The sequence below is a fragment of the Phacochoerus africanus genome, chromosome 14 (genome assembly GCF_016906955.1).
Source record: "Phacochoerus africanus isolate WHEZ1 chromosome 14, ROS_Pafr_v1, whole genome shotgun sequence".
Lineage (NCBI taxonomy): Eukaryota > Metazoa > Chordata > Mammalia > Artiodactyla > Suidae > Phacochoerus > Phacochoerus africanus.
In genome coordinates this window covers 37757391-37897608 of record NC_062557.1, presented here as the reverse complement: position 1 = coordinate 37897608, position 140218 = coordinate 37757391, and the positions used below count along the sequence as shown (strand labels likewise).

General features: G+C 48.3%; 6 protein-coding genes and 1 non-coding gene across 22 annotated transcripts; 1 reads left to right on the top strand and 6 right to left on the bottom strand.

Annotated features, from left to right (window-relative positions):
• Positions 1–14434: 14434 nt before the first annotated feature.
• MRM1 (mitochondrial rRNA methyltransferase 1) lies at positions 14435–20732 on the bottom strand. The gene is made up of 5 exons (XM_047757367.1): positions 19256–20732; positions 18962–19055; positions 16381–16513; positions 16173–16292; positions 14435–15384 (listed from the first exon to the last, which is right to left on the bottom strand). The coding sequence occupies exons 1-5, from the start codon at positions 19816–19818 to the stop codon at positions 15209–15211; spliced, it is 1086 nt and encodes a 361-aa protein (XP_047613323.1). The 5' UTR covers positions 19819–20732; the 3' UTR covers positions 14435–15208.
• Positions 20733–21038: 306 nt separating this feature from the next.
• On the bottom strand, positions 21039–30493 carry DHRS11 (dehydrogenase/reductase 11). Of its 2 annotated transcripts, none has more exons than XM_047757369.1 (7): positions 30089–30493; positions 27281–27490; positions 24365–24459; positions 22782–22911; positions 22054–22146; positions 21806–21871; positions 21039–21690 (listed from the first exon to the last, which is right to left on the bottom strand). In XM_047757369.1, exons 1-7 carry the CDS (start codon positions 30443–30445, stop codon positions 21655–21657), a joined length of 987 nt encoding a protein of 328 aa, XP_047613325.1. In that variant the 5' UTR covers positions 30446–30493; the 3' UTR covers positions 21039–21654. The 2 variants fall into 2 exon arrangements, with proteins under 2 accessions (XP_047613325.1, XP_047613324.1); XM_047757368.1 differs by having other exon boundaries at positions 21039–21673; positions 30089–30490.
• Positions 30494–32694: 2201 nt separating this feature from the next.
• Positions 32695–68028, bottom strand: GGNBP2 (gametogenetin binding protein 2). Of its 9 annotated transcripts, XM_047757083.1 has the most exons (15): positions 67842–68028; positions 67140–67332; positions 58335–58415; positions 56224–56477; positions 53073–53171; positions 48997–49122; positions 48792–48905; positions 43141–43350; positions 41067–41241; positions 39452–39646; positions 36712–36859; positions 35499–35624; positions 35252–35400; positions 34389–34637; positions 32695–33345 (listed from the first exon to the last, which is right to left on the bottom strand). In XM_047757083.1, exons 2-15 carry the CDS (start codon positions 67230–67232, stop codon positions 33142–33144), a joined length of 2223 nt encoding a protein of 740 aa, XP_047613039.1. In that variant the 5' UTR covers positions 67233–67332; positions 67842–68028; the 3' UTR covers positions 32695–33141. The 9 variants fall into 9 exon arrangements, with proteins under 9 accessions (XP_047613039.1, XP_047613045.1, XP_047613041.1 ...); XM_047757089.1 differs by lacking the exon at positions 48997–49122 and having other exon boundaries at positions 43147–43350; XM_047757085.1 differs by lacking the exon at positions 67842–68028 and having other exon boundaries at positions 39512–39646; positions 67140–67482.
• Positions 68029–76015: 7987 nt separating this feature from the next.
• PIGW (phosphatidylinositol glycan anchor biosynthesis class W) lies at positions 76016–79783 on the bottom strand. Of its 3 annotated transcripts, XM_047756710.1 has the most exons (3): positions 79260–79356; positions 78955–79060; positions 76016–77885 (listed from the first exon to the last, which is right to left on the bottom strand). In XM_047756710.1, exon 3 carries the CDS (start codon positions 77874–77876, stop codon positions 76365–76367), a length of 1512 nt encoding a protein of 503 aa, XP_047612666.1. In that variant the 5' UTR covers positions 77877–77885; positions 78955–79060; positions 79260–79356; the 3' UTR covers positions 76016–76364. The 3 variants fall into 3 exon arrangements, with proteins under 3 accessions (XP_047612666.1, XP_047612668.1, XP_047612667.1); XM_047756712.1 differs by lacking the exons at positions 78955–79060; positions 79260–79356 and adding an exon at positions 79696–79783; XM_047756711.1 differs by lacking the exon at positions 78955–79060.
• Positions 79784–79862: 79 nt separating this feature from the next.
• On the top strand, positions 79863–120745 carry MYO19 (myosin XIX). 5 transcript variants are annotated; one of them, XM_047756706.1, is made up of 26 exons: positions 79863–80006; positions 80655–80794; positions 82759–82911; positions 90937–91078; positions 91431–91579; positions 93750–93863; positions 101088–101220; positions 101851–101920; positions 102423–102525; positions 103187–103283; positions 103401–103477; positions 105690–105780; positions 106195–106366; positions 108584–108657; positions 109621–109742; positions 109904–110017; positions 110256–110432; positions 110769–110921; positions 111947–112054; positions 112811–112881; positions 114531–114625; positions 116157–116323; positions 116429–116558; positions 117396–117481; positions 118815–119117; positions 120050–120745. In XM_047756706.1, exons 3-26 carry the CDS (start codon positions 82900–82902, stop codon positions 120176–120178), a joined length of 2889 nt encoding a protein of 962 aa, XP_047612662.1. In that variant the 5' UTR covers positions 79863–80006; positions 80655–80794; positions 82759–82899; the 3' UTR covers positions 120179–120745. The 5 variants fall into 5 exon arrangements, with proteins under 5 accessions (XP_047612662.1, XP_047612663.1, XP_047612661.1 ...); XM_047756707.1 differs by having other exon boundaries at positions 80628–80794; positions 103404–103477; XM_047756705.1 differs by having other exon boundaries at positions 80628–80794.
• On the bottom strand, positions 118209–118333 carry LOC125115351 (small nucleolar RNA SNORA11). Its single transcript, XR_007132062.1, has one exon. It is a non-coding gene; the product is annotated as a small nucleolar RNA SNORA11 (small nucleolar RNA).
• ZNHIT3 (zinc finger HIT-type containing 3) lies at positions 120686–127202 on the bottom strand. Its single transcript, XM_047756713.1, has 5 exons — positions 127050–127202; positions 126919–126950; positions 123587–123673; positions 122663–122746; positions 120686–121134 (listed from the first exon to the last, which is right to left on the bottom strand). The coding sequence occupies exons 1-5, from the start codon at positions 127133–127135 to the stop codon at positions 120953–120955; spliced, it is 471 nt and encodes a 156-aa protein (XP_047612669.1). The 5' UTR covers positions 127136–127202; the 3' UTR covers positions 120686–120952.
• Positions 127203–140218: the final 13016 nt, after the last annotated feature.

Here is a 140218-nt window from a genome sequence, read left to right as displayed (position 1 = left end):
ATCTGCAACCTATACCACAGTTCACGGCAATGCCGGATCCTTAACCCACTGAGTGAGGCCAGGGATGGAACCCGAAACCTCATGGTTCCTGGTTGGATTCATTTCCGCTGCACCAAAATGGGAACTCCATACTTCTTCTTTAAAAAAATTTTTTTGGGGGGCCGCACCCATGGCATATGGAAGTTCTCAGGCTAGGGGCTGAATTGGAGCTACAGCTGCCAGCCACGGCCAAAGCCACAGCCATGACGGACCTGAGCCGCATCTGTGAGCTACACCACAGCTCAAGGCAATGCCGGCTACTTAGCCCATTGAGTGGGGGCCAGGGATAGAACCTATGTCCTCATGGATGCTAGTCGGGTTCGTTACGGCTGATCCATGGTGGGAACTTCCCTCACAGGCCCTTTTTTTTTTTTTTTTTTTGTCTTTTTGCCATTTCTTGGGCTGCTCCCTTGGCATATGGAGGTTCCCAGGCTAGGGGTCGAATCGGAGCTGTAGCTGCTGGCCTACACAAGAGCCACAACAACACGGGATCTGAGCCATGTCTGCGACCTACACCCCAGCTCACGGCAATGCCAGATCCTTAACCCACTGAGCAAGGCCAGGGATCGAACCCGAAACCTTGTGGTTCCTAGTTGGATTCGTTAACCACTGAGCCACAACGGGAACTCCCTTCACAGGCCCTTTTTTAACTGTACACTGGCCTCAAGCTGTTGGGGGTTCCCTGCCTGGAGGAGAGGGTGAAGCTTCAGGCTCTGGTTCCCACTCTGGCCTCCTTCAGTTGGGGCCCCAACATGGACTGAAGGGTTTATGTGAGTCCCCTGAAAGATGAAGGGGTGGAGGTGGCAGGTCGGAAGGGGAGCAGGGAGGAAGACTTGCTTGTCCTGGGGGCAAGTTTCCTGAAAGTAATTATCCCTGTTCCAAAGAAGGAAACCAAGATGTGTCAAGGCCAGGACACATGGGTCTGAGCTCAAAGCTCCTTGGACCACAAGCAGGAAGAGAAACTGAGGTCTCAAGGAAGCAAAGCTCCCTCCTCCCAGGGGGGGGACCATCCTGGCTTAGATACCGTGGGGAGGTGAGCTGAAGGCCTCCCCTGGCCCCCCTCTTGCACCCCCTGCTAGCAGCCTCTCCACCAGCTCCTGGGACACACACACTTATGCTCTGAGTTCTGCCGTATGGAAGACATTCACAGACTGTCACAATTCATCCAACGTCCCATTTTAGATTCACCAACATCATCTCAGGCTGCCAATCCGAGTCCCCGTCCTGTGCCAGACGACATTGAGTGAAGGCAGGAGATAGCGGGGAGCTGCCCAGGATGGGGGTCCATGCCCCACCAGCCCCGGGGGACCCCCCCAGTAGGGGACCAGGCAGGCAGGAGAACTCCAGAGGAAAGGGTGGGTCCCCGAAGGGGGACAAGGGCAGCAGGTTGAAAGGAGGCATCTGGGACAGGAGACAGGATGAGAGGCAGAGACGAAGCAGATGGCTCTAGTTCACAGCTGGGTCCGGCAGCAATAGCTAGGGTGCTGGCCACACTCCAGCCAGGTAATACCGCCAGCTCGGGCCTAAACTTTAATCAATGGATCTAAGGCTTGGCCACAATCAGCAGCAAGTAAGATTAGCAGAGACCTGGGAGGAAAGGGGGACAGGGGTGTCTCGGGGGACAAAGGGGGGTTTGGCACCCCTTCTTACAAGGCATGGAGTGGGAGGCAAAATGAGCATTGTCAACAGTGAGGAAACAAGTTGACCCACCGAGGCTCAGCTAGACCCTAACACTCAGCCTCTAATACCTCTCTCTCCCAATCTCGACAAACCTCAAGTGAGACGCCAAGAAGAACTTACCAACCACTGGGACCCCAAGGGGCCCGTGCAGGGAAGGTTCAAGGTGTTGGCGCCATCCTTAGCTGGGGTGGGTGGTCTCAGCAGGGGAGCACTGGCGTCCTCATTGTCCCCATCAGGCCAGGCTGATGGACCGAAGGGGCTGCATTCCCGCCCCCCAAGGGCTGTGGAGAGATGGTGGAAAGGAGGAGGCGACAAATGGTATCAGCTGCCCAGCATAACTTATTAGCATCTAGGCAAGATTAATCAAGCCCAGAAACCTCGAACAGACCCCTAATTAGTTGCTGCTGATAACTATATTTGTCATGCTCTCCAATTATTCCACTGTAAATTTCAGAGTTTAATTGCACCTTGTTCTTCATTGAAGTGTCACTGTTTGCACATGCTCCCCTAATTCTTTAGCAAATTTGACAAAATTCAGCATTAAATATAGATTATCTTTAGATTTCCATAATTAACACAACCAAACTGTCTCAGGCCTAAATATTTCTCCCAGCACCATAAATCTGGCCTGTCCCCGCCACCCGGAGAGCCACTCTCAGCTCCCCTGGCAGAAGCCGTGGGGAGAACACGCAGGCACATCTGGGAACTTACACGACACACCCGTGCAGGGCTGGGGCAGGGGTGGCAGGCAAGGCTTCACTGAGGGTACCTACCCAGGGACCCCCCCACACCCCCAAATGTGTAGAAGGTCCCATCGAGGCTGCCTGCTGGAGCATCTCAGCTGTGTCCCAGGGCTTAGAAGGCAACAGCCAGGCCACAAGCCATTTGACCCCATGAAGGCCAAAGAGTCCCTGTGCAACTCTTTTCCCCATAAAGGCTGTCCTTGATGTTTGGCGTTGCTCTGGGAACATGTCCCAGGCAGACAGGAATGCCCTCCATGCCACACCCTCTCCCTGGCACCCTCACTGCCAACCTGCTCTCCTAACCCACACTCTCCAGACTCACCAGGTGAATGGATGTACAGCCAACTCTAAACACACTCACCTGGGGCTCTAGGTTCAGCCTGGAGGGGAGGGAGGAATTCATGAACCTGCCCCAACATCGATCGGGCTGTGACTCTTTTCCACCAGCTCCCCAAATTCCAAATCTCACACCCCCAACAAAGCCAGCAGGGTGTCCCCTTTCCAAGATGCCATAGCAACACCGGATCCAAGCTGTGTCTGTGATCTACACCACAGCTCACGGCAACGCCGGATCCTTAACCCACTGAGCAAGGCCAGGGATCAAACCTGCATCCTCATGGAGACAAGTTGGGTTCTTAACCCACTGAGCCATGATGGGAACTCCAGCAGACAGTAATCTTGAGGTGACTTCCCCAGGCACAGAGAAGCTGAAATCTACCCCACCCCACTGGCTGAAGGTTTGGGCTCTTGCCTTCCCTACTGAATCACAGAAGGGATCAGAGGCCATCAACCCAATCTTAACATCCTATGTCTAAAGCCCCTATGCAAGATGCTACCTGCATGGTCACCTGAGTGCTTACACTCCCCCAGTGACAGGGAGCTCACTTCCTCCAGAGTACCCTGTTCAACCTCCGGAGTCCTGTTAGACTGAGCTGCTGTCTGACTCCATGAGCCTCCCATGGGTCCCAATCTGCCCTCTGGGTCATTGCTCTGCCCCATGAAAGCTCTTCTGTACTTCGAATATCATGGTCACTGTGCCCAACCACCAACACCTAGGTGCTTCCATTCTCCTGGCTAAATGCTTCCTCGTTCTGTCAACTGTTGCAAACCGTCTTCCCTCATTCCCACCCACTCAAAGGTGTTAGCAGAATTGTTGCCAGCAGTGAGGAGTGGTTAAAAGCAATCATTTTCAATGGACTTGGCAATGACTGCACAGGCAATAAGAGAAAAAAAATAGATAAATTGAACAACCTTAAAATTTAAAACTTGGATTGTGATGATCATTATACAATTACAGAGGTGATAAATTCATTGAGAAATAAAAAATTAAATTAAAAAATAAAAAAAATTTTAAACTTCTGTGCATCAGAGGACACATCAACAGAATGAAAAGCAGCCTACAGAATAGGAGAAAATGTTCTGAAATCATTATCTGATGAGGGATTAATATTCAAAATATATGAAGAACTCTAACTCAACAACAACAAACAAAAATAACCCAATTAAAAATTGGGCAAAGGACTTGAATCAACCTTCTCCAAAGAGGATATGCAAATAGCCAACAGCACATAAAAAGATGCTCAATATCACTCAAGGGAAATGGAAATCAAGCCTACATGAGATACCACCTCACATCCATTAGGATGGCTAGTGTCAAAAAAAAAAAAAATTACACAGAAAATAAGTGTTGGTGAGGATCTGGGGAAACTGGAACCCTCATGCACTGCAAAATGGTGCAGCCACTCTTGAAGACAGCAAATCTTTTTCAATTAAAAGATTAAAAAAAACCAACTGTATGATCCAGCAATTCTACTTCTAGGTGTATATCTGTAAGAATTAAAAACAGGATCTCAAAGAAAGATTTGCACATTCACGTATATTGCAGCATTACTCACAATACCCAAGAGATGGAAACAACCCAAGTGTCCATCAACCAATGAATGGATAAACAAATTGTGTGGTGTATGCATACTATGGAATAGTATTCAGCCTTAAAAAAGGAAAGAAATCCTGTCACATGCTACAGGGATGAACCTTGAAGACGTGCTAAATGAAATAAGGCAGTCATTCAGAAAGAAATAGATAAATATCATATGACATCACTTATATGTGGAATCTAAAATATGACACAAATGAACTTATCTACAAAACAGAAACAGACTCACAGACATAGAGAACAGAGTCCTGGTTGCCAAGGGTGGGGAGGGGGAGTGGGAGGGACTGGGAGTTTGGGGTTAGTAGATGCAAACTATTATGTTTAGAATGGATAAGCAATGAGGTCTACTGTACAGCACAGGAAACTCTATCCAATCTCCTGTGATAGAACATGATGGAAGAAACATGAGAAAAAGAATGTATTTCTATGTATGACTGGGTCACTTTGCTGTACGGAAGAAACTGGCACAACATTGTAAATCAACTATACTTTAATTTAAAAAAAAAGAAAGAAGAAAAAAAGAAGCCAGTCATAAAAAGACAAATACTGGAGTTCCCATCATGGCTCAGCGGTTAATAAACCTGACTAGGATTCACATGAGGATGAGGGTTTGATCCCTGGCCTCGCTCAGTAGGTTAAGGATCTGGTTGTTGGCATGAGCTGTGGTGTAGGTCGCAGACACGACTAGGATCTGCCGTGGGTGGCTGTGACGGTGGCCAAGAGCTACAGCTCTGAGTCGACCCCTAGCCTGGGAACCTGCATATGCCATGTGTGCAGCCCTAAAAAACAAAACAAACAAACAAAAAAATGGCACCTTCCCCAACCTGCACTTCCATCCCCCTTTCCCTGTTTCTTGCACAACAGACTATATAATTTTACTTATTGATTTTTGCTGATTGCTCCCTTGCACATAGTAGGTGCTCAATAAACACGTTAAATGACAGCAAGCCTTGGCCGTCTGTCCTCAGAGGCCCTCTCCCCCACCCTCTGCTCCCATGTGAGCCGCAGGGTCTGCTGCTTTAAGGACTCCCGCTCCAGGTCCTGGCAGGAAAGGCGACAGCCCTACTGGCCTTGCAGCCCCAGGCTCCCCAACTGCCACTCCGTGTGGCCTGGGCACCAATCCTGTCCATCAATATTGGCCTCGAGCAGCCACACTTGGATGCCCACCCCAATCGATAAGCAGCGGTGGCCATCGATCCGTCCCTTGGGGCAGAGCCAGGGGAGAGGCAAAGACAGGGACACACAGGGTGTGGAGACACAGCCCCAGAGAGGGAGCAGGAACAGGGACCCCCGGGGACAGGCAGACTGGATGGAGGTAATCAGAAAACAGGCAGAGCTGAGAAAGAGAGATGCCATACCTTGAGCTAAGAAGGGTAAAGAGGCAGACACAGAGGAGCCCCGGGAAAGTCTACGAGGCTGACCCTATGCCGAGGCATCTTCTCTCAAGCACAAGCCTGGGAGAAAGTCAGTTGGGATGCCATTTTACGGGGAGGAAATTAAGCTGAGAAGTTCAGAAACTCAGCCAAGGCCTGGGCCTTTATTTATTTAATTAAAAAAAAATTTTTATGGACGTTCCCAGGCTCAGAGTCAAATCAGAACTGCAGCTGCCAGCCTACACCATAGTCACAGCAATGCAGGATCCAAGCCGTGTCTGCGACCTACGCTGCAGCTTGTGGCAAGGCCGGATCCTTAACCCACTGAGTGAGGCCAGGGATCGAACCCAAATCCTCATGGATACTGGTCAGATTTCATAACCTGCTGAGCCGCAATGGGAACTCCCAGGCCTGAGACTTTATATGTGGGAGCAGGGCCAGGAGTTTTTTGTCTTTTTAGGGCCACACCCATGGTATATGGAGGTTCCCAGCCTAGGGGTCCAATAAGATCTGTAGCCGCCAGCCTACACCACAGCCACAGCAACGCCAGATCCGAGCAGCATGTGCGACCTACACCACGGCTCACGGAAGAACCGGATCCTTAACTCACTGAACAAGGCCAGGGATCAAACTCGCAACCTCATGGTTCCTAGTTGGATTCATTTCCACTGCGCCACCACAGGAACTCTGAGGGCCAGGATTTAAAGCCAAATCTGGGCGTCTCTAGAAATCAGTGCTCTTGGCCGCATCCCACTGCAACCCTGAACAGTCACTCTGGCCTCTCAGCCCGAACTTAACATCCACCACTCGGTGGAGAGTTGGTGGAATGCCCCACCTGGAGCTTGTCAAGGTGGTTGGGGAGAGATGGAGTGGGGAGACAGGGTGGGGTGCTGCATGGGTGAGGGCTTTGGGGTAGGGGTGAGAGAGGGTGGCTGTATGCAGATGTGGTTTGACCTCCTAGCAGGTGCTTGGGCCGCAGGTTCTCTCCTGTCAGCCCAGCTCCCCACCCTCCCTCCCAAACCATTCTGATTGCCACCCCACAACCTTGGGCAAGTTAACCCCTCAGAGCCTGTTTCCTCCCTATAAACTAAAGGTAGTAACAGTGCCCACCCGAGAGACGAGGCATATAAAACTGCTAGCACGCACCGAGTATGTAATAAACATTCATACCATCACCCTGCTGCAAGCACACGGCTTCCGGCCCCGTACCCACCATGGTGAGGCTGTTGCATGTGTGTGTTGGTCTCAGGGCTCTGATTTAAACAAGATCCAGCCCCGTGCAGCGCCTGACCCACAGACAGTGCCCCCACCTAGGGGAGGGGCATCTGGGCGAGGCCTGGGTGCAGGTGGGGGGATGCTCGTAGAACCCCTCGGCCCTCCATTAGCTCCTTTGTTTCAGAGAATCAAGAGCAGCTGTGGCTGGAGCGTCATTTGCATCTTCCCGCCTCTGAACGTGGAAGGTCAGGGCCACTGGAAACACTGAGAGATTTGCCCCCCAACCCCTATAGAGACGAGGAGGGGGAGGCAGTTAGTCTCCCACCTCAGGAGAGGTGGGAGACCCATTTGCTTGTTCCGTCATGGTTTATTATTATTATTATTATTTTGTCTTTTTGTCTTTTTAGGGCCGCACCCGCAGCATATGGAGGTTCCCAGGCTAGGGGTCCAGCTACAGCTGCCTGACTACACCAGAGCCACAGCAACGCAGAATCCGAGCTGCATCTGCAACCTACACTACAGCTCACGGCAATGCCAGATCCTTAACCCACTGAGCAGGGCCAGGGATCAAACCTGCGTCCTCATGGATGCTAGTTGGGTTTGTTAACCGCTGCGCCACAATGGTTTTTAAACCCCCAGTCTGTGCCTGGCCCTGTGCTGGGACCTGGGAATTCAAAAGGAGTAAAGCTAATTCCTGCCCCATATTCTAAAAAAAAGGGGGGGGGGCTCTGGGGGGGAAGGGACTCCCGTGTCTGTAGAGGCCCGTGGGGGCCAAGGGACAGGGGCCCTGTAAGGCTGCTTGCAAGAAGGGACCAAGCCCACTGTCCTCCTGCCTCCCCTGTCTGCTGACTTGCGTCTCGTTCTGTTCTTTCTAAAGGACACTGTTCAGCCCACTGACATGTTCTTGAGGCGACAGATTAACCACAAAGGGTACTGCTTTTCATGGAGTCTCCCTTCTGACACCCACACACCTCAGCAAAAAGCAGGGAGACGGAGGGGGACGAGGGCACAGAGGTGGCAGGAGAAAGAGGAAGGGGCCAAGTTGAGTCAAACTGCAGGGTTGGGGCAGCGAGGAGCCAGCCCCTCCCCGCCGCCCCCCGCAGCTGCTGAAGGGTGTCCTCTGAAATGGAATATTGTGACAGAGAGGGCACAGAGGGGGCAAAGGACAGACATTTCCATGCGAATCCTTCTTGGAGCGTAGTGGAGGGGAACCTGATTTGGAAGCAGCCTTCCCCGAGCCCGAGGCATAAATCTCCTGGTCCCCGTTCAATGACCAGCTCCCCTCCTTTCGCCAGCCAGGCCGGGGAGAAGACAGGGACAATTAACTGGGACACAGCTCACGCCCTCTTCCTGCTTCTGTGAACCTCAGGTCCTAGAGGCTCTGGCCCTGCTCCCCCACCCCAGTTGCCTAAACAAAGTCCTGCTGTTTAAAACGATAATTCCTAGAGCAGTGGTTTTTTTTCTTTTCTTTTCTTTTCTTTTTAGGGCTGCACCCGCAGCATAGGGAAGTTCCCAGGCTAGGGGTTGAATCAGAGCTACAGCTGCCGGCCTACACCCCAGCCACAGCAACGGGGGATCCGAGCTGTCTGCGACCGACACCACAGCTCACGGCAATGCCGATCGCTGACCCTGTGAGCGAGGCCAGGGATCAAACCCACATCCTCATGGATACCAGTCGGATTCGTTTCCACTGAGCCACCACAGGGGCTCCCCGAGAGCAGTAGTTATGCCTGCAAAGGAAGCATGATGGCTGCCATTGCAGAGGGTTTACCGCGTACCAGGCCCTCTCCTACCTTGTTGTGGGTAGCATGTCCCCTTTTTACAGAAGAGGCGACAACACATGTCCTAGAGGAGAGCAACTTGCCTTTGGTCATCCAGCTAGGAGGAGGTGGGTCAGGATCAGAACCCCAGACCAAGCCAGGTTCCCACCAAGTCATGGGAGATTCAAAAAGAAGGAAGAGGTGGCCGGGTGGGGACGCAGTGGGGCTGGGGCAGCAGGGACAAAGGGTGAGAGGTCGATGGGGGAGGGGAAAGAAAGGGCTCTACACTCTGACCAGGCCCCCAGGACCCTGGGAAGAGGGACGGAGACAGCCTCCTGGCCAGTGACCACCTCTCTCCCACACAAAACCCTCTCTGTGGGGGTCTGAGCACAGAGTGGGGAGCAGTGAGCTCTGGGCTGGGTAGGAGGCAGTTAGAACTTTCTGGAGCACCTCCTCCCCTGGCAGGATGAGCTGCAGACCACCAGGGAGGTGTTAATGAAACAGAGAAGCTGCGAACAGACCCAGGAGTGATTCCAATCTCACACCTCCACCCCAGCCCCCACCAGTAATGAGCTGGGACCTGCCCTGCTCCCCAGAGAGGGGGCAGCGGGAGGAGCAGGGGAAATCCTTGGGCATCTCTGCAGCTTCAGAGGCCTCCTGTCATTGTTCTTCTCATCTCTTTCACTGCCATCAAAAGCTCACATTTACTGAGCACCTACTGTGTCCTTTTTATACGGATCCTCTCAACAGCCTCTATGACAGGGACTGTTGTTACCTCCATTTCACAGATGAAGAAACTGCAGCTCAGTCAGGTTAAGTGACTGGCCCCAGGCCAACCCAACATTTGGACCGAGGACTGTCTGACTCAGAGGTGTGTTCTTAGAGTTCCCTTCGTGACTCAGCGGTTAATGAACCCGACTAGGATCCATGAGGATGCGGGTTTGATCCCTGGCCTTGCTCAGTGGGTTAAGGATCTGGCGTTGCTGTGAGCTGTGGTGTAGGTCACAGACTCGGCTCGGATCCCGTTGCTGTGGCTGGGGTGTAAGCCGGCAGCTGTAACTCTGATTCGACCCCTAGCCTGGGAACCTCCATATGCTGCAGGTGCAGCCCTAAAAATAGGCAAAAAAAAGAGGTGCGTTCTTAATGCTTTCACTACCATGCCTCTGACCAGGACCCACCCAGTCCTTCCAATAGGAAGGTGAGCAGGATGGAAAGGCTCCCCTGTCTGACCCTTGGGACACTGGGCATGGGCCCACACCTCCACGCAGGGAAGTCTGTGTATGTGGCCCCAAGGCCAGAGCCAGCCTGGCGAGTAAAGTCAACACCGCGTGCCCTGGAAGTTCCAGGACTGGGAAGGCTACGAGCAGGGTCCTAGCCCTCCCACCAGCCTCCACGTGCTCTTGCTGGGTCTCCTTTCTACCTGAGCGCCATGAGAGTGGGGCCGGGGGCTCCAGGAAGGATCTCTGGCTCTGCTCACAGCCCCGGGGAACAGGATGGAGAGGGGTGCTGGCCGGAAGGTCTGAAGAAGTGGGCTGGGGCGGTGCTAGGAAGGCCTCTGCCTTCAGGCCTGGGCGGGCGGGAAGGGCTGAGCAGCTCTGAGAGCTGAGGCCGTGTTTGTAAACATCATTAATCAGGGATTAGCAGATGGGCCTGCTAATTGCACCTGCAGAAGCCGGGGGGACCTCAAGGTTGATTACATTTACAAACTGTGGGACTCCCTGGCGCCTGGCCCTGCAGGAGCCAGGAGGAGGGTCTGGTTTAGGACCCCAGCCTGGGGGAGGGAGCTGGCAATTTAGCCTCCTGCCCCCCTCCCCAAAAGAGATGCTAGCCCTGGAGGGGCAGGGGTGATGGCCACAAGTGAGCTGTGGCTGGGAACATCAACTTTCTGAGACCCTTCCCCTCCTGGCTAGGCGACCCCGACAAAGGAGGATCCTGCACATGTTATTTCATCCCCCATCCTACCCCAACTCCCTCTGCTCTCGGGAGTAAACCACGACTGAAATGGGCCCTGGAGCCTATGGGGAAATTGAGGCCAGGTTGGGAGGAGGGCAGAGCCCAATGCCCTGACCTCTAGGTCGGCCCCCAGGCGCTGTGAGAACACCTCAAGGTCTGAGGGCACTGGGCTGAGGGCTTTACGGGCACGACTTCAGTTGATCCACACCACGATCCTCCAAAGCGGACACTCCTGCTGCCCCCATTTACAGATGAGGAAAACCAAGGCCTGGAAAAGTGAAGCGACATGCCCACACTTACACCGGTAGCAAGTGTCAGATTCGGAACTCGAAGCAAACTGCTTAACAGCCAAGGTCACGCAACCACCACTGCACCCTCACCCTGCCGTCCTTCATACCCACGGCCACGTGACCCCAGCTCCTGGGTGTTTAACCACACTCGCAAAGCCGAGCAGCCTCTGTGTGCCCAGCACCCTTGGAGGCCACTTCCAAGGATAATCGGCCCTCATCCCTGGCCTTAGGGCCTCAGGTACATCTTCTTCACCTTGGGGGTGGTGCCTGCGTCGCATGACACAGCCACACACCTGCAAGTACATGGCAGGTAATTATGGCCACAATTCCTTTTGGTTCCAACAAACCTGTCTTCCCAGAGGACAGCCAGCTTGCTGCCCACGGGGTGAAGCAGGGTGGAGCTGCCTGCGCATGGCTGTTTGCCCAGGGGAGTGGCTCTCAAGGTGGCCCAGACTACTGGGACCCAGAAAGCTGATGAATAGCAGGCCCAAGGCAGTTCAATAGGGTTCCAGAAACCACGGAGGAGTCTGTGGGCAGGGGGGACTCGAACTTCTAGGTTCCAGGCTGGGTTAAGTCCTGGAGAAGAGCTTGATTCTGTACCCTCCCAGCCTGGGAGGGAGCACAGGACACCTCGGATTGTTTTCATCACGGTCTCTCGTCTGGGTTCTCCAGAAAAACAGAGCCAACAGTACATAGACATAGACACACACACACACACCCCCATACACTATATGCATACATATACACACAATGTGTACACACACATAAATACATACACATATACACACTATATATACACACATACTATGTATACACACACACTATATACAATGTACACATACACACTATATACACATACATATGTATACACATATACGCAGACTATATATACACATAATATATACACACGATACACATACTATACACACACACACACTTATCATAAGGAATTGGCTCACGTGATTATAGAGGCTGACAAGCCCCAGGTTCTGCAGGGTGGGGCTGGAAACCTAGGGGAGCTGACGACACAGTCCCTCCCTGTCAGAAGGCCAGCAGGCTTGAGACCCAGGATCTTGAACTAGTTTCAGTTCCAAAAGGCACGAGGAATTCTCTCTACTTGGGAAAGGGTCAGCCTTTTGTTCTATTCAGGTCTTCAACTGATTGGATAAGGCCCACCACCCTGGGGAGGACACTCTGCTTTATTCAACCTATCGATTTAAATGCTAGCGAATCTTATTTCAAAACACCCTCCCAGAACCACACAGGGTAATGTCTGATCAAAGAGCTGGGCACTCCATGGCCCAGTCAGGTTGACATGCAAACTGAACCCCAACGTCCAGGACTGTATGATCATGTGCCAGCCCCGGGGTACACAGTTCTGTAGTTTATAGAACAATTTTTTTTTTGTCTTTTTGCCATTTCTTGGGCCGCTCCCGCGGCATATGGAGGTTCCCAGGCTAGGGGTCGAATCGGAGCTGTAGCCACTGGCCTACGCCAGAGCCACAGCATCCAGAGCTGGATCCGAGCCGCGTCTGCAACCTACACCACAGCTCATGGCAACACGGGATCGTTAACCCACTGAGCAAGGCCAGGGATCGAACCTGCAACCTCATGGTTCCTAGTCGGATTCGTTAACCACTGCGCCACGACGGGAACTCCCTAGAACAATTTTTTACTGCTACTTCCTCATTTTATTTTCGACAACTTTTCTGTGGTGGGGGGGCGGGGGCTGGAGTGGGTACTGATGGCACTATCCTCACTTTACAGATGAGGAGACTCAGGCACCAGCCAGGTAAGAAGCCATGGAGCCAGGGCCAGATCCAGCATCTGCTGAAGAATCTCGGGGACAGATGACAGGTTCCTTGACCCAAACTTTCAGGCATGAGCTCAAAAACATGGGTATGAATGTTCTTTGGACATGAGCAGGAGGGCTGACAGCCAGTGACTCTCCAACCGGCTGCACACAGGTATCAGCTTGGGGAAGGGTCAGCCTTCTTGTTCTACTGGCATCTTCAACTGATTGGATAAGGCCCCCCACCCTGGGGAGTTCTAAAAAAATGCTGGTGCCTGGCTGCTTCTTCAGAGATGCTGATCCAATCAGCCTGGTGCCTCTGGGCACCTGGACTATTAAAGCAACCCCCACCCCGACCCCATGACACTAAGGTGCAGCCACAGCTGAAAGCCACACCAGGCTCTTGGTCAAGAGTTCAGCTGGGATGCAGAAGGTCGAGGAGCACTCCCAAGACAGACAGATGCCAGCAGAGGTCAAAGCTCGTGTGGCAGTGCAGACAGAGAGGTCAAGGAGGACCCTTGCGAAGGGAGATCCATGGAATTTATGAAGGGGTTTCTTTCTCTGTCTCGAGGAAAACTGTGACTTTAAAGCCATCTTGGGCCTTTTTAAGCAAATCCAAATGTCTTTCTAAACTGGCATTACCATAAGAATGCCAAGATGAAACCACTCCACAAAGAAAAAGGCAGTACAATGCACCGAGCACTGACAGTGTGTCAGATGTGGAGTCCCCTCTGCCCTCTGTATCCTCCTGGGCACCCAGGAAGGCTGGCTTTTTCCCCTTTGACCAAGGCTGAGGGTGGGCAAGGAACTGGCTAAGGTCACACAGCATGGGGATTTGCACAGGAGGCTGCGTCCTTCAGATCCCCACCCCAGAGCAGTGCTTCTCAACCAGAAGCGTTTCTGTCCCAGAGGACATGTGGCAGTGTCTGGAGACACGTTTGGTTGTCACAACTCGGGGGACGAGGGCACCACCGGTATCTTGTGGGGAGAGGCCAGGGATGCTGTTAAACGTCCCACAAGGCACAGGACAGGCCCTCACAGAAGTTACCAGAATGTCAGTCGTGCTGAGGCTGAGAAACGCAGTAGTTCCCAGCCTGGGCTGCACACGAAACCCCTTGGTGGGAGGAAGCTTTAGCAGTTCAGATGCCGAGGTTGCACACTGACCAATGACCTTGGGCTCGGGTGGGAAGGGGCTCCCTAGTGTCAGGTACTTTTTTAAAGCCTGCCAGGTGGTTCCAATGCACAGCCAAGACCAGTCTAAGCTACTTATCCTTGTGATCTCAGGTCCATCTGTAGGAGCCTGGGAGAGGAGAGCCACAGCTGTCTAGGTTGTGCAATAAACAGCAACCCTGTGAGGTCCACACCACCTCCCAGAACCAAGGGTCAAGGCTCTGCTTCAGCAGTTCCTTTCATAGAGGTGGACTGACTGATGACTCACCCAGAGGGGGTACTGGAGGGCCAGTAAGGCCGGGGGGTGGGGGGGGAGTTTGCTACTCTTTCCCTGACTCTCCAGCGGTGGCGGGGGGGGGGGGGGGGGGGGGGGGGGGGGGGAAGGCCACAGCCAGGCATCTCCAGGTGGCTGCCAAAGCTTCTGGAAGAAGACTGTGGACCAAAGAGCAAGGCTGCCACCTAATGGAAGAATCAGACAGAACGGACCGACTGAGTGATGTTTTATTTGGTCCTCCTAAGAGCCCTGGAAGGGAAGTGCAGACCAGGGCCCTGCGACACATAAAGATGAAGCCACGTGCTCAAGGCCTGAGGGGGGCAGGGTCGGAGCCTGGGTTTACCCCTGCTTGGCCACGGGAGGGCCTCCCTCTATATTCTCCCACTGGTTCAGGAGGAAGAAGGCTCTGGACGGCTGCCTGATCCCGTTTTTTGGTTGTTGTTTTTTGCTTTTTAGAGCTGCACTTGCAGCACATGGAGGTTCCCAGGCTAGGGGTTGAATCGGAGCTACAGCTGCCGGCCTACACCACAGCCACAGCAACACAGAATCCAAGCCACGCCTGGAAGCTACATCACAGTTCATGGCAACGCCAGATCCTTAACCCTCTGAGCAAGGTCAGGGATTGAACCGGCGTCCTCATGGATACCAGTCGGGTTTGTTACTGCTGAGCCACGATGGGAACACCTCGATTTCCTTCTGATGTCTACACTCCCCTGGGCAGGGCCTGGGAAGAAAGAGACCCTCTGTCCCAGCACAGGCTAGAAGTTAACCAACCGCCGTCTCCAACTGCACGTCCAAAGCCAAACCGGGAAAACGGAACTTCCTCTGGTCTCTACCGCAAAGCTCCTGGCCCTGCCCCAAGACAGCCGTTTATAAACAGAGGCCTGGATGCACACTCGAGCAAGAAGGCAAGAGACGCTGGCACATCGGAGCGTGCGGATGTGTGCGCCCGCCCCAGCACGCACACACCTGGGACATCCAGGTCAGTCCCCGTCCTGCCTCTGCTTTGCGGATCCCGAGCACAGTCCTGGGTGCTGAGTCATGCTGGGCCCTTCAGACAAGGGCCAGGGTTCTTGGGGGTCTTGGAGAAGGTGCTGCTCTCTCTTCTGCTCCACAGGGAAACCCTTCCTCTGGCTGCAAATGGAGTGAAGGAGGATTCCTGCACGGACAGACAGAAGGACAAAGATGGAGAAGAGGAAGGACTAGGTTCCAGGCACTCCCTCCTTTCATCCTGAGCAGGATGTAGGTACTGCTCTCATTTGGCACAGAAAGCAACTAAGACAAGGACTGAGAAACAAGAGTTCCCGCTGTGGTGCAGTGGAAATGAACCTGACTAGTATACATGAGGATGGGGGTTGGATCCCTGGCCTTGCTCAGTGGGTAAAGGATCTGGCGTTGCCAAGAGCTGTAGTGTAGGTTGCAGATATGGCTCGGATCCCCTGTTGCTGTGGCTGTGGTGTAGGCTGGCAGCTACAGCTCTGATTCAATCCCTAGCCTGAGAACCTCTATATGCCTTGGGTGCAGCCCTAAAAAAGCAAAAACAGAACAAAACAAAACAAAACCCTGAGAAATACGTTTAGGATGAAGCAGCTATCCAGCTGTCTGTGTGCAATCAGAAAGAGAAGCAAGGGGGAGTTTCCGTCGTGGCTCAGTGGTTAACAAATCCGACTGAGAACCATGGGGTTGTGGGTTCGATCCCTGGCCCTGCTCAGTGGGTTGGGGATCCAGCGTTGCCATGAGCTGTGGTGTGGGTCGCAGACGTGGCTTTGGATCCCGTGTTGCTGTGGATGTGATGTAGGCTGGCAGATGCAGCTCCGCTTGGACCCCTAGCCTGGGAACCTCCATATGCTGTGGGAGCAGCCCTTGGAAAAGGCAAAAAGACCAAAAAAAAAAAAAAAAAGGAAAAAAAAGGAAAAAAAAAGAGAAGCAAGGGGAATGGAGACTCACCTGCGGCCACAGAAACATTTAAGGACTCGAGTCCAGGAGGCAGCTGCCGGCCGGGCAGGATGGTAAGGAGAAGCTGGCAGGAGGCCTGCACCTCCCGGGACAGACCAGAGCCCTCATTCCCTGCAGAGAAGGGGGACAGAAGGTTAGGGAGGCCCAGCAAGACACGCAGGTGCACGTCCCGGCACGAAAGGTGGGGACCTCTACCTACCCAACACTAGGAGAGTGGGCTGGTCCCAGAGGAAGTCCAAGCAGCTAGTGATGGGCACCTCGGAGGATGGGGAAATCTCAGGCCCGGGGCATCCCACCGTGCCAGCCACGAGCCAGCCCTGCCGGGCTTTGGCCTGAAAGGGGAAAGAAGAAATCATATTCTAGCTCACCACTCACCAAGCCTTCGGCAGAGCCTGGCAAGGATAAGCCCAGCCTCGCCCGTACATTCATTCCCTCCCTGAGCCACTGGATTCAGTCAATAGTTAGGAAGCACCTGGAGTGGGCAGGCTGTGTCCCAGGTGCTGGGGAGAAGGCGATGAGCAAAACAGGCCTGGAATTCCAGTTGCGGCTCAGCAGGTTAAGAACCTGACTAGTATGCACGAGGATGCAGGTTCGATCCCTGGCCTCGCTCAGTGGGTTAAGGATCCAGAGCTGCTGTGAGCTGCAGCATAGGTCACAGATGTGGTTGGGATCTGGCTTTGCTATGGATGTGGTGTAGGCCGGCAGCTGCAGCTATGATTTGACCCCTAGCCTCATGCCGTGGGTGTGTAGCCCTAAAAAGACACACACACACACACAAAGGCCCGAATCCCAGCCTTGTGTAAGGGTGGCCAGGGAAGGTCTCGCTGAAGTGACACTTGAGTGTAGACCCGCAGGAGATGAGGGGCACTACACAAGAATCTGGGGGAGGGATATTCTAGGCAGAGATCAGTTATTGCAAAGGCCAAGGGGCAGGTGCTTCCCTGGCACGCGTGAGGAACAGCAGAACAGCAAGGTGGCCAGTGGAAAGGGAGCCACTGAGACAGGAGAGGAAATGAAGGGCCACATGAGGAAGGACCTCAAAGGCCACTGGAAGACCTTTGCCTTTGACTCCAAGAGATGCAAAGGCTTTGAATGGTTTTGAGCAGAAAAGTAACATGGTCAGACTGACAACTCAACAGAATCACTCTGCCTATGTTGAGAGCCATTAGCAGAAGCAAGCAGACCGGTTAGGTTTCTGCAGTGATCCAGGCAGGGGAGGGTGGTGGCTTGGACCAGAGTGGTAACAGCGGAGATGCTGAGAAATGGTCAGAAGGCAGAAAAGAAATAATATCGGAGTTCCCGTCATGGCACAGCAGTTAACGACTCTGACTAGGAACCATGAGGTTGTGGGTTCAATCCCTGCCCTTGCTCAGTGGGTTAAGGATCCGGCGTTGCCATGAGCTGTGGTGTAGGTTGCAGACGTGGCTCGGATCCTGCGTTGCTGTGGCTCTGGCATAGGCCGGTGGCTACAGCTCCAATTCGACCCTTAGCCTGGGAACCTCCATATGGCGTGGGAGTGGCCCAAGAAATGGCAAAAAGACAAAAATAAATAAATAAATAAAATAAAGTAAAATAATTTAAAAAAAAGAAATAACATCAAGGTAAAAAGGAAAAGATTTGCTGGCAGATGGAACATGGGGTGTGACAGCAGGAAGAATCAAGAAGGATGCCAAGGAGTTCCCGTCATGGCTTGGTGGTTATCGAACCCAACTAGCATCCATAAGGACGCAGGTTCGATCCCTGGCCTCGCTCAGTGGGTTAAGGATCCGGCGTTGCTGTGAGCTGTGGTGTTGGTCACAGACGTAGCATCGATTCCCCCCCTAGCCTGGGAACCTCCATATGCCACGGGTGCAGCCCTAAAAAAGACCAAAAAAAAAAAAAAAAAGGATGCCAAGGTTTTGGCCTAAAAAACTGAAGGGATGGACTGGCCATCAACTGAGCTGGGTAAGTCAACACAAGGAAATGGAATGACATTTGGAAATCTCGTTTGAAATGCCCATTAAACAGCAAAACAAAACAAAACAAAACAAAACAAAAAAACCCAGCTGTTGAATAGGTCACTAGATATGTGAATCTACGGCTCAGGAGCAAGATCTTGGAGGACATACATTTAGGAGGCATTTAAAGCCATCGTACTGGATGCGACCAACAAGAAATTGAACATACACAGAATAGAGATCCAAAGACTAAGACTTGGAGTCCTGCGGGAGGTTCAGGGATGCTGCCAAATACAAGGCAATACTGCCCCCTTGTGTCCATAAAGGAATGCACAGCTAAAGAGAAATGCGGATGAACCAAGAAAGGGGTTTTACTTACTTTTCCCTTCTATATATCAAAGTGGGTTTTCTGTTAGTGGTGGAGGTGCTTTGGGGGGTTTGCTTTGCTTCTTTGCAGGAGGGACAACGGAAAACGCACCAACGAGCTTTTCAAGCTGAGCCTCTACTAGAGGAACCAAGAGCCACCAACTCCTCACAGCTGAGCATTTACTGAAGACCTACTTCCCAGGCAGTAAGGCACTGAGTAAACTCGCTGGAGGAGCGAAGACATTTATTTCGGAAAGGTGTGCAGTCAAAGTCCCTAACATCAGATTCTGCTCCATGTGTGGTTTAAAATACTCTGGATCCGTCGCTTCCCAAAGGGGTTTAAAAGGATGGAGGAAGCGTGTGTACCAAAACGTCCCGTTCCCTTCCTCCATCAGTTGCTGGCTGGGGGCCCTTGGAGAGGATGAGCTTGGCTCATTTGTTCTCCTTTACTGACACCCCGCTTTCCCCCGTCGTTACCTGTAAAAAACCGGCCAGGTCATCAGTCGAGAACACGTCCATCACCTCCATAGCTCCCGCGCTGGCCTTGCTGACTACTGGAGTGAGCGGGCAGCTGCAAGGGTTCCCCAAGTCCCCTATGAGGCTGAGTAATCTCAAACCCAGCGCCGTGCCCTCCCCCAGACCCCAAGAGTTAGGAGTGAGAATTTTGGCGATGGGGAGGCCTGCCTGGAGGACCACCCAAAGGGTCAAGGTGCTTAGGAACTCAGCTGAGCCTCCAAATTGGGGCACGCAGGGAAGAAGGGTTGTCCATGCCTGTTTTTCCGGCTGGTGATGACTTTCTCCACTCCGAGGAAATGAGCGGAGCGCAGCACGGCCCCAAGATTCCGGGGATCCTGTAGCCCCTCAAGGACCAGCCACAGCTGCTGGGGGTCGTCTCCCGGCCGAGACTCCCCGGCCTCAGCCCAAGGCTGGGGCCGCAGGGGGCTCACTTCCATGCAGACGCCCTGGTGGACCTGGTAGCGGCACAGGACGTCCAGCTTCCGCCGCCTGGGCCGCAGAACCGGGATGTCCCGCGCCTCCGCCACACGCAGCAGCTCGGCCCGCTCCCCTTGCAGCCCGGACCTGCCGGCCTGGAGCAGGAGCCGGGCCACGCGGCGGCGGGCGGCTCGCAGAGCCAGGAGACATGGGGACAAGCCAAACAAAAGCTCCAGTCCCCCGGCCGACCGCGGGGGGAGCGCCAGGTCGTCCAGGAGCAGGCGGCTTAGCTCCTCCCCGCCGGGCCTGTCCCCACGCCGCGCCGCTTGGGATAAAGGACGCGTGAGGAGACGACCGCAGCAACGCCAGGTCACGCCCCTGGCGGCCGAGAGCAGTTCCATGGTCGACTCCGCGAGTGAGTCCTCGGGAGAGGTCACCTCCGCCGGGGCCCGCTCCCAGGCCCCTAATGAGTAAAGGGGACCGGAAAGCTTACCCCGGCAAACCCCCTCAGACACAGGAACAGCTCGCACTCCCAGCCCCTACACTGCGGAAAACCTGGCCACCAACCTTCCCCTCCCAGTCCCCTTGTGAGCTGCTCCGCTTCCGCGTTCGGGCGGTCCCACCCCCTTCCGGAGCTGCACTGCGCATGCCCATCATCCACGTCGTCCCCATAGCGCCCCCTGCCGGGCCGGCTGAGCAACGACCTCCGCGGCCCCATCGGTGGCCCGGACAGGGGCTTGCAGCTGAGCTGACCCGACCGGACCCGACTTGGGACCACGTTCTGCAAGATCCCAAGAGGCTGGAGGGCCTAGTCACCCCGAGAGCACCAAAGGCACTTTAAGGGCAGGTGTTGGCTTTCCTGTTCAACCTCGTTAGTAGTGGTGACTCCCTCCCCACACCCTGTCCACCACTGGGTCCTGGTGATTTTCCTTAGAAGCTTCTCCTGCATCCAGCCCCTCCTCTAATCCTCCACTGCCTATCAAACCCTCAGCACTAGTCAGCAGGACCCTCACCAATAACTTCCTGTCCCATGGTGCTGATTCTCTAAGTGACAGCTCTGGGCCTGTCCCACACCTGCTGATAAGCCAAGGGATGCCCTTGGCCCACTTCTGGCTCGGCACTCAGACCTCCAGGAATCCAGGCAGGAGCTACCTTTCAGCCCCACCTGACTCCTGCACTATGTTCTTTGCTGTTCCCACCACACTGCATGCTTTTCCTGGCCCTCCAGCCTAGCATACTCTGTTGTTTTCTTTTCTGGCTAGCGAACTCCTACCTATTTTCTTTCTTGCTTTCTTTTTTTTTTTTAGGGCTGCACCCAGGGCATATGAAAGTTCCCAGGCTAGAGGCTGAATCAGAGCTGTAGCTGCCGGCCCAGGCCACAGCCATGCCAGATCCGATTTGCGTCTGTGGCCTGCACCGCAGCTCACGGCAAACACCAGATCCTTAACCCACTGAGGAAGGCACTCCTACCCATTTTCAACACTCAGTCCAAAGGTAACCCACACTCCAGGGGTGATGCCCCCAACCCACCCACCTTCCCACTGTCCTAGAAGAAACTCAGACACAACCATTCCTGATCACAGGAAGGGGGAAGAACTGAGAGATACTTCTGAAGCCAAGGTAGCTTGTTGCGATTTTTCTTTTTTAATGATCACAGTGAAACCCACTCAGGAGGCAGGCCCTAGTATTCCGCTGCCAAAGTCCGAGTGGAGAGAGGACCCCACCAGGGACTGAGAAGCCAAAATTGGGCTGGAGAACTGGGGGTGGGGTGGGGAGAGAAGCAGTGGTGGGGGCAGTGGGACAGGGAGAGGAGGAACCCGGGAGCCCCGATTACCATTCGGATGGAAGGCGAGGGCTTCCCTCTGCCAGCTCATCCCCGAGGGCCAGGGGGTGGGGTCAAGGTGACAGAGGAAAGCCCCACTTGGGCATCCATCCCTTGCTTCAATCCAAGGGGAGAAACCAGAGACAGCAAAGACCAAGGAGCCCAAGAAGGGGACCAAGAATAAGTCAGCAGGTCAAGCAATCAAGGACACCACCTCCCTTCCCCAGCCCATTTGACAAGATTATATAAAAACCTCAAGCAAGTTTTCTAGCCCCTGGTGGGGGTGGGGAAAGGACATAGAATCCAAAAGTCCCGAAATCAACACCTAAAACCCAGAGGCGAGTGCCGAGCCGTGAGGGGCGGTGAGGGTAGGAAGAGCTCCTCTCGGGAGACTAGGTCACCTGCTCCGTGGGCCTCATCTGGATGTCCCCAATCTGCGGAAGGCACGAGGCTTGAGGAAGCCAGGGTGCTCCCCCCACCCCCACCCCCCCGAAGGCCTCCCTGCTCTCCTCGTCTGGGGATGGCTGGGCTCCTCCGGGCTGGTGGACAGCCAAGGCCAGACTCACCTGGACGTGTGGCGGGGTGCTGAGGACATAGATGACAGCCTCGGCCACATCCTCAGCTTTGAGACACTGGGAGTGCCAGGGGAAAGGGGTGAGAGGCGGACAGATGGATCCAGGTTCCCTCCCGCCGCTGAGCTCCGCTCCAGCATCCCCACTCCCATCCCCACCTTCCAGGAGGGGCGCTGGACTGGCTAAAGGCCACGCCTCCCCCTGCCTTCGCTTAGGGAACGAGTGGCTTCACTGGGCCCCACCTTCATTTGTTCATAGGCAGCAGCTGCCTTCTCAGGGTTCTTGTCATGGAGTTTGAAGGCGAACTGTGTCTCCACGACTCCTGGAGAGATGCACTGGGCCAACAGAGAGAGCCTGCTCAGGACCGGAACCTCCGACAGAGGCCGGGCCTTGCAGGAGGTTGCAGGAAAGGGGTGGAGGCCACAGGGTCCCAGCATCACAGTGATGGCTGCCTGATGTCCAGCAGCCACCTCCTCCCTCCAAGGCTGCCCCTGGGGATGATCAGAAGGATTCCTACCATCTACGGAGCCAACGCCATGAGCCAGGTAACTGTTCTACAAAGTGGTGTCTCTTAAAACCTCATGACCTCATAGGCGTTAACATCCCCATTTTACAGATGAGGAGACTGAGGCTTGGGAAGGCTGAGCAAGTCACCCAAGGTCATGCAGCCTTCAAGGGAGGAGCCCAGGGTCCCGCTTTCCAGCCTCGGTTTCCCACCATCCCCTGCTTTTTCCCACGCTCCATCTCACCCTGCCCTGTTCCCTTCAGGTTGGCCCCCTCCCACGCACGTGAGGGTCAGAGAAATGCAGGAACTCAGGTACTGAGCAGGGCCACGAAGCAGCAGCAGAGCCCAGGAGATCAGTGCCCAGTGCACCCCCAGCTCTAGGCAGCACACCAGGGCCACGGGCTCCCCGGGCAGTGAGGAGGGCCTGAGCCTCCTTGTTCCCACCGGGCCCAGGCCGAGCCTCACCGTGGCTCGGATGTGGGTCTGGGCCTCCCGAAGCTCCTGCCTCAGGCCCTCTGTCAGCGCAGTGACGGCATACTTGGTAGCACTATAGAAATGGGCCACGGACTGGGGTACCACTCGGTGGCCAGACATGCTGGGGAGAGGGAAGGAAGGGGAGAGACGAGAGTGAAGTGGTGTCTCCTGCTGTACTAGTCAACCCCACCCCCAGATGGCTTCTCTTTCTTTTTCTTTTTTTTTTTTTTTGCTTTTTAGGGCCGCACCCATGACATATGGAGGTCCCCAGGCTAGGGGTCTAATCAGAGCTACAGCTGCTAGTTACGCCAGAGCCACAGCATCACAGGATCCGAGTAGCGTCTTTGACCTACACCACAGCTCACAGCAATGCTGGATCCTCAACCCACTGAGCAAGGCCAGGGACTGAACCCACAACCTCATGGTTCCTAGTCGGGTTCCTAACCTGCAAATCCACAATGGGAACTCCCCCAGATGCCTTCTAAAGGGGGCCTCCAGCGGCCATCGTCACAGCAACTAATCTAGCTTCTGTAATTCAAGCAGCTCCTGTGAGCCCTACTCTTCCTAGAAGTCCTCCCATCACCGACCACAGAATTCACTCTTCAGTTCCTGCGGGCTGGTAGTTCTCTCGATTTCATCTGTGTTCACTGATGGTCTACTGGGAGATCTGTGGGAGCAGAGGTCACATCTCTGGGGGCTCCTCCAGGACAGAGACTGTGTGGTCTTTGTGCCAGGAGGTGAGGTTCATGCCACGGCCTGAGGGATGGAGAACCTCAGTCCCAGGAGAGCCCCCAGGCTTCAAAGAGAAGGGGCTGAGGAGTTCCCGTTGTGGCGCAGTGGTTAATGAATCCGACTAGGAACCATGAGGTTGTGGGTTCGATCCCTGGCCTTGCTCAGTGGGTTAAGGACCCGGCGTTGCCGTGAGCTGTGGTGTGGGTCGCAGACATGGCTTGGATCCTGCGTTGCTGTGGCTCTGGCTTAGGCCAGTGGCTACAGCTCCGATTGGACCCCTAGCCTGGGAACCTCCATATGCCCCGGGAGCGGCCGAGAAATGGCAAAAAGACAAAAAAAAGAAAAAAAAAAGAGAGAGAGAAGGGGCTGAGCTAGTCCTTCCACAGTGAGGGGTGGCATTTTACACATACTCCTCTTCCCCTCACCCTGATGGAGCCATGTGGGTATTAACTGGGTGTTAAATCCCCATTTTACCACCAAGGAAGCTGAGCTCCAGAGAGGGCAAATGGGGGGTTCCCACTGGGGCTCAGTGGAAACAAACCCAACTAGTATCCATGAGGGCCCTGCTCAGTGGGTTAAGGATCCCCAGTTGCCATGAGCTGTGGTGTAGGTCGCAGACGAGGCTCGGACCCTGTGTTGCTGTGGCTGTGGTGTAGGCTGGCAGCTGCAGCTCCCATCAGACCCCTAGCCTGGGACCTTCCATATGCCACTGGGCGCGGCACTAAAAAGCAGAAAATCAAACCAAACCAAACCAAAGAGGCAAATGAACCGCAGCAGATCCCCCAGTGGGGAGGGTGCGTGGGGATCCGAGCGGAGCTCCGGCCCTCGAGCACCTGCCTCACCTGTTGATGTTTATGATGTGCCCATCATCCACCTTGCGCTCCCTCATGGACTGGTAGGCTTCCCGGGTGCAGATGCTGAGGGCCAGCACGTTCACCTGTGGGCGGGGGGAGCAATGGGGTGTCTGCAGCTTGGGCCCATCTGAGCAGGCGATGGAGCCACAGAGCACCCAGGGGTGGGGGTGGGGGGGCATCCCCAACAGGGTCCAGGTCCTACCAGAGACCAAAGATGGGCCCAGGGTACCTGGCCATAGGTGCCCCTCCCGTAAAGCGACCAGGCCCAGGTGACGGCAGAGACAGCTCCACTCCCTGGGTGACGCCCCCAAGTTCCTGCAAGTAGGAACAGGAACCCCACAAACCCACCCAGGACCCGAGAGCCCTTCCTGGATCTCCTCTGCAAACAGTAGAAGCTCTGCCTTAAGGAACCGTCTTCTTTTCTTCCCCAAATGCCCTACTTTTCTCTGGGACAGAGTCACTAGGCCCTACTCTCTCCTAAACAGCCTAAAATGCCTTTAAAAAAAAAAAAAATCCCTTCCTTCAAGCACAGACCCTAGCCTCCCCTCACCTTACCCAGCTACTCTCTGCGATTTCTGTCTCCTCCCCTGCAGTGGAGAGAAGGCCTGACCTCTGCCCTTCCACGTCTTCCTTTGACCTCTGCTCCAGCTCTAAAGATAAGGCACAGCAACTCTTTACAGGGTGTCTGAAGGATGGCAAGGGACCTCCCAAAGGCAGGGGGGCTTCCTGCCTCCCTTGGCCCCGCCCACTCCTGCTTGCTCTGGCAGAGGTGACCCCAGAGCCCCGGCCTGAAGAAGTGTCTCTGCTCTAAAGCTCCAGCCCAGCCCCACCCCTTAGGGAGCAGCTGAGATAAAGCTTTCAGCAGGTCTGCATGTCTCTCCTCCGGGGAAGAGAGGAGACCAGCCAGGAGATTAGATGTTTCTCTTTATCGGTGTCACTGCCAGGCATCGGGACAGAACACCCTCGGTGTGAACCTGCCCACTGCAGTGTTCACGGCAGAAGGACACAGGAGGTTTCCTGTCCTGCTGCTGCTCCTCTTAACAATGTTGGGTTTGTGGGGCAGAGAACTCAGCCCCTGGGGACAGATGGATCAACTAGGAGAAATAGGAGTTCCCATTGTGGCTCATGGGGTTAAGAACCTGACACAGTGTCCAGGAGGATGAGGGTTCGATCCCTGGCCTCGTTCAGTGGATCGGGGATCCGGTGTTGCCGTGAGCTGTGGTGTAGGTCGCAGCCGTGGCTCAGATCCCATGTTGCTGCAGCTGTGGCGTAGGCTGGCAGCTGCAGCTCCAATTCAACCCCTAGCCTGGGAACCTCCATATGCTGCAGGTGTGGCCATAAAAAGAAAAGATCCCCCTAGGTCTGGGGATCAGGGGCGGGAGTGGAGAAGATGCCTCAGAAGCTGATCCTATCAGAATTACCTAATGTTCAAGCTGAAAAAGGGGCTTAAGGGTTTCTTACACGTGCCTCACTTTACAGATGGGCAAGCTGAGGTCTCCAGGTTGAGACCCGCTGACTGCAGCTGAGGACCACCACTCTGATCTCCCGGAAGTGTCTCCGAGGGCAAAGGGCAGTGCTTCATTCCCCCGTTCATTGTTTCTATGTTCACTGTTCACTTCCGGGGCAAGCACCTGTCGGTGCTAAATCTCTTGTGAGCAGATGTGAAAAGGATTGCAGGGAAAGAAGCATCCCGATTACACACATTCGACTTCTCAGAATATTTTCTTTTCTTTCTTTCTTTTTTTTTTTCCCTAGGGCCTCACCTGTGGCATACGGAGGTTCCCAGGCTAGGGGTTGAATCAGAGCTACAGCTGCTGGTCTACACCACAGCAACGCCAGATCCAAGCCGCGGCTGCGACTTACACCACAGCTCAAGGCAACACTGGATCCTTAACCCACTGAGTGAGACCAGGGTTCGAACCCGCAACTTCACGGTTCCCAGTTGGATTTATTTCCACGGCGCCACAAATGGAACTCCCAGAACATTTTCATACCCTCATACTGCTCCGTGATACAGTCCAGAAGTTGAAAACCCACGTCCTGAAGGCTGTGTGGGCCCTATGTGGTTTCAAAAACATTTTCAAATCCCTTTCCAACATGTATTGAAAGGTTTCATTCATTCAAAAAATAAGTATGGACATTATCAAATACCTATTGATAGCAGACTGAGGCTCTAACAGAGAATAAAACTGACAAAAAACCTTGCCCTCTTGGAGCTGAAGCTCTGGAGAACAGGAGGGGTAGGGCCCTCACATGAAAATCTAGCCTCCCCGCTGCTCTCAGAGAAGACTTAAGATCTGGCCACACTGGGCCTACGCTGCAGTGGTGGCCACCCCCCCACCCCTCTGACCCTGTGCATGGCCATGAACTTCCGCACGTGAACCACCTCACTCATTTATGTACTGACCTGGCCCCAGGGGACGCTGGAGTTTGTGACCCCAGGTACTGATGGACTAGGTGTGCTCATCCCAATTAAACATGACGAGACAGAAGCTCAGAGAGAGTTAACTCCCCGCCTGAAGCCACTCAGTTACTGGCAGCGGCTGAGCAAGATCATCCTGTCCCATCTCTCGCTCCCTTTTCTTCCCATAAGACCATGTTCCCAAACACTCAGGACAGTGCTGCCACTTGGGGACCCTCAACAGACAACAGTTCTCTCCCCAGCCCACTTCTCCTCCAAGAGAAGGAAAGCAGCCTAGACTTTAAGAACAGCCCCCAAGGGCTCAAAGGAAAGAAGAATGGCATAGCTACGCGTCCTCTGGTAGGAACCCGAAGGCCCCTCTCCCAAGATGTCTGTCCCCAGCCGCCACCCCCGACCCCACCCCACCCCACCCCACCCCGGGTTCACAATCCTCGGGCTCCCCACTCTCTTCCCACCCCCTGCCCCAGGCCTGCCGCCCTTACATTGAACATGTCCTTCCAACCGCTGGTGCTGCCTGAGAGCAGGCTGTCGGGCCGGGCCAAGCCCGCGTTGTTGATGCAGATGTCTACACCGCTGTGTTGAGAGCGGATGGCCGAGAACATGGAGAGGATGTCCTCCTCATTGGACAGGTCACATTTGTAGGGGATCAAAGTCCCGGGGTAGCCTGCACTCTTACACTCGGCGGCCAGCTCCTATGGAACCCAACAGGGGTCTAACTGGGGTGAACCGCTCCTTCCGCACCTCCCCACCCAGAGAAACCTCCCTCCAAGGTCACCGCTCATAGAACTCCTGGCTTTGGCGGCCACCTTGTGGCTACCAAGATGTGGGGACTGCCCATCCCCAAAGCTTGTCCTCTTTGGTCAAAGTCTTCAGTTCTAAGAAGGAAGAAGGGCTGGGGCTCCGCGTGGGTCAGGGAAGGGGCCCAGGGGTCCCGGGAATGGAGTGATCTCTCTTCTCTGACTCTCTCCCAACAAGAACCCCACCTCTGAGCTTAGGTGAGACGCAAGCCTCACCCCACCCCAAGCTTCTTCCACCAGTGCTGAGTCACTGAGCTGGTTACATCATGGCCTCAATCCTCTTCTCTCCCATCACCCCATCCTATCTCTCCCAGAAGGGTTTTGACCTAGACTATCGCACTCCCTTCACAAATTGCCACCAGTTGGCTCAAGGGCCTCATACCTGCTTTTCAGTGGAGCACACCTGCCAATCTCCCGTTGCCCCACCATAGAAAGGGTCAGGAAGTCGGGACAGAGTCTTTCTCTCTGACCCATGATGCACCATTTTCCGGCCCAAAGTCTCTCTGGAGACCATGAGCCAAGGTGGCAGGAGACACTGGGCAGCCCATGTGCATTACCAGGGCCCTCAAGACACTGAGGATCCCAGAGAGAGATCTGAGAAAACAGGGCTCCTGGGAGAGGGATTGAGGGAGGCTACTATTTAGAAGCAGGAACAAACTATGTGATAGTGGAGGCCAGTGACTGGGCACCTGAGCCTCGAGAAGGTCCCTTTGTACATGTGTGCGAGGGAGGGGGCTAGCGGGTGCAGGGTGCCCTAGGGGAAGGCCAGCCTGGCCAGCTGCCCTGGAACTCCTTCCTTCCCCCCAAACCAAGCTGGATTAGGTGACCCAGGAAATTCTCTGCTTTAATTTTCCAAGAGTTTAAGAGGGGGTCCTCTGGGACTCAGAAGGCCCCCTTCACTGGATTTCACCGACTCATGACCATCTCAGGAAATCAATGAATGATTCAACCCATCAAGAAAAAAGCAGGCTGTGGGCGAGGAAGCCTGGAATTCTCCCCTCCCCTGGCATGCAATGTCTCCCTTCCTCCTCCAGACTCAAAGCCCTGCAGGAGAGCCAGAATGGAGGGACTGAGAGTACATTTCTCCCTGTCACTGCCTTCTCATGGCAGTGTCCCCACCTGTCCACCCTCTCGCCTCAAAAATGACCTGAAATCAAGTCAGTCCCCTCACAGCAGAGGCTTTCTCCCCTCATTAAAGGAGTCATCCTGGGGCTGAGTGATCGGCCTGGGGATCATCCTGGGCTCAGGGACCCCTTTCCCGGCTAGTGTGGGATGGGGGAGCAGGAAGAGAAGGCAAGAGTGGCTTAAGCATTAGGGAAGCCAGGGGTCTAATCCCTGGCCTTATCCTCTAAAGGGGGATCTGGGCCCTGAGCACCTCAGAATAGGAGAAAGGGAGAGGCAGAGTGGGGCACAGCCAGGTGACCTTGGGACTATCTAGGAGGCTATAAAGTGTACCTTTGGTCAGCAGCAGGGGAGGGGACAGTTCTTCCTGTACACCTTCCCACTCTCCCCCCACCCAGTCCTCTCCCTGCCCAGGGACTTTGAGCAAAGGTGTCGATGAAGCTAAGCCCCAGCCCACACCCTGAGAGGAGGTCTTGCCAAGGGCAAATCCAAAGTGATCCTCCGATGGAGATTTCTCGTCTTCTTCTCTGCTTTGCTTCATTTTGATCTGAACTCTTATTGCTCACAACTCTTGGGGCTCCCAACCCGTGTTAAGAGGAAAACCACAAGTTTCAGTTCCACATTGCTTTGTCCCCTCCGAACTCACATGTTCAGTGCCCTATTTCACCTATTCAGTCCTATCTAGGACAGTGAAATTGAAGAAGAGTCTACGTAAGGATATCCCATTCATTCCTGATGTGCATTGGGTAGGGGTTAACTTCACATTTGGGGGAGTGGGGGGAAGGGGCAGGGAGCTGAGCCTCTTCAGAAAAGCTCCACTCCTTCCTCAGTCCTAGGTGAAAAATGAATAAGATCAAAAAAACCTCTAACTTCTGCTCATCTGGCTGGCTAGCCACCTGGCTTGGCTTTGTGGACTAGATCTGAAGCGCAGAGGAAGCAATCCAGGAGCCAACTTAGCCACTAAGGCCAAAAAGCTTTCTTTGCTTCTCCCTGGCTGCCTAGCTAGCCTCTGACCTCTGGCTTCTTTCTTCAGCCAACCTCCGCAGGCAGGTAGAAGAGAAGGAAAAAGACGGCAGGGAGTCAGAGATTTGATATACCGAGTAGAGGCTGTCAGGAGAAAAGGTTCCTTAAAAGAGGGGACTTTAAAAAGCGAAGATGGAGTCCTGCCGCGAGAGATCCAAAAGGCCTCTCCTATTAGGCATCATCCATTTCGCCAGCTTCTGAGCCCGCTGCAAGTGGCCCTGAGGTGGCCGGCAAGTGAAGGCAGCATGACAGCCTAGCTCCGGCCACTCCCCACCCCCGACCTGGACCCTGGCCCAGCAGAAAAGACGCTGGGCCCAGAGGGCGACTCGATCCCCATCTGGGGCTTACCTCGATGTTGCCCACGGTGCGGGCACAACCCACCACCTTCAGTCCGTGCTGGACCAGGGCCCGGGCCACGGCCGCGCCGATGCCCCCCGAGGCTCCTGTCACCAGTGCCAGTCGGCCACGCCACCGCTCCATGCCAGCCCAAGTCAGGGTCCCGAGCCGCCCTCCCACCTCGCTCGGGGAGCTGGGCACTTGGATCGCGGAGCTCCGCCCCACGTCGCTGGGGCCCGGCCGCTCTCTGGTCACCAACGCGGAACCCGCCGCCAACCTGGTCCCGTCGTAGCTCCGCCGGGAGCTGCTGTCACTCCCATTGGCCTCCGCTCCCGGCTCCACCCTCCGACCCTCGGCAATCGGCCACATCCCGCCCGTAGAACGACCGCCGCCTGGCCGCCCCACCCCTGAACCAGCCGCGCGGGCGCAGCCCCGCCTCTTCCTGCCCCGCCCCTTCCAGGAAACCGCTTCCCGCAGGCGGGGCGGGGCCTGGCCTGTGGGGCGTGGAAATTTGCAGTCCGGCTAGTCTGGTGACCTCTCTCATCCTTTGCGGGAGGGTGATGAGGTTTACCGAGGATTGGCACCAGACCCTAGAACGCACGTACTCTCGCTTCCTGCTCTGTTTTCCCAGTTCCTGACCTCTAAAACCAAGAAGAGAAATTAAGGGCAAATAAAGTGACTCCAACACCCACCTAAACCAGCCGGTGTCTAATGGGAAGGATTTAGCCCAGAAAAGGCTGTATCTCACCTATCAATGCTGAGTGACCTTGGGAGAGACTTCCAACCCTATCTGATCCCTCGGCCCTTACTAAACAAGGAAAACTTGCTTAAAAATGCAAACACAATGGATTAGCAATGAGATCCTGCTGTGTAGCACTGGGAACTATGTCTAGTCACTTATGAGGGAGTATGATAATGTGCGAAAATAGAATGTATACATGTATGTGTAACTGGGTCACCATGCTGTACAGTAGAAAAAAAAATTATATTGGGGAGATAACTAAAAAATAATAAAATGAAAAAAAAAAAAAAGCAAACACCCCCAAGTACACATGTACTGAGGGAACTGTATCCCTAAGAGCCCAGTCTCCAACTTCCCTAAGCCCTCCCACTCCCAGTGGAGCAAATACATCTCCATGTGTAGCAAAGATTAAAGCAATAGCTAACATTTATTCAGAGCTTACTGTGTGACTTAAATATAATATATAAATATATATATAATATTATAAATATATAATATAAATATTTTAAGCACTTTAAATATATTAATATGCACAAAACCACATGAAATAGTACCTATTAACCTCTTCATTTTGCAAAATAACGACCAAGTCAGAGTTGAAACCTAGCTTGGACAGCAACCAGACCAGTATCAGGCCAGGGGGTGTGCTTCTAAACTGCCTTTTGTCTCTTAAGTTGTTGGTTCTGTTCAAAGTAGAACTGCTAAGGATATTCCATCAAAGCACTGAAAACTGCCTCCCTTCTGCATTCTTCATATAGCCATCCTTCCAAAGAGAAAACTTCTCTGCTGAATAAGCAGTCATCGTGGCTGGTTTATTCATTCAACAAGCACTCCTGTGTTTGGTTGTAAGCACAAAGATCGAAGCAAAACAAAACCAACCCTTGCTGAATTTAGGGATCTCAAGAGAAAACCTAACTGCAACAGAACGTGGAGAGGGGATCGGGCTCAGAGCCAAGGGTGGTGGGAGACCCTTGCTCATTTTCTATGGATTTCAGGATGGAAGCAAACAAGGGTCAGAAAGGAATGACTCATTTTATCTCTGCCTCAATCCCTATACATTTTGATTTGAGCAGACAACTCAGGAGGTGGATCCAAAAAAATGCCACTGACTACAAAAATTAAATCTCACTAAGCTTCTGACCACATGAAATCTGATTAAGTGGTACAAAGTCCATAAAATTCATTCCATCCCCACTGCACAGAGCTATCAACTGTCCTGCGGCTTGTTTGCTGCCCACCAAGTATTATCAACACACAGACATAAAGCTCTAACTTAAGCACATGTGTTTACTGAACTACTGACTCAACCTTTTAAATGGCAGCCAAATGCTACTCCTAAGGGACTCTCTCCTTCAGTACTTGGACAGCTTGTGAAAGCAGTAAACTGTAACGCTAGAGTGACTTTATTGTTGGAAACGAGATAAGGAACAGGCACTTACACGGCCCACAGTGTGGTGAGCTCTCAGTGCAGCCTTCTGCTCCCAGTTCTCTACACCTGAGTAATTACTTATCAGGGAATCCTTGACTCTGCCAAGTTTTATTTTCATTCTTCTAGTTCAATATGAACCTCTGAATTTAAGGTGCTTTGTGTTAAGTATCAGGGAACTTTTAATAATAGCAATTATAAGTCTCATGAGGAAGTAAGATGCTAGCCAGGATTTAAAGGTATTGCAGCAAATTTTTTCTTTCAAACACCTGGAAACTGCTTCTCTTGGTTGTCAACTCTGATTAAGGGAAGAATTTTGTCTTCAATAAGCTGTACCTCTCTCTCTTCATTGGCTCTTCACCCTCTCTAACACTGACATTGGCCAGCACCAGGACCACAGGTGGCAAATTAAAATACTGCCACACATTAAGCAGAAACATGTACACCAAATTTTACTATGCATATTAATAAATATTCTTTATTTTAAATTTTGCACATTGCGCTTTAACATTACATCCAAACATTTCGCAAGTGGATGTCTACTTTGTAAAACCATATATTCAGCTCATTGTCATTTCTGTACAGAAGTATAAGTACAACATTACTTTTTGCCACTAAGTTGCTTTTTAGCAAGTCTCACAGGAAGAGAAACATTTAATGAAAAGAGATGGCTTAAATCATACGGCAGGCCTGCGCAGCCACACAACTAAAGACACAAGCCTGAAGAAAGAACAAACTAATGAGGTTACCTCCACCGTCTCCCCAAACAAGAAAGAATCACATTGATTTAAGATAAAATTTTGCCATAAGTCACTAAATTAAGAGTTTTTTTTTTGAAAGAGAAGGCGCAGTAGTCATCTTGAGTGTTTCATTGAAAGACAGAGCTATTTTATTTATTTAATTTGCTCCAGCCGTTGTCAACCAGCCACTACAAATGGGCCTCTTGTGATCATTTAAGCGGCAGTATTTATTAAATTTCTCCTTCAGATGCTGTCGGTATTGTTCTCTATTGCTGTAGAAAGACTGGTTATTAGCCATAAATGACTGTATTTCATCTTGTGAGATAAAGATTTCCTCATCTGAAGTACATTCAGACTCATCCTGCAAATTAAAGCAGTGGTTAAGACTATGACAAATTAAGAATGCAAAACGCTGTGCTGATGGAGGACAGCCAGAAATTAGTCTACCTTTTAGTTTCAATTCAGTCATATCAAGTCTTTAACTGGGATGTTTAAAGGATAAGTATAATGGCATTCTGTCTCAGAAAGTACTAAGTTAAGAATAAAATGCAACTCAACTTGCATTTGTCCTAGAAGCATACAAGCAGACTGCCAACACACCTTAGCCTTAAAAAGTGAGAGATGGTTACAACTAGCTACTACATTTTAAATGACCAGACTTATCTCTGGCTGGTTCTATGTTGAAACTCTCATCTCTACAAATTAGGTTAAAAAAACAAAAAACAAATTAAGTAAAATATAATTTTTTTAACTTGTCAAGTAAGTCACACAGTACAACCAGTAAACTTTACAACCATACAAAAAAAAAAACTAGTATTCTAAGGATTTGGCTCCCTAGGTATCCTGTAATGACTCCTGAAAAGAAACTACCCTTCTACTTCCTTGCTCCTCCTCCAAGTCCCACATAAACTACACACTGAGGGCCTTGGAATCAGGTATAATTCATCTAAAGTATGAAGATTTAGAGCCGAGTATAAAAGATTTTCCAAGTTCAGTTATGCTTTTATCCTACAAGACACCTAAAGGAAGTAACCTGGCAAGTGGGCTCTAGTTCAGATTCTATATTCTTTCCTGGTCTGAAAGGGTGGCTACCATAAATTACCATTTTGAAAGGCAATTTGCTCAGGATAACCCTCGTCAAGGAGTCAGACTCTTGGACATAATGCTAACTCTATCCCCTTCCCTCAATCTGTCTCTTCTACCTTTGAGACAAAGGAGGACAAGGAAATGTGCTCCAGAGCAGTTACACAAACCGTAAGTGGAAGAACAGCAATGAAGTCACCAAGAACTAATGAATTACTATTAATTTCTTAAAAGCCTCCTCCCATCCCCAACTTCGTCCCCTCCCACATCTACCCTGTGAGCAATCAGTTATCCACAAAAATGTATTCATGGCTTACTTACAAGGAGTTCAACTAAGCTCTTGGCACCTTTTCCAGAATCAGGACCAAACGACGTTTCTGTAGGTTCTGCAAACTGTGGTACGTTTTTCCTATGCTCAAACCAAGGGAGTGGCTGCCCACCCTTTTCAGAACTGCAACAGCTTTCAGGATGTGCATCTTTGGTCTTGTCGCGGTGAAACACTGTGTGCATGGTATTTCCTGAGGTCTCTCGATTACCTGGATCTGTAATACAGCCTCCAAGCTTTTGGATCTGAAATCACAACAAAAGGATTTCACAGTAAAAAGGCAAGAAATAATAGTGATTACTATTGTATACAGGAAAAAAAAAAAAAAATGCCCTGACAGTGTGTTAGGGAATACTGTGTGTTAAGGAATACAGTGTGTTAGGAATACTGAATGAGAGCAACAGCAGGCAGATACGAGGCACTTACTGCACACCAAACACCATGCTAATACATCAATATAATCTCACTTCATCTTCACAGAACCTAATCTGATAGGGACTATTATCTCCATTTTACAGATGGAAAAGCAGATCAAGCAAACTGCTCAGATTAAGATTACACAGCTTACAGAGTTCCCGATCGTGGCTCAGTGGTTAACGAATATGACTAGGAATGATGAGGTTGCGGGTTTGATCCCTGGCCTTGCTCAGTAGGTCAGCAATCGGGCCTTGCCATGAGCTGTGGTGTAGGTCAAAGACATGGCTCGGATCCCCTGTGGCTGTGGCTGTGGCATAGGCCGGCAGCTGTAGCTCTGATTTGACCTCCATATGCCTTAGGTGTGGCCCTAAAAGAGCAAAAAAATAAATAATTAAATAAATAAATAAATAAATAAATAGAAATTCCAAGTTGTGAGACTTACATGTTCATCACATTTCAACATCTTGCTTTTCTTTTTCTTCTTTTTATTTTTTCCTTTGGTGTTGTTCTCTTCAGAATTTGCCCAACATTCAACACAACTATCGCCATCATCCTCTTTGTCTTCACAGTGATGAACACAGGAATCATCACCTGAAGAAATCAATAATCTCTTATTTATGTGCTTAAAGAAGCCATGTAGCAGAAATAATTGCTACATTATTTGAATTGCAAGTTCAACCTGAACCTACCATGTTCGTCATGATTACAAATGCCTTCAGTGCAGGCAACATCCGAACCCTCTCGAGAACCTGTTTCACTCCCTTCCATGCTAGATGAATAGCCACAATCACTACCATTACAGTGTGGAGATAAGCCTAAGAATAAATCGAGTGAGAGTTACAATTAACATGCGAATAAATATATTAAGACAAAGAATGAACCAACTGGTGACCACAAAAAAAAATTTCAAAATTGATGGTCTACTTACTGAAAGTAACAAGAATATTAAATAACAAAAAATTTTATTATGGTTTTACAGTTTTTTATTTTGTTATTATTTAACAAATCAAACACCATATAGAACAAGGAAATACTAAGTGTCTGACTAAATTATATGATATTCTTGGGGCTATAAAGTAGTTTCTAAATTCTAGGTTACAGCATCTCTAAAAGCTCTTATAGGAGGAGTTCCTGTTGTGGCTAGGCGGCAATGAACCTGACTAGTATCCATGAGGATGCGGGTTCGATCCCTGGCCTCGCTCAGTGGATTAAGGATCCAGCGTTGCCATGAGCTGCACAGTAAGTCGCAGATTCGGCTCAGATCTGGTGTTGCTGTGGCTGTGGCGTCGACCGGCAGCTGCAGCTCAAATTGGATCCCTAACCTAGGAACTTTCATATGCCATAGGTGCAGCCCTAAAAAGAAAAGTAAATAAATAATACATAAATAAATGCTTATTTGTTTTTGTCTTTTTAGGGCCACACTTGTGGCATATGGAGGTTCCCAGGCTAGGGGTCAAATCAGAGCTGTAGCCACTGGCCTGTGCCACAGCCACAGCAACTTGGGATCTGAGCCGTATCTGCAACCTGCACCACAGCTCACAGCAATGCTGGATCCTTAACCCACTGAGTGAGGCCAGGAATCAAATCTGCATCCTCATGGACGCTAGTCAGATTCATTTCCACTGAGCCACGACAGGAACTCCCAAAGCACTTGTATTTAAAATAAAGAAAAGAGTTCTCATTGTGGCACAATGAGATTGACAGTACCTCTACATGCCAGGTTCAATCCCTAGCCTGGCACAGTGGGTTAAAAAGATCCAGCATTGCCACAGTGGCGGGATAGGTCACAACTGCGGTTTGGATCTCATCCCTGGCCTGGAAACTCCATATACTGTGGGCAGCCAAAAAATTTTAAAAAAAAAGAATAAACTTGAGTTAATTTTTTTAAGACCATTTACTTACCTTTCTTTATTTTAGGGGACCCCAAGAGATTGCCACTGCTAGGACAGGTACATGATGTATTTTCATTGGTAACAATTACTTCTACACAACTATTGCCATCTTCAGTGCTGCCACAGGCTTTGCAGCTGTTTTCTATGAAGTCTGTTTCCTTTAAGGATCCAAAATTAAGAGACAGTAAAAAGCTTTACCTTCACAATGGCTGTATTTTAATTTCTTTATTAACATAATCAATTAGACAGGAGTTCTGAGGTTAAAAATGAAGAAAAAAAAAACTATTTTCATGAAAAATCACGAATTTACTTCAAGACAAAGAACCAACTAAAAGTAAGTTAAGATTTAATGTTAGGAGTTCCCGTCGTGGCGCAGTGGTTAACAAATCCGACTAGGAACCATGAGGTTGTGGGTTCGATCCCTGCCCTTGCTCAGTGGGTTAACGATCCGGCGTTGCCATGAGCTGTGGTGTAGGTTGCAGACGCGGCTTGGATCCCGCGTTGCTGTGGCTCTGGTGTAGGCCGGTGGCTGCAGCTCCGATTCGACCCCTAGCCTGGGAACCTCCATATGCCGTGGGAGCGGCCCAAGAAATGGCAAAAAGACAAAAAAAAAAAAAAAGATTTAATGTTATCGGGGACATCTAGAGTCACAGTTCTCTGAGTGTGGTCTGCTGACTCCAGGGGTTCCCTAGGTCAAAATCATCTTCAACCTAATACTGACATGTGATTTGCCTTTCTCACTGTCTTGACACTTACCAAATCAAAGGCAACCAAAGTGTGTACTAATAGTCACCATATTCTTCACTTGTCAAGCTCTCTCATCAGGAAATAAGTAAATAAATAAAAGGATATTTCACTTATGAATGTCTTTGACGAAGCAGTAAAAATATTACTTTTGTTAAATACCAACTCATGGAGAAAAGGTCTTTTTTATTATGTGTACGTTTCTTTTTTTAGGGCTGCAACCACGGCATATGGAAATTCCCAGGCTAGGGGTCAAATTGGAGCTGCAGCTGCTGGCCTACACCACAGCCACAGCAAGACCAGATCCAAGCCTCATCTGAGACCTACACTGCAGCTCGAGGCAACACTGGATCCTTAACCCACTGAGTTGGGCCAGGGATCGAACCTGCATCCTCATGGATACTAGTTGGGTTCATTAGAGCTGAGCCACAACAGGAAATCCAGAGAAGAGGTCTTTTTATTAGTCTGTGACAAATAAGAATGCTGAAAGTACTTTTGCTACATACCAATATATAATGGTTGTCTCAAGGAAATACTCATGCAACTGTTTGAATTGCAAGCTAAACTAGCTGCTTTTCCTAGAACATCAATTTCATTTGAATGAAAGAATGAGAGACAAACTGGTTATTCAGATTTGGATATTTAAAAGGCATTTTCTCATAAATGAATGAAGTCAGCCCATCTCTTTAAAGGAAGAAAATGGATAGTATTTGTCATCACTGATTAAGATGCAAACTTTCAAACTACAATCAGAATTTTGAAAACTTACATATACAAACACAATGAGGTTGAAGACCCTCAGTGCTTCTGATGAGATCAGTAATAGCTTTAACATGATTATCTGATATTCTATAATGAAATGGGAAGATCTGCATAAATCAGTGAACCATTATTTTTCGAATGAACAAAACCTCATGTTACAGAATCATGCATGAATAAAATCTATTCAAAGCACCAAGAGAGACCAATAGATTTTAACTTAAGAGTATGAAAAGGTCATTGACAAGGTGTCAGGTTCCACACTGCAACTAATCTTTTAAAAAACTACCACCTGTCAAGTTACAATGCCAAAGAATAGGTTTATATTAAAATACTCCTCCCTTTTCTACACACACACACACACACACACACATATATGTATATATATCTGTGTGAGGTCAGACTTTCTTCATCCTATCTTTAACCAAGCAACATATGCAAACAGACTGAATAGAGAACGAGATATGAGAATCTACTTCTTTTTAGGCCAAATATTAAAGAGATTTGCAACAATATAAAATAATGCCACCCTTCTCAATTTTGGGAGGAAAACAGTTATTTTTCAAATTTTTTTTTTTTTTTTTTTTTAATGGCCACACTCGTAGCCCAGGCCAGGGATTGAATCTGAGCTGCAACTGCAACTGCTGTGATGCCGGATCCTTTTACTCACTGTGCCAGGCTAGGGATGGAACCCACACCTCCGCAGTGACCCAAGCCACTGCAGTTAGATTCTTAATCCACTGAGCTACAGTGGAAACTCCTCCATTTTAATTTCTAAAGCAGTGAATACTGATAAGTATAATCCATATACATATAATCTGATTGGGTACCTTAATTTTTAAGAATGCAAAGGGGTCCTGAGATGGAAAGTTAAGAAGTACTCTAGGTAATACATGGAGTTAACTTTCCACATTTGGCCTTTAATCTAACAGAATGCTAACTAAGATCAGGTAATAAAACTATCCAACATTGTCTTTATAAAACAAAGCCATGACATTAAAGATTTTGGTTTATTCAGATTATATTAAGAAATGAAAAGCCAATATACAAGACACAGAAGCCCATACTCTGGGAAAGCATTGTAAAAACGCTAAATCTAGCAAAAAGCTATACAGCTATGAGTCAATATTAGGAAATAATGGGGGGCACAGTCTTTAAGGCATTAGCCTGCTGTGGTCCCCTTTGCCCGGCAAAGCAATAAAGCTGTCTTTTTCTCCTTTACGACCCCTCCCCGCAAAAAATACTACCTTCTCTTGGTTTACTTCCTTTTCATCTGCTGTTTGTAAGGGAGTAGGAATATCACATACACATTTATTTTTTCGTCTATTCTTCCGTTTTTGGCGCTTCTTTTCTTGCTTGAGTTCTCTTACTCGTTCCTCCTCTGAAAATTCTTCACAAAGTTGTTCCAGTCGACTAATACCCTGTACTTTTTCCACAGTCATCTATTATAAAAACAAAAGCTTAGACTGAACATAGGCCCAAACTTCCCTTTATTTTCCAGGGAAATTCTCACTTGTTAAGTTTAAATGATGACACCCACCCACCCACCCACACACACACCTGCACCCACACCCACACCCGTACCCACACCCACACAGAAACTGGTATTTCGTGCTGCAATTTTGTCAGGTAGCCCTCACAAAGAATTTTAATACCTTAAGTGATGAGTCTCAAAATCTACTCAGGAAGTGAATTTACAACTAATCCCTATGGGAAAGGTAGACTTACACATACCCATATTTCAAACTGGCAGTTAGGATATTTTGAATTTTAACAGTTTTCTGAATTTTAACATAGTAAAGCATATATTCATTCATTTCTCCATAAAATGAGAAAACTATTTAACCTGATTATATGATCCAGTTTCAGAAGACACAAACACACAAAGAGAAAAGGAATAAGAAAGCTATTCGGCAAAAACTGGCACACATCTCCTTAGACTCCCCAGAGCAGTGTTTAAAGTTCATCAGTAGGCTTCTGAAAAGGGGGTTTATAGCTTTCATACCATTCTCAATAGGGACTGGTGACCAGTTAAAAGAGTTATAACCATGCCCTAGAATACAACAAAATATTTACTAGCCAAAAAATTTATGTTCTACAGAATATAACCCCCCCAAAAAAATGTTACCAATCACAAGCATGAAACCCAATACCAGCATTATAAAGAGCCTTCAGTGTGCTTCTAAAAAGTAGCTCTACCATCATGGCATTCAGACAGCATTTACTTCACACAATTGGAAAGAAGCAGGCAAAATGGGACTCATTAAATGTTTCTAATTTTTTTTTTCTCTTTATGGCCGCACCTGTGACATATGCAAGTTCCTGGGCCAGGGGTCAAATTGGAGCTGCAGCCACTGACCTACACCACAGCCACAGCAACACCAAATCCAGGCCCCACCTGCAGCTTAATGCTGCAGCTTGTGGCAATGCCGGATCCTTAACCCAATGAGTGAAGCCAAGGATAGAACCTGCATCCTCATGGATATTAGACAGGTTCTTAACCCACTGAGCCACAACAGGAACTCCCTAAATGTTTCTAATTTTGATGCTTATTTGGGGACTGCTTTTAACTTGTCGATAGTTATATTTCACAGCAGCATCTCATTTAATAATTATCAACCTCAGTTTTCTACTCTGAGAATGTCTAAAAACCAACGCTGGCATAGTAACAGGATTAAAAAACAAAGAAAACTCTACTAACATCTAAATTTCAGTTCCCCAAAATACTCTTCTCTTGAACACCCAAAGCCAGGCCCAGTGGATCACAGCCCTTTAAGGCAAGGTAAGAACAGCAATTAACACTAAGATTCAGTCCCATAACTTTAAACGATCTTGGACATTGAAATGGCCCACTGTTCTTACCTCAAAACTCTTGCGTAAAGCATCAACACCAAGATAGAAAAGCATCTGCCATGTCTGCTCTTCTGCTCGTAGTTTTTGCCAGATTCGATGCAGTCTTTCATAAAGATGAATTCCCAAGCAGGTCAGAACTTCTTCTTGAGCTATATCTATTGTCTTAGCATGCCTTTCTCTTCTCCTATAAAGGAAAATAAATCACACATATTTCCTACTACCCTTAAACTGAAACAGTAAAAGTTGTAACATCTCTGCAAGTTCAGGTTTTTTCGATTTTTTGTTGTTGTTGTTTTTTGTTTTTTTTTGCTTTTTAGGGCCACATCTGCAGCACATGGAAGTTCCCAGGCTAGGGGTTGAATTGGAGCTGTAGCTGCTGGCCTATGTCACAGCCACAGCAACACAGGATCCAAGCCATGTCTGTGACCTATACCATGGCTCACCGCAAAGCCAGATCCTTAACCCACTGAGAGAGGCCAGGGATCAAACCCACAACCTCATGGTTCTTAACCTGCTGAGCCACAAAAGAACTCCCCAAGTTCAGGTATTAAACACAATCTGCATACCCAATAATAAACTAGTAACAAGACAGTTACACACTCAAACTCAATGTATATATAAACACATAAGCATACATGTATATAATCAGTAAGAAATACACATGCAAATATAACCCGGTCTTAACACTGTTAAAAATAAGGTAATTCAGGAACTGGCCCTAAAGAGATATTTTCTGGGGCACAGAGAAGTCATCACATATAAGTGTTTAGCTCACAGTAAGCATGACAGTTCACCTTCCAATTATAGCAAATGTCTATTTGTTTTTTGTTTCTTTTTTTGAGAGGATATGGAGAAAAGCAATACAAAGTAATTTAATTGTGGGCAAAAGTAGAAGTGTTTACAAACATTAGCGATAAAAGAGTGTTTGTATTCTAAATGCCTTGCAGAAAATAGGCACTCAAATCAGTTGATACACAAAACACAAAGGGAAATGCAGTCAATTTATTCTGTGAACAACTTTTCCTGATTTTCTTTTTACAACAAAGCCAGAGATAAAACTTTAGGTTCCTAATAATAATATATACAGTTCATGAATTACATTCAATAAAGTATTTCTTAACCCCCTGCTGCAAAGATCTCTCTTCCTATGCAAAAACCATCATTATGAACAAAATTTAAACATGGAAACACATGGATGGGGGGGGAATCTCTTCTAATCATTTTCAAATGAAAATGATAATCCATAACAATGAAAGCCCAAGAAAGCCTACCAATTTCAAGCAACAAGGAGCAGACAACTGATCACTTTCTCCATTTTTACTCAGTCAATTAAATGCATTATTTTATTTTATTTATTTATTTATTAGTCTGTCATTTATTTATTTATTTATTTATTAGTCTTTCTGTCATTTCTTGGGCTGCTCCCACAGCATATGGAGGTTCCCAGGCTAGGGGTTTAATCGGAGCTATAGCCGCCGGCCTACACCAAAGCTACAGCAACGCAGGATCCAAGCCGTGTCTGTGACATACACCACAGCTCATGGCGACGCCGGATCCTTTACCCACAGAGCAAGGCCAGGGATCGAACCTGCAACCTCATGGTTCCTAGTCGGATTCATTAACCACTGTGCCACGACGGGAACTCCTTAAATGCATTATTTTAAAGAAAGCAAAATCTTTATACAGGCACACTTTTTCTTTTGTCTTTTTGTCTTTTTAGGGCCGCATCATATGAGATTCCCAGGCCAGGGGTCGAATTGGAGCTACAGCTGCTGGCCTACGCCACAGCCACAGTCATCAGGATCCAAGCCAAGTCTGCGACCTACACCACAGCTTATGGCAATGCCAGATCCTTAACCCACTGAACGAGGCCAAGGATTGAACCCAAGTCCTCATGGGTTAACCGCTGAGCTACAACAGGAACTCCTACAGGCACACTTTGAGATATATATCTATATAGATATATATATATATAGATAGATAGATATCTATCTTATGCCCTGAGGCAGAAGGTGATGGAAATACACTTTCAGTAATAAAATGAAGCAAAGCGCTAGATAGCCCATTCTAGCAAATTACATACTCATACCCTCCTGCGAACTCTGGCTCAGCACGACCCAAAAGATGTGCAATGAAGTCTGTCTCACAGCAAACGTGTATGTGTCTCTCATGAGGACAGCACCGCAAGCCTTCATAAAGTGCAGCACAGTAGCCCTTCTCTTTGCTGCAATCAAGTTCACCAATAAGGATATTGTATGCTCGGAGGACTTTATTCTTGCAATCGGTGCAAAACCTGTTGAAAAGAAAAATCTCCAAATAAAGAACTGGCTGTGTAATTATTTCATGAAGCGTGTAACAGTGTACTAGACAATGATCCTCCCCTCCCATACAGAGCATTAAGAAAAGCCTCCATACACACATTGAAAACATACACATATATAAATACACATTTAGGGATTACATGAGTATAGCCAGATCTCCATTTCCAAATGATTTTTAAACCAGAGAAATACATGGGCCTAAAAGAATGAGGCGGACAAATTCCCGTTAGTTCACAAAATACATGCCCAGAAAACATTAGTTGCCAAAGACTAGCGTATCTCCACTTCAAGAGCTTTTTGCACAGGTCAGAAATAAAACAACAAAGGCTACCAATCAATGATTTTAGGATTCCTCTCCTTTCAGTCTCTGAAAACAGTATCTTCAGCCAGTAAACTCTGATTTGAATTTTTACATTTTAATATAGCACTAGCTAGAGTATGGGGAGTGGGGGTGAGGGGGAGGGGCAAGAAGAACAGGAAAGTGGTACATGTATTTTTAGTTTACTGGTAATTTTCAAGATGTTGAATTCTCCCCCCCTCCCAAAAAAAAAGCATGTTTGTCAACATACAGTCATAACACAGACAACATGTATGTAGAAATGTGGTTTAAACTTAAGTGTATATAATGTGATAAAACTGTAGAAGACTGCAAATGTAGAAAGACGACAAAGTTTTCTTTTAGAAAACCGACATTATTCAATCAGAAAAGAAAAAAGAAAAGAGCCTGGTTTCCTTTTTTCTTTTTCCTGCAGTTTCAGCACACAGAAGTTCCTGGGTCAGGGATCAAAACCTTGCTACACTTGCAACCCAAGCCACAGCAGTGACAACACGAGATCCTTAACCCACTGAGCCACCAGGGAATTCTGAGTCTGGTTTCTTTATTATTGAACGCAAGAAGAACTCGGGCTGGTGAAAAAGCCAGGTTTACAATATTAATGACTGGCTCTTTGAGATCAGGTGTGATGGGATGAAGAAAGTTTGCTCTTTGATTTATATTCATCTCCCTAGGTGAGCTCATCTATTCCCACAGCTTCGGTCAACACGCCTGACTCTCAACTCTATAGCTCAGCTCAAAACCTGTCCTTGCCTCAGAGCCAAAACCATACTGAAAAATAAGGGACAGCACAACATCCAACAGGCAACACATTCAATTCACTGGCCAAAACCAAATGACCCTTCCTATGTTCCTCCACTCACAGTCACCCAGGATGGAACCTCAGTTAATTCCAACTCTTCGCTAGGTCCTGCTTTTAGGGGTGAGGCCAAATGGCATCAATTCTTTCTTATATCTCTTGAAAGACCCTTCTTTTTAATTCCCTCTGACCTTTTTAAGTTGCCTAGACACATTTTTTTTTCTTTTTATGGAGGTACCTGCGGCATTTGGAAGTTTCCGGGCCAGGGGTTGAACTGGAGCTGCAGCTGTCAGCCTACACCACAGCCACAGCAATGCCTGATCCAAGCCATATCTATACTGCAGCCTGTGACAATGCTGGATCCTTAACCCAATGAACGAGGCCAGGGATCAAACCCACATCCTCACAGACACCATGTCGGGTTCTTAACCCACTAAGCCACAATGGGAACCACCCCTCAAAAAAATTTTCTAAAACAAATCTCATTACCTCACTCTCAGCTTAAACCTCCTCACTGTCTACAAATAAAATCCAAGCTCATCAAGGTGTTCAGTGACTTCTCTTCTCAACCTACTATTGCCAATCGTATTTCCCACGACTCGCCTCTCCCGTCACGGTCCCTCCACTCTACCCTGCATCTGTATACGGACCACAGAGACAATGGACTTTTTTTTAAATGGAAGTACAGTTGATGCACAATGTTGTGTTAGTTTCTGGTGTACAGCAAAGTGATTCAGTTATACATATATGTGTACACAGACTTATTATTATTCATATTCGTTTCCACTATGGTTTATTGCAAGATGCTGAATACAGTCCCCTGTGCTACACAGTAGGACCTTGTTTATATTTTACATATAATAGTTTAAATCTGCTAATTTCAAACTCCTAGTTTATCCCTCCCTCACTTCCTTTCCCCTTTGGTGCTCATAAATCTGTTCTCTATGTCTATGAGTCTGTTTCTGCTTGTAAATAAGTTCATATGCATTATATTTAATTTTATTTTTTTGTCTTTTCACCCGTGGCATATGGAGGTTCCCAGGCTAGGGGTCAAATCCAAGCTGTAGCCGATGGCCTACACCACAACCACAGCAAAGCGGGATCCAAGTTGCATCTTCGACCTACACCACAGATCACGGCAATGCTGGATCCTTAACCCACTGAGCAAGGGCAGGGATGGAACCTGCATCCTCCTGGAGCTAGCTGGGTTCGCTAACTGCTGAAGCACGACAGGGACTCCCATATGCAACATATTTTAGATTTTACATAGACGTGATCTAACATGGTATTTGTTTTTCTGATTTACTTCACCTACTATGACAATCTCTAGGTCCATGTTGCTGCAGTTGGCATTATTTCATTCTTTTTTATGGCTCAGTAGTATTTCAGTGTGTGGTGTGTATGTGTATGTGTGTGTGTGTGTGTGTGTGTGTGTGTGTACACATACTACATCTTACCTATTCATCTACTGATAGACATTTAGGTTGCTTCCATGTACAATGGACTACTCTGAATATAGTTCACATATCCTTATTTTAAAAAGTCTTTTTTGGAGCTTCCGTCATGGCGCAGAGGAAATGAATCCAACTAGGAACCATGAGGTTGCGGATTCGATCCCTGGCCTCGCTCAGTGGGTTAAGGATCCATCGTTGTCATGAGCTGTGGTGTAGGTTGCAGACTTGGCTCGGATCTTGCGTTGCTGTGGCTGTGGTGTAGGCTGGCAGCTGTAGCTCTAATCTGACTCCTAGTCTTGGACCCCTCCATATGCTGTGGGTGTAGCCCTAAAAAGACAAAAACAAAAACACAGATACACACAAAAATTAATTCAAAATGGCTTAAAGACCTAAACATTATCTCTGAAACCATGAAACCCCTAGAAGAAAACATGACAATGGAATTTCTTGGGTATGGCATCAAAAGCACAGGGGACAAAAGAAAAAACAGACAAATGAGACAATCAAACTTAAAAACTTCTCTGTAGCACAGGAAACAATCAACAGAATGAAGCACAACCTACGGAATGGAGAAAATATTTATAAACCACATACTGAATAAGAGATTAATGTCCAAAATAAACAAAGAACTCTTACAACTCAATAACAAAGAAAAAAAAACTTCATTAAAAAATGGACAAAGGGAGTTCCCGTTGTGGCTCAGTGGTTAACGAATCCAACTAGGAACCATGAGGTTGTGGGTTCGATCCCTGGCCTTGCTCAGTGGGTTAAGGATCTGGCGTTGCGGTGAGCTGTGGTGTAGGTTGCAGGCACGGCTCAGATTCTGCGTTGCTGTGGCTCTGGTGTAGGCCGGCAGCTGTAGCTCCAATTAGACCCCTAGCCTGGGAACCTCCATACGCTGCAGGTGTGGCCCTAGAAAAGGCAAAAAGACAAAAAAAAAAAAATCCTCACAACAGATTTAATCTTAAAACAAATCCTATAAGATTACTGTTACCATTATTTTTATCCTAAAGAAAAACACTGAGGTACAGAAAAGGAATTTATACAAAGTTATAATCAGTAGAACCCAAATTTGATGCGATCTCCCTAATTATTCTCTTAAATGTACTTCTCCCCCACCCTTAATGTATTTATAAAATGGACTCCATCTTTCTTTTTTTATTTACTTTTTTTTTTTTTTTTGCTTTTTTAGGGCCACACCCAAGGCATACGGAGGTTCCCGGGTTAGGGGGTCAAATCGGGGCTGTAGCTGCCAGCCTATGCCACAGCCAGAGCAATGTAGGATCCGAGCCGTGTCTGTAACCTACACCACAGCTCAGAACAACACCAGATCCTTAACCCACTGAGCCAGGTCAGAGACTGAACCTGCCTCCTCATGGATGCTAGTCAGATTCGTTAACCACTGAGCCATGACAGGAACTCCCACCTTTTTTTTTTTTTTTGTCTTTTTGCCATTTCTTGGGCCGCTCCCGTGGCATATGGAGGTTCCCAGGCTAGGGGTCCAATCGGAGCCGTAGCTGCCAGCCTACGCCAGAGCCACAGCAACGCGGGATCCGAGCCACCTCTGCGACCTACACCACAGCTCATGGCAACGCCGGATTGTTAACCCACTGAACAAGAGTAGGGATCGAACCCACAACCTCATGGTTCCTAGTTGGATTCGTTAACCACTGCGCCACGATGGGAACTCCCCCACCTTTCTTATAAATATAAAATATTGCCTCCCAACACAGGAAATAGCTACAACCAACAAAGGAAATTCCAAAACATTAGTTCTAAATTACTAATAATTTATCACCCTCAAAAAAACTATCTTTTGGATGAACCTACTCAAACAGAACACAAGGATCAGTTTGTATTTAAAGAGAAAGGAATCTATGACGGGCCTATACGTTTGCATGTTTTACGTTTATAACCCCCTTTCCAAACTCCATATAATTGAAACATTCTCTGCTCTCTTGAATATCATCAACCAAAAGGCAAAAAACAAGCAAGTTTTTAATTGAAAAAAGAAAAATGCTTAATAAACTTAGTATGTAGGTTATTAGCTCACCGCCATCAATACACACCAATCTTGATAACACCAGTTTTAATCATTTAAGTATGTCTTCTAGAAGTGTTCCCAAAATAACTGTGTGTATCTGTCCCCAAATCAAAGAACACACAACCACAAACCCAACATGTGACAAATTTATAGTAAAACAGTACAACTCCCCCCCAAGAATGCCATCTCTAGATGGCTCCCTTACCAGTTTCCTTTCCTACTGCACTCTCCCTCCCTACGAATTTCCAAATGTTAATGACACTTAGAAAATTCCTTTGTAAAGTAGTATTCTAAAAAGAAAAATCTGAAGTTACTTTTATAGTACATGAAGCACATGAATTCCAACTCTATTTTTAGGTCTTGACAAATAACTAAAGAAAAAATAATTCAAAATATTACTATATTATAAAAGCTGCTAATTTATCTTTAGTTTTGAAAATGACATCATGTAACACTTGTCATAAAAACAAGGAGTGCTAGAATTTCCAAAGGGATTAAGCACACTTTACTTGATTCACAATTATTCTGTGTTTCTTGAAAGGCTGGCCTGGCACCAACAGGTAAAGATTACAAAAAAGGCAATGCTGGTCCAACACCACAAGGTCAACACTGAGAGCCAGCCCATGAAGGAACTGCCTATCCTAACATTAAGCTCCGCCTAGTGCTGGGTATTAACGGGAAGGCTGGAGTCCCATTACATAAAGAAGGTCAGGGACAGGTCAGTCTCGATGACTGACAGCTAAGGCACCTTCCAACGATACCATGAAGCCCTTTAGACTTACCTGTGTTTTCGCAGATAGGTTTCTAGTGTTTCTAAAAGACAACTAGAGTCAATTAAAACGACTTCATCCCTGCATTCTTGGGACATTAGTTCCCATACGTCCATCCAACAACCTCTGCAGAAAGAAACAAATCTTAGTGAGGAGAAGGAATACGTAAGGGTAAAACATTTTTTAAAAGGCTGAATAAAGGATTGCTTGATTTTACCTGGCCGTTCCCTGGAAAGGTCCATAATGGAAAATGATCCTACACTTGCTGTCCTTCCTGTGGTCTTCACTACTTCTCTTATCTGTACTTAACTTCTCTGAACTGACACTGCTACTGCTCCCTTCACTGTAGTACAGTATAGTACAAAGCTTAGTAACACTGGGATAAGCTGAAGGAATAATTTCTATACTCTAAGTTAAAATCATAAACTCTTTAATACATTAAGATATTAGGGTAAGTTTGCAAATTTTTATATAATTACATATTCACTTTAATCACATTAAAATATTATTTAAACAGGTGCTCATATTTTTAAACAAAATTTCTGCTCAACTATTAAGTCTATCTGATATAATTGAACAACATTTACATTTATCAAGATAGCAAGTGGTTGATATAATAAGCATTTGATGAGTAAATCTACTTGGAATGTTTTAGTCAAAAGGGCTAAGAAATTATAAAACATTTTCACCCATAAACATGGATCAATCTTCCACAAGCTGAAAATTCTAACAAGTTTTAATCTACTTAAAGTGATTTTATAGCTAGCCCATAGCAACCAAATTCTTATCCACCTTCGAATTTACAAGTAGCTGGGAAAGTCACAGATTAATCTAATTATAGTAAATAAATTTTTACATTTGCTAAAATAAGATAAACACTTTATATAACCTAAATTAGTAGTAAGTACTATACAAATAAGTTTTTAAAAACTTACTAAAAACTTCCCAGACTCTCCCTCCCCCACAGGTTTCAATGAGGCGCTGGTCATGCATTTTGCTTTGCTGCAGATGTGCATTCCAAGAGAAATGTGTTTCTATATTCCATTCAATGATAGTCTTCTTGATTTTTCATGATTCTGAACAACTGGCTCCTGCCTGTTCTTCTGCAGGTCTCACTATAGTCCTAGAAATTCATTACCTTGGATGCTTGAGATGGAAAAACTTCTGAATCTTTACTTAACCTACACATAGCTAAACAGGTACTTCTCAACCCTCTGCCCACCACGCAAGGTCATATATACAATTCAGCTCCCTACTTCCTTCTCACAAGGGCTCAGGCCAAGGGTCAATGCTCCTTATTTTCAGAGAAAAACCCCAACTCCTTCTCTGCCTTTACATCCTTCTACTCTCAACTTCCCTATTTGTGACTTTCTAATTATGCTTGAGTGACCCATAATCAAAATATGAATAACTCTGAAACGCAAGTTCTCATTATTGAGGAAAAGGTTCATGAAATCAGAACTGGGGAATGACGATTATACCATCAAAATGTGAAAGAATTATTCTAAAAAAAAAAAAGCTTTTAAAAATTCTACAGCTCAAATCAAGATTTTATCCATAAAATCTTCAGACCAAATGTCTTTATACCATTCCTTCCTTTGAAGATCAAGCTTTCTGAAAAAGTAAGTCCTTCCACTTCCCTGTTCTCCTCCCATACTTTCCACTCACAGGTGAATCCATTACCACCTTACACTGCATTCACTTTTCTACCCATTCTGATCCGGATTCTGTCTCCATTTAACAAAAGATCTCGCCAAGATTACCAATTATCTCAGTGTTGTTATATCTAATGGACCCTTTTGGGTCCGTGATAACTTAGCGGCCTTTTAACTCAGCTGACCAAACCCTCCTGAAACACTCTTTTCCCTTGGGTTCCTCCTATCTCTCTGGCCACTCTTAAGTTTCTTTAGGCTTATTCTTTTCTACCATGAAATTGAATTCCTCAGCATTCCTCTCTCTTCCACTGTTACTCCTCTATGATTTTGTACAGCTGACCAATGAACAACATGAGGTTAAGCTGCACAAGTCTACTTGTACATGGATTTTTAAAAATGTCACAGTACTACACGATCTGCAGTTCACTGAATTTGCAGGTATGAAGGAACCCTGTATACAAATGGCCAACCAGAAGTTACATTTAACTTTTCCACTGCATGGAGGGGTGGTACCCCAACCCCTGCATTGTACAAGAGTCAACTATATATCATTCATCAGCTTCAGGCCTACATCTCTGGTCTAGATCTTTCTTTCAGATTATAGACAACTTACTCTCGAACTAGACTCTTACGATTAATTAGGCTGAAACCTAATCAACTGCATTGTACTTTCCAGTGAAGAAAAGTCTAAAGAGAAAAAAGAGGAGAACAACAGTGGAAAAATATAAAAAAGAAGAGTCATAGTAGCATAGAATGGCGGTAACCATCCCAAGTGGAGGAGGAGGAGTCTTGGCTAAGCAGGCTACTCTCTGGCCTGCTACTCGCAAGGTACATGGGTATAACTGAAGCTACCTTAGGAAGCACTGCTTAAGGTCAACTAATTCCATTCATATTGACTGCATAACTCAGCAAACCACCTTCCAAAGCATTTGGCTTCCTGTGTGGTGGTGCTAGAGCTCAAGGGGGATGTGAAGCCTGTGGAGGGTTGTTTTTGTTTTTAAGGTGAAACAGAGGAAAACATAACTGGACATCAATTTAATAAAAGTTGATAATTAATGAAGCAAAGTCAATAAAAACAACAGGAGATGGAATCCAGAGCAGAAGTGGAAGAACTGGTCTTTGAAGGAAGGTGGCAATGAGCACAGATGTTTAAGATGCTGGGGTAGCTGCTGCTCTTTAGCTCAACGAGGAACATTCATAACAAAAAAACAGAAGGCAGCCTTTTTATTACATTATATTACCCTGTGGCTTCAGTCGACAGATTATTCAGATAAAGCTTATTATCTAAAGAGAAAATCAGACTGAATTGTGCATTAAGAAAGTCAGGAGTTCTCTAAAGATATTGGTAAGTCAGGTATGTGAAATAATTATCCTTAAATAACCACCTTAGGTTGTGAAGAGCTTCTCTGGGTTCAGAGTTCTCTCACATTAAATATCATACAATGTGTGGTTCTTGCTTAAATCTTGATTCTAACAAATCAATGTAAAAAGATACTTTCAGAGCAAGGTGGGGAAATCTGAATATGAACTATGTATTAAATTACTATAGTTAAAGTTTGTTAGGTGTTATAAACGGCACTGTCATTATGAAGTAAAATGTCCCTATATTTAGAGATGAATATGGAAATATGCGGCAGTAAAATAGCATTATGCCTGAAACTTGCTTTCAAATACTTCAGCAAAGAAAAAGGTGGACAAATGAAATAAATGCAGCAACTCTTGATAACTACTATAGAAGGTATCTGGGGGTTAGGGTGTCTTTGTATAGTCTATACTTTTCTAGGTGTTCGACAGTTTTCATAATAAAATTTAAAGAAAAAATTTATTCCTGAGTATAGAGAAAAAAAACAAGATTATGAACACACCACCACCTGGTCATCTAGGTCTTTTTACCAGGAAGGAAAATGTCGACTTAACAATAGGTGTCAACACTACTAATGAGATGTTCAAAAAAGGGGTTTTGAAAATTAATTCAGAAGTACAGTTGTACATCACCCCATTCTCTCCAAAAACAAAAGCTACTTCTCGGAAATCTCCTTCAACTTCCACGGCTTCTCCTTAACACCCCCAACCCCCAAGCAATTTTGTGGGGGCAACTTCGACACTGTGCAGGGAGGGAGGTGGGGGCAGAAGCAGCCTTGGGCATTATAGCACGTAACCAAGAAAAAAAACCTCCAAGTTAGTTACATAAATTCATATTGCTATGATTGATTCAAGATTTTTTTAAAATCCTTGATAAATTATTACGGAAACCTACAGACAAGAAAGACAAGAGAAATAATTTATATGTTATGACTATTAATATAAATTAAAGAATGCTACCACTACTTTGAAAAATTTAATATTGGCTACATAAAGTTCCACAAGATCTTAACCTCCTTCCTCTGAAACGTATCTAATACAAGGAAAAAAATTTTTTAAAAATCAAATTTATATTGAGACCCTAGACAGTCCCAGTGCAAAAAAAGGCCTACAGAATCAGGAGACATATTTATTTTGACTAATTACATGGTGTTATACGTTAGCATGTAACCAATTAATGAAATAAAACTAGCAATGTGGTTTTCTTTTTACTAAACATGATCAACGCTTATAATCTTAACAATGACAAAGCATCTTGATAATCAATTCTACTTACCCCAAAGGTTTTGGTTTGTGCGTATCTAAGGAGTGCAACTGACATCTCTTGTTCTTTTTACTTTTTGGAATAGCATCTATCATGTCATTTAGTTTGGACCTAATTAAAAATAAACCATTAAAGGTTTGATTAACATTAATTTTTCTTTAGAATTTTCAAGAGATCTATTACTGCCTTTGAGTGAGAAATATATTTAAAGTATTTATTACAGACATAATCACTTAATTTGAAACTTAGTCATCAAATAAATTCTAACCCAAGGGAATTCCCACTGTGGCTCAGCAGACTAAGAACCTGACTACTATCCGTGTGAGTGCAGGTTTGATCCCTGGCCTTGTTAAGTGGTTAAGGATCCTGAGTTACTGCAAGCTGTAGCATAGGCTGCGGATACAGCTTGGATCTAGTGTGGCTGTGGCTGTGGCTGGCAACTGCAGCTCTGATTTGACCTCTAGCTCTGGGAACTTCCATATACTGTGGGTACAGCCCTAAAAAGAAGAAAAACAAAAATTCTAACCCAAGGGTCTGGACATTTATATTGTCATTTCATTCCTGTCTGTCAAAATGTTGAAGAAGACCTGCTCTATTCTACACACTTCCCCTAGACAGCATCTGTCTCATTCATCTTTGCATCTGCATTGTATGTAGCAGTGTTCCTAGCACTCAAATATTTTACAACTGATTGATACCTGACTCTCAGCCATATTCCCCTGTCCAAACACTATCTAAACATACACTATCCTTCATGAGAAGCCTCCAATAGAAATTGTATGCAAATATAAAAATATACAATTCGAAATGTTCAAAACCTATACCTGACCAATCAGCAAAGCCTAGCAACTCTAACTTTTAAATATCTCCAGGAGTTCCCATCGTGGTGCAGTAGAAATGAATCCAACTAGGAACTATGAGGATGCTGGTTCAATCCCTGACCTCACTCAGTGGGTTAAAGGATCTGGTGTTGCTGTGGTGAGGTCACAGACGGGGCTTGGATCCAGCATTGCTGTGCCCCTGGCATACACCAGCGGCTGTAGCGCCAATTGGATCCCTAGTCTGGGAACCTCCATATGCCGCAGGTACGGCCCTAAAAAGCAAAAAATAAAAATAAAAAAATAAATATGTCGAGAATTAGGAGTTCCCATGGTGGTGCAGTGGGTTAAGGATCCGGTATTACCACTGCTGTGGTGCAGGTTGCAGCTGGGGCTTGGATTTGATTCCTAGCCTGGGAACTTCCATATGCCATGGGTATGGCCAAAACCTAAAAATAAATCAATCAATAAATCCAGAATCCATTGACTTCTCATCACATCCAGCATCACTACCCTTGTTCCGTTTGCCTCTCTAGCTCAGTCAACTATAGTAGCTGCCCTGCCAAATGGTCTCCTTGCTTCCACCCTTTGCATTTACATTCTACATTTCACTTAGCAGCTGGAGTCATCTTTCCAAAACAAAACATCACACTGTGTTATTTCTCTGTTCAAAAACCCTCCAAGGCTTTTTTTTTGGGTGGAGTAAAAATTTAAAGTTTCTCCCACCACTTATAAATAGGAAATCCCCAGGATTTGGTCTTTGGACCTCTTCTCTTTTCCTATTTATACTTACTCTTTGGTGATAATGTTATCTCATGGGTTTAAATTACATATATATAAATACTATATACGTGTTGATGACACGTTTCTTTTTTTTTCTTTTTCTTTTTTTTGTCTTTTTAGGACCACACCCGCAGCATATGGAAGTCCCCCTGTTAGGGGTCGAATCAGAGGTGCATGCTGCCAGCCTATGCCACAGCCACACAGCAACACCAGATCTGAGCCGCATCTGCGACCTACACCATAGCTCCTGGCGACGCCAGATCCTTTAACCCACTGAGTGAGGTCAGGGATAGAACCCACGTCCTCATGGATACTAGTCAGGTTCATTACCACTGAGCCACAACGGGAACTCTGACACAAATTTCTCTCAGCCAGACCTCTCTGAACTGTACTTGGTTGCCCAACAGGTCTCTCAAACTTAACACATCCAGCTCTTCTCTCCTCTAGTCGTAGCCACCTCAGTAAATGGAAACCATCTGGCCTGTTCTTCAGACCCCAAATCTGGGAATCATCCTGGATGCCATCTTCCATATCCAATCTATCCTAAAATCCTACCAGTTCATTCATCAAAATACACCCAGGATGCAGATTTCCCATCATGGCTTAGCAGAGACAAATCTGACTAGTATCCATGAGGACACGGGTTCAATCCCTGGCCTTGCTCAGTGGGTTAGGGATCCGGAGTTGCCATGAACTGTGGTATAGGTGGTGGACGTGGCTCGGATCTGGCATTGCTGTGGCTGTGGCTCTAATTCGATCCCTCGCCTGGGAACCTCCATGTGCCGTGGGCAAGGTCCTAAAAAGACAGACAGACAGACACAAACACACACACACCCAGGATACAACCATTTCTCAAGTTCTCTGTAGCAACTATACTGGTCACTATTATTTCTTGCATGGATTATTAAACAGCCCCTGTTTCTCTACCCTTCCACTAACCTTCCATTTAGTCTCAACATAGAGGTCAAAATAAGCAAAACTTCAAGTCAGACCATGTTACTCCTCTGCTCAAAACCCTCCAAAATATTCCTATATCACTCAGTTAAAAAAAAAAAAATAACCTCAGGATGGTACTACTTAATTAGGCCTTTTATTACTCCCCTGACCTCATCTTTTATTACTGTTCCCTCGTTCATCTGGCTCCAGCCACAATAGTTTCCTTGCTGTTCTTCAAACATGCCAGTAAAACTCCAACCTCTAAACCCTTACACCTGCTATTCCTTCTCAGCCTCCCCCGCCCAGATATCTACAGGGTCCACACAGTCACTTCATTCAAGTCTATATTCAATGTCATTTTATCAGAGGTGGCCTTCCTTGGCCAATCTCCATATGAATTCTATCTACTCTTTCTCTATCTTCCTTAGGAGTTTTTCTTTGAAACTTATCATTCTTGACAAATTATGTATTTGCTTACTTCTTGACTCGTACCACATGAGAAAAAGAAACTTTATAATTACTGGCACATAGAAGTTACTCAATAAAATCATTGAATTTGGATTCAAGCTTTGCCCCAGCCAAATTTAGAAAAACAAAACCATTTTTTCCTAATTGATTATACTCACCCATGTACATAAAATAACGTATAAAGCTTCTTTGCATCAGTCATGCAGCTTCGAGTTACAGATAGGACTCCCTTAGGCCCTACTGTCAGGGGTTCAAGGGCAGGATTTCCAGACTCTACAAGCTGGGAAAAGAGGCGCTCCACACTTCGTCGACAACCAACACATGGGACAAGCTGAGAAAGTGCACTCAAGACTTCACGTGATGTCACCATCATGGCAATGCTTAGATCTTGCTGCTTAAGCATACTATGTCGCTGAGATAAAGAAGGAAAGAAAAATAGAGTCCTTTAAGAAAGACATAAAATGACTTACTACTACTTTTGGTTCCTATCCTTGTGCACTAAGTAAAACCTGGATGGGGCTTGCCATCTCTATCTGCAACCAGATCAGAAAGGCAAGGTAGGCGGCCTTGTCCATGCTAAACTGAGCTTGCTCCATAACCCCCCGCCCCAGTTCTAGAATCTACGGTATAACAAGCTCTGCTTAGATCACCAGGGCTCTGCTGTATGTGCCCCAGCATAGCAAAAAGAAGCCCTGCAGCTGGAAATCTAGTGCTTGTTCAATGAGTATTGTTTAGTACTCTCACTTAAAATTAAAAAATTTTAAAGGCGAGAAAGAAAAGAAAAAATAAGACACAACACAGCTTTATCATGTCTTCTTCTCAACCTTTAACAACATGCTAAGTTTAGCTACACAAGTCAAGTTAGGATGGTGATCACGGAGAGTGGCAATTCTCAACCTGGAGGTACGGACAGGTGTGTTATGGATTAGTAGGAGAGAACAAGGCCTATCTTACCTATGTGGGAGCCTGCAGTGAGTAACTAATATGCTGGTGCATATGAATGTTATCTGTTGGTTATGATAAGGAAGAAAAACCAAAGCTGTAGAGAAAGGGGCAAAACTCTAGTAGTTATATATTCTAGTACATAACTTCTACCTAAATGGAGTTATAGTTACACTACAAGCTATACTTCACTTTACAAAAAAAGAAAGAAAGAAAAAGGTAGGAAAGTCAAATGACTCCCAAGAAAGATATTCTCACATTTACCATCAATCTTTCATTCAAAGTTTTCTCCCTGAGTTGAAATAGAGTTTTGAAATAAGGTAACCATATATCTTGATTATATAGTGTATTTACAAAGTGTCACATTGCTTAAGAATTAAATAAAAGCCAGAAAATTCATTACACAGGTTTAATTTCTTTTACTTAAATAAAACAACTACTGCAGGAAAAAAGAAAGACGTTCTCAATGAAAAGCTGTCTATCTTTGATGTTCCCGTTTGCAGCTCAGTGGGTTAAAAGCCCAACATCAGTCCATGAGGATGCAGGTTGAATCCCTGGCCTCACTCAGTGGGTTAAGGATTCAGCATTGCCACAAGCTGCAATGCAGGTTGCAGACAAGGCTGAGATCCATTGTTGCTGTGGCTGTGGTGTAGGCTGGCAGCTGTAACTCCGATTCAATCCCTAGCCTGGGAACTTCCACATGCCACAGGTGCTGCTATAAAAAGAAAAATAACCAAAACCCCCCACAAAAAAAAACAAAAAGAAAAGTTGTCTATCTTTAAAAAAAAAAAGGAAATCAAATTTTAAAAATAAATAAAATTAAACTGGTGAAATTAAAGTCTACAGATATGGAAAATGATAATACACCACCACTGAAGCTCTTTTTCATTTTTTCACATCACAGGTATGCAAATACACATGGGGCAACAGTAAGAGAAAACAACTTCAGCGCAACCTTAAGATCTAAAAAGGCATAGGTAAAACAAAATTAATACTTATAGTTAATATTTTAAATGACTCTTTAAAACACACACATACAGGAGTTCCCGTCGTGGCACAGTGGTTAACGAATCCGACTAGGAACTATGAGGTTGCGGGTTCGATCCCTGCCCTTGCTCAGTGGGTTAAGGATCTGGCATTGCCGTGAGCTGTGGTGTAGGTCGCAGACACGGCTCAGATCCCGCGTTGCTGTGGCTGTGGTGTAGGCCGGCAGCTACAGCTCCGATTAGACCCCTAGTCTGGGAACCTCCATATGCCATGGGTGCAGCCCTAGAAAAGGCAAAACACACACACACACATTTAAAACATTAATTTTTAAAACTATTACCTGAATGAACTGCTTTAGTTGCGCACCATTATTTTGATGACCATCGAGATTTAACACGTTGTCAGGAAATTCCATCACCATCTTAATATGCAAAAAAATAAAAATCAATTATCTTCTTTGAACAGGACAGACTATAAACAGTCTCCTAGAATAGAAATAGACCCCTAAAGCCAGATTTGCGCCCCCCACCACTCTCTGTCAAAAAGTTAAAAAAAAAAAAAAAAATCCAGAACTTCCCATTGTGATGCATCAGAAACAAATCCAACTAATAAGCATAAGACTGCAGGTTCAATCCCTGACCTAGCTCGGTGGGTTAAGGATCCGGCGTTGCTGTGAGCTGTGGTGTAGGTCACAGAGGCAGCTTGGATCCTGCATTGCTGTGGCTATAGCATAGGCTGCAGCTGCAGCTCCGATTCGACCCCTAGCCTGGGAACCTCCATAAGCTGGGGGTACAGACCTAAAAAGTAAAAAAAAAAAAAAAAAAATCCAAGTTATAGTTTCTAAAGCCAGAAATGGTACAGTCATTAAAAGGAAGAACACTGACGTCAGGCAGACAATATTTCAAATCCCAGCTCTACCGCTTACAATTTATGTCATAATTCTGGGCAAGTTAACTTAACCTGTCTGATTTTCAGCTTCCTCATTTGTAAAATGAGACTAAGTAATCATTTTTATTTTTATTTATTATTTACTATTTATTTACTTGTCTTTTTGCCATTTCTTGGGCCGCTCCTGCAGCATATGGAGGCTCCCAGAGCCACAGCAACGCGGGATCCAAGCCGCGCGTCTGCAACCTACACCACAGCTCACGGCAACACCGGATCCCTAACCCACTGAGCAAGGGCAGGGATCGAATCCGCAACCTCATGGTTCCTAGTCAGATTCGTTAAGCACTGAGCCAGGACAGGAACTCCAAAAAATTAAAAAATTTTTAAAAAAATGAATGAAATAACCTGATATACATTAAACATCCTGATATTTTTTAGTTATTTCCCTTAACTACCAAATAGTAAATTTTATCACATAAATGACTATATATACATATATATATATAAAATAACTTCATTTTATATAAAGTACTCACAATAGTACCCAGCACACGGTAAATGTCTGCTCTAATCAGGAAAAGGAAAGATATGCTGAGATATTTATTTGATTATCAAATTTCGCTATCAAAAGAAGAGGGATATAAAGAAAGATTAAGGATATTTGAGAATATCAGATAATGGGAATTAGTAATCAGCACATTTCACTGATCTGTGATACCTTTAAGAAGTACCTTAGCTGTGTACCACTAGGAAAGAGCCACTGTTACTGGAGGATGTCACCCAGGAAAAGCCTCATCACAATTTCAGAGATGTCAAATGTAAAAAAAGGGATGCCTTTAAAACAATGAAATAAAGTAACACATTTATATCTTGACTAAAACATTGTTACAAACATCAAACATACTGTGCTAAGACAAACTTCTATTTTCAGATGACAAGGGCCACAAGCACCTACACACCCAAAGAGTGAGGTCAGGATAGAGAGACCCATTTGCGGCGAAAACAGGAAACTAATAAACCCCACCTGGTTGAATATGATCTTAAAAAGATACCCTCCTTCACCAACCAGCACCACCAAGACCTGCTTCTTTAATCAAGTGACCATTCTTTCCCCTCCACATTAGAAATGAGAGCCTTAAAACATGCTTGTTCTAACAATAAACTGACCGCTAAACAACTAAGCGATAAATACAAGACCTTTTCTTGATTTGCTAAGAGGGTAATACTGAACATGTGAAATAGAGACACAAGCGGATACCAAGGATGGACAATGATGCAAACATCGACTCAACAACTCAGAGGACTTCAGTGTATTTCACAGAACCAAAACCTGCATGTACAATAGGACCCACATTTTACGTGTATATTCTCTACAGAAAAAGAAGATACATAGTAGATGTGGCTACGTCTAGGCAGTGTAAAGATAGATGACTTTTTTGACGTGTTCCTACCTTTCCCAAATGTATTATAATACACGTATACCACTTATTATCAGAGGGAAGAGATCGTGTTCCTTGTTTCCAATTCTATATTAATTATACCATGTTCAGCAATTACTTCCATCTCAAGAGCTTTTACTGCTCTAGAAGTTTCTTCTTCCACACATACAGACTACATGTCCATATCTCACAGTTTTAGGATCAATTATCCAATTTTCATTCAGGTTTATCAACTTCTCTCCAGTTTTCCATCTCATAGTCATCTTAGAATATCTCCAAAGAGTGGTGGCAGTTATAATAAAGATACTTCTGTAACTTTCCATATACTAGACATTGTTCTAAGCACTGTCATACATTAACTTTGCCAACAGTACAAAGAAAAAATGGTCACTAGTCTTATTAAGCCTGGTATTAGAAATCCTGGCCCATGAAAACTGATAAAAGAATAGTACAATTAACTCACATTAAGATTTCTGGAATCACCACATGGATTAAAAACAAAGAAACTTAACTGTCAAGACATAAAATAGGCAAACTTTTAAAGCCTTGTAACTAAACAGTACACTGCAAATCACTTCTACCATTTCACCAAATCACATTCTACCATTTAAGCAACTATTACCTTGCTTTGCATTTTCACCTGCTTAACACAAAATACACATCACCACATATTAATCGCCATCCTAAAAAAACTGAGACAATTACCTACACTATTTTAAGATGAAACTATCAATTTACCAAATCGAGGTCTTGACAGTCCAGTTCATTGGTGAAATTCTAAATTCTGACTCTTTTTTGTTGTGTTTTTTTGTTTTTTGTTTTTTTTGTCTTTTTGTCTTTTTTGGGCCACACCCATGGCATATGGAGGTTCCCAGGCTAGGGGTCGAATCAGAGCTATAGCCACTGGCCCACGCCACAGTCACAGCAACGCCGGATCTAAGCCGCATCTGCAACCTACACCACAGCTCACGGCAATGCCGGATCCTTAACCCACTAAGCGAGGCCAGGGATCACACCTGAAACCTCATGGTTCCTAGCCAGATTCATTAACCACTGAGCCACAACGGGAACTCCTGACTCTGTATTTTTATTCTGATCAACTATATCTTATTGTTTTAATAATTAAAGCAGAGGTCAAACACACCTAACAGATTGAGACATATTAGCTGAGCTTTAAAATACATATGTATGTGTATGGAGTTCCCGTCGTGGCGCAGTGGATAACGAATCTGACTAGGAACCATGAGGTTGTGGGTTCCGTCCCTGCCCTTGCTCAGTGGGTTAACAATCCGGCGTTGCCACGAGCTGTGGTGTAGGCTGCAGACGCGGCTCGGATCCCGCGTTGCTGTGGCTCTGGCGTAGGCCAGTGGCTACAGCTCCGATTCAACCCCTAGCCTGGGAACCTCCATATGCCACAGGAGCGGCCCAAGAAATAGCAAAAAGACAAAAAAATTAAAAAATTAAATAAATAAAAAATAAAATATATATGTATAGAGTTCCCGTAGTGGCGCAGTGGTTAACGAATCCGACTAGGAACCATGAGGTTGCGGGTTTGGTCCCTGCCCTTGCTCAGTGGGTTAACGATCCGGCGTTGCCGTGACCTGTGGTGTAGGTTGCAGATGCGGCTCGGATCCCGAGTTGCTGTGGCTCTGGCGTAGGCTGGTGGCTATGGCTCCGATTCAATCCCTACCCTGGGAACCTTCATATGCCACGGGAGCAGCCCAAGAAATAGCAAAAAAAGACCAAAAAAATAAAATAAAATATATATGTATATAAAATTTAATGGATAATACCTCCTTTAGGAATTCTTTTTTTTTTTTTTTTTTTAGGGCTGCACCCATGACATGTGGAGGTTCCCAGGCTAGGGGTGGAATCAGAGCCACAGCTGCCGGCCTACTCCACAGCCACAGCAACACCAGATCCAAGTCACGTCTATGACCTACCCAGCACCTCACGGCAATGCCACATCCTTAACCCACTGAGAGAGACCAAGGATTGAACTCACATCCTCATGGATACTAGTTGGGTTCATTACCACTGAGTCACAATGGGGACTCCCAAGAATTCTTTTTAAAAAGTCAGTAAAGAAGAGGGTTAAAATTTATAAAAAACAAAAAACTCCTCATTCCCAATAACTTTATTTTCATCTAACTAGTATAGAAAATGTCACGATCAAGAGCTCCTGTTGTGGCTCAGCTGTTAATGAATCTGACTAGCATCCATGAGGACGCAGGTTCAATCCCTGACCCTGCTCAGTGGGTTAAGGATCGATCCAGTGTTGGCATGAGTTGTGGTGTAGGTCGCAGATGCAGCTCAGATCCCGAGTTGCTGTGGCTGGGTGTAGGCTAGTGGCTTCTGATTCGACCCTAGCCTGGGAACCTCCATATGCAGCCCTGAAAAAAAAATAATAAAAGACAGAAAATGTCAAGATCAGGTCTTATATTGCATCTTCCTGGGTTTCACTGGCTTGGATAATACCAAATTTTCTCTTGTACTTACTTAATACCACTTACTTAGAAACTCTGCAATCACACTTATTATTCTATCCTTTCCTTTCACTTAGGACAATGGCTTTTTACCTTGCTGTTTACCAGCCAATCACTATATGTTTTTCAATGTGAACTCACCATAAGAAAAAGGGGAAAAAGAAAAGAGGAAGATAAACAGGATAGCAGCATTATTTTTCCCCGTTCTTTAAAACCACTTCCTTGACTTAATCTTCAGATTCTAGGTTACCTAAAGGAAGACAGTCAGGTAAAGTATTTCAGGTGTGGCCTCACAGAGGAATCATTAGTGTCTGGCTTCATGATGAGGTTGCCTATCCCTAGCTAGCCAAAAATAGAACAAGTCACTGTCCTGCAATTACTGCTTTATAAAGTTTATTGAATCCATTACTCACTTTCACTCTTACCCATCCTGGTTTCTCCTGACCACAAATAATCTGTTCTTAGTGTATACTCACAAGTCCTAACCCAACAATGCTAAGTTTGTATTTATTAAAATCACTGTCCCTTTAGCTTTACTTTTTACTTCCTCATCCTCACAGCCATTTATAATACCTATCACCTTTGGTAAATTAGTTAAATATTTAATCAAGAGCTGAATACAAACAACAAATATTAAACTTTTAACGAATACTAAATACCTAATCCCCAAGAGGAAAATGCTACATTTTTAATTTTCTTAAGTCTCAGATAAAAACCCTTATCAGATTTTCTAGTCCATTTAGATTGGTCTGAATTAGGAGGGTAAACTGTGTTCCTGAAATATTGTAGCAATTTGACAGTATCAGGAACTTTATAAAAAGTTTTTATCCTTTGATCCAGTAATTTTACTTTCAAAGGCCTGAAAAAATTGTTAATGCAGATTTATGCATTATTCACATTCTTAGAGTATTATTTACAGCAAAAACTAGAACCACCTCTATATCCAAGATTACATTATGGAATGTCAAACAACAAAGTGTTACATGGCCATTAAAGCTGTTTAAGAATGACAAGAGGAGTTCCCGTCGTGGCGCAGTGGTTAACGAACCTGACTAGGAACCATGAGGTTGCCGGTTCGGTCCCTGCGCTTGCTCAGTGGGTTAACGATCCGGCGTTGCCGTGAGCTGTGGTGTAGGTTGCAGACGAGGCTCGGATCCCGCGTTGCTGTGGCTCTGGCGTGGGCCGGTGGCTACAGCTCTGATTAGACCCCTAGCCTAGGAACCTCCATATGCCGAGGAAGCGGCCCAAAGAAATAGCAAAAAGACAAAAAAAAAAAGAATGAAAAGAGAAAAAGTTCTCAAAAGTGAATTTAGTGAAAGAAAGCAAGATATGAAATGTTATAGAAGACAATACATCTCAACTCTGCATCTGTGTGTCTATGATGGGAACTACATCAAATACTGCTATATTCTTAGCTATCTCTGAGAAGCAGGGCTAAGGATATTTTTATGCGTTTTGCAATTCTTTTTCAAGATTATTTTATAAGAAGTATATATTCTGACTCTATTAATTCCTTTAAAAATACTTTCAAGTCATAATTCTGCAAAGTAGTCTTTAAAATATAATCCGTATTTTGTCCATCTGCTATTCCATAATTCTATTAACGCTGAAAAGCAATTCAGCTACCACTTTCCTAAACATTCCACCAGTTTACTTATTGGAGATTTTCTCAAATCCACCCACCTACTTCAGACTGTATTCAAGTATTCAAACCCAATAAACTACCATTTGAGTCTTTTAAATGTGGCTACAACATACCACATAAAAGAGGAGGCTACTTCCTCATATACAAGGGTCTTAATTTCATTTTACAAATCCAACTGAAAATCACCAGTTTAACTAAGGCTAGAGGTTTCAGCTTCTGTTACTACATCAATAAACATTTGTAAACATCTGTAACTGATTGTAAACATTTTAACTAGATTTAACATCTAGGAAATAACAAGACACTAAGACTATTTGAAATAATGACCACACAATGTTTCCTCGGTGTATCACCCATGAACCCTAGGAACAAAGAGGAAACCAAATGTTACCTTCAAGGATACAATTCCACCAAACTATCAATGGACCAGTGCAGAGCACAAACCACTGCTACAAGCTTCTTCCCTCCCTCTTCTCCAACAAGTGTTTACTCTGCATTCTTCCTTTAAGTAGCTTTTGGTAGAATGGTTCTGAAAGAAACTTTTTTCCCTAAATATGATGCATTCTTGACAAGATTTTTCACTCACCAGCATTCAGTGACCGTGCAGAAGTTCCAAAACAAAGCAATAAATAGTCCCACTAATTCCCTAGTGATAAAAACCCATCTACAGTAAAGAAAAATGGCACCTTTTCCTAAATAAAATGCTATTTCAAAATATTTAAATTAAGAAAGCCTAAATTTTATTTGCCTGGGTCACAAGTCCATAATACAACAAAAGCAAACTCAACCACCAGGTCAGTCCAATCCCAAATTTTCTAGAGAAAATGTACAGTAATAAATCACAGTTTAAGGTTACATCTTTTTCTATGGAAAACTTTGGAAATTCTTATCATTGTACAGAGAAGAGAATATAAAAACATCCCAAAAGGTGGCTATTTTAAAATGCTATATGACAGATATATCAATGCTACATTCAAATCAAAGGTGGTTGTGCGAGTATAAGGAGAGAATCAGTGAGTGTCTTTTCAAACTCTGTACATGCTCAAATTCATATTGATTTCCCTTATGTTTTGATATATATGCTCAATAGTAATCTTATGTCCAGACACATAGAATTTTTTTTTAACTTCAAAGGTTTTCTGGGACAATAAAATAAAAAGTTGATAGCAAACTATGTGCTCTGGAAAAGTGTCTGTGTTGGAGGGAGAGAGAAGAAAGGAAATATCAACAAAAGAACTCATATTAAGTTTTCAAACTGAGAAATGCATCATTTAATTTGATCAGAGTGTTACTTAAAAAAAAAAAAACTACTTAAAATACAAGTCCATTGTACTTTTAATGCAAAAAGTGCAGAAATCATGACCAAGACATACAAGTACACTTTCTAATGCATCAACACAAAATCTATTTACCTTTTGTCAGGCCAAATCATTCTACCTTTTTCCATGAAAAAAGAAAAAAAAAAAGAGCACTAGGGCAATTATAGATGCTTCCACTTAAAAAGTTCTAACAAATTAAATCATTCAATAGCTCTACTAATCCCTTTAAAAGTACCGCAGCTCAATCAAATCTTAATTGAGACTGGCAAACAGAAAAGCATAGAATGGCATCTCTACAATGACTTGCATTTTATACAAAATTTGAAAAAAGTTCATTAGATATTTGCGAAAAAGAAATTCGGGAACAAAACAGATCAACTGCCTTTGAAAAAGAAAAAAGTCAAAGGTGGTACGATGAAGAGACAGTTACACCTTATCAAAACAGGCAAACGTATAACCCAAAGCTTCAGCATCATCAAAATGCAGATTTCAAGATATTCAGAAAAGGTTCATTTCATTTTTTTTAAAAAATTGTAGCAAGCAACTGCACTCATTTCCTGTTCAGATTGAATTCAAATTTCTGCCATTTCCTTTTAAAGGAAATACTACAGTAACATAGGGCAGAGGGTCTGTAATGCTGTACCACCACCAACTCTACTCAGAACTGGGTTTTGACATTCAAGATGAGCAATCAACTCTCACACATTCAACAATTTTGCTTCCTTGAATAAAAGGGGGGGGGGGAGTGCTACCTGTAAAGTACAGAAAAATGCCAAGAAAGCCCATTTTGAAGAGTCATGGCCTAGCAATAAAAGTGTTTTAATGTACTAGGCATATGAGACTTTTTATAACAAATCAGAGCATTTTAGTGGCATCTCTACTGTGCAAGAGCATGTCACTCTGCCCTCAGTAATTATGCTTATGGAGTGAGAGCTGTAGTATTAAGATGGGAAATATACAGGTAGCAGTGCAGCTGCGACATTTCCAGATAATTAAGCCTCCCCGAGGGTAGGTGGTTTCTGTAAGGGATAGGCCCTAAACGCCCAAGATCCTTCAACCCCCTTCCGAGGAGTGTGCTTTAGCAAAAGCACCGTCCCCTAAAAGGACAAGGTGAAGGAAGAAGGCCGAAAGAAGCAAGATCCGGGGAGAGGGGCCCAAAGTGCGTACGGAGCGACAGCCTGGAGGCCCGCAGAGGTTACCGTACGACCCACTGCAAAGGCGAGTTTGTGGGGCCTGCCGGAGAGAAGGCCTCGCCTAGGAGTTGCAACACACTCTTTCTCCAGTGCGCAGCGCTCGGCCTGGGGGAGGGGGAGGAGGGGAAACAGCTGCCAGGGGAGCGGCGAGCCCGGCCCGGCCCGGCCCGCTCACCGTGAGGGTGTCGTCTATGTAGAGGGGAATCTGCCTTCTCTCGAAGGGGAACTCCTCCTCCCCGTCCCTGCACACTGCCACCAGTCGCGCCATCGTCCCCGACGCTGCCGTTGCCACCGTCACCACCTCCTCCCAGCTGCTGCTGCCGCCGCCGCTCCTGCCGCTGCCGCTGCCGCCTCCTCCCTGCTCCTGCCTGCAACAGCCAAACCCCGCGAGCGTAAGCACCCGCCGCCGCGCAGCACATTCGCCACGGGGGGGAGGGAGAAGAGCAGGAGGGGACAGGAGAGCTGGGCTGCGTTTCCCATCACCCGATTCCACACGCGCTCAGCCAATCAGCGCGCAGCAGCGCTGGGACCCGCCCCCTCGCGCCGCTGTCCCTCCCCACCCCCCACACCGCCGGCCTCCAGTCTGGGTCCAAAGGAGAGGCGGAAGGGACCTGCCGGCCCCGGGGCTTCCCCAGATCGTCAGCGGAGTCCCGGTTCTAGGACCCAACTCCCGACCTCCGGTCCAATGCCCGCAGCCCGCTGCCCACCGCCCACCGTCAGGGAGCCCTCAGCTGACCCCTTCTCCCCCTTTAAGGGCGCGCCCCGCCCAGTCAGTCCCCTGGGCTGCAGTTGCCCAGCGCGACCCCGCCCCTGGGAGGGGTCGACCCCGCCTCAGCTCTGCGGAGTCCGTGGTGGGAGTCTCAGACCCTTTCCTCACACTTCTCGGAGGTGGTCTCCCGGTTCTGACCTTCACCGTTTTCGTGGTCGCCTCCCTGACCCCCACCTCGGCTCCCCGTTACCGGCTGACGAGGCCCGCGTCAGGGCCGGCCTGGGCGGGAGCGCGGCTCCGAATGCCGTTTCCTCTCCAGGCTCAGTCAGCCGCTCGCGCCACGGGTAGTGGGGGAGGGAGGGCGGGGGACTTGGGGAGGGTGGGGCAGGGAGGGGCCCCGCCTCCTCTCGCGAGACTCCGAGACTCCAGAAGGCTGCTCTTTGGTCCCCTCTTTCGAAACCCTGATGGAGGGGGTGGGGTGTTCCCCCGAAGGGTGTCTCCGATGCGTGACCTGCACCCTCCTCCTCGTCTAGCTACTCACATAAATCCGAAATAGGGCTGCTAGGAGGAGTGAGTAGGTCCCCCACTGCGCGGGCCTAGGAACCGCTCTCCCGAGAGCCGAGGGGCGAAGGGAGCGGAGCCGAGATGACTCAGGGCCGACCCGAGGGTCGGGGCCCTGTGAGGACTTGGGTAAGTGGAGAGGAGCTGAGACTTTCCAGGGCACTGAGAGCAGAAGACGGGAGTGCGGGAAGGGGAGACGAGCATCCGGGGGCTAAGAGACAAATTCTGCGCTGGTTTCTAAGTCCTTGACGCCGCTTTCCGTGACCCCCGATTCGTCAGGAGCCAGCCGCGTCGCTGCTTCCCAGACTTGAGTCCAGATATCGCCGGAGAGGAGGCGGGGGGCAAAAATATTTAAGTGCTGACAGTTTTTGTTGTTGATAACAATAGAGGCGAATAGAAGACTATGGCTTGTGTATACGTCCCGGGCAGAGAAACTTCTTGGGCTGGGTTAATATTAACTTAAAGACTCAGTCAGGACACCGGTTCCCTTGGGCAAAGTACTGGTACTGGCCAAAGGCCTTTCCCTCTGACCCTCTTCTGAGAAGGAGAGCTGCTGTCAGGACAAAGTCATGTATACAGCATTCCACCATGTACTCAGTTCCTACCTTTAAGGCTTTGAAGACCTGTTTGTAAAACCAAAATTGTTGGAAAGTATTTAGCCTATGAAAGTTTTGACGATTTTAAGGATCAATCCATTTGCAACTAACTAATTCTGGTGACATCTGTATCTCCTGTTAGAATAGGCTAGAGCTGTGATACTGACCTTTAAAAAAGTATTTTGGTTATCACGTGAAATCTTAGACATTCACAACAAAAAACCCCACAGTGCATCCTTAGCTATGTTGACTTATGACATTGTGTGGTCACTATTAGGGTAGGTGACATAATAAACTGGAAGAACCATTGTTCAGTCCCAAAGGTGTGATTATCCAGTAAGTATTTATGTCTCTGGCTCTAATGGAGAGCACAACAGTGTGTGATCCTTCGCTTAAATTCAAGATATGCAGACAGGATGTGCATGTAGGTTCTGACAGATTAGACTACATAGCCAGAACCTGGGCATTTTTAGAGAATCTTTTGTTTTATGTAAAAACACTCTTAACAAAAAAAAAAAAAAAAGAATACTGTGGCTTTAAAGCTCTGAAGGTGCTCCTATAAAGACTATATCAAGGAATATACCTACTTTATACCTTATAAACTTCCTTTGGATTATGGTCAGTAAAGGACATTAAAAATGACAAGTTCAAGGAGTTCCCGTTGTGGCCCAGTGGTTAACGAATCCGACTAGGAACCATGAGGTTGTGGGTTCGATCCCTGCCCTTGCTCAGTGGGTTAAGGATCCGGCGTTGCCGTGAGCTGTGGTGTAGGTTGCAGACGAGGCTCGGATCCCGCGTTGCTGTGGCTGTGGTGTAGGCCTGTGGCTACAGCTCCAATTCAACCCCCTAGCCTGGGAGCCTCCATATGCCACGGGAGTGGCCCAAGAAATAGCAAAAAGACAAAAAAATAATAATAATAAATTCAATATATAAGTGCTAATTTTGTATTTTTATTTTTATTTATTTTATTTTTTTTTTGTCTTTTGTCTTGTTGTTGTTGTTGTTGTTGCTGTTTCTTGGGCCGCTCCCGCGGCATATGGAGGTTCCCAGGCTAGGGGTTGAATCGGAGCTGTAGCCACCGGCCTACGCCAGAGCCACAGCAACGTGGGATCCAAGCCAAGTCTGCAACCTACACCACAGGTCACGGCAACACCGGATCGTTAACCCACTGAGCAAGGGCAGGGACCGAACCCGCAACCTCATGGTTCCTAGTCGGATTCGTTAACCACTGCGCCACGATGGGAACTCCTAATTTTGTATTTTTAATTTAAAAATTTTATTATGATTTACAGTGTTCTGTCAATTTCTGTTGTACAGCAAAGTGACCCAGTCATGCACTCTTTCTTACATTATCTTCCATGATGTTCCATTACAAGTGATTAGATATATAGTTCCCTGTGCTATACAGCAGGATCTCATTGCTCGTCCACTCCAAATGCAAGAGTTTTTGTCCACTAACCCCAGACTCCCAATCCATCCCAATCCCTTCCCTTCCCCCCTCAACAAACTTAAGTCTGTCCTACATGTCCATGATCTTTTCAGTTTTGTCGATAGATCATTTGTGGCATATTTTAGGCTCCTCATGTGTGATATGGTGTCTTTCTGACTTACTTCACTAAGTATGAGAGTCTCTAGTTCCATCCGTGGTGCTGCAAATGGCATTATTTTGTCCTTTTTATGGCTGAGTAGTATTCCATTGTATATATGTACCACATCTTTCTAATCCATTCATCTGTCGATGGGCATTTAGGTTGTTTCCATATCTTGGCTATTGAGAATAATGCTGTGATGAACATATGGGTGCATGTATCTTTTTCAATGTAATTTTTGTCTGGATATATGCCCAAGAGTGGGATTGCTGGGTCAAGTTGCTAATTTGAATAATCTTAATTACTGAGTACGCACTGGGTACTAGCAAAGAAAGGATATTCATCTTGAGGATTTAGATCTAAGTTTAAAAAAGTGTTGGTGTTCCTGTCCTGGCTCAGTGGTTAATGAATCTCACTAGGAACCATGAGGTTGCGGATTCGATCCCTGGCCTTGCTCGGTGGGTTAAGGATCCTGCATTGCTGAGAGCTGTAGTGTAGGTTGCAGACGCAGCTCAGATCCTGCATTGCTGTGGCTCTGGCTGGCGTAGGCCAGCGGCTGCAACTCCGATTAGACCCCTAGCCTGGGAACCTGCATATGCCACAGGTGTACCCCTAAAAAGCAAAAAAAAAAAAATTGTTCATTCTCAAAGAGGTAGCCTGGGTGCTACAAATATGCTAAAATCAATTATTTGAGGGAGAATGCTTAGAAAATTACTTCATTGCAAAACAATGGGGTTTTTTTGTCTTTTTGCCTTTTCTAGGGCTGCTCCCTCGGCATATGGAGGTTCCCAGGCTAGGGGTCTAATCGGAGCTGTAGCCTATAGCCTAGGCCAGAGCCACAGCAACGTGGGATCCGAGCCGCGTCTTCGACCTACACCACAGCTCATGGCAACACCAGATCCTTAACCCACTGAGCGAGGCCAGGGATCAAACCCAAAACCTCATGGTTCCTAGTCAGATTCGTTACCCTCTGAGCCACGGCAGGAACTACCACTGAGTCACAACGCCTCGACGGGAACTCCAATGTTTAGAAGTTTTAACTGTATCTTTTTTTTTTTTTTTTTTTTTTTTGCTTTTTAGGGCCGCACTTGCAGCATACGGAGGTTCCCAGGTTAGGGGTCAAATTAGAGCTACAGCTGCTAGCCTGTGCCGCAGCCACAGCAACTCGGAGATCCGAGATTCATCTGCTACCTACACCACAGCTCACAGCAAAGCCAGATCCTTAACCCACTGAGCAAGGCCAGGGACCAAACCTGCATCCTCATGTATGCTAGTCAGATCGTTTCTGCTGAGGAGCCACGATGGGAACTCCTATTCCTTATATTCCTTTTTTTTTTTTTTTGCTTTTTAGGGCCACACATGTGGCACATGGGAGTTCCCAGGCTAGGGGTTGAATCAGAGCTGCAGTTGCCAGCCTAAGTCACAGCCACAGCAACACCAGATCCCTGACCCAACAACCTCATGGTTCCTAGTTGGATTCATTTCCACCGTGCCACAATGGAACTCTATTCCTCATACTCTTATCCATAGACTATACATAAATTCCAAGGGAGCAAAGTATGTTTTATATAATTTATGCAACATATTGGACAATAGATGCTCAATAAAAATAAAACTGTCATCTTTTGAACACAGAGCTATTGATACGCACACGGTAAACATCTCTGTTTTAAAATTATATAAAATTAAAGTCTTGGGAATGAGTCATTCCGTGAAGGTCCTAGATATGTTTCTAGATTATATTATTCCTTTCTTATCTTTCCCCCTTCCTTCTCTGTCCTCAATTTCAATTGATGGTTGAAAAGAAAATTAGTTAGGAGTTCCTGTCATGGCACAGAGGAAACGAATCCAACTAGGAACCATGAGGTTTCGGGTTCGATCCCTGGCCTCGCTCAGTGGGTTAAGGATCCGGCATTGCCGTGAGCTGTGGTGCAGGTCACAGAGGCAGCTCTGATCTGTCGTTGCTGTTGCTGTGGTGTAGGCTGGCATCTACAGCTCCAATTAGATCCTTAGCCTGGGAACCTCCATATGCCACGGGACCAGCCCTAGAAAAGACAAAAAGACCGAAAAAAAAAATTGTTAAAGGAAATCTAATGTCCTCAAGTTAAAATGTAAGCCCCTCGAGGGAAGGGTCTTATTTTCTGTTGTTTTCCTGGCACCTCTCTCTGGCACATTGGAGGTCAATAAATCTTTAGTGAATAATTTCTTTCTCTTCTATAAACTAGTATTAAGTCAGAATGGTCTTTTTTTTCTTATTAATTTCTGTGTACTAATGAATGCTATTTCATTAGCTTTCTCTTACATGACTTTCCTAATTATAGGTGGAAAAAACACACAGTACATTTTGTTCTTAGTTATGATTCAATATCTATAATTGGGAGATATAAACTTACTGAGATATTTAAGACTTAGGACAAGAAGTAACAGACCAATTAGACACATGCTCATTAAGTCATCAAGCACTTTAAATTACTGTTTTTTTAATGAGAGAACAATATGGTGAGCCTTTCTCTTTGAACCACTAAGTTGTGGAGTTTAGCACTGCGGCATATTAGGAAAACCAATCACCTTTCCCAATCATGCTCAATTTACATACTATAATCTTATTGGTTAAATTTCAAAAAATCTTACGATTTAATTGAAAATAAAATCTGATTTTTTGTTTTCGTAGCTATATAACCATTCAACATACTTTTTAAATTTTTTAATGGCCACACCCATGGCATATGGAAGTTCCTGGGCAAGATCAAATGCAAGCCACTGTTGCAACCTATGCCACAGGCTGTGGCAATGCCAGATCCTTAACCCACTACACCGAGCTGAGGATCAAACCCTCACCTCTACAGCCAGCCACCAGAGCCACAGTCAGAGGACTCTGAATCCACTGCAACACAGCAGGAACTCCTCAACATGGTTTTTAGGGGGAAATTTCTTTCAATAATAGATTACCTCCAAATATAACTTATTGTAGCAGCAAAGATAAAATGCCACATAAAAACTAAGTTAGCCACCATCAGTGTAACACACTGAAGTAAACTAATTAGTATAATAGTCATATTTAACAAATTAGGGAATAAAATAAATTCTGAACTAATTTAGAGGCAACTATTTAAAATTAACAGCATGAGAATTCCCGTCCTGGTGCAGCGGAAACTATCCAACTAGGAACCATGAGGTTGAGGTTCGATCCCTGGCCTTACTCTGTTGGTGAGCTGTGGTATAGGTCGAGGACGAGGCTCGGATCTGCAGTTGCTGTGGCTGTGGTGTAGGCTGGCAGCTACAGCACTGATTAGACCACTAGCCTGGGAACCTGCATGTGCTTTGCATGCAGCCTTAAAAAGACAAAAAGACCAAAATAATTAACAGCATACCTACAGTTTAATGTTAGAGGAGGATCCACCTACACTACGCAAATAGTCCAGGTTGTTTGCCAAATATAAAATTAACTTGGACACTGAACCCTGCCACTTTCTGCAATAATCAGATTTTTACCTGAAAACAGATTTATTATTACTATTTATTATTATTATTATTATTTTTGCTTTGCTTTTTAGGGCCACACTGGCAACATATGGAGGTTCCCAGGTTAGGAGTCAAAGCGGAGCTGCAGCTGCTGACCTATGCCACAACCACAGCAACGATAGATTGTTTTTTTTTGGACTTTTGTCTATTTAGGGCTGTACCCACAGCATATGGATGTTCCCAGGCTAGGGGTCGAATCAGAGCTGTAGCTGCCAGCCTACACCACAGCCACAGCAAGGCGGGATTCGAGCCACGTCTGCGACCTATACCACAGTTCACGGCAACACCGGATCCTTTACCCACTGAGTGAGGCCAGGGATCGAACCTTCAACCTCATGGTTCCTAGTCAGATTCGTTTCCGCTGCGCCACGAGAGGAACTCTGAGCCACATCTGTCTACACCAGCAATGCTGGATCCTTTACCCACTGAGCAGAGCTGGGGATCGAACCTTCGTCCTCATGGATACTAGTCAGGTTTGTTACCACCAAGCCACAATGGGAATTTCCTGATCATTTTAGATAATTTACAGGGAATATTAGCTTTTGAAATTAAAAATTTAAATTTTTAAATCCTAGATTTTGTGTTGTTGTTGTTGTTTTTTTTCTTTTTTCTTTTTGCCTTTCCTAGGGCCGCTCCCACGGCATTTGGAGGTTCCCAGGCTAGGGGTCTAATCAGAGCTATAGCCACCGCCCTACACCAGAGACACAGCATCGCGGGATCCGAGCCACATCTGCAACCTACACCACAGCTCATGGCAACACCAGATCCTTAACCCACTGAGCAAGGCCAGGAATCAAATCCGAAACCTCATGGTTCCTAGTCGGATTCGTTGACCACTGAGTCTCGACGGAAACTTCTTAGATCCTAGATTTTGAACAGAAGCTTTCGAAGTTCTGCTTAAAGAGTTTTTAAATGGCTCAAGCTCTCAGTAGGATATTACACCTTATATAACTTAGACTAGGTCCTTACCCCACTGGTTCTCTTTCCTTTTAACATGGTAGGTGAGGCATGCCTGATTTAGCCCCTGCCTACTCCTCTAGCCCATTACCCATGGTCTCCCTTTTCCTTTTTTCCCAGGCTAGGGGTCCAATCGGAGCTGTTGCTGCCGGCCTACGCCACAGCCACAGCAACCCAGGATCCAAGCTGTGTCTGCAACCTACACCACAGCTCACGGCAGTGCCAGATCCTTAACCCACTGAGCAAGGGCAGGGACCAAACCCGCAACCTCATGGTTCCTAGTTGGATTCATCAACCACTGCGCCACGATGGGAACTCCGGTCTCCCTTTTTCTGAGCTCCAGCCTTCCTCTCAGTTCCAAGATGTGCTAGGTTTCTTCTAGCAGAGTAAAGTAAGGACCTTTACTGAAGGATTCGTTCTTCCTAGATTGCTCTCTGCTGTTTATCCCCTTCCTTACCTGCATCCGCCTTCCCCGCCTGCCCAACTTCCCAGTCACACAAACTTCTCATCCCGCCAATCAGCTCTAGCTCAAAAAAATACTGTCTGTGGGGAGAACTTTCTTGACTCTGCTGTAAAGTCGATTCTTGACTTGACACTCTTGGCAACCTATACTTAAGAACAAGCTCCAAGATAACAGGAAACTTTTACTTATCATAGGCTATTGTAGGCTGAAAAATGAATTAATCTCAAGGCAAAACTATTGTCTCATAATTATTAAGCATGTGGGAGTTCCCGTTGTGGCTCAGCAGAAATGAAACTGACTAGTATCCATGAGGATTTGGGTTAGATCCCTGATGTGGCTCAGATGTGGTGTGGCTGTGGCTATGGCAAAGGCTGGCAGCTGCAGCTCCAATTCAACCCCTAGCCTGGGAACTTCCATATACTGAAGGTGTGGCCCTAAAAAGACCATCCTCCCCCCCAAAATAATTAAGCATGTAAACCACAACATTCAGTCTATTCTTTGGAGCATTTAGCTGTTTTCTGACTTTATAAGTATTGGTTTTAAACATTTGCTTTCTTATACTGAGTCTTTTTTAAGATTAAAATTGAGCAGTAAAGAATTGACAATTCCACGACTGGGATATTTTAATGTAAATATTATAAAAATAATACATACAATAAAAATACAGAATGGTGATAGGTGATATAAGACAAAGTCAAAATCTTCCTCACACCCTCCAGTCTTCATGTCATGACTGTAAATACAACAATTTCTTTAAAATACTGAAATTTATAAGTATTCTAATAAATCACAAGGGCTTTGTTCCTTCTGTGTTGGTTTGCTTTATATAGCCTTGCCATACATTTAAAACATTAAGCATCACCACTGTTACAGTAGGAAAGAAACTTAATTTTATAATAAAATATAGTTAACACTGGGTTGCCAAAACCCCATTTTCTTCACATTTTATGTTTATTCTTTCTCATTGAATAATACAGCTCAAAACATATCCTCCCCTAATTGATCACCAAAATTTTATAGTCTTATTTTGCAAGTGTAGCACATATATAATTAAGCAGTTGCTAAACATGTAGAGATTGAGCAGAAATAACGCCCACAAGGTATTGCTGTGTAATGTATCTACTGACAGGTTGATTAGGCCAGTTGTTACATTTGACAGCAAGAAAAAGATTAACTGGTTTCTGTTCATTGCTGTGATTAAACAACAAATGGGTTCCTTTCTTTCAGCTTCAGAGACTAGAGATTCTGAATGCTTTTTATTTATGCCAGGTGACTGGATAAGTTCCCAAGAACATGGTACTGCTGCCCCTTTAATTAGAAATTTGGCAAAACTCAAAATTATATCACCCAGTAATAAACTACTAAGAAGGATCAGGCAAGAAGCAACTATCCAAATACAAAAGGCTAAATTGGCCATTCTTCGAGATGCTACTTCTACAGTTACCTGAAGTATGTAAAGAGCTATGAAGAGGCCAATAGCTGTCAGTAGAACACAATATGTTACTTTTATCCAGTCTTTGATATGTGGTCTTTTCTTAAGCACATATGACCCTGTTTGAACACCGGCCATGTGTATCGCCGCGTACCCCAAGGTAGAGATTATTCCTTCTCGATTGGCATTTAATAAGCCAACCCTTGTGCCACTGCCATCAGTGCCATACAAAATGAACCTTTTCAGTGGGGTAAAATTAAGAGCTAGCTGGTATAATACAGTCATGCTGAGAGCCACAATCCAGGATTTATTTAGGGGAAAAATAATCAAAAGCAGTGACGTTATCAATTTCACAACTATTAAGGTAAAGAAAAAGTTCCAATGAACTCCATACTCGGTTAAATGTTCCTGATAGCCTATGGATTTTATAATGACCAATCGCCCCATTCCTAGGAGGACTAATGGCCAAATAGAACACAATGACTTTCTAAGATAACAAAGTCTGGACCCTTTTGTATATATTCCCCTCACCTCTGGACAAACCATTGCAGTCCCAAAAATAAAGCCTCCTACTCCAAAATCCATTGCTCCTGTCCCGTAGAGCTCGGTTTTGGCAAATCTTCTGGGAAAAAGTGGGAAGTCCACAGCCAAAATGGCAACAGCAGTAAATGCACTATTAATTACACGGAAACAGGAGATGGCTGGAATGTATTCTGATTCTAGACTGACTTTCAAGAATTTTTCAAGGATTTTCTGGACAGGCATTCTAGCATAGCAAGTTCTCCTGCAGTATATTTCATAGAACAGCCCTGCCCCAAAGATAATTACAATGAGGTACTCAAGGAGGACAAATGTAGAGAAAACAGTCAAAGTGATCACCAGGGGAACTATTAGGAAGGCAAAGTCAATGAAGAATCGAGTTCTCCAGGTGTGTGAAGAAGAACGTAAGTGCGGTGAGAGAACAATCAGGAGCCCTCTGCATAGGATACAGAACGCAGGCAAGCACAAGCCCTCAGTGATTTCCAGCACGCTCGTTCCATTGTGATTACTGACAAAAGCTTCCTTCATCTGCTTTTGAGACATTTTTTCCTCCTGTGAAAACAAGAGCAAAGGAATGCATTTATGGAAAAGAACATTCTCATGGAACTGGCATATTTATTTATTTTTGTTTTTATTTATTTTTGTCTCCTTGTATTTTCCAGGGCCGCACCTGCGGCATATGGAGGTTCCCAGGCTAGGGGTCTAGTCGGAGCTGTAGCCACTGGCCTGCGCCACAGCCACAGCAACGGGGGAATCCGAGCCTCGTCTTCGACTTACACCACAGCTCATGGCAACACCGGATCCTTAACACACTAAGTGAGGCCAGAGATCAAACCCGCAACCTCATGGTTCTAGTCAGATTCGTTAGCCACTGAGCCACAACGGGAAGTCCTATTTTTGCTTTTTGAGCCACACCCAAGGCATATGGAAGTTCCCAGGCTAGGGGTCAAATTGGAGCTACAGCGGCCAGCTTATGCCACAGCCACACGGGATCCAAACTGCACTTAAGACCTACACCTCGGCTCACAGCAACGCCAGATCCCGGACCACTGAGATACAGCAGGGATCAAACCTGAATCTTCAGATACTAGTTGGACTTGTTTCCGCTGCGCCACTACGGGAACTCCCGGCATATATATTACATATGTACCTGACTTGACTTTACTCATTCCTGGATTTCACTGCAGAATCTACGACTTGCAATTCCCCATCTCCTTAGGACTACTGGCAGAAGCCTAACACCAATTATGTGAGGATAAGAATGTCATACTAACAGTATGAAATTATTGGTTAAAAAGCTTTAGGTATTCTCAGTATAAGGCAGACTCACAAAGAAGGTGAAGTTGAAAAATAAACTGAGAATGGAATCACAGTAGGACAGAAATTCCTACTACTAAGCATTGTCTATGTCATGAAGATAATGTAATGAAAATTGAATACACCTAACTAATGATTTAGAGTCAAATCTGAGAGGGAGGAGGAGAGGGACTGGGAAAGAAAGTATTTAGTATACTTTGGAGTTGGGAGCCTTGGCTTCTGCCCAGATCCTCTCTGAACATGCTGCCTCTAGTACAAAATGCGAATCCTTCAGTGATCTCCTGAGCCCCAGGCAGCTCCTTACCTTATTTACAGGTTAAGGTGTCGATAGGTAGAATGGACGCTAATGATGGAGGAGGAGTGTTAGTTGTTTTAAATGGAAATAAAACCTCTCTGCCACATATCAATGTCTGAAAAATGGCACACAGGAAGAACACGTTTGTTGACCAAACAAGAACCACACTGAATAAAAGAATGCTTGCATGCGTGATGGCCCGTCTCGGCAACAATAGCACCGGAGGGAAAAAAACCGATCAGAACCGGCTGGCCTTCAAATAAAAGAGCCCTTTTCGCGGCAGACAAGCGCCTTGGCTGTCCCTGCCCTTATACCTCAAGTGTTCCTGGTGGTCTTGGCGGCCCCCAGTGAAGAGCTGTGTGAGCCGGCCTGGAGGACCCACGCACCACAAGGAAGGCGGCCGCTTCCGCCCCCCCCCCGAGCGGCGTTTCCGGCCGACGCGCGGCAGCGGCGCTTCCGGGCCGCGTCCCCGCCCAGGAGCGCGCCCATTTTCCACGCCCCACGCGCGTCCTTCTCTGTCTTGGTCTTGCCCAGCCGAGGTCCTTTCTGGCCGAGACGCCAGCAGGTCGGTCAGGGGAGCCCGAGCGGAGAAGGCGCGTCCGGCACCTCACCATTGGCCCTCAGAGCCCACGGCGAGACCCCGTCAGTGGCAGCGGTCAGGGCTCCCGGTCTTCCCACTGGGAGACCCACGGCCCCGTGAGGGCTCAGAGGCCCAGGCCCCCCTCCCTTTCGTCTCTCCCGCACTCTTACTCGAGGCTCTCAGAATGTTTCCTCCTGAATCGAACCCCCAGCTCCGGACCCCGGCGTCCCGGGCGGCCCACGTGCACCCCGCGCCTCCAGTGCGCGCCCCGCCCCGGGGGAGGAGCCGGCCGGCTCCCGGCCACTCGGCCGGAGCGGCAGCCGGCGGGTGCTACCCGGCGTTCCCGCTTTCCCTCCTCCCTTGCTGGCTCCCGCCCCCTCCACGCCCCGGGCTCTTCCCGCCGCCTTCAGCGGCCCGCCCGTCTCCCTTTCCAGTCGGGCCGGCTGGGCTCGCACGCTCGGCGGCTCGGGCTGTGGGACCGGTGAGTGCCTCCCCCCAGCAGGGTCCGAAGCTCTTCCCGAGCCCGAAAGGGCAAGAGAGGCGGGTAGGCTCCCGTAGCGCTGAGGGAGAGAAGGACGTCTCTCCCTTCCCTTTGCCCTTTTCTTTTTGACCGTCTCTTACCGAGGAGAGAGCCCAGAACAAGGACTTTTCATGGTCACTCACCCGCGTGCCGGCAGGGGGCGGCCCGGGGTGAGGGGAAGGTCCCCGCTCCTGCTCCTCTCCCTACTTAGGGACCTGGGAGGGGGCGGCTGGCCCCGGGAGGCGTCAGGGCAGCGGCGCCCTTGGCTGGGGTCACGTCCCCCTTCCCTGGAAGGACATGCTCTCCCCGTGTCAGGTGCTTTCGGAGCGGCATTCAAACCCTTGGGCCCGGCGGGCATCTCGCCGGGACAGGGAGTGCCCGGTTCCCGCCGGGAACCTGGGGGCAGGGCGGGCAGGACCCTTACCCTGCTCTTTCTCGGCGGCCCTCCCACTGTCCTCCGAGCCGAGAAAGGACCAGAGGCGGTGGGGGGAGAGGGGGGAGGAGCTGACGGTCAGGTTGCCACTTGTCTTGCCCTGACTTGGGGTTTTCATCTATTCATTACCGTCTCCCTCCTGCCCACAGTCGACACACCCTTCATACCCTTTCCAGAAACTCTTGGCTTGTAACCGCGAAGCCGACAAGGGAGCAAGAGCTGGGAGAACTGGAGAAAACCGCTCTCACCTGACTTGATTCTGGCTGGAAGTGGATCTTGCATCCTAACAACCGACATCTGCAGCGCACTCTCAGAGGTACTGTCCTGTTTGACCCTGCACTCAGCATTGTGAGGTCTGGGTATTAGTAGTTCTTTTTGCCAACGGGGACGTGGAATAAGGCTAAACGAGCTCCTCTGAATTGTTTTCTGTGGTTTGGGGCTCTGGATTCTAACCCCACAACCTGTCGTGTTTCCCCTCTGGTCCTCTCTCAAGATGAGGTTCCAATTGAGGGATTTGTTGGCCTTGAGTCTCGAGAGTCCTCCGCATGGCTCTCCCTTATATGGGGTACTGTCAGTGTCCAGGGTGAATGTGTCCAGCACAGTCCTGATGCCCTCCTCTGCCTGAAGTGTCTTTTTGCTAACTTCCATGGAAGTCCCTATCCCTGAGTTCTTTGAAAAGCTGGATGTATTCAGAGCCTTAAAGTTCCTACTGGAGGGAGTTCCCATCGTGGTGCAGTGGTTAACGAATCTGCCTAGGAACCATGAGCTTGAGGGTTCGATCCCTGCCCTATGCTCAGTGGGTTAAGGACCCGGCGTTGCCCTGAGCTGTGGTGTAGGTTGCAGATGCGGCTCGGATCCTGCATTGCTATGGCACTAGCTGGCATAGGCCGGCGGCTACAGCTCCGGTTCGACCCCTAGCACTGGGAACCTCCATATGCCGCGGGAGTGGCTCTAGAAAAGACAAAAAAAAAAAAAAAGTTTCTACTGGAGTTCGCATCATGGCTCAGCGGAAACCAATCTGACTGGCATCCATGAGGACACAGGTTTGATCCCTGGCCGCACTCAGTGGGTTAAGGATCTGGCGTTGCCGTGAGCTGTGGTATAGGTCGCAGACGCGGCTCAGATCTGGCGTGGCTGTGGTGTAGGCCAGCGGCTACAGCTCTGATTCAACCCCTAGCCTGGGAACCTTTATATGCCACAGCTTTGGCCCTAAAAAGACAATAAAAAAAAAAAGTTTCCACCAAGGTCAGTCCAATTACAGACACCTCCTTGCTGGGGAGGTGTGAGGCCTGGGAAGTGCCTGAGAGTCACTTACAGATTTCCGGAGATTAGCCTTGGCCCAGCCTTACAAACGCCTCTCTCTGATTTCCCTTCTCTGATACCTTCCCCTTTTTAAAGTTGAAACTGGACTGTTCCACCTGATTAGTGTTCCCACATGGATTACCCATCCTTAGTAACAGGACTAACAGTCTTCCCCCTTGAACGCGTATTCGGGTTTGCACTTTGTGTAGATAGAGTGCTTTCACCTGATTGACCTTCACAGCTACTCCCGGGGAGGTAGATTTTAAGCTCCCCCTTTTCAAGGTGGGCGGGGAAGGTGAGGTGGCTTACCAGTGAAGGACTGGGCCCTCCCACAACAGCTTTCCTGCAACATCAAGAATTAACCTCAGGAGTTCCCATTGTGGCGCAGCGGAAACAAATCCGACTAGGAACCATGAGGTTGCGGGTTCCATCCCTGGCCTCGCTCAGTGGGTTAAGGATCCAGTGTTGCCGTGGGCTGTGGTGTAGGTCGCAGACATGGCTTGGATGCCCTGTGGCTGTGGCGTAGGCCAGCGGCTGCAGCTCCGATTCGACCCCTAGCCTTCATATACCTTAGGTGCAGCTCTAAAAAGCCAAAAAAAAAAAAAAAAGAATTGACTCCAGGCTCCCCACCCCACTGACTACTGGCTGTCCTAAGATAGGAGATTTCTGTCTGTAGGAGAGGCTTCTCTGCCTTTCAGCGCCTTCATCCTCCATGGCACACTCACCCAGATTTGCAGCCCATCCCAAACCCAGTACTTAGTCTGGCCCCGAAGGAGCCCAGGGAGCCTCTGGGGGCTCTCCTGAAAGTTTCCCCTGTTCCCTAATTGGCGGGGCAGGATGGACTCGCCCCCTCTGCCCAGGCTAGGCTCATCCCTGTTCATTTTGGTCCCTCCTGCTTGGTGGGAGGAGCAGGATCGAGTCACTCTGGAGAGGTCCTCACCTCTGTGTGACCCTTGTCTTCTCTCTCTCCTACCACAGGCCCTAGGGTAACTTGTCTCAGAGATTCCTCCAGAACGGAGCCCTTGGCTGGATCCATGCCCCAGCCTGTGCCCCCATGACCAGGTGGCTAGCACTCCTCGTGTCTGCAACCCAGAACCCTGGCTGACCACACTGAGCAGGATGCGCCAGCAGGTAAGCCCTCACCCTCTCAGATAAGCCAGGCCCTCAAACACCTGAGGCACCACCCCATCTTTTGCTTGCCTGACTGAAGCTTCCACTGCGCTGACCTGGAAGGAAGGGGAAGACCCTTTCAAGGTCTTTGTTCTCGTCTCTCTTCAGGTTGTCACTCCTATGCCTTTCACCTGTTGCCAGGAAGCTCTTCCTGATACCTAAATTGGCTCTCTCGTGGTTTTTAGCTCTTCTCCCTGGGATGGGTGAGGGAATCCATAGGGCATTTTGGTGACCTTACAAATCTCAACCAGTGAGGGAATCCTGAGAGCTGAGACTTCGCGGCCTGAGCTGTCAAGGCAAGTGGAGGCCTGGGGCTTCCAAGAGGGCATATTCCTTGATGCTGAGCCTTAAAGAATCAGTAAGAAATAGCCAAGTGGAGGTCAGGCAAAGAGGTCAGCCAGTGCAGAAATGTGGGAGATGACCTTTCTGGAAATATACAAGGATTCTGATGAATGGATCATGGGTTGCATGGGGGTTGCTAATGGGACATGAAACCTGCCTTTACTCCAGGCCTCTGCCTCTCTGCAAAGGCGCCTATGACCCCAGGCCTGTAGGATTCCAAAATATCCTTCACTGTGGAACCCCATGTCATACCTGCATCATCATTCCCATGCAGCTTTTGGTCCAGAGAGAATACCACTACATATTTGCTAATTTTTTTTTTAATGTTATTGGAGTCTGGTTGACTTACAATGCTGTGTTGGTGGTATACAGCAAAGTAAATCAGTATACATATACGTATATCCATTTTTTTCCAGATTGGGTTATTACAGAGTATTCAGATTTCCCTGTGCTCTACAGTAGCTTCTTGTTACTTATCTATTCTGTGTATAAGAGTTTGTTAATCCCAACCTAATTAACCCTTCCCACAATGTCTCCCCCCTTGGTAACCATAAGTTCGGTTTCAAAATCTTTGAGTCTGGGAGTTCCCTTCATGGCTCAGTAGTTAACTAACCCAACTAGGATCCATGAGGATACGGGTTCGATCCCTGGCCTCGCTCACTGGGTTAAGGATCTGGTGTTGCCATGAGCTTTGGTGTAGGTCGAAGACCTGGCTTGGATCCTGGGTTGCTGTGGCTCTGGCGTAGGCCGGCAGCCGTAGCTCCAATTTGACCGCTAGCCTGGGAATCTCTATATACCGTGTGTGTGGCCCTAAAAAGGAAAAAAAAAGAAAGAAAGAAACCTTTGAATCTGTTTCTCTTTTGTAAAAAAGTTCTTTTTTACTGTTTTTTTATTAGATTTCACATGTAAGTGAAACCACGTGATATTTGTCTTTCTCTGACTTAGTATGTTAATCTCTAGGTCCATCCATGCTGTTGCAAATGGTATTTCATTCTTTTTTTATGACAGAGTAATGTTCCATTGTGTTTATGTACCACATCTTTATCCATTCCTCTTTTGAGGGACACTTAGGTTGTTTCCATGTCTTGGCTATTGTAAATAGTGCTGCAGTAAACACTGGGGTTCATGTATTTTTTTTCAAATTACGGTTTTCTCCAGATGTATGCCCAGTATCACGATTGCTGTATCATATGGTAGCTATATATTTAGTTATCTTTTTTTTTTTTTTGTCTTTCTGTCTTTTCTAGGGCTGTACCCACAGCATGTGGAGGTTCCCAGGCTAGGGGTCTAATCGGAGCTGTAGCCACTGGCCTACACCAGAGCCACAGCAATGCCAGATCCGAGCCGTGTCTGCAACCTACACCACAGCTCACGGCAACACCAGATCCTGAACCCACTGAGCAAGGCCAGGGATCGAACCCACAACCTCATGGTTCCTAGTTGGATTCGTTAACCACTGTGCCACGAAGGGAACTCCTGTATTTAGTTTTCTAATGAACCTCTATACTGTCTCCACAGTGGTTACACTAGTTTACATTCCCACCAACAGTGTAGCAGGGTTCTCTTTCATCCACAGCCCTGAGTTTTTATTTACTAAGTGTTGCTGCTGGGCCGAGGCAGATGTTTTAGAGGATTCCTGCCCTTGAGGAGCTCATGGTCTAGTGGAATCCTAGTCAGGTAAAGCAGAATGACAAAGTGTGAGGTCAGCCAGCCTCAAGGGAGCCATAGTAGACTCTGCTGCTTGACCTTCTCCCAGCCTTTTGGCTTGTGAAACAAGTTCGAAGCCTGGAGAGGGGAAGGCAAGACAAGCTTGTCTGCTCTGGGCTTTGTTATTGTTCATTTTTCATGTATTTATTATTTAAAAGGCAGTAATGTTCATCATAACTGTACTAGCAGCTGCTCCATGTTGAGCCCCTTGCTATGCATAAGCGCTATACTAAGTATTTTAGTATACTCAAGTGTTTAGTCCTTGAGAAAGATGCAGTATTGTATGTCTAGTGCTATTATATCCCCGTGTTGGAGATACAGCTCAGAGAAGTGACATATTCAAGGTCACATTCATGGAGTTCCCGTCGTGGCGCAGTGGTTAATGAATCCGACTAGGAACCATGAGGTTGTAGGTTCGATCCCTGGCCTTGCTCGGTGGGTTAAGGATCTGGCGTTGCCATGAGCTGTGGTCTAGGTCACAGACACGGCTCAGATCCCGCGTTGCTGTGGCTCTGGTGTAGGCCAGTGGCTACAGCTCCGATTAGACCCCCTAGCCTGGGAATCTCCATATGCCGCAGAAACGGCCCTAGAAAAAGCAAAAAGACAAAACAAAACAAAAACAAACAAAAAACAACAACAAAGTCACATACATGAGCTTGGGTTGCTGCTGTGGCTTGGGTTTGATCCCTGGCCTGGGAACATTCATATTCTGGGAGCACTTAAGAACTTGTCCTCAAGAGTACACCTGCTGCACCACGGAAATGGAAGACAAACTAAGCCAGCAAAGCAAACTGGAGTTTGAGAACCTGGTGGAAGAGACCAATCACTTTGTCTGCACCACTTTTGTGTCCAGGCGCAAGAAATTTGACGGAAAACAGGCATTAATGATTCCTCTGTCCTTGGAGATGGGATTCAGATGGCAGAATAGAAGGACTGGAGCTGAACTGCTCTCCTAAAAACAACAGCATTTACAACCAAATACTGAGCAGTCTTCAACCAAATGGACCAGAAACTTTCAAAAAGATATCCTACTCCAGAAGACAAAGAGGAGGCCACATCAAGAGGTAGAAGGGGCGATTACTCTGTATAAGTAACCCCATACGTCCAGGGTAGGAAGCCCCACAGGCTGGAAAGTAACTAGAGCACAGAGACTAACCTACAGGAGTGAGAGTTCTGAGCCCCAGATCAAACTCTCATGTGTGGGGATCTGGCTCTGGGAGAAAGAGCCCCCGGAGCATCTGGCATTGAAGGCCAGCAGGGCATGTGCGCAGGAGCTCCATGGGACTGGGGGAAACGGAGACCCCATTCTTAAAAGGAGCACATAGACTTTCACGTGCACTGGGTCCCATAGGAATCTGGGTCAAACCTGACTGCAGTTCTTGCAGGACCTCCTGGGGAAACAGGGGTAAATGTGGCTTGTTTTGGGGGAAGGACATTGGAAGCAAAGCTCTGGGGAATATTCAGCAGCCTTGCCTTTCTCTGGAGGTGGCCATTTTGGGAAAATCTGGCCCCACCTATCAGCCGTGAGAAGCCCCAGGACAAACAACAATCCAGGTGGGATCACAGCCCCGCCCCTCAGTAAACCTGCTGCCTAAAGACCCCCCCAGGCACACAGCTGCCTCCAATCTCACCCAGAGACGAAGCCCCACCCACCAGAGGGATAAGAATCAGCTCCACCTACCGGTGGGCAGGCATCAGCCCCTCCCATCAGGAAGCCTAGAGCAAGCCCTGTACCAACTTCAGCCACAAGGGGGACAGACACCAGAATTAAGAGAGGCTACAACTCTATTATCTGTAAAAAGGTCACCACACCAAAAACCTATAACAATGAAAAGACAGAGATGAGGGAGAAAGAACAAACCCCAGAAAAACAGCTAAGAGATCAGGAGATTCTCAGCCTCCAGGAAAAAGACTGGAGGCTGAGGATGATGCAAGATGTTGGAAATAACCTGGAGGCAAAGATGGATAATTTACAGGAAACACTGAGCAAAAAGATACAAGATACAAAATTTAAGCAAGAAGATATGCAAAATACAATAACTGAAATAAATTCATTAAGAGCAGCCAACAGCAGAATACAGGAGGCAGAAGAATGAATAAGCAAGGTGGAGGACAGAATAAGGAAATTATGGATGCAGAACAGAAAAGAAAAAAGATTGAAAACAAATGAAGAGAGTCTCAGAGGACTCTGGGACAATATTAAACACACCAACATCCATACTATAGGGGTGCCAGAGGGAGGAGAGAGAGAGAAGGGGACAGAAAAAATATTCCAAGCGATAATAGCCGAAAACTTCCCTCACATGGGAAAGGAACCACTCGCTCAAATCCAGGAAATGCAACAAGTACCATATAAAATAAACCCAAGGAGGAACACCCCCCGAGACACATATTAATCAAACTGACCAAAATTAAAGGCAAAGAGAAAATCTTGAAAGCAGCTACGGAAAAGAAACAAATAACATACAAGGGAACCCTGATAAGGTTATCAGCAGATTTTTCAGTAGAAACTCTGCAGGCCAGAAGGGAGTGGCATGATACGCTTAACGTAGTGAAAGGAAAAAACCTCCAACCAAGATTACTTTACCCAGCAAGGCTCTCATTCAGATTTGAAGGAGAAATCAAAAGCTTCACAGATAAGCAAAAGCTAAGAGAATTCAGCAAAACTAAACCAGTTTTACAACAAATACTAAAGGAACTTCTCTAGGCAGAAAAGACAGCAACAGGAAACAAAAATACCACAAATGACAAGGTTCACCAGTAAAGGTATGTATACAGTAAAGATAAGAAATCATCCACGCACAGTTATGCCACCAAAATCAGAAATCATGAGAAGAGGAAGGTACAATGCAGGACGTTGGAGGTGCACTTGGAATTAAGAGACCAACAACTTAAAATAATCTTGTGTGTATATATATGTAGACTCTTGTGTCGAACTTCAGAATAACTGCAAACCAAAAACCTACAGTTGATGCACAAGTAAGAAAAATCAACTCAAATGCCACACTGAAGATAGTCATCAAGCCAGAAGAGAGAAGGGAAGAAAATAGAGCAACAAAGCCGCATTCATTATAAGCGATGTGGAAAATAAAGATAAGCCAAAATAACATTAAAATTACCCATAACTGGGAGTTCCCGTCGTGGCGCAGTGGTTAACGAATCCGACTAGGAACCATGAGGTTGCGGGTTCGGTCCCTGCGCTTGCTCAGTGGGTTAACGATCCAGTGTTGCCGTGAGCTGTGGTGTAGGTTGCAGACGTGGCTTGGATCCCACGTTGCTGTGGCTCTGGCGTAGGCCGGTGGCTACAGCTCCCATTCAACCCCTAGCCTGGGAACCTCCATATGCCGTGGGAGTGGCCCAAAGAAATAGCAAAAAGACAAAAAAAAAAAAAAAATTTACCCATAACTGGGAGTTTGCATTGTGCCTTATCTGGTTAAGAGCCCCACCATTGTCTCTGTGAGGATGTAGGTTCAGTCCCTGGCCTCTCTCAGTGCGTTAAGGATCCTTCATTGCCACAAGCTGTGTAGGTCCACTGTTGCTGTGGCTGTGGTGTAGCCCTCAGCTGCACCTCTGATTCAACCCCTCGCCCAGAAACTACCATATGGCACAGATGCACATGTAAAAAGAAAAAGAAAAAAAAACCACTACCTGTAATTGTACTACCCAGAGATAACTGACATTTTAGAGGATGTCCTGGGTTTTTACCCTAAATATGTATTTAAAGTATCATACTTTTGGAGTTCCCGTCGTGGCGCAGTGGTTAACGAATCCGACTAGGAACCATGAGGTTGCGGGTTCGGTCCCTGCCCTTGCTCAGTGGGTTAACGATCCGGTGTTGCCGTGAGCTCTGGTGTAGGTTGCAGACGTGGCTTGGATCCCGTGTTGCTGTGGCTCTGGCGTAGGCCAGTGGCTACAGCTCCGATTCAACCCCTAGCCTGGGAACCTCCATATGCCGCGGGAGCGGCCCAAGAAATAGCAACAACAACAACAAAAAAGACAAAAAAAAAAGTATCATACTTTTTTTTTAACCTGCTTTATTCATTGTAAGGCTGTGCTGTAAGCTCTTATTTGGACATTTGGGATATTTCCAATTGTCCTGCAATTATAAATGTTTCTATATACACTGAACACTCTTATGGCCTTTACCTAGGGTTGTTTTCTAGAAGCAGAATTGTAGCTTTAGGGACATATTCTAAGGCTTTTCATATATCATTGCCTAATTAGAAGAGTTGCTTTTAAAAGAAGAATAATAGCTAACTTTTAGGAGCATAGATTAGGTGTCTTTTCTAAATTCTTTCTGTGCTTATTAGTATTGTGGAGTAGGTACTACCAGTGTACCCACTTTACAGATGAGGAATATTGAGGCACAGAGAAATTAAAAAGGTTTCATAGGATTATGCAGCTAGGAAGTGGTAGAGTCTAGCTTTTCAAGTCCAAGTCAAGGACCATTATCCTCAGCTGCCTCTCTGGTAGGATCAGGGCTGTTCATAAATTATTGGCTGGTTTGTGTGATTTTCTTCTTTCCCCTCGACTACGGGGATTTGCATGGACCCAGCCATGCTCTGACCTCAGCATTTATCCTGGAAGTCAAGAGCCTCCCTTGTGCATGCATCATGGTGGGCCCAGCTTCAAAGAACAGGCACATCTTTGGAAAGAACCTTATTCCTGGGCCTCTCAAGTGACACTTGCCACCTTGGCTTGAGGGTTTGAACTTCTAAGGTTCCCTTGTCTCATAAGGCACCCACACATGGGGAGTTCCCTTTGTGGCTCAGTGGTTAACAAACCTGACTAGGAACCATGAGGTTTCAGGTTCGATCCCTGGCCTCGCTCAGTGGGTTAAGGATCTGGCATTGCCGTGAGCCGTTGTGTAGGTCACAGACTCTGCTCAGATCCTGAGCTACTGTGACTGGTGTAGGCCGGCAGCTGCAGCTCCGATTCGACCCCTGGCCTGGAAACCTCCATATACCGCGGTTGCAGCCCTAAAAAGTAAAAAAAAAAAAAAAAAAGAAAGAAAAGGAACCCACACATGTTATATCACAGACCCCTTCTCCCAGACGCAGATTTCAGCCAGGTTACTATCTTCTATGCCATCTTCCCTGCAGCCCCCGGGGAGAAAAGAGGAGAAATGGGATCAAGGAAGGAAAACGGAGAGAGGAAGCGTGGAAAGTGTTGACGCAGAGGATGGGCCAGGGAGAGGGAGAACCAGCCTGTTGCCCTTGGGGCTTGTTCTTGACCTCATCTGACTTCTGAGCCAGGATTCCTCTCAAGTAGACCAGGGCAGCAGGAGCTAATTAATTAGACTAAATTTAAGCCTCAAGAAGCAGGTGAATGAAGGCGTGGGGCTGTCTCACTGGTGATTTTTCATCTTAGGCTGAATGAGCTCTTTTAGAAAAGGTCCAAACCATGGTTCGGTTCTTCTATTTTCTTTTCTGTTTTTTTCTTTTCTTTTCCAGTATTCCTGTAGCAGCCCCCCCACCTCAGTCCCCACTGCTGCCATCCCAGTAAGGTTGGTAGCTGGCCAGGCTGGAAGCTGGAATGCATGGCAGAGGAAAGGGGATAGCATTTACTGATTTTTTTTTCTTTTTCTTTCTTTTTTCTTTTCTTTTCTTTCTTTCTTTTTTTTTTTTTTTTTTTTGGTAGCATTTACTGATTTACTGAGTACACGCTGTGTGCCGGGCACTGACTCAGTGCTTCGTGTCTTTTATTTTTTTTCCCAAACAGTTTTGTGAGTTGACTTTATTTTCCTTTGTTTATAACCTTAGAGAGGTTAAGTAATTTACCCAGGCTCACAGGCCAAGTAAGTGGCACAGCTGAAATTCAAACAACCAGATGATGAAGCTAAAGGCCTGTTCTCTTCCCACTGCGCAGGCCCCCACCCTAACGTGGCTGCCAGCTGGTCTGAGTCCCAGCTCTCCTGACCCTGTTATTCCCACCCAGGTTAATGGCCACGGTTCAGGCTCTGATGCCCACAGTGGCGGAGAGTCCCTCAGAGAAGAGCTGCAGGAATTCCTGGGCGGGGAGGCCCTGCTGCACCAGCTGGATGACCTCACCCAGGTGAATCCTGTCACACTAGAGACAGGTATGGCCCCCAGTACTCAAATATGGACTCTCAAGAGGGCGGGGGTGGGATGAGGGTATTTAGCACCGCTGCCCCTGGCCAGACCAAGGCAGGCAGGACTCCTGACCTGGAGCCAGGTGGGCTGCTCCAGACCTCTTTGCATGGCAGCAGCCCTCAGGCTCGCCGCAGGCGCAGGCTTTGCTCCAGATTGGGCTCATCTTAATTAGATCTTGTACCTATTCATCAGGGAGCTGCTGGGATCTAATGGCTCTTGGCTAATTGCAAAGGGAGTGCTGTTAGGCGGATGTTTGTCTGCATATGCAATTCTGTCTACCTTTGAGCCAGAGTTTGCTAAAAGGCACTTCTGCCTCAGTCCTGAGGTGTCTGCAGGCCCGGTACTCAGCAGACATGTTCTACACCAACGCTGGCTGCACCCTGGTGGCTCTGAACCCCTTCAAGCCGGTCCCTCAGCTCTACTCCACGGAGCTGATGCAAGAGTACCACGCTGCTCCTCAGCCCCAGGTAAGACTCACCGCCTCCCATGGCCTCGGAGCTCCCCCTCCTCCCCAAAGCCACCTTGCAGCTTCCCTGTGCTTATCCATGTGTTTACCAGCCAGGCAATCATTCAAAGTCTACTGGTGCCATGGCCTTGCCCACCAGGAGCTCACAGAATTTTGGACACATAGCAGTAGGTTCAGAGTTCCCTCTGTGACACGACGGGATCACCAGTGTCTCTGGAGCACTGGGACACAGGTTCGATCCCGGATCTGGCACAGTGAGTTTAGAATCTGGTATTGCCGCAGCTGTGCCATGGGTCACAACAGCGGCTCACATCTGACCCCCGACTCGGTTACTCCTTTGCCATGGGGTGGCCAAGAAAACCAAAAAACTGGGAGGTACAAAATGGGAAATAGAGAAATATTTATTCAGTTCATTTTGGAACCTGAAATAGGGACATAGAGCAGATGATTTTTTTTGTTTGTGAATTTATTAATAAAAAGGGATTTACAAGAGTACTTTTGTGTATTTAACAGAACACTTTTTTGGAAAAGAATAAAGTATATTCTTTGCCCTAGAAGATTGAGCACATGCTCATCTGCGCTGATTAGAATGAGGAATAACTTCTTGCAGAGCTGGGGATGGAGCTGGTACCAACGAGTCAATGTTGAAGTGCAGGGAGAAGCAAGAGCAAGCTTGCTGGCAGGAGGGGAAAGAGGCAGCAGATCAGGGTGGGAGGATAGGCCGAGGCTGTGGGTGAAGGGTCTGAAGCACCACAGGCGGAGGAAAGAGTCCAGGGGTGAGGTAAGGCTGCCAACAGCCCACTGTGGGGATGATGACTCGGGAAGTTGGGGTCATGAAAGTGAGATGGGAGACAGAAGAGCTGGAGGCTTTGTAACAGTTTGGGTGAGAGGTGCATGGGGTGAAGGACCATTCTGACACTATCCAGGGCGGTGCCCTCTCCCTTCAAGAAGCTGTGGGGAAGTGATCATCGCTGGCCGGGCCGTGCTGGGCTGGCTGCGCCTTGCACAGGTGGCCTGGCTCATGAGTGGTTAGTGTCCGAGTAAAAGTCAGGGGAGGTCTGGCCTAGGAGCCCGTTTCTTTCTGATTGTCTGCTTCTTCAAAGGCAAAGCCATGTCACAGTCCCCTCTGTCCTCACTGCCCAGCTTAATGCCCAGCACATTGAAGACAATTAATGTTTGTTGATGGGAAGGAGAACAGCAACTCTGGAGTTCAAATCACATGTGCACTTTCATTTGCTGAGTGGCCTTGAGAAGGTTATTTAACCTGTCTGAACCTCAGTTTTCTCATCTGTAAAATAGAGTTAACGACCCAACTAATACACAGACTTCTTAGGCAGTAATTTGTAAGAAAGTTTTTGCAAACTGCCAAGTACAATAACATAAAATAATAACCAAATAAGACTATTAAGATGAAGTTTCCAGAGTTCCCATTGTGGCTCAGTGGAAATGAGCCAAACTAGCATCCATGAGGTTTCGGGTTCGATCCCTGGCCCCACTCAGTGGGTTAAGGATCTGGTGTTGCCATGAGCCGCGGTGTAGGTTGCAGACGTAGCTCGGATCCTGCGTTGCTATGGTTGTGGTGTAGGCCAGCAGCTGTAGCTTTGATTCAACCCCTAACCTGGGAACCTCCATATGCCGCAGGTGTACCCCCAAAAAGTTAAAAAAAAAAAAAGATGGGAGGATAAAGTGTTAATGTCACAGAATGATCAAAATCGGCACTGCTTCCAGACTTGACAGAAGATAAAGGGAAAAAGCCCACAGGTGTTCCTGTCATGGTGCAGCAGAAACGAATCCAACTAGGAACCATGAGGTTGCGGGTTCGACCCCTGGCCTCACTCAGTGGGTTAAGGATCCAGCGTTGCAACGAGCTGCAGTGTAGGTCGCAGACGTGGCTGGTATCTGACGTGGCTGTGGCTGTAGTGTAGGCCGGCGGCTATAGCTCCGATTGAACCCCTAGCCTGGGAACTTCCTTGTGCCATGGGTGCAGTCCTAAAAAGACAAAAAAACAAAAGCCCACAGTTGGGCCTAACGTTATTACCGCCAGGAAATTTTCCTAGTGGAAGTCTCCTGACACTGCTGTGAGCAGCCTCCCCATCTCAGTTATCTCTGCATCAACCATTCCTTGAAAACAAGTGTTGGCTTACATGACCTTTCACCCCTTGATGTTTCAGAAACTGAAGCCCCACATCTTCACTGTGGGTGAACAGACCTACAGGAATGTCAAGAGCCTGATGGAGCCAGTGAACCAGTCTATTGTTGTCAGTGGAGAGAGTGGTGCCGGAAAGGTAGGAGGGCTTCTTTGCTGCCCTCTCTGCTTCATCACTGGCCGGACAGGCAGAGAGGCAGGGGGTCATTTCTTGTGGAGTCACTGGGCAGCAGTGGGAAGGCACTGGGCAGGAAGTCATTATAGCTCTGCTGTAACCCTGCGACACTTTGCTGCCAGAGCCTTCATTTCCTCATTGAAGGGCTCGCCCAGCTCTGACATCATTGGAAATACAAGTCAGCTGTTGGGGGTTCCAGCACAGTGCTAAGAGCTCATCACACAGATACTTAGCTTTCTCAAACCTCAGTTCTTCTGCTTTTAAAATGGCAGGGAGGGCACAACCAACCCCCAACGCATGGGACTGCTGAGTGTGAAGTGAACCATGTACTTCAGGCACTTGCCATGTGGCAGCACTCCTCCAAAAGTAGCTGGGGTTACCTGTGGGAAAGGATTTGTTGGAGTAGCCCATCTGCACCTCTGGGTTGCCCTTGATGGCAAGGGCAGTGCATTGGGCCAGCTGTGGGTAAGGTCAGAGACTCCCAGTGTGGCCCACATGGTCCCTGGGCAGCAGAATCACAGCAGATGAGACAGACTGTTAGACAAGGAGGGGTGAGTCGTTGCACAGCTGGTCAGAGGAGGCTACTGACCCAGGCTCCACTACCTTCCTATCAAGCCTTACCAGCCACGCACGCTACCCTTTTGTCAAAGGATTCTTTGGACCATAAGCTGCCTTGTCCTATACTCACATCTGAGAGCATCACTGAGCACCGTGAGCACCTGCTGGGTTCTGGGCCCTGGGCTAGCCAGTAAGGAGTGGCAGGGGGAGGAACAGGAGGAAAAGTGCAGCAGCTGGTTTTCACGGGGCTCGGAGCCCACTGGAAAAGACCGACAAGGAAACAGATGAAGACAACAAGCAGTAGGGATGAGGGCTAGGACTTGGGTAAGGAGGGGATCTTTGAGAGCTATGTCAAGATGACCAGTGCAGTGGCTCCTGGATGATGCCCATTGTCCCCCAAAATTGCTCTGGGGAGCTGAGGCTGCACCTGGCTCAGGACCCATGCAACCAGAGCTCAGTAATTCTTTATTGAACAGCCATTGTGGTAGGGAGCTGGACCTGGTATCTTTTTAAAGTTTATTTTTAAATATAGTTACATTGTTTAAAAATCATTCAATACTACAAGGCTCACAAGGAAAAACAGCAACCCTGCCCTGTATCTCTCAAACCTATTTCTTCTCTCTAGAGGCAATGACTTTCCCATACTTGAGCACTTTGCTTGGGTGTCTGCATCCATATTTCTTTTTTTTTTTGCAGAAAAATTAGCACATTTTTATTGATGAATACAATATGCTTTATTAGAGATCTTTTTTTTCCCTTTTTTTTTTATTGCTCAAATGAATTTATCACATCTGTAGTTGTATAATGATCATAACAATCTGATTTCACAGGATTTCCATCCCACAGCCCAGGTACATCCCCCCATCCCCTGCATCCATATTTCTAAACAACATGCTTATATTATTAGTTACTAATTTTTCAACTTTGGACCTTATCTGTCCATTACCTGCTTTGATAAGGATTTAGTCCTATTTGCCTGCCCCGAAATACGTATGGAATTATATCATGATTTCTAAGTTAATAAATAGTATTTATATTACGACGATGTATGTATTATTCACAGCAGAGCTAGGTAATATACTATAATTATGTTTCTTGTAAAATTTTTACTTTCTCTCTACTTGATAATTGCCCCCATATTTTTCATTTGTTATAGTTTCTATATACCTATTTTTTGTTGGCTACAAACTTGTCACCAAAACTGGAAAACACCTACCCAAACTGGCAAGTACATCAGGTGCTTTTTCTTGGCAACCCTCCCTAGAGCTTTCACATCTCCTGCTCCCCTCTGGACTGGTGGCTGTCAAGGGCTGCTGGCACACAGCTACTGCCTGGGAGCTGTCTGCCTCACTCTGGAGACTCAGATTGCTGTCTGTCCTGTGATAAATATCCCATTGTTGGAGCCCAGTGGCTTCCTCTTGCTTGTTTTTATGGAGCACATTCTTAAGTAGCTTCCCAGCAAATGTTTCATGAAGGGCATATTTTTGAGTCGCTGCATATCTACGAATGCTTATTTTGCCTTAATTTGACATGTTGGCTGGATTTTATGATTTCACATTGGAAATCATTTTCTTTCTGAATATGCATTTATTTCCTTAATATTCTTTTGAGTGTTGCTGTCGAGAATCCCAGTCCATAAATTGGTGAATTTGTGTTTGCTTTCCAAAAGTTTTTAGGGTCGTCTCTTTTATCCATAGGTATTAAAATTCACAGTGGCGTGTCTTGGTATGGTTTTTTCTCACTTGCTGTGCTAGATACTTTGTGTGGGTCTTTTTAACCTTGAAACTCATGAAACTCATGTTTGTTTGGGAAGATATTTTTGTGTTATCTAGTAATTTAATAATTTACTTCCCTTGTTTTCCCTTTCTAGAACTCATATTAGTCTGAAGTTTGATAAATTGTCTAAATGCCTATTTTTCTCATCTATTCTTCTACCTCTTAATATTTTGGTCTGTCTTCTGGGAGATACTCTCTTAGAATTTTTAATTTTTATCCCCCCCCCATTTTTTTTTTTTTTTTTTAATAGCCACACTTGTGGCACATGGAAGTTCCCAGGCTAGGGGTCAAATTGGAGCTGCAGCTACAGGCCTACACCACAGCCACAGCAACATTAGATCTAAGCTGTATCTGCACCTTATGCCGCAACTTGTGGCAATGATGGATCCTTAACCCACTGAGGGGGGCCAGGGATCAAACCGCATCTTCATGGATACTGTGTTGCGTTCTTAACCTGCTGAGCCACAGTGAGAACTCCTTTATCAAAAATTTTTATTCCAAGTGTTCTTCCTTGTTCTCTGAGTATTATTTTCCCACCAGCGTCCTGTTCTTATTTCAGAGGTTTGCTGTCTCTTATATTTGAGGATATTTCGTGATTTCTCCTTGTCTTCTGCTCCTTTCATTTCTGTTTCCAAAATTCATTTCTGTTTCCTTCTAGTTCCTTTTCTTCCTGCATTGTGATATTTATCATTCATGTAAAAGAAGTTTACCAAATAGTTAATGATCCTTGAATTTTTTATAATAATTGAGAATAGGGAGTTCCCATCGTGGCGCAGTAGTTAACAAATCTGACTAGGAACCACGAGGTTGCGGGTTCGATCCCTGGCCTTGCTCAGTGGGTTAAGAATCCAGCGTTGCTGTGAGCTGTGGTGTAGGTTGCAGACGCGGCTTGGATCCTGCATTGCTGTGGCTCTGGCGTAGGTCGGTGGCGACAACTCCGATTCGACCTCCTAGCCTGGGAACCTCCATATGCCGAGGGAGCAGCCCAAAGAAATAGCAAAAAGACCAAAAAAAAAAATTTGAGAATAAGGCATTAAGCAGCTGATTAGAATCTCTTTTGTTTATGGGCAGGAGACCTCACTATGGGTAGCTTTCTAAACTTGTGGGGCCCTGAATGTCTATAACTCTTCTCCTGAGCTTGTCAGTACCTTCAGAAAAGATTCTTCTAACCTTCATCAGAGAGATGGAAACTGTAGTTAAATGGCCATGATAAAAACATGAGCAACTCCTTTGTACTTAGCAGCAGACTAGACATGCCAGAAGAATGCATCAGTGAACTTGAGAGTGGGTCAGTAGAAATCAAAAAAAAAAAAAAGAGAGAGGAAAAATTGAAAAACAAAGAGAGAAATGCATTCGAGAACTTTGGTATAATGTCAGGATTTACTGTACTTGTGATTGGAGTCCCAGGAGAAGAGAGAGGATGTGGATCATAAGTAGTATCTTCAAAATTATCAAAAGATGCTAAGCACAGAGCCTAGGAGCTCAGGAAGCACTAAGCAGGTGGAATACAAAGAAAACACACCTAGATACATTATAATCAAATTGCTGAAAACCAGTCATAAGGAAAAAATCTTGAAGGAAGCTAGGAAAATATACATAAAATGGAACAAAAACAAGAATGGTAACACAGGCATCTCGTCAAAAACTACAAGATAAGGAGTTCCCGTCATGGCGCAGCGGAAACGAATCTGACTAATATCCACGAGGATGCAGGTTTGATCCCTGGCTTCTCTCTGTGGGTTAAGGATCCGATGTTGCTGTGAGCTGAAGTGTAGGTCACAGACGCGGCTCAGATCTGGCATTGCTATGGCTGTGGTGTAGGCTGGTGGCTACAGCTCCCATCAGACCCCTAGCCTGGGAGCCTCCATATGCCATGGGTGTGGCCCTAAAAAGACAAAAATAAGAAAGAAAAGAAAATGAAAGCACAACATATCAAAATTTGTGCTTAAAAAAAAAAAGTGAGTTCCCATTGTAGCACAATGGGATTCACAGCAACTTGGGAGTGCTGGGGCCCAGGTTCAATCCTGGGCCTGGCACAGTGGGTTAAAGATCTGGCCTTGCTGCAGCTGTAACATAGGTCACAATTGCGGCTCAGATCTGATCCCTGGCCTGGGATCTCCATGTGCCGTGGGGCGAGCAAAAAAGAAAAAGAAAAAAACAGTGTCTACAGGGAAATTTGTTGTAGCATTAAATGCTTATGTTAGAAAAGAACAAACTCAAATCATTGATCTGAGTTTCTGCCTTAAACTAAGTGGAAAAAGAATAAAGTAGTAGGAGTTCCCTGGTGGCTCGGGTTAAAGACCTCGCATTGTCACTGCTGTGGCTCTGGTTACAGCTGTGATGTAGGTTCAATTCCTGTCCCCGGTATAGGGGACAATCCTCCCATGCTGTGGGCATAGCTAAAAAAAGAATAAAGTAAATCCAAAGTGAGCAGAAGAAGGCAATAGAGTGGGGTGAAAAAAAAAAAAAAACAGTAACATAGAAACAACAAAAAAAATAAAATGAAATCAATAGCTGTGTCTTTGAAAAGATTAATAAAATGTATAACTCTCTAGTCAAATTTGAAGAAGGGAGAAGATAAATTACAAATGTCAGAAACGAAAGAATAGACATCACTTAAGATCCTCCAGATAAGAGGTTTTTATTAACTATTTCAGTAAATTCTACAATTTAATGAAATTGAGAATTTTTCTTTCTTTTTTTTTTGTCTTTTTAGGGCCGCACCCATGGGCATATGGAGGTTCCCAGGCTAGGGGCCTAATCAGAGCAGTAGCCGCCGGCCTGCGCCAGAGCCATGTCTTCGACCTATACCACAGCTCACGGCAACACCAGATCCTTAACCCACTGAGCGAGGCCAGGGATAGAACCCGAAACCTCATGGTTCCTAGTTGGATTCGTTAACCACTGAGCCACGATGGGAACTCCGTGCAAGAAATATTTCGAAATACACAAACTGCTGAAGCTCACACAAGAACTATATCACCTGACTGTCTAAATCTATGAGAGAAATTTGTCACAGTTAAAAACCTTTCTGTAGGAGTTCTCATCATGGCGCAGCAGAAACTAATCTGACTAGGAACCATGAGGTTGTAGGTTTGATCCTTGGCCTTGCTCAGTGGGTTAAAGATCCGGCGTTGCCATGAGCTGTGGTGTGGGTTGCAGACGCGGCTTGGATCCCGAGTTGCTGTGGCTCTGGCGTCGGCCGGTGGATACAGCTCCGATTAGACCCCTAGCCTGGGAACCTCCACATGCCGTGGGTGTGGCCTTAAAAAAGACAAAAGACAAAAAAAAAACAAACCCCACAAAAACCTTTCTGTATGGAAAGTCCAAGTGGCTTCATTTTGTGGATTCTACCAAGTATTTAAGGAAGCAATATTAAGTCTACACAAATTTTCTCAGAAAACAGAGGAGAGGGAACATGACCTACTTCAGAGGAAGACCTAAAAGAATTTATTAAAAAAAAGCTACAACTAAAGAGTTGTAGTGAGGGGTGGGGAGTTATTGAGGTGACAGGATACAGAGTCAGTTATATAAAAATCTAGGAGTTTCTGTCTTGGCTCAGCAGTAATGAACCCAACTAGTATCCGTGAGGATTTGGGTTCAGTCCCTAGCTTTGCTCAGTGGGTTGGGGATCCGGCATTGCTGTGAGCTGCAGTGTAGGTCACTGGCGCAGCCTTGATCTGGTGTTGCTGTGGCTGTGGTGCAGGCCTCAGCTGCAGCTCTGATTCAACCCCTAGACTAGTAACTTCCATATGCCATGGGTGCAGCCCCCCCGCCCAAAACCTTTTGTGTTTTGGTTTTTGCTTTGGGGGAAGGGCGGCACACCTGTGGCTTATTGAAGTTCCCAGGGTGAGGGTCAAATCGGAGCTACAGCTGCTGGCTTACATCACACAACACTAGATCCCAGCCGTGTCTGGGACCTACACCACAGCTTATGGCTATGCCAGATCCTTAACCCACTGAGCGAAGCCAGGGGTCAAACCCATATTCTCATGGGTACTAGTCGGGTTCGTTTCCACTGAGCAAGGACAACAAACAAATGGAAATTAAAATGAAAATAGAGCTCATCTCAACTGGTCAAAAACAAAACTGAAAGACAAAAATTTTTTAAAAACTTGAAAAAAAGAAAAAACAGAATTTTATAATTAGATTTCCTGCATGTAAATCACAGTCTTAATGTTTACTAGATATGTAATCTTCCATAAAATTAACTTTGGAGTTTCTGTCGTGGCGCAGTGGTTAACGAATCCGACTAGGAACCATGAGGTTGCGGGTTCGATCCCTGCCCTTGCTCAGTGGGTTAACGATCTGGCGTTGCCGTGAGCTGTGGTGTAGGTTGCAGACACGGCTCGGATCCCGCGTTGCTGTGGCTCTGGCGTAGGCCGGAAGCTGTAGCTCTGATTAGACCCCTAGCCTGGGAACCTCCATATGCCACGGGAGTGGCCCAAGAAAAAATGCTTCAGTTTCGTCAGTCCGAAAACAAGTAGTTTGTAATCACACCTACCTCTCTAGGGTTGGTAAGAACATGCCTAGAAAGTCTCCTTAGTTCAGGGTCTACCACAGAGTCATCAGTGTTAGCCGTGAGCCTCAGAGGCACTGAGTCACTGCTCAGGTCGAGGTGGATTGTCCTCCGCCCAGCCCCCTTGTCTCTGAAGCACACGAGCAGGAGCTCGGAGAAGTGGAAGTAAGTGTCCCCATTTCCCACATGGGGAAGGCCTGGCCCAGGGACACAGGTGAATTCAGCATGCCCCCTTTGGTTGGCAGCATGCATTAGAAAAGAGGGCTCTAGTGGGTCCAGGCCCCCTGGCAGGCTCAGAGGTGGGCACAGCACCCACAGGGCAGTTTCTGTCGCAGACGTGGACATCCCGCTGCCTGATGAAGTTCTACGCTGTGGTGGCCGCCTCACCCACATCCTGGGAGAGCCACAAGATCGCAGAGAGGATCGAGCAGCGCATCTTGAACTCCAACCCCGTCATGGAAGCTTTTGGTAAGCTCAGGGTCCACTGCATGGCACCTTAGTCCTGCTTCCTCCGGGGTTTGCCCCCTTTCATCGGGAGGAGCAGTGCCTTGAGACCCTGTCATGAGGGGTGGGAGGACGGCTTAGCCTCACTGCCTTGCATCCCCAGCCTCCTCCCAGGTTAGAGGGGGTGTCACTCACTCCTTCCCCCACCCCCCTCCAGCCTAGGCAGCTGTAGCATTGGTGCTGGAGAGGACCTTCTGGCACACCCAGTTCAAATCCCATCCTTCCGAACAGTTTCCTGATGGTTCAGAAAGAGGCCTGATCTAAGCACACACAGCAGTTGGTGTCCACGATGCTTTCTCAGTGTTGTGCCTTATTGTCTACCTTGATAGTAACAGCTTGTTTTTTCATCCTTTCCCTTCAAAGAAAACAGTCCCCGACTGCTTAGATTTGCTCTATCCAGTTCATTGCCAGGAAGCTCTAACCCTCCTGAATCGCACTTGCTAAAGGCCCAGAGCCCAGGCCCTTGTCCTGTCCCCTGTGACATGGAGACCAACAGAGGGGCCTTTAGGTGACTTGAGGATAGAGACCTGGCCCCAGCAGACCTACAGGCACCTTGGCCCACGGGGACTCTGTAAACGTAGGTGTGCTCTGCAGGGAACGCGGGCACACTGAGGAATAACAACAGCAGCCGCTTTGGGAAGTTCATCCAGCTCCAGCTGAACAGGTGATCTCTGCTGCCCCCTGCTGATGGGGGTGTGGGAAGTTTGCAAGTGGCTGGGGCAGAACCCAGCTCCCCCTGGAGTGTGTGGGATAAGTGCACCTGAGGGTGATTGTCAGACCTGGAGAACTAGGGCTGCTCCAGCCTCAGGGGCCCTGGGGCAATGTGCTGGTCGCAGCCTGTATGTTCTGCCTTCTGCGCTTGCTTGGAGATGTCTAGTTAAACTGCCACCTCTGGGCCATACCTCTGATCTTGAAGCTGGGTCTTGCCTTCCCGCCTTGGGCTGAGACAAAATGATATACAGAGGCCTTGGTCCTGCTCATGACTGGTTGCAGGGGAATGTCTCAGATTCTGCCCCTCAAGGACCTACTGCATGGCCTAGTCTTTAGGACCCTCGCAGACTAAGTAGAAGACGTGGGGGCAGGTTGCAGTCTGGCCACAGTAAGTACCCAATAAATGGCTGCAAGCTGGACAGGCAAATAATGGGCTCCAACTTGCTTGTGCTCAGAACCCAGCAGATGACCGGAGCTGCAGTTCAGACCTACCTCCTAGAGAAAACTCGAGTGGCCTGCCAGGCCTCCAGCGAGAGGAACTTCCACATCTTCTATCAGGTCTGTACCAGGGTCCCACAGCCACCCGGATGCAGGGCAGAGATGGGTCTGTGCCTCTAAACCTTCCCCTTCCCCGTCGTATCACACCTGCCTCTTCGCCTGGCTTTCAGCAATGCCACTTATCCCTGCAAATTTTCTGTAATACTTCTGCCACACGCTGCACCTTGCCTCCTGGGGTGGTTTTGGCGCGGGGATATGCTTGCCTTCTCCATCAGATCAGGGCCCTGCAGCTGGGACTGTCTCCAGTGGAAACTGTCCACTTCAGATGGAGAGCTGTCTTCGAATGGCAACTGTCTCCTCCAGCATAACAAGGACTGCCCTAGACTCTGCCCCCGCACCAGCCTGGGGGTCTCCCGAGGCCTGAGTAGTATTCTCCTTGCTCTCCCATTGGGGCCGGGGGCTTCCCACACGGGATTGTGCTTGCTTCCTCAGACTGCAGGCCTCCATCGGTGGATTATTTTTGCATCAGGTTGGAGACCCCCCAGAACTGTGTGTTGCTGTTTTTGCCCCCCTTCCTGCTCTGAACTTGCCACGGAGACCTCTCAGCCTTGTGATGTCACTGCCATTTCTCTCTGCTCTCATCCCAGCCCCAGGCTTATGTAGGCCTGGGCTTCTTGGCACCTGGCTCAGCCACCTGTCCCCCCTACCCCTACACACACAGATCTGCAAAGGAGCCAGTGCAGACGAGAGGCTCCAATGGCACCTCCCCGAAGGAGCCACCTTCTCCTGGCTGCCCAACCCAGAGAGGACCTTGGAAGGTGGGGAGCCTTACCCAGCACCCTGGGTGGGTCCCTCAGGGCCTGCCTCCCTCACCCCTCATCATCCCTGCTGACCTCTGGTCCTGACACTGGGCTGTGACTCGGATTCCTTTTCAGAAGATTGTTTCGAGGTGACCAGGGAGGCCATGCTTCATTTGGGCATCGATGCCCCCACCCAGAACAACATCTTTCAGGTCAGAGGAAAAGCCACACCTCTTGCACATGGTAGTGGTGATGGGCAGCCCCTTTTATAGGGCCCTTCTCGCAACTCGTGAGTCTCCTTTCCTGAGGATCTAGGACTTTAGGCCCCACTTTCCAGTTTCCAAGGAGTCAGTCACCCCTCTGTGCAGTCGAGCCTAGAGACAGGGTGGCAGGGTGGACAGTGGCAGGGCACTGTGCTGTGGAATACACCAGCGCAGTGACCCACAGAGGGCACAGGGCAAAGTGCCTGGGTCAGTCATTACTCCAGTAATCGGAATAGAGAAGCAGTACTGCCACCTGTTTGTCTAAAGTGTTAACAATTTTAAATCTTGTTCACACTTCTTAGCTCACTTGGTTTATTCAACAGTCCCACGGGTGTGGAGATTATTCCCATTTTATGATTGAGAAAATCAGGGACCTGCCCACAGCCAGACAGCACTAAGTGGGGCAGATGGAGTTTGGACAAGACGTAGTAATTCTGACTTGCCCTCCTCTTCCCCCTCCCCTTGGGACACGGTGCTGACCCAGGCGTGCCGGGCCCCGCTCAGCCCCACCAGCAGCCTCTCTTCTCCCATCTGCCCTGAGCAGTGGGAAGGGAGCCCTAGGACTGGCTGGCAGCAGAGACAGGGGTGCTGCTGCAGGGGGGTGGCGGTACAGTGGAAAGTGTCCACTTTGCAGCCTCCAGATGGGGGCTGCTCAGGCGGTAGAGGGGGGTCACAGGTACCGCCAGCCAAGAGCTAGGCGAGGGGACAGCACATGGGACAAGCCCAAGAGAAGTGGGCGACCCCAGGAGTCCAGACAGGAGTGCTTACTTAGGGGTGGCATGACCCTCTGCCCATCAGGCACAGCAGTCTTCTGAGGTGAACTGTGGCCTGAGAGTGGGTCGCATGTGGACACAGCCTGAGACCAGACAGGGATGGTGGCAGAGGCCCTGCTCTCCTGTTAGCAGGTCCAAGGGTTTCCAGGTTGCTGGACCTGGAAGTGCCCTTTCTGCAACCCCTCGGGGCTCACTCGTGTGGATCATTGTTTGCAGAGACCGAGAACACAGATCTTCCCTAGGCTGGGCTGTCAGAAGCCCAACAGTGCCGAAGAAGGGCCAAGAGAGCCAGAGCCAGGCCCCCACTGGCCACGCAGGAGGCCCAGTCCACAAAGAACAGAAGCGGCATTCCCATGCAGTCTGCTCCTGGAGAGGGGGAGGCAGAGGGGCAGACTCTGGGTGACCTGGCAGCGGAAGGATCTGAAGTCAGACTGCCTAGGTTCTCATACTGCTTTCTTTTTTTTTTTTTTTTTTTTTTTGTCTTTGCCATTTCTTGGGCCGCTCCCATGGCATATGGAGATTCCCAGGCTAGGGGTCTAATCGGAGCTGTAGCCACCGGCCTACACCAGAGCCCCAGCAACGCGGGATCTGAGCCGCGTCTGCGACCTACACCACAGCTCCCGGCCGTGCCAGGTCGTTAACCCACTGAGCAAGGGCAGGGGTCGAACCCACAACCTCATGGTTCCTAGTTGGATTCGTTAACCACTGCGCCACGACAGGAACTCCTCTCATTTGTTGTTGAAAAGATTATGAGAGGAGTTCCCGCTGTGGCACAATGGGATCGGTGGTGTCTCTGCAGCGCCAGGATGCATGTTCGATCCCCTGGCCTGATACAGTGGGTTAAGGATCTGGTGTTGCCTCAGCTGTGGCATAGTTCGCAACTGCAGCTTGGATCTGATCCCTGGCCTGGGGAGCTCCGTATGCCTTGGGGCAGCCAAACACGGGGCAGGGGAATAAAACACAAGATGCTTTGGAATTCCCGTCGTGGTGCAGTGGTTAACAAATCCGACCAAGAACCATGAGGTTGCAGGTTCGATTCCTCTCAGTGGGTTATGGATCCGGCGTTGCCATGAGCTTTGGTGTAGGTTGCAGACGCGGCTTGGATCCTGCATTGCTGTGGCTCTGGCATAGGCCGGTGGCTATGGCTCCGATTAGACCCCTAGCCTGGGAACCTCCGTATGCCGCAGGAGCAGCCCTAGAAAAGGCAAAAAGACCAAAAAAAGAAAAAAATGCTGCATGTAACTTGTATAGAATCATGTCTGGCCAAGTCGTGGAGAGCTGCTGTTAATTATTTTGTTATGGCTGTATTCAGCAGGAGGGAGACCCTTTCTAGGCTGGGCTCCACATAGTAAGAAGGTCCCACTTCCTGTCCTCTCCTGCCCCCTCAGGCCCTAGCTGGACTCCTGCACCTCGGCAACATCCAGGTCGCTGACTCCAGGGACGAAGCCCAGCCCTGCCAGCTGATGGACAATGCTAAGTGTGAGGGCCTGTGGGGGGTGGGGGCTGCACCTCAGGCTCTGGTCACACACCCATGGAGCAAGGCAGGCCCTGCCCAGAAAAGAGCCAACATTTGGTGGGATTGGGGGAGGGAGGCTAGAGGGTGAAATTTAGAATCAGTGCCCTTGAAGCCACCCGCTGGATAAGTTACTCCTCACCCCATCTCTGCTGAGACAGCGTCGTCCACATCTTGCAGATGAAAAAATGAGAATTGGGTTTGTAAAGTGGTTTATCCCCCACGTGGTAGTGTGGACTGGGACATAGACATCCTGAGCTGAAGTCCTGCCTTGGCCTTGGGCGACTCTCTTCACCCACCAGCCCTGTGGTTCTACTGTGGTGCCTTTGAGGTGCCTTGTGTAAAGGGCTGTTTAGATGAAGGGGGTTTGTGCCTTCCAGGCTCTGCCAGGACATCTGCCTCGCTGCTGCAGCTTCCAGAAGACCTTCTACTAGAGACACTGCAGATTCGAACCATCAGGGCAGGCAGGCAGCAGCAGGTGTTCCAGAAGCCCTGCTCCCGGGCTGAGTGTGACACCCGCAGAGACTGTCTGGCCAAACTGGTCTATGCACGGTGAGTGCTCTGGGCCCTGCCTTCCTCCCAGGTCCCCCCATCTGGAGTTGGACGACACCTCAGGCGTATGACGCGTGAGGATTGCCAGATAAAGCATGGGTTCCTCTCTGCTCCCAGATGCTTGGGGACAACAGGGAGTGGCTCCTGGGCTTTCCCTGAGCAAGGCCCTTAGCCTCGATTCCAGAGTACTCTGCTTGGGAGGGTTGCCACTCCTGGCATACATTCAGCGCATTATTAAAGTACTGCCTTGACCTTGGCAATAGGTGAGGAACGCCTGCCTGGCTCTTGGCTGGCGAGGCAGGCCCCAGAGTTGATGTGGAGCCCTCCTGGGTCCAGCCATAGACCCATGGGGGACTAGGCTCCTCTGCTCTGTGTGCCCCTGAACCCAGCGAGTTGGATAGACAGTGGTAGAGCCACAGCTTCGCCCACAGTCTTGAGCAACACTTCGCAGCAAGTGGCGCCCAGAACGGGGAAGGCAGAGGTCCTGGCCTTTTTCTGGTGGTTCTTCGGGCATCTCAACTCTCTGGCCATGTGGTTAGGGGTGGTGTCTCACCCTGGGTCCTGAGACCCTTCAGGGTGCCATTGAGGGTGTCTGAGGGCCCAGAATCCTGAAGTTGTGGGACAGAGCACGTGTGTGTACATGTGCTTATAGGAACTCGGGCACCTGAGGAGAGGGTGCCCCTATTTTCATGACCTTCTCAAAGAGCTGAGAGCCTGAGGCATTGCTGAGAGAGTTAGATCCTCTGAATAAAAATGGCCCAGGACATCCGGGCCTGGTCTGAGCCCAGTTCAGCAGAAGACTCAGTTTCTACCCCCTTGAAGCTAATTTCAGGTCAGCATTTCAGGCCAAAGTTTTTGTTTGTTTGTTTGTTTGTTTTTGTCTTTTTGCTATTTCTTGAGCCGCTCCCGCTGCATATGGAGGTTCCCAGGCTAGGGGTCTAATCGGAGCTGTAGCCACCGGCCTACGCCAGAGCCACAGCAACGCAGGATCCGAGCTGCGTCTGCGACCTACACCACAGCTCACGGCAACGCCGGATCGTTAACCCACTGAGCAAGGGCAGGGACCGAACCCGCCACCTCATGGTTCCTAGTCGGATTCGTTAACCACTGCGCCCCAACGGGAACTCCCAGGCTAAACCTTTTTGTGTCAAGTCACTGCACAGTGAGCAGATAAAGTGTGGCAGTCACAGATAGTGAGCCTCTAGTCAGAACATTTTACACACGACAAACAGGTTATCGTATCACTGAGTCACTCATTTTAAGGAAGAAATCCCCTACGTAGTGTCAGCTGAGTCACCACTTTGTACAGTAGCCATCCCGTCTTCTCAGGGGCAGTGGTTCCAGAGTGCAGGAGGCCATGGTCAGCCTTGGGTGGATGCGGGACCCATCTGTGCAGGACTGGTAGGGCGATGTGCTGGGGCCTTGAGCTAAGGGCTTCACAGGCCGAGTTCTGCGGGGCAGTGCGGTGAACTCCGTTCTTGGCAAATCCCACCCAGGCCTACCCTTCAGCCCCTCTCATCAGGAACCAGCTGCATATCAGGCCGTGACTGAGGCAGACGCACTCCCTGTCTATCCCCAGAGTCTATAGCAGACCTTGGAGATGTTGTGGGTTTGGTTCCAGACTCGCAACAAAGCAAGTCACGTGAATGTTTTGGTTTCCCAGCGCATAGAAAAGTTATATTGAAGTTCCTGTTGTGGCTCAGCAGGTTAAGAACCCGACTAGAATCCACTCGATACTAGGATTCTAATTCAGTGGGTTAAGGATTTGGCATTGCTGCAAGCTGTGGTGTAGGTTGGATCTGGCGTTGCTATGGCTGTGGTGTAGCCTGGCAGCTGCAGCTCTGATTTGACCCCTAGCCCGGAAGCTTCCATATGCCCCACTGTGGCCCCACAGTTTGTAAAAAAAAAAAAACAAAAAAACAAACAAACAAAAAAACACAGTATCTGAGAAGCCCAGTAAAACGAGATGTGCTGCACTTGGTCCTGTGCTCAGTCTTGCCAAGATGACAAGCCAGTCTCTGTGCCTGGGATCCTGCATAGCCACAGCCTGCATTTATAGGAGGTGGAGACAGGCTGGGCAGGAAACCACAGAAGAGGGCTTAGCTCTTGACCTCAGGCCCTCTGAGGTGTGGCACCCAGGCTGGAAAGGCAGTTCTGCCACCCCTCAGGCTCAGCCGGACCCCTCTCACCGGACCCCGCTCTTCCCCACCCCAACAGGCTGTTTGACTGGCTGGTGTCGGTGATCAACAGCAGCATCTGTGCAGACCCCGACTCCTGGACCACTTTCATAGGTAACAGGGCTCACCCTCTGGGAGCCTCTTCCAGAAAAAGGACGGGAGAGGAGTTCCTGCTGTGGTGTGGGGGGCGGGTAGGGGATGATCTGGTTTGTTTCTGCAGTGGCTCAGGTTTGATCCCTGGCCCAGCACAGTGGGTTAAGGATCCGGTGTTGCTGCAGCTGGGGTTTAAGTCACAGCTACAGCTTGGATTAGATCTCTGGCCCAGGACTTCTGTGGGTGCGGCATGCATCCCTAAACAGACAAATATATGTATCTTTGTAAATTATATATATATATATTTGTAAAGTGTATATATATATATATATAATATATAAAGTTATATATATTTGTAAATTATATGTTATATATATATTTGTGAATTATAAATATATATATGTAAATTTAAAAAGAAAAGGACAGGAGGGCCCAAACAGAGAGGCAGAGCCCTGAGTCGGCTCCTTTCCCTTCCCTGCACCATCTCCTCCCCGCCACCAATGTGTGGGCGACGTCTCTGCTCTCTGACTGCCCTCAGCTCTCCAGGCTCAAATAGCACCCGGGCCACAAGGGCCCCCTCTCTCCTTGGAGGCCCAGCTCTGGACTCAGGAGAGTAGTGGGGGTAGTGACAGGGCTAGATGAGAAGGGACGTGGGGACGGGATACCATCGCTGGGACCTGCGTGGGATGGTCACGTGGGGAGGAGGTAAAGCACAGAGGCGGCGGCAAAGTGCTCACAGGATGCTGAGGTTTAGGTACCACCTGAGCGGCGGAGACCCAGGCCGTCCAAACTGGGTGGGACGCAGAACGTTCCCTAGGGCCTCTTTCCTTCATGCTCATTCGGGCTTTTCCTGCTCTGGCCTTTTCCTGCTCTGAGTTCCGAGGGGGCGTGAAGTGATGGGAACCACCCTGGGGCGCTCTGCCCACTGCCTCCTCCCCAGCAGCCCCTCAGCCCCCACCCCACAGGGTCTCCCCTTCCTGCCAGGCTTGCTGGATGTGTACGGGTTTGAGTCGTTTCCCAACAACAGTCTGGAACAATTGTGTATCAACTACGCCAACGAGAAGCTGCAGCAGCACTTCGTGGCTCACTACCTCAGGGCTCAGCAGGTGAGGCTGGGCCGGCCCTGCGTCCTTTCTCGGCGTCTGACCAGCCGGCTTTGGTTCCTTCTTTGATGCCGCCTGGAACATGCTGCGGTGCTGAGGCCAGTCTTGGGGTGGGCCTCAGACCACAGCTGCCCTCTGCTAGCCCACCCCACCTCTGCCCCTAGGAGGAGTATGCGGCTGAGGGCCTGCAGTGGTCATTCGTCAACTACCAGGACAACCAGACCTGTTTGGATCTCATTGAGGGGAGCCCCATCAGCATCTGCTCCCTCATGAACGAGGTGGGAGGCTTGCTCGGCGGCTGCGCGGAGGGCTTTTCTGGGAACTTGAAGACTGTCCTGTACCCCCTCTGTGCCCCTTTCTTTCCATCTGCATAATGTTTTGCTAGTTCCATAGCCCTTCTTTCTCAGGGTCACCATGGGACAGCTCTGCTCCCACAGGGTCCCTGGGGTGGGGACCGTGAGGGGTGTGAGCCCCACTCACTGTGGCTGACGGCCCATCCCATCCCGGCCCACACAGGAATGCCGCCTCAATCGGCCAAGCAGCGCAGCCCAGCTCCAGACACGCATCGAGAGCGCCCTGGCGGGCAGCCCCTGCCTGGGCCACGACAAGCTCAGCCAGGAGCCCAGCTTCATTGTGGTGCATTACGCAGGGCCTGTGCGGTACCACACCGCGGGCCTGGTGGAGAAGAACAAGGTGAGGGCTGGGCCGTGGCCTGTGGGCACTTGAGTGAAACAAGATGCTGCGTCATTGCTGCGTTTATTTGGAAGCTTCTCTCGAGCCCCCTCTCCCTCCTGAATATCCTCTCGGGCCCATCTGTCTGAGGTCTCTGCTATTCAGGCATGACCTGACCAGAAATGACCCATGTCTCAGTGGGACTTCTGCTTCTAGGCCTCCAGTGGACCAGCTTGGGTCTCTTGGGACTCAGGCCCTGCTCTTCTGGGGCCTGGGTGAGCCGGGCTGGCCACCCGTGGGCAGCCGTGGGTAGCACTTCACCTGCCCTCACCTGCAGCTCTTGTCCTTTCCCCATAGGACCCCGTTCCCCCGGAGCTGACCAGGCTCCTGCAGCAATCCCAGGACCCCCTGCTCAAGGTGCTGTTTCCTCCTGACCCCGAAGAGAAGTCCCAGGAGGAGCCCTCTGGCCAGAGCAGGACCCCGGTGTTGACCGTGGTGTCCAAGTTCAAGGTGAGTCCAGTGGCGCTGACACAACATACTCAGTTTGCTCATCCATCTCCAGTGCTTGCCGAGCACCTCCCGGAATCAGTGCTGTGCTGGGGTGCACTGGTGAGCCAGGCAGACGAGGTCCCGGTCTACGGGGCTCATAGCCCCGTGTGGAAGACAGAGGCAGGACACTGACAGATGGACCCGGGGGGTAGTTGGCGTGATGGGAAGCCTAGGGGCCTGAGGGCGGCAATGGGGTCCTCAACCTCTGCTGAGAGGGTGATCACGGAAGCGCAGTAGTTACCTAAACCTCTGTGACTGGCCCGCTCCCAGCTCCCTAGCTTCCTGCTCAAACTGTCCTCAGCCCAGAGCAGACTTGTCCCCTCCTCCAGCAGCCTATCCTTCCTGCTGTCTCTCAGCCCTGGCGCGTTCTGCTCCACCACCCTGGGTGCTCCTGCCACTGCCCCTCAGCTCCACACTCACTCCCACCCTCCCTGCCACTTGTCTTCATGTATTCCTTCCAACCATAGTCTTCTTATCACCTCCCTGAGGAGGTACCCAGGGGAGCCCAGGTTTGGTCAGCACTTTCCTGCCCAGCCTCAGACACACCACTGACAGGCCCATCCCATGTCCAAGGCCCAATAGGCCCTGAGCTGTGAGATGGCGCCATGTCACAGCCCTGGCACAACTTCAGCATACAGGAGAGGCCTAGTCACAACAACTGTCACCCAAAGGAACGGCAGGAGGTTCTGAGGTGGCTCTCTTCTGGGAAGATTGCTCTGGTGAAGGGGGTGGGGAGGGGGGTGGAGGCTGAGTCCAGATGCAGGAAGACCAGCCAAGTGGAGGATCACAGTCAGGAAGGGTCCCTGGAGGGCAGAGGTGAGCAGAAGGAGGTCAGGAGTACACTGTGGGCACGCCCACTGAGAACCGGCAGTCACCCAGGGTGGGTGGGTGTCCTGGTCTCGGGCTGGGAGGTCTGTAGAGGTGTCACTAGCCAGGGCCCAGCAAAGCCCTCGGACAGCCTGGCCCACGGTTTCTCCCCTCTGTAGGCCTCCCTGGAGCAGCTTCTGCAGGTCCTGCATAGCACCACGCCCCACTACATCCGCTGTATCAAGCCCAACAGCCAGGGCCAGGCACAGATGTTCCACCCGGAGGAGGTGATTCACATGGGCCCAGGGCTACTTTGTGGGGAGTCCCATCCAGCCCAGGCCCTGGAGAGGGGAGGGACAGGACATCTCCAAATGGAATGACTTTAGGGAGGGTTTATCTCCCCAGTCATGTACGGTTGTGTGGTCTGTGCACAGCACAGTGGCCCAACCCGAGGAGGTGAGTAGGGGCTCCAGTGCATCTTGCGACCTGCTCACCAAGCCACATGCCCTCCCATGAGACTGAAGCTGCCCAGAGGAATTGGGTATCTTGTGCTTAGCTGAAAGCCTGCACCACCGTACAGACCAGGCACAGTACGGCTATTTCTGAGTGCAGGTATAGTTTCTAAAATTTGCACAAACACATTGTGGCCAGCCAGCTGCCCTTTGACCTTTGCAGGGGTGTGGTTGATCTGAGGTATATATATAAAACCTCCCCTGCCCCTCAGCTGTGACTCACTCTGTTGCCTGCAGAATATAAAATAAGTAAAAAATAGAAATTGGATTGGGCTGCTTTGTGAGCAAAGATGGGAGTGGTGAGACAGCCAGGATCAGCACTCGCCTCAGCTGCACTCGAAGCCAGGCTTCAGATAAACACACCTGGGACAGGAGATTTTCCTCAAGGTCTCTTCATTTCTCACTGCCCCAAAGAATGTCCCCCGATCAGGAGAGCCTGCAGGTCCAGGCCACCAGGGCCACAGGAGTGGCATTTGGGGCCCGCTGGCCCTGGGCTGCAGGCACCCCCCCGTCTCCCCACCCCTGCTGCAGGTCCTGAGCCAGCTGGAGGCCTGCGGCCTCGTGGAGACCATCCACATCAGCGCTGCTGGCTTCCCCGTCCGGTAAGTGGGCCGGTCCATCGGGCGTGGGGACAGGGCCAATGCCAGGGTGGACACGGGTCAGACGAGAGCCTGCCCAGCCCAGAGCAGGGTGTGGAGATGGAGGGAAGCCAGGCTGGGCTCTAGGGCTGCGTTCCCTTTCTGTGACCACTGTGTGAAGGCACCACTTCCAGTGCGATCAGTGAGTGAGGAGGGCGAGTCTTGCCCTCTTGGGGTGTACATGGCTGTGGAAACAAGAACAAGAGGTGTCCGGTTAACTGGTGCTGGAGAGAAGAGAGACCGATGGGGAAGGGGTCAGGGCTGGTCAGGGAGGCCCTCAAGCAGCGCAGGCCTAGGGAAGCGAAGCCGAGGGCCGGCCTGGCATCCAAGCCCCGGAGCAGCAACCACAAGGCTCCAAGGTTAGGACCTGAGAGATGCTTAAGTGAAGAGCACAGTGAACTGGGCCAGGGGGCAGTGCCAGGCCTGTAGGCCACGTCGAGACAGCAGTTGTCCTGAGGCCATGGGAGCCACTGGATGTCATGAGCAGGGCGTGCTGTGCGGAGGCCGGCTGCAGGGTCAGGAGAGAAGGGAGATGAGTGGGAGGCTGTTGCAGGTATAACAGGTGAGAGGGTGGTCCAGTGAAAAATGGAGAGGAGTGGGTAAGTTGGAGTATGACTTGCAGTTGAAATCAGACTGTGGATTGGTGACCATGGGGTATAGGGCAGGGCAGCAGCCGACTCCAGGCTGCCCTCAGAGGCCAGTGGATGACTCAAGACAGTTCCCCAACAGGGGACGGTCTCCCAATTTGGGGGGGAGGGTCCGTCGTGAAATGGAGGGGCCCGGGAGGGTCTGTCCTCAGGGAGTTCTAACACCATGAGCAAGAAGCAGTTACAGGGGATGGGGAAGAGGCTTGAGGCCATTCCCTGAGGAAGTCACGTGTTTAGAGAGTGTGCAGATGACAGAAACCAGCAACAGCTTGGGAGGAGCCAAGGGTGATGGAGGAGCCAGGACGGCGGGTGGCGTCCTGGAGGCTGAGAGCGGGCGAGCTGTATGGGAAGGGAGTCAGCCAGGCACCTGCTGCCCAGAGGCCACTTAAGAGTTCTGGCCCCTGGGCCCGGTGGCGTGGTGTTTGCTGATGGCTGTGCTGAGAGCCACACTAGTGTGGAGATGGGGACAGAGGCCCGGCTCAGGAAGAGGAAGTACAGCTGTTCAGAGAGGTGTTGCCGTGAGGGGGAGCAGAGCCATCAGGAGGGAGATGTGCCAAGCAGGGCGGAGTGACCCGCTTCTCTGAGGAGAGGCCTTTGAGCCCCTTTGAAAGGCAGCAGGCTCCAATTCCCCTCCTAAAAGAGCAAGACTCGGGAGCTCCGAGGGTTAAGGATGCAGCATTGCTGCTGTGGTGCAGGTTCGATCCTTATCCCAGGAACTTTCATGTGCTGTGGGCGCAGCCATAAAAAAAAAAGGCAGGATTCTGTCTGGGTAGGACCAAGGCTGCAGACTCAGTGTAAAGTGGTCTCCACTGGCTTCCCATCCAAGGTCCCTAGTTATGTCATCCCTTCATCGGGCAGAGTCAGGGTAGCACCTCATGGGGGCAGCAGTGAGCAGATTAAACGGAGTAACTCCTGGTTCACAGCTGAAGTCACTCCATCTCTCCATCCCCCTGCTTTGGCTTCTAGGGTCTCTCACCGGAACTTCGTGGAGCGGTATGAGTTACTGAGGCGGCTCCGTCCTGGCACAGCCCCCAGCCAGTCTGCAGATGAAGGGCACTCAGGTGAGGGCCACCATTGCCAGTCATTTGTTCACCCAGTGTCCTAAGCACCTACCTGGGCCATTTCAGGGCAACGGGCTGGGCTTCAGAGATGAAAAAGTACAGCTGCACTGTCACAGCTCTTGGTTCAGTGGGGGAAACATTCTAAAAGAAGACAATTCAGCCTGCTATCACTTTCAGTCTTTAGTCTGTTTCGGTGGGGACGTGGAGAGGCAGACTTAGGAACAGAATGCTTTGGGTGGTGCTGGAGAGGTATGAAGCGGGAAGGCTTCCTGGAGGAGGTGCTGTCTGAGGCTAGATGGGATTAGCCAGGTGAAGGGCATTCCGCAGGCAGGAGACAGCCCTGTGTGTGAGGAATTCCAGGCTGTTCAGTGTTGCTGGCTCCATAGGGCAGAGATCAGTGGGAGGTGAGGCTGAGGGGCAGGTGGGGCCCAGTCACAGAAGCTGAATTTTATCCTCCAAGCAAATGGAGGCACTTAGGGGGAGGAAAGGAGTGAGGTGAGTGTTCTGCTTTCTGGAGGCTGGGGGCGGGGGTGTGGGTGGTGGCAGCTTGAGATGTGGGCACAGCCAGGAGAGGTTGGGAAGAGACTGACTGGTCAGATTTGGCAGGTGTTGGCGTAGCTGGAGAGGGAGAGGAAAGCGGGGAAATTGCCTGGCCTGGCCGGTGGAGGCATCTTCAAGGCACTCGGCAGGCTGCAGTGTCAGGAGAAAGGTCTGGTCTCTTGGGGCTTGTCACGTGTGGCATCACTGAGGCTGTAGGAGTGGCTGAGGCCCAGCACAGGTGGAGCCTTACCCCGGGGCCCAGGGGACCAGGGACAGTTCTGCTTTGTTTCCCCTCTTGGGCAGTTTCCTCACTTTCCTTTCGCCCTTTCTTCCCACCTCTCTCTTGCTCCCTCTCCATGGTGCATTCTCCTGCTCTGTCTCTTGCCCAAAGCCCCGGGGCCCCTGGTTGATCTTGCTGCTGTTTCTCGTCTGCGGCGTCTCCTTGGGCGGCCTCTGTCCCCAGAAAGGCACTGGGCAGCTAAAGGTGGTCAGAGCCTCAGGTAATCCTCCCTGTACAGGAGAGCGGGAGGGCAGACAGGGGACCCGCTGGGCCCCCGGGGCACTGGTTTTTGTTTCTTTTCCCATCGGGGGCGGGGAGGGCTCGGGCAGAGGGAGTGGCCCAGCTGTCCTGTCGGCCCCTCAGCATGATTGGGGCCTTGGAAACGAATGCTGGCTGAGCAGCCTGGGAGTTCAGGCACCAAGTAAGTGCTCTTTGTCACCCTGCCCAAGGGGACCACAGGAGTGGAGGCGGCAGGCCAGTCCCGGGTACAGCCTCAAGTGGGACTCCAAGATTCCTCAGAACAGCCAGGGGCTGAGGGGCAAGAGCAGGCCCTCTGGCCTCCTGGAAAAAAGGAAGGAGGCAGAAAGGATTAGAGGCGAGAACAGTAGGAAAGAAGCCTATGGAATGTTGTTAGGGAGACCAGACCTGATTCTCAAGTCCACAGCAGTGTGTCGATGAAGCACTGACGGGAGCGCTGTCTCCCTCCCCCAGAACGGTCTCCGCGCACTGAGCAGGCCACGCTGCAAGCCCTCTTCCAGGACATCCTCCACACTCTGCCAGCCCTGGCTCAGGCAGCGGCCACACCAGGTGACCGAGCCGAGGCCACGCCTGCCCCGGTGCACTGCGGCAGGACCAAGGTGTTCATGACCGACTCCACGGTAAGCTGGTTTTGGAAGAGAGGCGCCTCCGCAGCACAGGGGCAGGGCCCTCCTCGGGGCAGGGGAGGAGAGGCTGAGGACCTCAGTGGATGCCCCTTCTCTCAGCTGGAGCTTCTGGAACGCGGGCGTGCCCAGGTGCTGGAGCAGTGCGCCCGCTGCATCCAGGGCGGCTGGAGGCGACACCAGCGCCGCAAGCAGGAGAGACAGAGGCAGGCTGCTGTGCTCATCCAGGCAGGTAGGAGAGGTGGGCTTAGATGCAGCCACTGTCAGCAACTGCACAGGCCCCCTTGTGGTCCCTCTTTCGTTTGAAATCCTGCTCCTTGAGTCTTCCAGACCTAGCTGTGTCCCAGCCTCAAGCCATTAAGAGCAGGTCCCTATGGTGCACTGGGATTCCAGTTCCCTGTCCAGCTCACCCAGAGCCTCTCCAGTTCAGTGCAGACCAGGTCATACCACATCTCAGGGTAGCCGGTAGGTAGTAGAGGCTCAAAAATCCCTTTTGATCCGATCCTCCTTTCCCAGTCCTAGATAGCTGCTCACGCCATCTTTTTATCCCTTTATGACAAGCAGTGTTACTACCAGGCTTGTTATGAGTTTAAGGAGAAGGTAAAAACCATCAAGCAAGGAAGCAATGTTATAAGCTGACATGGCTTCTCATTTTGAAAAATAAATGCTAGTAACAGGAGTTCCCAGAAGTTCATTGTGGCTCAGCAGTAACAAACTCAACTAGTATCCATGAGGTTGCGGCTTTGATCCCTGGCCTTGCTCAGTGGGTTAAGGATCCACCATTGCCACAGCTGTGGCGTAGGTTCCCTGGGCACTGCCCCAGACTGAGCCCAAGGTGGGAGGTGCCCCATGGTAGCTGCCCCTTAGACATGTAGGTGTCTGTGTCTGGGCAGCCTGAGTGGGGTTTTTCAGAGCCAGACTTGCTTCACGTGTTGACGAGGTACTTTAGGTGGTGCATAGGCAGCCATCGTCCATGCTTTCACAGCAGCCCTGGTGGCGCTGCAGCCTGCTTCCCGAGAGCTCTAACCAACATCTTACTCCATTTCTGGTTTTTGGACAAAACCCTTAGCCATCCGTTCCTGGTTGACTCGGAAGCACATCCAGAGGCTGCACGCAGCTGCCACAGTCATCAAGCGCGCGTGGCAGAAGTGGAGGGTGAGTGTGGACTCCTGAAGTCTGCGGGATGGGTGGCCTCGTTTGTGACGTGGGCATGACACCACCACCTGCACTGCAGGGTGGGATGACATGGGCAGAGTGGCACAGGCCACTTGGGAATATGCTAAAAAACCATGGAACTGTACAGCACATCAGTTAGATCTCAATAAGGCGATTTTTTTAGGCTACTGTGTGTTTTTATTTGCCAACATAACTACAGTGGCTGGCAAACTTTTTTAATCTAAAAAATACATTTTATATCACAGTCCAGTAAACACACATATATAAAACATGGCTACACATAGATAAGTCAAACAAAAGTTTTGCCCGAAATATCTACCCAGGGTGTTCTTTTTAAGCAGTGTTAGGTTTACAACAAAATTGACAGCAAGGTACAGAAATTCACCATACACCCCCTCCCTGCATAGACAAAGCTATTATCAACATCATTGATGTTGGTCCTTTTTGTTCTTTTTTTAAACCAAGGATGAACTACATGGACACATAATCACCAAAGCCCACAGCTCACCTTAGGGCTCACTTTAATGAAGTGAGGAGCGTTGCACATTCTGTGAGTTGCAACCTACTTGTTTTTTTCCGAGAGAGAGAGAGGATCGGAGCCTTTGCCTCTATAAGACCACTCGTGGCCCAGACAGGCTCTCAGTGGCAAACTCCCCCACCAAAAGCTGCAGCTTTTCTTCTAATTTCCTGGTCCTGCCCACCAGTCATGTGCTGGTGTTTGTTCACAAGAAGGCCACAAGTTTTGTGCCTTTTGTCATATGAACCCAGATGTCCTGTTGGCTGTGTTGTAAGCAGACGAGCCATTTCAGGCCCCTGCTCTAAGCACACTCCAAAGGCTCTTTTTTTTTTTTTTTGGCTGTTGTCTTTTGTTGTTGTTGTTGCTATTTCTTGGGCCGCTCCCATGGCATATGAAGGTTCCCAGGCTAGGGGTTGAATCGGAGCTGTAGCCACCAGCCTACGCCAGAGCCACAGCAACGCGGGATCCGAGCCGCGTCTGCGACCTACACCACAGCTCACGGCAACGCCGGATCGTTAACCCACTGAGCAAGGGCAGGGACCGAACCCGCAACCTCATGGTTCCTAGTCGGATTCGTTAACCACTGCGCCACAACGGGAACTCCCAAAGGCTCTTTTTTAAGCAGCCTCTGTAAGGCCTAAGCACGGCTGCCTTGGGTATAAAGTTGTACCATATCAAGTCAGGTGCCCTTCAGTTCACCTTGTTGAGCTGAATTATTAAAGAGACTTTTAGTTTGTGTTTTCCATTAAGAGAGCTGATAAATCAAAAGCTATATAGTGGTGTTCTCTTTTTAAGATCAGAATGGCCTTCCTTGCTTCTAAAGAACTGGATGGTGTGGAAGAAAAACACTCATCTCAAGCTCCCTGTTCCCCGAGTTCCCTCTCACTGCCCCAGGCACAGAGCAGGCTCCCAGGAGGAGCAACTCGACTCTGGCCCCTGGGCCTGGTCCTGGCCAACGCGGCTGTGGGAGTCCGTGGCTTTCAGAGGAAACTGGTGGTCTTCGCCTGCCTCCAGCTCCCCGTGGGCACCCCCAGCAGCTATACCATCCAGACAGCACAAGACCAAGCCGGGGTCATGTCCATCCGGGCACTGCCTCAGGTAGGCTGGGTTATGGGATAGCTGTCCTGCTATGACAGCTCTAGTTCCCTCATGTCCCACCCGAGGACAGGAGGCAAAGCCCAGGAGTCACAGCAGGAATAGAACTGAGGTTGGGACAAGAGCCTCCTAACCTTGCTGGGGAACCAGAAGCCTGCACGTCCCAAGTGGCTAAAGCTTGGACTGTTCCCATCCTTAGTGAAAGGACTGTGACAAAGTGCAATCTAAAAGCCACCTCTAAGTGTTCTAGCATCTCCTCTGAATCTCCTTTAAATTAGTCTTGCTGTCAGAAAATTAGGGTCATGATAACAGCTTTTTCCCTTCCATTGTCACTGGATTTGTCACCACATTTTCCTCAAGTTGTAATTCTTGGCTTGTTTATCCTGTTCCAGCTGAGGAAATGACAGGCACATGAGTCAGTGGTCCAAGTGCTCCAACTTTGGATATTATGGGCAGCCAGGGAGAGAGCCAGCCAGCACAGAACAGGGCCTTTTGGAAGTATTAAGTGACACTGATGAAGCAGAAGGAAGGAAACACTGAATTTCCTGCCAGAGGAATTCCTATAGGACATAATCTGGATGAAATCTCCATGACAACACACAGGCCGCTGGAGCCTAAACTGCAGAGTAACTCCATGGTCCTCCAGCCTTTAGCAGGCCTGAGAACGTGACAGGCAACACTTCCCAGTAGGGGAGCGCTCCCTCCTCTTGTGTCTCACACTGAATGGATATGAAATTTTACATTTTAATACTGCCACTGTCTTAGAATAAGAAAAAAAAACATTGCTTAACTCAGCCCTGCTCCTGCCGTGACTCTCACACCCGCAGTACCAAAGGTGTCCCCACCTTCCTGCGTTTCTAGTGCTTGCTCTGGGAGGTGGTCCTTTGGCCCAGGTACTTCTGAGAGCTGGGGCTGAGCTGCATCTCTCTCCCCAGGGCTCAATAAGATTTCGCTGCAGAAAGTCTCCACTGCGCTACGCTGACATCTGCCCCCAGCCTTCACCTGACAGTGTCACTGGCTTTAATCAGATCCTGCTGGAAAGACACAAGCTGGGCCACGTGTGATCCATCCTCACCGGGCTGGGCCATCCTCTGGGCCTTTGTCTCCACACTGCCTTCTCCTGCCAGCTGCCTTGCCAGAGACATTTAATCAGCACACGGCTGCCAAGTGACTCCCACAGCGACTCTGAGCGACTCTGGGAGAGCGATGGCTCCAGCCTGCAGCCCAGGCCAGGACTCTGACCTACGCCTCAAGCCCTGACAGTTGTCAGGGTTGGTAGGTACCAAAGCAGATCCTTCACAGATCCGACTCAGTGGTGCTGGCCCTCACTACAGTGGGTACCCCATGCCTAAAACCCCACTTGAAATCAGCTCTAAAATGTTGGCTGGGGGAAATTGGGCATTTTAGTTCCTTTAAAAGGAACAGAACCTTACTATTTAAATATATGTTGATTTATTTAATATAATTTCAAACAACTAGATTAGGAATCCAGAACGCTGAGCAATGCAATGTACCATAGAACCACCCCATCCTAATTTCATTTAGAAACACTAAGAAAGTTCTAACTCAAATGGGTGTGAAACTTGATATCATTTATGTAACTGTACCAAAAATAAAACATGTAAAAACAACCATCTGAATGTCAAGACCTCTCTCCATAAAGGGTTTGCCACCTTGAGTCCCTTCATCCGCCGGGCCCCAGCCCTGGGCAGCAGAGGGAAAGATGCGCAGGACCTACCCGTTGGCCGCTCTGCGTCCTGGGAAGTACCGACCCGGCTGAGGGCTCTGCACAAGCTGGCCTCCTGGGAGGAGCAGGCAGCACAGCACAATAATCCCCCTTAAGAGTCCTCATGCTGGGATGGTTCCACGATCCTTAAACAGCAGTCAGCAAACTCCACAAACAAGGGCTCCTGCATGCAGGCTCTCATGAGCTTTGCCTTGTTGTCCGCCTGATCGAGGTCGACCATCAGCTGTCTAAGGTGTGGATTGAGCAGTAAGCTTCTCAGTGCTGCAGATTCCCCTTAAAAATTAACAGGGAAAGAGAGCCAAGCTGAGTGCAAAGGGCAACAGGCAGAGATGGCATAAATACCAAGGATATTGTATCCTCTTACCCTTCTTAGACCCACAAATTAACCCGGTACTTAACCTAAGGTGAGATCAGATTATCAGATGATTTCCAAATTAAACTTAATGCCATTACAACTAAGAAAAATCATTTTACCAGCACAATACAAAGAATAGCAGCAAGTTAGCATGTTTCCTCTCTACAGGGATGAAGGTTCTCAGTGACAAGGACAGGTAAACCAAATACTCCGAATGACATTTAAGAAGTGTTTGCTCCAGCGTGAAGCAGGATCAGTCGCAGTGAACTGGCACTAACATGTATACAGTGCTTTACAATTAACAAAACTGTTCACACCCACCCCCAGCTCAGTTCCTACCTCAGTCTGACTGATCACTCCCATGGGACTGGGCGCTTTGCGATGGAAAGAAGGAAAATAACACCATCCTTAGGAATTACAATGACCCGTTACTGATACATACAACAGAACTGCAGTCCTGGAGTTCCCGTCGTGGCTCAGTGGTTAACGAATCCGACTAGGAACCATGAAGTTTCGGGTTCGATCCCTGGCCTTGCTCAGTGGGTTAAGGATCCAGCGTTGCCGTGAGCTGTGGTGTAGGTTGCAGACACGGCTCGGATCCTGTGTTGCTGTGTCTTGTGGTGTAGGCCAGCGGCTGCAGCTCCGATTCGACCCCTAGCCTGGGAACCTCCACATGCGGTGGGAGCAGCCCAAGAAATGGCAAAAAAAAAAAAAAAAGGAAATGCAGTCCTGCAGAAATGCTGGGCACTTAACACCATGTCTGGCTGAAAAATCAAACCCTGGGATGACCAAGGCTGCATGAACTCCTGGACTGTGAAGTGAGCACTGGGAAGATGGGAATAAATGCAGGTCCCTGAATGGTGTCCGAGAGGCCAACTGCCACACACACACACAGAGTGGTATATTCCAGGGCCTGACGAGAACTGACACATGCCGAATTCTGTGAGTGAGGCAAAGGTCCAGGAAGGTTTAGCTGAGCAAGGGAAACTTGAAGCAAGCCTTGAAGAAGGAGCAGAATTTTGCCAGCCCCAAAGCCAGGTCAAGAGAAGGCGAGGTATTCAGAATCAGGCGGCTGGAGGCAGGGCTCTGCACGCCACACTTCAGTGTTTCAGAGCTTTAAAAACTCATTCTTTTTTTTTTTTTTTGTCTTTTTAGCTATTTCTTGGGCCACTCCCGCGGCATATGGAGGTTCCCAGGCTAGGGGTCAAATCGGAGCTGTAGCCACCGGCCTACACCAGAGCCACAGCAACGTGGGATCCGAGCCGCGTCTGCAACCTCCACCACAGCTCACGGCAACGCTGGATCCTTAACCCACTGAGCAAGGGCAGGGACCGAACCCGCAACCTCATGGTTCCTAGTCGGATTCGTTAACCACTGCGCCACGACGGGAACTCCTAAAAACTCATTCTATTCAAGATCAAGTAAACAAGCACAGCACAGACTTACCTAAATTCTTTAAATTCTCCAAAGAAACTCTGTCCTCTTCCTCATCACTATTGAGAAAATCAGCCACAGAGTCATCGTCATCATCTGAGGAATGTAACACAATCCACTGCTTAGGACTGAAAAGGAAACCCAGGCGCCCAATTTTAACCACTCCTCCACGAGAAAACAAATGTGTGTGCACACGTGCAATAGGGACACGGATGTGCAAGTGCGTTCAGACAAACACAACCTCCTCTCTGCACTCTGTGGCTGTACCAACCCTCCTCTTTTAGGAAAGCCAGGAACTGATGAGTTTAACAAACACATCCTTGTGCTCACATGCTTATTCCATGTGTTCCCCTGTGGCCTCTGAGCGTAGAACCTTATTTTTCAATTCTTATCACCCTACTTCCCCTCACTGGGGCTCCAGCCCTGTCCTGGGCCAAAAAAAAAAAAAAAAAAAAAACCTAGCTGCTCTGTAAAAACCTGCTGACACAATTCCTGGGTTTTCAGCATAGGCAGAAATTTCTGAACCCAAGGCGGTTTGTCAAAGGGCAGAAATGGGCCATCCCCTGGCTGTGAATGTTCAGTACCTCTTTGGTATCGAACCCAAGGTAGCGCCCCACCTGGGCCTCGCTCAGATGAACTGACAGCCCCAACCAGGCCCAGGGAGGGAGGAGGCTCCTGCCAACAGGGTCCACCGGTCACCCAAGTCACAGCTGTGGATGGCCCTTCTCCCCTCTGCCTCCTGCCCGCATTTTCTGCAGGCCTCTCTATAGTGTCACTGGGGCTGCCCCGTGCCCCACCCCTGGTGCTCAGGGCTGAGGAAGCTGCTGCTACCTAATGAGGTATTTCTTGATTGACTCCCGGCCCATCTCCCCTTTCTTTCCAACATATTCTCTGAAACCTTTTCTAGGTTTGTTTGTTTGGATGCAATAAACCCACCTTTGTTTTCCACAGGCTCTTTAGTTTTTGCAGTAAGAGCTGATCTTATTTTTTTCTCAACAGGACGAGTTTCAGGGTTGCAGTGCTCTGAAAAACACACATTTTGGGTGCACATCAGCTCCACCTGAGTGCCAGGGCTGCAGCCCACCCCAGCAAGGCAGCATCCAGGGTGGAAGCCTAAGTATGAGTAAGGGGTGGGGGTGGGATGGGTGGAGAAGATGAGAGAGAGGCAATCAAGGGGCACTAGAAGCCTGGGCCTGGCAGGAGGGCTGAGGAAGCAGGCCTCCTGCACCCCTAGGGCCTGGCCTCATCCTCCCTTTGTGCCCCACCTAATCACAGAGCTTTCACCACAATTCAATTCAGAGGCACACTGACTTCAATTAGCATCAAACTAGGTTCTCAGGGGTCTTACATAACAAATTTGCATGTATCACGTGCCACTAGGAATACACAGATGAGAGTCATCAGGCCCACCTTGGAGGGGGTTTAGTCTCACAGATGACAGAGATATGGACAAAATAAGGAAAGTCTGATCCAAGTCACCTGAGAGCGTGCAGCGATAAGAGGGGAAGGTGCTGCCAGGTGGAGAGAGCATCCCGGGCAGAAGGAAAGGTCCACCATTGGATCTGACCCTTCAAAGAGCAGAGACAGGCACAGGGAGATGGTGATGAGCAACTGGCAGCTACTGGGCAGGGCGGGCCTGGCAGATTGCTGGGGCACGAGAGGAGGAAGCTGAGCAAAAGAATGCCACACACAGGCCTTTCTTCTCCAGACCGGTGTCTCTCGGCAAGGACACTACTGTATTCAGGATGGAAAGGTATATAATCAGGTGGAATAACCTCACACCACAGGCTGCTTATGTGAGTCAACACCAATCACTAGAAGTACCACCATCCCCTCCTCAGCTACTGGGAGGAAAAAACATGGTGACCGCCTGTCTCCCTAGAGCGAGCAATACCCAGGTTAAGAACCACTGCCAAAGACCTAAATAGACACCGCTCCAAAGAAGACATACAGATGGCCAACAGGCACATGAAAAGATGCTCAACATCGCGAATTTTTAGAGAAATGCAAATCAAAACTACAATGAGATATCAGCTCACACTGGTCAGAATGACCATCAAAAACTCCACAAACAAATGTTGGACAGGGTGTGGAGAAAAGGAATCTTTTTTTTTTTTTTTAGGGCCGCACCTGCGGCAAATGGAAATTCCCAGGGTAGGGGATGAATGAGCTACAGCTGCTGGCCTACACCACAGCCACAGCCACAAGCCACACCAGATCTGAGCCACGTCTGCGACCTACACCACAGCTCACAGCAATGCACTGAGCAAGGCTAGGGATCAAACCCTCATCCTCATGGATACTAATTGGGTTCGTTTCCACTGCGCCACAGTGGGAACTCCCCTCTTATTAATGTTGGTAGGAATGTAAACTGGTTCAATACGAAGATTCCTTAAAAAACTAAAAATTGAGTTACCATATGATCCAGCAATCCTACTCCCGGGCATAAATATGGAAAAGAAAAACTCAAATTTGAAAAGCGACACGCACAGCAATGTTCACAGCCACATTATTACAATAGCCAAGCCAATGTTCATAAATACACGAATGGATAAAGACTATGTGACGTGTAGATGTGTGTGTGTGTACACACACAGAGGAATATTATTCAGCCATAAAAGAATGAAATATTGCAGCAACATGGATGGACTGAGAGATTATCATACTAAATGAAGTCAGTCACAGAAAGACAAATATGTAGACTCTAAAAAATATTTGTCACTCATATGTAGACTCTAAAAAAATGATACAACTGAAGTTATTTACAAAACAGAGAGAGACTCAGACATAGAAAACAAACTTGGGAGTTACCAAAGGGAAAAGGTGGTGGTGGGGGAGAATAAATTAGTAATTTGGGATTAAAAGAAACATACTACTATATATAAGATAGATGAACAACCATATATATATATATATGCGTGTGTGTGTATATATATGTGTGTGTGTGTGTATATATATATGTCATAGGCAACGATAGTCATCTCGTAATGACCTATAATGCAGAACTGAAGAAGCATATTTTTTTTCACATATACATTCATGTATGTATAACAGAATTACTTTGCTGTACATTTACTTATGTATGTATGTATGTATGTATGTATGTGCTTTTTAGGACTGCACCTGCGGCATATGGAGGGTCCCAGCCTAGGGGTTGAATCGGAGCTACAGCTGCCAGCCTATGCCACAGCCACAGCAACACAGGATCCAAGCCACGTCTGTGACCTACACTACAGCTCATGGCAACACCAGATCCTTAACCCACTGAACAAGGCCAGGGATCAAACCTGCAACCTCATGGTTCCTAGTCAGATTCATTTTCGCTGTGCCACGACAGGAACTCCACATTGTACATTTAAAACACTGTAAATCAACTATACTTCAATTTTTTTAAAAAGCCACTGCCAGAAACACAGGAGTTTTCTCCAAAGGAGTGAACTGCTGAAATGTGCATTTCAGAAAAATTACCCAGGGAGCAGCCAGGCCACAGATTTAAGAGCTCCTGATTGCCCTAAGTGTTCTTGGAGGAGCCTCACTGGGCTCCAGGACCAGAGGGGAGCATTCCAGACCCAGCCCCTCAACTGTATTTCAGCAAAGCAATTCTTCCTTCCTATCTTCAGCTGAAAGGCTCGTTTTGAAAATGCTCCAGAGATATTAGGGTTAAAAAAACAAAGCAGGGATGGGGAGGGGAAGGGTGGTGCCTGAAACACACAGCTGTAAACCAGAGACTGGAGGGGATGAAGCTAGGGGCAAATCACCAAAGAGGAAGTTTTAACAGAAAAGTCACCGAGAAAGAGATCGTGGGAAAGGGTTCCCGAGGACTGAGAAGAGGCGCCGGATTGAAGAGATTTAAAATGTATACTTGATTACACTGAAGCCAAAAATAATGCTCCTTATTGTAAACTGGTCTACTTCAACGATTCTATCAAGATATTACTTACACGAAAGAAAATGTCATTAACCTTAGCCAGCTTCTGATAAACGGTGCGGAGCTGCGTCAGAACCCTAAGCTAGGACATACTTTTGTGGAAAAAGCAGTCGACTATTTTTAAAAGAGAATGGTACGGAGAAGGAAAGTCAGGGCAGAGGAAAGGATTTTGACTGCTCAAAATTTGAAGAGGCATTCAATGGCAGAGGTATACCCCGCCCCGGGGCGGGGTCTCCCGGTTCGAGAGTTGCGAGTCCGGGAATGGGGCCCGGGGAGCCCAAGTCCCCGAGACAGCTGCGGAACGTGGAGGCGGCCACGCACGAGGGAGCGGGGCGCTTACCTTTGTGCTTCCGGAAACAGGTCACGGAACAGCTGTGAAATCAAAGCAACAGGCCGCGTTAGCCCTGAAGGCCGCGCGGATCCTCCTCCGCCCGCAGCCGGTCCCCCCGGCTCATGACCCTCGGAACTCACTAGGGCACACGGCAGACGGGGCAACGGTACTTAGGCTTCTCCAAACAGATAACGCAGACAGCGGTTCTGCAATTGAGCGACGCCATGGTCTCTGCCGGAACCCTCTCCTTTCGCGGCGCGCCGGCTTCTCGCGCGGTCCCAAGTCCACGCCCTTCCTTCCGTTTCCTTAATCAGGACCAATCAGCGCGCAGCACTTACTGGCAGTCAAAAGCAGTGGATTGATCCTGCTCATTGTTCCAGGCATGAGAAGTTGAAAGTCGATGCACTCGACGCGCGCCCTGTAAGCTCTGGGAGAGGTTTCCCTTGATTAGGTCATGTCGTCAAAGAACTTGTTATGTAGCCTTGACCCTGTCCCTACGCGGCCGCGGAACTCGGAGCAAATCATGGTCACTCTCTACTTGTGTTGCCCTGCATGGACATAAAAAGAATACGGGAGTTCTCATTGTGGCGCAGCGGTTAACGAATCCGACTAGGAACCATGAGGTTGCGGGTTCGGTCCCTGCCCTTGCTCAGTGGGTTAACGATCTGGCGTTGCCGTGAGCTGTGGTGTATGCTGCAGATGCGGCTCAGATCCCGCGTTGCTGTGGCTCTGGCGTAGGCCAGTGGATACAGCTCCAATTAGACCCCTAGCCTGGGAACCTCCATATGCCGCGGGAGCGGCCCAAAGAAATAGCAAAAAGACAAACATAAATAAATAAATAAATAAATAAATAAATACATACATACATACATACATACATACATACATACATACAATACGTGGGTCCCTTATCTTCTGGCTTAGACTTTCTCGATCTTGCACAGGTATTGGGTTCTCCCCACACATCTCATTTGCTTATCTTTAGCAAATGAGGAGTCCAAACCTGATTCAGATCATGTGACACACATGTGCCCTTCTCAGCCATTTTTCTCACAGAAAAGGAAGTTGAGGCTTGGCCAATGACAAATATTTATTGAGCTCCAATTGTGAGCCCTTCACTGCCCCCAAGCGGGGCTGCGGACACCGGGGATTAGCAGCCATAGTCTCTGGAAGTTTAAGGCTTAGAGAGAAGGCAGGAAGGAGAATCCCTGGGTGGGACTGATTGGCCAGGGAACAAGTGAGTGGCCTCTGAGCCAAAGGTGGGGATCCTGGCCCAGACAGGTGAACTGTGGTGGGCTTTGAGTGACACCTCAGGCTTTAGAAGCAAAGTCACATTTTATTGGGAGCCCTGCTCCTCCTCAAAGCCCTGAGCATTGCCCAGCCTAACCAGGGTTTCACCCCACATGTGTGGTGCCCTCTTAGCACCATAAGTCACCCCCCCCCCAAAGTCTCCCCCTTTTCGTTGACCCATCAGCCCTAAGGATCTCAGTACTATACGCTCACACCACGGTCACAGTCTGCAGGGATGAATCTGCCACAAACAAGGTAGCCATTCAAATCTTAGCTCAAACCCCTCCCTGGCTATGTGACTTAGAGAGACTGGCTACCCGATCTGAGATCCCCCATCTGTTAGATGTTCAGGCTTACTTTCCTGAGCTGTTATGAGGCAGAGAGGAGACTGTAAAAAGGCTTTGTGATCTGAAGTGCTGCAAAGGTTATTTATGTAATATTGAGGGTCTGTATCTCTCCTGGACCTCTGGTCCTGACCCCATGTGAGCAGGTTCCAGGCCCCAAGTCCTTGGAGGCCAGGATCCTTGAGCTCAGGCCCCTCCAAAAGAGTTCAGCTGTCAGCCTCAGTGGGCCGTGCTGGGGTTGGGCTTGAGTGACTGAATATCCATCGCTCCTTTTGCTTTGCCAGATTGTCCCAAGAACGCTGTCCAGTCATCAGTGCTGAAGTGATATTGGCCCCTCTGGCTGCCCACCTGCCCCAGCAGGCAGCTGCCCCTGCCTCCAGCCTCCAAATAGAACTCGGGCCAGGAGTTCCTTTGTGGCTCAGCAGGTTAAGGACCTGAGGTTGTCACTGCTACTGTGTTGCAGATTCAATCCCTACCTGGGAACTTCCAGATGCTGTGGGCAAGGACATAAAAAAAAGATAAAGAACTCAGGCCAAAATCCAGTGTTTCCACACTGACCAAAAAACCTGCAGGGTTCTTTTTATGGCTCAACAATTGTGACCACTGCTGGTTTGAACCAGAAGTATTCCAGTATTCCAGTCCAGGCTTAATAGGGAAGGCCAGAGGTCAGTGACTTGTCCAGGCCACACTTGAATCCCATGCCCTGTCTGGCACCAGTACAAATTCTCCCATCATGGACATCACTTTGGCCACCCCAGACTTGTCCTGTGAGTTGTCTTTGGAGGCTAAGGACATGGAAATTCTCCATGATTTTCAAAGGCTTAACTAGACTTCACCCACATCCATACCATGCTGACTTCCCTACCTTTGGGTGCAGAGATGGTGACTCCAGCAAAAAGAAAATTCCTGGAGTTCCTCTCATGCACATTGCATTCAGTAAAAAATACTCCTTCTTCTTTCTATTCTGAGTGACCCCCAGCCTCCATGGACAGCCACACCCCTCCTGCTCCAATGTCCGGAGAAAAATGTGGCTCTGCTGTGATGACAATGAGATTGGGGAAACCAAGAGGCAAAGGAAGCGTGGTACAGGCAGTGACTAGTTCAAGGAAAGGCAGGTATGATTCCAGGCCCAGGAACTAGATGTTCACACTGGCATGGCCTGGCTCTCCCTGGACCCCCAACATACCCTCTTAAAGACTGTCTAAGGCTGCCTCATGCCTTCGCAGCGTCAGCCTGAGGCTTCAGGCCACACCTGGAGAGAAGTGCAGTAATAATCAAGGCAGATTTGTTGCAGAGCTCTGCAGCCCGGAGGGCGCTGTCCAGCACATTCGCGTAGGGCCAGACCGGCGCGCAACGCCAATGCCTGGTGATGTGCGTGGAGCCGCGGGCGCCAGAGGGCGCTCCAGGTCCAGATTGGCCCTGACTCAGCACGCTCGGGCCCTGGACTGGAGCACAGCTAGCTTCCGACTTTGCTTGAGAGGCAAAATTGCCTCACCACCTCCATGCAGGAAAGAGTAAGTCCGCACAGCGAACATCGCCAAGTGGTGGGAATGAGTGTTGAGAGCATGGGGCTGAGACAGGCGATCCGAGAGGCAGGAACGTCTCCTCCATGAAACAAGGCCCAAGTCAGGAGAGCTGAGGGCTCCAAAAGTGACTGGCTGTCCAGAGACAGTTCCCGTGGTGCCCGTTTCCCCCACTCGCGGCAATCCCTGGAATGGAGATCTAGCTGGAAGCTAGCCACCCCGCATCAGCCTGATGAAAGGGAGCTTTGGGGTACTACCTAGGGCGCACCTCTGCTCTGCCCTGCCCTGCCCCTTCCTGGAGGTCATGATGAAGCAGGCAGATGGATCTAATTACGCCCCACTTGGGCTGTGTGTTGCCCTTATCTGAGGCCAGAGGTTGATAAGGTTGGGCTCTCTGTGCAGCCATAATAAATCTCAGCTTCTTCCTGCAGCTCTGACACCTCTATCCCTTCAAGATGGCTATGACAGGTCTTTAGGGGACTGATAGGTTCCCAGAAGGATGGTGACAGACACCCCCCCCCAAACCCCCAATGTGGCTGTTCACCTTGGAAACCTGCTGCAGACATGGTTACAGTCTGGTGCAAGATATACACCCTCTCCCGGGAAAGAGATGCTCAAGCTGGGCGGCAAGAAACAATGGCCTACGGGACTCCACCCCTCCTCCCCTCCCTTGACCTCCCCTTCCTTCTTCTTCATTGTTCCTGCCATAAACTTGTGCCACAGATCCTTTATAAGCCTAACATCTCCTCAAAATCAGGGCTGGCATCATCTTGAGCTCAGCCCGTTCGTTTTGGACGCCTTAATAAATCTCTCTTGCTTTACTGACTTGGCCTTGCATGTTCCTTCCTCGGCAAATCTAAAAGAGACCCACTTCCAGATTCTCATCTGCTTCCCTCACTTTACCCTCTGGTCTAAGAGAAAGCTGTTCAGACATCAAAGGGTGTGAAGCTGCTGATGGGGCCTGAGCTTCTGGTGGAGTGGACCCAAGTCATATAGTAAAACGACATTCATTCCCCAACTCCAGACAATGACAGTCTGACCTTCAGTTAGACTCCAAGGAGAAATGCCAAATAACAACAGAGAGAGAATAACTGCCTTATCTACAGCAGAACTGATGGGAGAGCACAGACCTTAAAATTCACCGTTGTTTCATGAATACACCCTACCACCCCCAACCTCACACTTTTCTTTTCTCACACCCCCTCCTGCTTGCAAATCCACATAGGTCTCCCTACACATAGAACTACAACAAAGAGAGAGCAAAGAAATTGGGACCTCCCAGCCAGATTCTCCAAGAAACCTCCAAGGGTCCCATGTCGAGTGGCAGTGGGGCTGGGGCTTGCACAAACCTCTTAACTCACCGCATGGCAGGTGCCAGGGAGGGGGACTTTCGCCCTCTACTTGTCTTGAGTTCTTGTGGCTGCACTAAGAATAAAACTGACACAAGACAGGAGAAAAAGAAACAAACAAACAAAATTCTCATTTTGTCTTTTTTAGAACCGCACCTGCAGCATATGGAAGTGCCCAGGCTAGGAGTCGAATCAGAGCTGTAGCTGCTGGCCAATGTCACAGCAACTCGGGATCCGAGACCATCTTTGCCCTACACTATAATTCATGCCCAACATGGGATCCTTAACCCACTGAGCGAAGACAGGGATTGAATGCACATCCTCACAGATCCCAGTCAGGTTCATTACCACTGAGCTCCAAAGAAACAAAGAAACGGAGTTCCCGTCGTGGTGCAGTGGTTAACGAATCCGACTAGGAACCATGAGGTGGCGGGTTTGGTCCCTGCCCTTGCTCAGTGGGGTAACGATCCGGCGTTGCCGAGACGTGTGGTATAGGTTGCAGACCTGGCTCGGATCCCACGATGCTGTGGCTCTGGCGTAGGCCGGTGGTTACAGCTCCGATTCGACCCCTAGCCTGGGAACCTCCATATGCCTCGGGAGCGGCCCAAGAAATAGCAACAACAACAAAAGACAAAAAAAAAAAAAAGAAAGAAAGAAAGAAACAAAATTTAATTTATGTGCATGGAGATCCCATAGAAATGAGACCTAAAAAATGACCAAAGCAGGGAGTTCCCATCGTGGCTCAGTGGTTAATGAATCCGACTAGGAACCATGAGGTTTTGGGTTTGATCTCTGGCCCTGCTCAGTGGGTTAAGGATCTGGCGTTGCCATGAGCTGTGGTGTAGGTCGCAGATGCGGCTCAGATCTCGAGTTGCTGCGGCTGTGGTATAGGCTGGTGGCTACAGCTCCAATTAGACCCCTAGCCTGGGAACCTCTATATGCCGAAGAAGCAGCCCTAGAAAAGGCAAGAAGACAAAAAAAAAAAAAAAAAAGAAAAGAAAAGAAAGAAAGAAAGAAAGAAAAAGACCAAAGCAGCCAACCATTTTTTGTTTGTTTTTTGCTTTTCAGAGCCACACCCACGGCATATGGAGGTTCCCAGGCTAGGGGGTGAATCGGAGCTACAGCTGCCTGCCTATGCTACAGCCATAGCAACACAGGATCTGAGCCATGTCTGCAACCTATACCACAGCTCATGGCAATGCTGGATCCTTAACCCACTGAACAAGGCCAGGGATCAAACCTGTGTCCTAATGAATACTAGTCAGATTTATTTCTGCTGAGCCATGACGGGAACTCCTCTTTCTTTCTTTCTTTTTTTTTGCAGCCTCACCTGAGGCATGGGGTCTAATTGGAGTTGCAGCTGTGGCCTATGCCACAGCCATGGCAATGCGGGATCCAAGCTGCATCTGTGACCTACACTGCAGCTTGCGGTAACACCAGATCCTTAACCCACTGAGTGGGGCTAGGGATCAAACCTGCATCCTCACAGAGACAACATCAGGCCCTTAACCCCCTAAGCTGCAATGGGAACTCCCACATTGGCCATTTCTTAAGCAACTTCAATTCAAAATAATAAAAATGCCATTGAGGCACATTTGGGGGCAGCCTACCCTGTCCCTACACAGAGAAGCATAGGAACTGTGCTCAGTGGGGAGCAGGGTGAAGGAATCGAAATCCCCTGTTTCCTTCCCCACCTTTTATTTTTATTTTTATTTTTTTCCATTATAGCTGGTTTACAGTGTTCTGATAATTTTCTACTGTGCAGCAAGGTGACGCAGTCACACATATACATAAACATTCCTTTTTCTCACATTATCATGCTCCATCATTCCTTCCCCATCTTTTAAAACCAAATACAAAATAATGACTTTTCAGGAGTTCCTATTCTGGCTCAGTGGGTTAAGAACCTGACTAGTATCCATGAGTATGTAAGTTTGATCCCCGGCTCCACTCAGTGGGTTAAGGATCTGGTGTTGCTATGAGCTGTGGGCATAGGTCACAGATGCAGCTTGGATCTGGCATCGCTGTGGCTGTGGCGAAGGCTGGCAGCTGCAGCTCCAATTCAACCCCTAGTCTGGGAACTTCCATATGCTGTAGGAGCAGCCCTAAAAAAAAAAACCTCTTCAGACAAATACAAAGCCATGAGACTTCTTCAGCAGATCTGCACAAAAAAGTTATTCAGGCAACAGGAAAATAATACCAGATGGAAATTAAAATCACAATGTAGGAAGTTCCTGTCACTGCTCAGGGGTTAGCAATCCTGACTAGGATCCATGAGGATGCAGGTTTGATCCCTGGCCTCGCTTGGTGGGTTAAGGGCCCAGCGTTGCTGTGAGCTGTGGTGTAGGTTGCAGATGTGGCTCGGATCCCACGTTGCTGTGGCTGTGGCATAGGCTGGTGGCCACAGTTCCAATTGGACCTCTGGCCCGGGAACCTCCATATGCCACAGGTGCAGCCCTAAAAGACAAAAAATAAATAAAAAATAAAAAAGACCAAAAAAATTTTTAAAAATAAATAAAATCACAATGTAGTACCACACACCTACAAGAATGACTAAAATTATAAAGACTGGCAGCACCAAGCTCTGGCAAGGAGGTGGCTATGAACTAGATGTTTGTGCCTGTCCTCCGCCCCCACAATTCATATGTTGAAATCCTAGCCCCCGATGTGATAGTATTCAGAGGTGATAAAGTCATGAGGATGGAACCCTCGTGAATGGTATTAGCGCCCTTGTATAAGAGACCCCAGAGAGCTCTCGTACTCTCTTTCCTCCACAAAGAGGCACAGTGAGAAGAGGACAGTCTGTGAAGCAGGAAACAGGTTCTCATCAGACACCAAATCTGCTAGCATCTTGATCTTGGACTTCCCAGCCTCGAGAACTGTGAGAAATAATGTTTGTGGTTTAAGCCACCCTTTCTCTAGTATTTTGGGTATAGTGAATGGACAAAGAAGTAGGGTGCTGCTGTAACAAATACCTAAAAATGTGCGAGCAGCTTTGGAACTGGGTAAGGAGCCAAGGCCAAAGGAGTTCTGAGATGCTTGCTAGAAAAAAACCTCAGTTGCCATGAAAGGACCTTCAAGGGTGAGATTTGAGTGAGGGCTCAGAAGAGAAGGAGAACTGCAGAGAAAGCTTCAATATTCTAGAGAATACCTAAATGTTGGTAGAAATACAGATGGTAAAGGCCGTTCTGAAGCGATGTCTCCAAAGGAAATGAAAAAGAACTTGTTAATGGAAATTGGAGGAAAAGTGATGCTTAGTATAAAGTGGCAAAGAACTTGGCTGAACTGTGTTCCTGTTCCGGAGTTTTGTGGAAGGTGGATCTTGCAAATGATGACACTGAATATTTAAGTAAGAGATTTCTTTTCTTTTTCTTTTTTTTTTTTTTCTTTTCTTTTTAGGATTGCACCTGTGGCATATGGAAGTTCCCAGGCTAGGAGTCCAATGAGAGCTATAGCTGCTGGCCTATGCCACAGCCACAGCAATGCCAGATCTGAGGTGCGTCCACAAACTACACCACAGCTCACATCAACACTGGATCCCCAGCTCACTGAGCAAGGCCAGGGATCAAACCCATGCCCTCATGGTTACAAGTCAGATTCATTTCCCCTGAGCCACGACAAGAACTCCTAGGTAAGAGATTTCTAAGGAAGCGTTGAAGGCATGGCTGGGCTCCCCCTGACTGCATCTGGTAAAATGTGAGAAGTGAGAAATGACTTAGAGGTAGAATTGCTAAGCCAAAAACTGCAGAACTTAGAGATTCTCAGCCCAGGCATATTGTAAAAAACAGAACACCAATGGTGTGGCCCCAGCAAACATCTGATCGGGAGAACTGTTTGGATCAGCCATCTAGGAAAAAACCAGGTAAAAGTCTTCCAAACAAGGAACAATGGGAAGACGACCATGAAGAGCTTACTTACAGAGCTCACTGGGGCTGCCATTCCCATTATGGTCCAGAGGACACAGCTCTGGCCAGGACAGAACAATTTCAAAGGGTACAACTGCCTCTCTGGTTCCGGGAGGCAGGATGCCCCACTCCACGCCTCACTGTGTCCCTTCACCCCCTGCAGAGAGCCTAGAGCTGAGCATCCAGCTAAAGGGGATTATTCTCCAGCCTCAAAAGTTTATTTTTATTTATTTGTTTGTTTATTTGTCTCTTTGCCTTTTCTAGGGCCACTCCCATGGCATATGGAGATTCCCAGGCTAGGGGTCTAATTGGAGCTGTAGCCGCCGGCCTACACCAGAGCCATAGCAATGCTAGATCTGAGCCTCATCTGCAACCTACACCATAGCTCACGGCAATGCCAGATCCTTAACCCACTGAGCAAGGCCAGGGATTGAACCCGAAACCTCACGGTTCCTAGTTGGATTTGTTAACCACTGTGCCACGAAGGGAACCCCGACAGCCTCAAGGGTTTAATATTGTTTGTCCTGTTAGGTTCGGGACTTCCTTCGGAACCTATTACCCCTTCTATCCTGCTTCTCTCCTTTGGGGGTACACAGTCTATTGAATCACTGTTATAGAACACTAACTAATATAGGTCAATCATACTTCAAAAAAAAACTCATGGAAAAGGAGATGAGATTTGCTGTTACCAGAGGTATTTTTTGGGGGGGGGGGGTTGGAGGAGGGTAGCCAAAAAGTACACACTTACAGTTGTAAGATCAATAAGTATGAGGGATGTAAAGTATAATTAATATAATTAACACTGCTCTATCTTCTTAAAGTTGTTAAGAGAGTAAATCCTGGAGTTCCCGTTGTGGCTCAGTGGATAATGAATCCGACTAGGAACCATGAGGTTTCGGGTTCGATCCCTGGCCTTGCTCACTGGGTGAAGGATCTGGTATTGCCGTGAGCTGTGGTATAGGTCGCAGAAGCGGCTCAGATCCCACGTTGCTGTGGCTCTGGCGTAGGCCGGCGGCTACAGCTCCAATTCGAACCCTAGCCTGGGAACCTCCATATGCTGAGGGAGCAGCCCTAGAAAAGGCAAAAAGACAAAAAAAAAAAAAGAGAGAGAGAGAGATATTAAATCCTGGGAGTTTCCATTGTGGCTCAGCAGAATGAACCCAACTAGTATCCATGAGGATGTGTGTTCAATCCGTGGCCTTGCTCAGTGGGTTAAGGATCAGGCATTGCCATGAGCTGTGGTGAACGTCACAGACTCAGCTGAGATCCCAAGTTGTTGCGGCTGTGTGATGTAGGCTGGTGGCTACAGCTCCGATTTGACCCCTGGCCTGGGAACTCCCATATGCCACAGGTGGAGCCCTAAAAAATAAACAAATAAATAAATACACTTTAAAAAAAGAGAATAAAGCCTGGGAGTTCTCATCACAAGGAAATTTTTTTTCTATTTATCTAATTTTGTACCTCCACGAGATAATGGATGCTCACTAAACTTACTGTGGTAATCATTTCATGGTGTGTGTAAACGTCAAATTATTCTGCTGGCCACCTTAAACTTATAGAGTGCTATATGCCAATTACATCTCAATAAAGCTGGAAGAAAAGGAAAAAAGAATTGTCAAACTGTCCCAGGAAGAGGACTCTTGAGATGACTTATTTTGCTACTTACTAAAGCATGTTGCTTGATTGACTCTTGATGACTGAAGTCATTTTTCCCAGAAGACCAGCCAGTGTAGGGAGATTTTTCTGGAGCCCTAGGCAAGGAAGGTAGATTTCCAGGGGTGTAGATAGGCTGACACAGGTCATTCAATCCTTCATCCCCATAGATGTCCCAGACACATGGGGTTACTCAGGGTGGCAAACACTTTGTGAGAAGAAAACTTGACATTCATCTACCACCAAATGGTTGTTTTTAAATGTGTGGGGAGGGGGGGCCTGAGGCTATAATTAAGACATCACAGAGGATTCTATCCTTTGGCAAAGTTTTATTTATTTTTTATTTTTATGGCCACACCTATGACATCTAGAAGTTCCTGGGCTAGGGGCTGAACTGGAGCTGCAGCTGCTGGCTTGTACTACAGCAACGCCAGATCTGAGTTGCATCTGAGAGCTACACTGCAGCTTGTGGCAATGCCAGATCCTTAACCCACTGAGCGAGGTCTGGGATTGAACCCGCATCCTCATGGATGCTGGCTGGGTTCTTAACCCTCTAAGCCACAATGGGAACACCAGGCCCCCCTCATTCTGCCACGCAGAGCAGTTGCCTGCAGCCTCCGGGTGTATTTCTGAGCTAACCAAGAACTAGTTGCTAATAATTTCAGCAGAATTAAAACAGAGAAAGAAAAACAAGTGTCCCTAGAAATATTAGCAAGCTGTACCTTCAGTGATGCCATCATCATGGTCAAAGTTCGAATATATTAGACTCCGTCATAAAGGGAAGTCCTAAAGGCAGTGCCAAGGTCAGAAATTACTTGTAAGAAGCACCCTGAAACAAACCATAGCTTGAAGAAATACCTACCCTTTTAAGGGGCAGCAGGTGCTGACTGTCTGAGGGCCAGGCACCCCATTTCCCCACTCAGCCAGTCCAGTCCAGGACACTCAGAGAACAGAAGGGAGTCTGATTTTGCTGAGCCTTTTGAAATCCTTTCTGTCTCTGTCTCTCCCTCCCTCTCTCTCTTTTTCTCATTTCTTCTTTGTTTCTCTTTAGTCTCAGAGCCCCCAGCTGAGTATGTCCATAACCTCTCACTGCTCCAGCAGTAGCAAGAGCTTGTTTGGAGATTCCAGCGCAGCAGCATGTACGGCCATGACCAAGGCAGGAAATGGTCATGCTGAACGAGGATCCACAAGCTGGTAGCAGGAGGCCAAGTTCTGGGCTGCTGTTCGGTGGTTTCTCAGAGGTTTCTCTGAATTGGACTAAGGTTTCCCAGGCTTCGGGTCTTACCTAGCACTGGCCCTCCTCTTCCTCACTGTGTGGCTTGGGGCAGTTCGCAGCCCCTCTCTGGGCCTGCAGCTGGTCTGCACATAGAAGGTAGGTAACACCTCCACCAGCCATGGGGGTGGGGCAGGGTTGTCCCCGCCCACGTCATTTGCATAATGTGGGCTTGCGCTGGGAGGCCTGGCTTTTAGTGGAATCTGTGCTTCTGGCTGGGTTCAGGTGACCCAACTCGCCTCGCCAGCTGTGCATGGGAACCTGCTTTCTGGGTCTGCTTTCCAACCCTGGCCATCCTTGCCAAGGGAAAAAAAGCGAGGCTCGTCCCTTAACGAATAATTTTACATAATTACAGAGCTGCTTTGACTTTGGGTCTGCACTGATTGGGCTCAAGGGCCATGGGGAAAAGGCGATCTGGTGCTTTCATGGGGCGGGGGTGGAGGTGGGGGAGGGCAGAGTGCAAACCAGGGACCTACCGAGGGGCCCCAGGCCGGAAGACCCTCCCAGGAGGTTCCGGGTCCAGGAGCCTTTGGGTGTCGTCCTGTCAGAAATGAGTCCTGACTGGCTGAGTTGTAACCGGCCTAGAGCACCCAGGCTCACGAGACTAGGCATTATTCATAGACCGAATCATGGTTTAGAAGGATCTTAGCCCCAGAGGGGATCCTAATCTCTTCAAGTTTCTCGCCACACGTTCACTCACCCTCCCAGGGCCTTAAAGGGCAGCCATCTCTAAAGGTCCCCGCTTCTTTGTCAGGTCAATGCTTGGGCCGCCCTCCATCAAGAAGGACCGCCCTTCATCCCCACCCCCGCCCCATCCACCCACCCACCCCCATTCCCCCATACTTGCTCAGGGCCCGCCCCAAAACCCCGCCCCGTCCCCTCCATAAGAAATTCTAGCTAAAAGGCGAGCGCAGGGACCCTGTAGGGCACCGCCCACCTGCTCCAAAGGCGCTGTCCAGCCCACGGTGCTGAAACGTCCTGGGTCCTGTCACCTGAGGACTAAAAGCTGTCCCCGCCTGCAGCCGCCATTCACAATCTGAAAGGATCCAGGCCTTGTCCACACTGGTCTAAAAATCCGCAGAGATGCTTGTGTGCCTCTATGGGTTTAAACTGGAATCACCTGAGGAGGCCAGGCTCAGGAGAGGACCAGTGTTTGTCCAGGAGCCACACAGCTCTGGAGAATGGATACTACTCAATTCCCATGTTCCATCCAGGAATCAGTAGGCATTCACCCCCTAAGAGCATCCACGCTGGCCCCTCCCCCACTTGTCCTATGAGCTGTGTGGGGAGACTGAGCCCAGGGAAGGGTCCGTTCATTTTCCAGGAACTCAGTTCTTCCTACCTGCATGCAAACACAGCAGGTCCTGTTGCCTGAAGGGAGTGGGGAGATGACCCCAAGGTTTTCTCCCAAACACATTCCCTGCAGTGAAGATGCCTCTTCTTCCACTCTGGATGACTCCCAACTTCCAGGGTGTTTACAACCCCTACCCACCCCACCACCCAATGTCCAGACAAGCAGGGGAGATCAGGTGCCCCTGGTGAAGGGCTCTGCAATTTGGAGTCTAGAATCTTGCCCTTGAAGGAGTAAATGACACGGTTGCCTAGTGAATTAATTGAGCATAACTGCGATGGTGGTCATTTTGGGTAGCATGAAGAAACTGGGTACAGCTTCTGGGGCAGAAATTAGTCCAAAAAAGAGGGGCCAGTAAGACACCAGAAGAAGTGGCCGCTGCCCAGAACCAAGCCCACATTGGACCTGCTATGTATGCTCTGGCTCACCCAAGGACCCCACAGGTGACCATCATGGCAGCCCAGGACCCCGTCGTACCTCCTTAGCTGAGCCTCGGTTCAGGTTGGGAGACAGAAGAGGGAAGAGTCTAGGTAAGGGAGTTTTGAAGGAAGTTCCCATGGTGGTTCAGTGGTAATGAACCCAACTAGTATCCATGAAGATGCGGGTTTGATCCGACTAGGA

Bases quoted from the DNA above. Each gene is read 5' to 3' on its own strand.
- PIGW (XM_047756712.1), bottom strand. From the start codon at position 77,876: ATGTCTCAAAAGCAGATGAAGGAAGCTTTTGTCAGTAATCACAATGGA.
- MYO19 (XM_047756706.1), top strand. The intron at 105,781-106,194 runs GTGAGGGCCTGT...TGTGCCTTCCAG, and splicing joins GCTGATGGACAATGCTAAGT to GCTCTGCCAGGACATCTGCC. The intron at 112,055-112,810 runs GTGATTCACATG...CCCCTGCTGCAG, and splicing joins AGATGTTCCACCCGGAGGAG to GTCCTGAGCCAGCTGGAGGC.
- GGNBP2 (XM_047757083.1), bottom strand. From the start codon at position 67,232: ATGGCGCGACTGGTGGCAGTGTGCAGGGACGGGGAGGAGGAGTTCCCC. The intron at 49,123-53,072 runs GTAAGTAGAATT...ACTGTACTACAG, and splicing joins CACAAACCAAAACCTTTGGG to TGAAGGGAGCAGTAGCAGTG. The intron at 35,625-36,711 runs GTAAGTAAATGG...ATTTATTCTTAG, and splicing joins GTCCCCTAAAATAAAGAAAG to GCTTATCTCCACACTGTAAT.
- MRM1 (XM_047757367.1), bottom strand. From the start codon at position 19,818: ATGGAACTGCTCTCGGCCGCCAGGGGCGTGACCTGGCGTTGCTGCGGT. The intron at 16,293-16,380 runs GTAGGTAGAGGT...CCTTCTCTGCAG, and splicing joins GCCCACTCTCCTAGTGTTGG to GGAATGAGGGCTCTGGTCTG. The intron at 15,385-16,172 runs GTGAGTCTCCAT...CTGTCCGTGCAG, and splicing joins AAATGTTTCTGTGGCCGCAG to GAATCCTCCTTCACTCCATT.
- DHRS11 (XM_047757368.1), bottom strand. From the start codon at position 30,445: ATGTGGCCGATTGCCGAGGGTCGGAGGGTGGAGCCGGGAGCGGAGGCC. The intron at 24,460-27,280 runs GTAAGGGCGGCA...CCCCGCCCACAG, and splicing joins GTTGGAAGGACATGTTCAAT to GTGAACGTGCTGGCCCTCAG. The intron at 21,872-22,053 runs GTGGGGCCCAGT...TGGCACTCCCAG, and splicing joins CTGCCTATGAACAAATGAAG to TGTCTCAAAGCTGAGGATGT.
- ZNHIT3 (XM_047756713.1), bottom strand. From the start codon at position 127,135: ATGGCGTCGCTCAATTGCAGAACCGCTGTCTGCGTTATCTGTTTGGAG. The intron at 126,951-127,049 runs GTGAGTTCCGAG...TTGATTTCACAG, and splicing joins CCCGTCTGCCGTGTGCCCTA to CTGTTCCGTGACCTGTTTCC. The intron at 122,747-123,586 runs GTGGGTTTATTG...TACATTCCTCAG, and splicing joins AGAGCCTGTGGAAAACAAAG to ATGATGACGATGACTCTGTG.